The sequence below is a fragment of the Sorex fumeus genome, unplaced genomic scaffold (assembly GCF_029834395.1).
Source record: "Sorex fumeus unplaced genomic scaffold, SorFum_2.1 ptg000065l, whole genome shotgun sequence".
Taxonomy (NCBI): domain Eukaryota; kingdom Metazoa; phylum Chordata; class Mammalia; order Eulipotyphla; family Soricidae; genus Sorex; species Sorex fumeus.
The window spans coordinates 4,484,617-4,623,793 of NW_026606122.1; the positions used below are offsets into that span (position 1 = coordinate 4,484,617).

General features: G+C 49.0%; 7 protein-coding genes across 11 annotated transcripts; 6 read left to right on the top strand and 1 right to left on the bottom strand.

The window, feature by feature from the left end:
* Positions 1-2,342: 2,342 nt before the first annotated feature.
* Positions 2,343-34,495, top strand: GRIPAP1 (GRIP1 associated protein 1). 2 transcript variants are annotated; one of them, XM_056128669.1, is made up of 26 exons: positions 2,343-2,389; positions 6,260-6,326; positions 6,647-6,708; positions 7,977-8,003; positions 8,778-8,885; positions 15,274-15,424; positions 16,152-16,336; positions 16,669-16,716; positions 17,762-17,793; positions 17,897-17,944; positions 18,078-18,177; positions 20,391-20,468; positions 20,703-20,795; positions 21,892-22,026; positions 23,352-23,447; positions 23,704-23,916; positions 24,018-24,131; positions 25,122-25,199; positions 25,325-25,420; positions 25,552-25,608; positions 25,740-25,839; positions 28,631-28,761; positions 32,329-32,451; positions 32,579-32,672; positions 33,249-33,403; positions 34,106-34,495. In XM_056128669.1, exons 1-26 carry the CDS (start codon positions 2,348-2,350, stop codon positions 34,196-34,198), a joined length of 2,526 nt encoding a protein of 841 aa, XP_055984644.1. In that variant the 5' UTR covers positions 2,343-2,347; the 3' UTR covers positions 34,199-34,495. The 2 variants fall into 2 exon arrangements, with proteins under 2 accessions (XP_055984644.1, XP_055984645.1); XM_056128670.1 differs by lacking the exon at positions 20,703-20,795.
* A 1,933-nt stretch (positions 34,496-36,428) lies between these two features.
* On the top strand, positions 36,429-48,820 carry KCND1 (potassium voltage-gated channel subfamily D member 1). Its single transcript, XM_056128671.1, has 7 exons — positions 36,429-36,543; positions 37,873-39,121; positions 42,076-42,238; positions 42,332-42,415; positions 42,505-42,603; positions 43,958-44,208; positions 47,514-48,820. Exons 2-7 carry the CDS (start codon positions 38,001-38,003, stop codon positions 47,737-47,739), a joined length of 1,944 nt encoding a protein of 647 aa, XP_055984646.1. The 5' UTR covers positions 36,429-36,543; positions 37,873-38,000; the 3' UTR covers positions 47,740-48,820.
* Positions 48,821-54,735: 5,915 nt separating this feature from the next.
* Positions 54,736-85,751, top strand: OTUD5 (OTU deubiquitinase 5). Of its 2 annotated transcripts, XM_056128609.1 has the most exons (10): positions 54,736-54,916; positions 55,203-56,087; positions 69,849-69,942; positions 77,582-77,646; positions 77,732-77,888; positions 77,980-78,128; positions 81,974-82,177; positions 83,990-84,191; positions 84,273-84,386; positions 84,686-85,751. In XM_056128609.1, exons 2-10 carry the CDS (start codon positions 55,494-55,496, stop codon positions 84,808-84,810), a joined length of 1,704 nt encoding a protein of 567 aa, XP_055984584.1. In that variant the 5' UTR covers positions 54,736-54,916; positions 55,203-55,493; the 3' UTR covers positions 84,811-85,751. The 2 variants fall into 2 exon arrangements, with proteins under 2 accessions (XP_055984584.1, XP_055984585.1); XM_056128610.1 differs by having other exon boundaries at positions 54,738-56,087; positions 84,689-85,751.
* Positions 85,752-88,470: 2,719 nt separating this feature from the next.
* Positions 88,471-96,406, top strand: PIM2 (Pim-2 proto-oncogene, serine/threonine kinase). Its single transcript, XM_056128604.1, has 6 exons — positions 88,471-89,318; positions 89,457-89,566; positions 90,283-90,333; positions 94,315-94,687; positions 95,108-95,284; positions 95,377-96,406. Exons 1-6 carry the CDS (start codon positions 89,249-89,251, stop codon positions 95,541-95,543), a joined length of 948 nt encoding a protein of 315 aa, XP_055984579.1. The 5' UTR covers positions 88,471-89,248; the 3' UTR covers positions 95,544-96,406.
* Positions 96,407-97,781: 1,375 nt separating this feature from the next.
* Positions 97,782-107,476, top strand: SLC35A2 (solute carrier family 35 member A2). 2 transcript variants are annotated; one of them, XM_056128640.1, is made up of 5 exons: positions 97,782-97,896; positions 99,300-99,482; positions 103,707-103,858; positions 105,102-105,844; positions 107,127-107,476. In XM_056128640.1, the coding sequence occupies exons 1-5, from the start codon at positions 97,806-97,808 to the stop codon at positions 107,152-107,154; spliced, it is 1,197 nt and encodes a 398-aa protein (XP_055984615.1). In that variant the 5' UTR covers positions 97,782-97,805; the 3' UTR covers positions 107,155-107,476. The 2 variants fall into 2 exon arrangements, with proteins under 2 accessions (XP_055984615.1, XP_055984616.1); XM_056128641.1 differs by lacking the exon at positions 107,127-107,476 and having other exon boundaries at positions 105,692-106,390.
* Positions 107,477-107,501: 25 nt separating this feature from the next.
* On the bottom strand, positions 107,502-112,692 carry PQBP1 (polyglutamine binding protein 1). 2 transcript variants are annotated; one of them, XM_056128643.1, is made up of 8 exons: positions 112,580-112,692; positions 112,100-112,190; positions 108,902-109,013; positions 108,578-108,690; positions 108,413-108,443; positions 108,108-108,370; positions 107,846-107,906; positions 107,502-107,734 (listed from the first exon to the last, which is right to left on the bottom strand). In XM_056128643.1, exons 2-8 carry the CDS (start codon positions 112,164-112,166, stop codon positions 107,578-107,580), a joined length of 804 nt encoding a protein of 267 aa, XP_055984618.1. In that variant the 5' UTR covers positions 112,167-112,190; positions 112,580-112,692; the 3' UTR covers positions 107,502-107,577. The 2 variants fall into 2 exon arrangements, with proteins under 2 accessions (XP_055984618.1, XP_055984617.1); XM_056128642.1 differs by having other exon boundaries at positions 108,108-108,443.
* A 170-nt stretch (positions 112,693-112,862) lies between these two features.
* On the top strand, positions 112,863-117,818 carry TIMM17B (translocase of inner mitochondrial membrane 17B). The gene is made up of 6 exons (XM_056128630.1): positions 112,863-112,933; positions 114,780-114,879; positions 116,297-116,360; positions 117,069-117,197; positions 117,280-117,390; positions 117,470-117,818. Exons 1-6 carry the CDS (start codon positions 112,908-112,910, stop codon positions 117,550-117,552), a joined length of 513 nt encoding a protein of 170 aa, XP_055984605.1. The 5' UTR covers positions 112,863-112,907; the 3' UTR covers positions 117,553-117,818.
* The last annotated feature ends 21,359 nt before the right edge of the window (positions 117,819-139,177 follow it).

Genomic DNA, 139,177 nt, shown 5'->3' on the forward strand with positions numbered 1-139,177 from the left:
AATACAAGGAATGCTACCCTTCCACTCATGCGTAATAGACACACAAAGGATGAAACTGAAAGAAAATATATTGTGTTTTTTTCCAACAAGGTAGAGAAGGAAAAGGTAAACTATTATAACTATGTTTTACACTAAAGGTAAAAGAAACTGAACAATGATTGATCTTTGGTTGGTAGATTTCTTTGTCATAGTCATTTTTACAGGATGAAAATTTAATACAGGGTTTTGATGGGTCAAGTTCATAGTAAAGTTAAAAACTCTATGTTAAATTGAACTGAATGAAAAGATATATTTGAGTAGGTCAGGGCAAAGGAACTGGGTATTAACATTAGCTAATGGATCAAAACGTCTTCACTCCTGGCTGTGGTGAGGTGCAGTATCTTTGTACATCAAAACCAGAAACGTTAACACTATTATAACTATGTTGCTGACCTATAAAAAAGAGAATGGTGCTATAAGATAGTACAGTGGGTAAGGAGCTTGGTTTGCGCTCAGTAGACTGAGGTTCTATCTTTGGCATCCCTTTCAGCCCCCTAAGCACCGTGGAGTGATTCCTGAGTGCAGAGTCAAAAGTGATCTCTGAGTGCCACCAGTGTGGCCCCAAAACCAGAGAAAGAGAGAGACAGAGACAGAGACAGAGAGAGAAGGAGATGAGCATTGAGCATCTACAAGATGTTTTAGAAAGCAAGGAAATTATTTTTTTTAAAGGGGGAAGATGAGACCAGAGAGCTAGTACAGTAGGCAAGGCACTTGCAGCCCACCCAGGGTTTGATCTTTGATTATGTATATAGTTGCTCAGCACTGAGCACAGAACCAGGAGTAATCCCTGAGCACTGCCAGGTGTGACTCAAAAACCAAAAGAAAAGAAAAAATGAAAAGGAGTAAAAGCCTGTCATGGGAACACAGAAGTGAAATGAAGCAGCTCCTAGTGGCCAAATTTGGGATAAAATGAGTGCAAAAGGAAATGACCGATTGATTTGAATTCATAGAATAAAATAAAAATAGGAGCATGACTATATAAACACAAATAAATGGGAGAGAAGTGAAAGTTCTTCCTTACAGTAATACAGTAACTACTCAATATCAAAGGAATGTTTTTGTTAGAATATCAGCAACCAATGCTAAATCCAATGGTTCAAAATTTCAAAGGAGGGCAGATAGTACAGTGGGGGAGGGCATTTGCCTTGCCTGCGGGGGACAGGGTTCCAACTCTGGCATCCCACTTGGTCCCCGGAGATCGTCAGTAATAATTTCTGAGTGCAGAGCCAGGAATAACCCCTGAATATAGCCGGGTGTGACCAAAAAAGTGTCAAGGGAGAATAATAAAACAAAGGTAGCGTAAGGTAAACAAGAGACGAATCTGGGTAAAGAGTACAGGAAGGGGCAGGGGAGATGCGTCAAAGGGCAGGAGCCTGCCTTCATCCCTGACACCATGTGGTCTCCTGAGCCACTGGGTTACAACACCCAAATTAAAAAAAAATAAAGCATTTTCTTAGTTTTTTATGTTAATATTTTTGCTTTTTAGTACGTTTAAAATTATATAAAAATGAAACTACCCCTGAAAAGAGAACTCTTAAGTGACCTTGTACTGACAGGTTGTTGGTAGCCATGCTATTCTATTCCCCCAAATAAAATATACTGCTGGAGGTGTATGGTTTCTAAAGGAGATTGAAAAGAAAAGGTTGCCAAGTGTTTTACCACTTATTTGAATGTTCCTGGGGTTTGGCCAGACTGCTTTTGCTTTTGTTTTGAACAGGATTTTTTTTTTGTTTTGAGTCACTGCCATTCTTTCCTCTTAGGTATTAAATTTTATTGAAGGTTAGGCTAGTTACCTAATCCGACAGACAGCACCATATTAATAAACAGAAGGTCCAAAATTTTAATGGAATAAAAGGCAAAAGGCTTCGCAAGGAGAGGGATTCCCCTCTGGGGTCACCGAGAGGAGGGAGGAACAAGAGCCGGATGAGCTTCCGCTTTCATTTCAGCCTTTATGAGGCAACCTTTCTCTTTAAAGGAGCCCGCGGAAGGGGTCATTTTCTGTCGGCTAAACACTTCCCTAGTGACCAGTCCATCATAATACAGGGAGGTTAGAGTGTCACATGACAGTAGATAGCCCGAGACAGCGCAACGGGGACAGCAGAAGACCTAGCTTTCGGAAAAACAGCAAATTCCAATTCATAAGGCTTGCCAGTTTCATTCTCTTGTCTCCGGCACCAAACCGCTGTACTTCCGGATAGAACACCTCCCCCGTCATTCAAAAACTAGTGGTTTGGCTCAGACGCGCTTACTGACAGAAGGGACGTGCTGCTTCTGCGCAGAAAGCTGTAGGGGGGGTGGGGGGAGGAACATGGCGCAAGCTCTGTCTGAGGAGGAGTTTCAGCGGATGCAGGTGCTGCTCACTGGGGGAAAAAGACCACCAGGCTAGGCTCTGTTTGTGTGTGTGTGCGTGCGTGCTTGGGATGAGTAAGGGGCGTCGGGATAGAGAGGGGACATGCGGCTGGCTCTGCCAAGGAGTCGGTCGGAGTGGACCTTGAGTCTAAAGGGTTGATGTGGATAAGGGAAGCTGAGGCTCTGAGTTGACTATTGGATTTTGAGATACTCTTGAGCTCTGAGAGGTTAAGCACTGTTACCCTTGTGAGCGAAGGAGCCCGTCCCAGAGTGGGTGGCGCCTTACTCAGATCTGGAGGGGACGAGACCTTTGGACTCCAGCCGGGGACGCCTTGGGTGGGTGGATAACATTAGGCTTCCAAGAAAGGAGATCCTCTAAGGGTAAAACTATGTTTATTTAGGGGAAGGAAGGAAACGATGGTTGATGGTTGGGCCTGCGTCACGGTGGGGGGAGTCCTTGAAAGGGCAAAACCATTAACGGGTGTGAAATGGAATATTTGGTGGGTGATACCACTCTGGCAGGGTTGTGGGGGAAGACCCCACATGTTGTCATTGTTCCTGGGACTTTCTTTTGCCAATGGTGGAATAAATACTAGGGGGGAAAAGAACTGTGAGATGATCCCATTAGGCCTGGGGTGAAGAAGCCCCTGGATAGGGGATCCCATTGATTCCTGAGGACTAGAGGAGGTAGTGATGCCTGGGACAGCACCCTGGGCTTAGAGGAACCCGCCAACTACTCTCGACCACTTAATTCCTTTGGAGAAGAGGCCATGGCATTGTACCATGAATGGGCCCTTGTGAGACATCCTTGGATTTTGGGTGGAGGAGGAAAAGTATTTGAGGGGAAGATTATTAGGCTTTATATGTGGAAAGATTGAAAGGGGGGCCATTTGAATATGGTCCTGTGGAGAAGAGGACTTGCAGGTGAGGACAGCCAATTCACTAAACCCTGAATAGGGGGAAACAGTTGTCCCCATGTGAGGCTTGCTGAAATGGAAGAGTGAGATCATTGTGCCTCTGTAACCTGGGCAAGTGAAGTCTCTGTAAGAGTCAGCCACTGTTGGCCTGGAGTGATAGCACAGCCGGTAGGGTGTTTGCCTTGCACACGGCTGACCCGGGTTCGATTCCCAGCATCCTTATGTTCCCCCGAGCACCGCCAGGAGTAATTCCTGAATGCATGAGCCAGGAGTAACCCCTGCGCATCGCTGGGTGTGACCCAAAAAGCAAAAAAAAAAAAAAAAAGAGTCAGCCACTGTTCTATCCAAGGCCTCGTGGAGTAGTCTCTGAAAGATGTAGGTCCATCCTATTAGATCATGAAAGATCTTTTGTTTTTGTTTGGGAGCTGCACCTGGATGCGGTGAGTGGCCTTTTCCTGACTCTGTGCTTAAGGGTTGTTCCCACTAGTGCTCAAGGGACTGAGGTGCCAGGGGTTGAACCTGAACCGATTGAGTTCTTTCTTTGGCCCCAACTGCAGAGATCCTGAGGGGTAATGGGAACTGTTGAGAAGGCGACCATGAGTGAGAGAACAACATGGACTCTGATGGATATGGACTCCTAAATTGGTGCCAAAGGGGTTCCAACTGGATCAGGATTGGAGACAGTTCTGAGTTTTAGAGAGGACGTGGGGTTGGTGGGGGGAGGGCAGGAAAACTGGCCCTTTGATTTCTTTGCAGACAAAGAGGAGTGGAGGCTGGCGCTTTGGGAGGAGAGAAAGGTCCCTGTGAAGTATGGGACAGTGAGTCTCGAAAGACTGCCTCAGTAGCCTATAAGGCTGGCAGATAGGGCAGTGTCCACACTTTGTGCATTCCCCTCCAATTCTGAAAAATTATCTAGACATGTTCTGAGAACCTTGGCGGGGGGGAGGTGGGGGCTAGGGTAACCTTCTGAGTTTTGCAGCCACCCCGTGGTGCTCAGGGCTTACTCCTGGCTCTGCACTCAGATTGCTCCTGGTGGGGCTCGGGTGACCATATGGGATCCCTGGGATTGAATCTAAGGCAAACTCCCTACTGCTTTACTAGTGCTTTGACCCCTAGGATAACCTTCTGACTCTGAAAATTGGGCCTGAGGGCACCAGGTTCTCTTCCCTTGGGAAAGAGAGAGAAAGGGGAAGTCCGTGACCCTACACTTAAGGGCCTCTAAGTCTGGCCAAGGTGATAGACAACACTTATTCTTTGGGAGAGGAGGTGAGCTATTTCCAGCTTGTTGCTCAGAGGACCTTGTGGTGCTAGGGATCAAACCTGGGGCTCTTGCGTGGAAAACATGTTTTCTGGCCCTTTGAACCATCTCCTGGCCCTCCTGCATTCATGGTTTTGTTTGTTTTGGGGCTCCCTCTGTGGTACTCATGGCTTACTCCTGGCTCTGAGTTCAGGACTCATTCCTAGTGGGCTCGGAGGACCCTGTGAGGTGTCAGGGATCTAACTTGTGTCAGCCATGTGCAAGGTAAGCACAATACCCACTGTACTATTGCTGTGGCCCCCACACTCACTTTTGACAGGACAATCAGAACAGTATTGATATGATGAAGTCAGCCAAGAGGAGGATAATGAGTCGCAACTTTATTTTGTGGGCATAGGGCACCATGAAGCACACAAGAGCAGGAGCCTGACTGATCAAGATGCTTAATAGCCATGATCCCAGAGACACACAAGCGAAACTCTGAAACCCAGCGGCTTTTGGCAGAAATCCCTCCAGATTTAATTATTAAAATTTCAGAATTCCAAAATCGTGTGGCCGCTATTCGACATCATATGTGCTAGTCATAATCAGTAATAGAAAACAAGTTGTCTAATGTTGCCTTTTTGGCAGGTCTGAGTGTTGGGAGAAAATCCCAAATAATAAAGGTGGGTCTGGTGTCGAAATATTGAATTTAAGTAAAGTAGAGAGAGAGAATAATGTGGAAATCATCTCCTACACAGGTAGGGGGAGGGGGTGGGATGGGTGGATACTGGGGTTTTTGGTGGTGGAAAATATGCATTGGTTAAGGGAAGGGTGTTTCATCATTGTATGACCAAGACTTAAACCTGAAAGCTTTGTAACTGTTCTCATGGTGATTCAATATATATATATATATATATATATATATATATATAGAGAGAGAGAGAGAGAGAGAGAGAGAGCAGGAGCCTGGCTGCATTCAGTGTGTCTTAGCCTGAGTGCACAGTGGGTTGGAAAGAGGAGAAATGGGGGCAACAGGGAGATGAAGGGGAGAGGCTGGCTTTAGTTTTAAGTAGAGCTGGAGAAGGTGGAGCAGGGGCTATGGGACCGGCAGCTCATTTAGGATGCAGCAGGTCTTAAGAAGAAGTAACTAGGGCCTAAGAAATAGTACAGCAGGTCAGATGCTTGCCTGGCACGTGGCTGACCCAGGTTTGATCTTCAGCATCCCATTTGGTCCCCAGGTCTTAAAAAGTGACTAGGACCAGAGAAATCGTACAGCGGGTAGGGTATTTGCCTTGCACATGGGTGACCCGGGTTTGATCTCCGGGATCCCATATGGCCCCCTGAGCACTGCCAGGAGTTCCTGAGTACAGAGCCAGGAATGACCCCTGAGTACCAAAAAGAGTCACTGAAGTGTCACATGGAGTACAGCAAGGTCTGTGAGGTTTCAGGGTTTAGTTCTCAAATTGTGCTGCTAGAGGCATATTCCTCACCAAGTTATTTCCCTTCTCTGGGTACTTACTTGCCTTGCTGGCTACCACTGGTGCCATCCAGCAGCCACGTTCGAATCCCGACACCATATGGTTTCTTGAGCACTGCTCGGAGTGAGTATTGAGCACAGAGTTTGGTGTAGTCCCCAAACACTGCTCAGTGTGGCTTCACCCTCACCCCCAATATAAATAAGTAAATTTTTTCTCCCCGGCTTCTGTCTTATAAGGCTCAGCTGCTGGAACTCCGGACAAACAACTATCAACTTTCAGATGAACTACGCAAGAATGGAGTTGGTGAGCCAAGAGGGTCTCGTGAGATGGGGGTGGCTTTTGGGAGCAGAGGATAAAACCTCAGAGGCTTGGTGGGAAGATTTCCTTTGCCCATTTTTGGATCGTTTTTGGGTCACACCCGATGATGCTCAGGGCTGACTCCTAGCTCTGTGCTCAGGGATCACCCCGGTGGGGCTCAGTCTCAGGCAAGCCTATAGGGTTGCCAGGGATAGAACCTGGATCAGATGCATGCAAGCTTGTTGCCCTCTGTACTATAGCTCTGACCCTTCTTTTGGTGCCTTGCCATGGACTGAGGCTGAGTCTTTCTGTTTTTCTCACCCCAGAACTCACGAGTCTTCGTCAGAAGGTGGCCTACCTGGATAAAGAGTTCAGCAAAGCCCAGAAGGTAGCCATATCCACTCCCTCCCCCTGGTTTCCCTGTCGCCCTCTTGCCCATGAGCAGTGATGGGGAAGCAGACCAAATGTGGCCTGCTATCTCCGGTCTTTCAGAAAGTTCTCTTGGAACTGTCTGTTGGCTCCTTTTACCCAATCCCACTGAATTCACTGGTTCATTGAAATGACTTTGGCCATTGCTTTTCTCATTCCCAAGTGTCTAATGAAGTGGGACAGATTCCCTGAATCTGGGGTTGGGGTGATAATGCAGTGTATAGGGAACTTGCCTTGCATGTGGCTGACCTGGGTTTGATTGCTGGCATCCTAAAATCCCCTTAGCCCCCCTGGGAGTAATCCTTGAGCACAGAGCTAAGAGTAAGTCCTGAGCATTGTTGGGTGTGACCCAAAAAACAAAAACAAAAACAAGTCTGTTCTGAATCTGATTCTGCCACTCCCACTCCTGTCACAGGGTCTGACTTTCTATCCTGATCTGGTTTCTGTTGAGAAAGGAAGACTAAAGGTGCCTTCCAGATCCTCCAAAGATGAAATAGCATGTTCTGACCCCACAAGACTCAAGACCCTCCGTTGTGGGGCTGGAGTGATAGCACAGCGGGTAGGGCGTTTGCCTTGCACGCGGCTGACCCGGATTCAATTCCCAGCATCCCATACAGTCCCCCGAGCACTGCCAGGAGTAATTCCTGAGTGCATGAGCCAGGAATAGCCCCTGTGTATTGCCGGGTGTGACCAAAAAAGAAAAAAAATAGACCCTCCTTTGCGTCTTTCTTCACTACTCTGCCCTATAACGCAATGTTGTATCCACTATGTACTCCATAGATCTTATTCTAGGAAGGAATACAGAAGGCAGAATTTTGGGCAAGCCATAAACTGGACTTGTCTTTGATAGGTGCTGAGGTCCCCAACCTAACAGTGCTTTTGGTTTAGGAGTGCCAAGCTCCCCAGTGCATGTAGAGGAGCCACAAAGACAAGTTGAGGCAGAGCAGTGAAGGCCCAATATCTGAGCCTGGAACACCATCCCACAAAGGCTTAAATAGCAAGCCTCATGAGCTTAGAGAAAAAGGGTGATTTTCGTGTGCAGTAGCACCCAAGCAGGATTCCTTCATTTATTCACTCATCACTCTCTATCATTCCTGCAAGCCGAAGCCCTGTAGCTGAAGAAACTTCCATCTCCCAACCCCCGACATCACTGTCATCCTTTGACCCTTGTCACAATATCTCACGTCTGTGTTCTCCATATCTTTCTTCCCACTTCCCCTCCTTTAGGCACTGAGCAAGAGCAAGAAAGCTCAGGTAAGGGGATCCATGGTGGGTCTGGGAGACCTTTTTATGGGGGATATTTCTGGGATTTCCTTTTACTGGCCTTTCTTTCTTTGTGTGTCTGTGTTTGCATCTGTGACTACCACATTGCCACATGTTTCTTTGGCTGCCTTTGTTTCCTTATATTTTGCCTCTCTGGGCCTCTGGTGTGTCTTTTCTTCTCTCTTTCTTTCTGTGTCTCTGAATCTCTGTCTCTTCATCTTCTCCATCCCCTCTTTTGATTCTTGTTTATTTCCCTTGCTTTTTCTGAGTCTCTTCCTTTACCTGTTCCTACCATCATTTCTCTTTTCTTCTATCTGTTTTTCTGTTGCTCCATTTCTTTCTTCCAGACTCATATCTTTCCCTGACCCTTTCTCTTCTCTCTGATCTGTTCCCCGCTGTTGTTATTTCTGTTCCTATCGTCTTCCTGATTTTCCTTTTTTCTTCTCATTACCCATCCCAGTATTCTTCCTTCTCTGTCCCTCTTTTCTTTAATTCTAGCTGTGCCTCTCTTTCCTTCTAATTTCTCCTTCTATGTCTCTGTCTGCCCCCATCTTCCCTTTTTTCCTACCCCTGCCCCCTGTCCCCACTTTTCCCCCCTGTGTTCCCTTTAATTCCCCCTGGTTTGACCTGTACTGCTTTGACATGCCTGACTCTCTATATTCTTTGTTCTCCCTCCATGGCATTTCTTCCCTGTCTCTGTTCCTCTGACCTCCTTTGCCATCCTTTCTGCCCTGTTGGAGATCTGACCCATGTTTGCCACTGCAGGAAATTGAGGGACTGCTGAGTGAAAATGAGATGCTACAGGCAAAGCTGCACAGCCAGGAGGAGGACTTCCGCTTGCAGAACAGCACTCTCATGGCTGAGTTTAGCAAGGTACTGGTGCTAGGAAGAAGCATGGGAGATCTGCGAGAGAGGGGTCCTCTGGCCTGAAACTGGAGTGCAGCAGAGGATGGTTGGACAGAGGCAGGCTTTGAATCACTGTCCATGGTGCTGAAACAGATTCTGGCTCTCTGGAGGAGGACAGTAATTTGATAGATGGGACATAATTTGATATTCTGGGATTGGACAACTGTAAACCCTGAGAACAGCTGGTTTCTGGTCAAATTCTTCATTTGTATTTTTTTTTACCTCGCTGGCAGTGCTAAGGGTTATAAGGGCCACTCCCAGTGATACTGGTCCAGTGCTCAGGCTTGACACTGCAATATTGCTTAGGTCCAGTGGTTCTGGGAGCTGCCTGGGTCATCTTGATGAGACAAAGGGGTGGATATGTGGCTAGGGATCAAAGCTAAGACCTAGACCTCCCGATGCAGAGCAGGCACTCCCGCACTTTGAGTCATTTCTCTACCCATCCTCCCATCTCTGAAATTCAAAATCCCCTTCTGTGTGGTGTTCACTAATGCTAGGGAGACTTAGGGTTTGGGGGGAGTTCTAGTTAGTGTTCTTATGTGTCCATTGTGTCAGAAAGCAGTTTGAGAGTCGTAGATATAGTACAATGGTTAAGATGCTTGACTTGATCTCACTGATCCAAGTTCAAATCCCTTGCACTGCATCTGATCCTCAAAGCACTATCAGGAGTCACTCCTGAGTACAGAGCCAGGAATATCCCCTAATCACTCCTGGGTGTGGTCCAAAAACCCAAAAAGAAAAAATAAGTTTGAGGTGCTTCCCTCCATCGTACATGAGACTGGATCTCTTGTCAGAATATTCATTTGGGACTGCATTCTTATTTTTTGTTTATTTCTTTGTTTAGGGACTACACTCGTCAGTGCTCAGGGGTAACTGCTGGCTCTGCACTCAGGAATCACTCCTGGATGGCTCGGGGACAATATGACATGCCAGGAATCAAACCCAGTTGTGTTGGCCACATGTGTAGCAATTGCCCTTCCCACTGTATTATTACTTGGGCCCCAGGGTTGCATTATTCTATCCTTGCATTGTGTCATGGCTGATTATAAACTGACTGGGCAATTGTCAAAACTGTCTTTTTTTCTTTATCTATCTTATATATCCACATATCGAATCGATATGCCAGACACAGTAACAACAAAGTCTCCAATGGAGATGTTACTGGGCCCGCTCGAGCAAATCGACGATCAACGGGAGGGCCTTTACCTTTACCTTTATATATCCACAATGAAATTTATAGTTTTCTAGTATAGGATTTTGTTTTTGTGGAGGTGAGGGTTGTACCACAACTGGTAGTGCTTAGGGATAACTTCTGGGGGCTCAGAGAAACATGTGGTGCTGGAAATTGAACCAGGGTTGGCAGCATGCAAGACAAATACTTTTTAAAGTTTTAGTTTATTTTTTGTTTTGAGGGGGCCACATCTGGCAGTGCTCAGGGCTGAATCATGGTTCTGAACTCATGTATGGTACTACAGGGGGCCTTATGGTGTGGCAGGATTGAACCCTGGTCAGCCACTGCAGGGCAAGTGCCTTACTTGCTGCATCTTCTCTCTATCCCCATGTCTTGATTTCACCTTTAACTTGGTACAAGTAATAGAATTTGCCTACTTTGGAGTTCCAAAATGTGTTGGTTTAGTTTTTATTTTGGGGCCCACAGGTAGTAGCACACAAGGGCTACTTCTGGCTCTGTGCTCAGAGCAATACTCTTCCCAGCAATGCTCAGGGGGCCAGGCAGTGCTAGGACTCAAACCCAGGCCTCCGGCATGCACTTAACTCCTTGAGCTATCTCTCCAGACCCATTCTTAAGTGTTTAAAGTGGAAATGATGATGATTATAGAACTTGTTTTGCAGGATTTGCATGAGGAGTGAAGGATTAAGTGTCTGTAAATCACTTAGAACAGAGCATTGCAATAATCCTTGCTATATACAGGTTAGCTACTAAACCTAGCTTGTAATGAATTCATTTCCTTCCTTCCCATCCTTCCTCCATCCCTTCCTCCTTATACTCAGGGCTTACTCCTGGCATAGCACTCTAGGGTTACTTCCTGTGGTCCTGGGGATCAAACTGGAGTCAGAGGCAAGTAGGTCAAATGCCAATTATCTCTGGACTATGTCTCCAGCCCTCCTTTTCGGGGATCGGGAGGAGATTTGAGTCACATTCCATGATGCTCGGGGCGTACTTTTGACTCTATACACGTTAATCATTCCTGGCAGTGCTCAGGGGTTCATATTTGGTGTCAGTGATCGAAGCCAGGTCGCTGCATGCAAGGCAAATGGCCTACATGCAATATTATCACCTGGACCCACTTTTTAAAAAAATGGGCTGGAGCAATAGCACAGCAGGTAGGGCATTTGCCTTGCATGCGGCCAACCCGGGTTCAATTCCTAGCATCCCATATGGTCCCCTGAGCACCGCCAAGGGTAATTCCTGAGTGCAGAGCCAGGAGTAACCCCTGTGCATCGCTAGGTGTGACCCAAAAAGAAAAAAGAAAAAAGAAATCCATTAATTTATTTTTTTTATTTTTGGGCCCCACATGGTGGTATTCAGGGTTCATTTCTGGCAGGGCTCAGGGGACCTTATGGGGTCCTGGGGCTTAAACCCAGGTCGGCCATGTACAAGGCAAGCACCTTACCTCATGTACTAGTTCTGCAGCCCCTCTAGTTCTCCTTCTAACATATTTCTTAACTATTTAAAATCTTTATATCCATCCTAGTACCCTACCCTGTCCCATCCCTTACCACCTTTCACCTTCTGTCTTCTCATATCCTCCCTCTTGGTCTCAATTCTACCAGACCCAGCCGGGAGTTGTGCTATCCCACAGGGTTGATCATATCAGTCCTTTCAACAATAACTCCCAGGGGGCCAGGGTTCAGTACAGAGGTTAAGGTGCATCCAAGGCATATCACTGACCTGATTTTGATCCCTCGTGCCACCTGATTTCCTGAGCAACATTGGCCATAGCCTAAGAGGCCCCCAGGCACTCCCAGATGACCGGGATAATCCCCACTGCCACCGGGCCTGAGCAGCACCATGTCCTCAGGTCCTCTCATTGAACCACTGCCCTGGTTGGCGGACTAACAGTGGGATGGTCTCAGGCCCCTTGGATACCACTTGGGAGGCCCTACCCATCCCCCAAAAGAAGATACCATCATTCAGTGATTCCTTGCCTCAGTTCAGATCTCATGGTTCTCGAAAAGTAGCTGACCTCATGGCCTTACTACTTTATTGCTTCTTGCCTCCAGCTTTGATGGTATCATAGTTCTCACAGGGTAATCCAAGGGCAGGCATTCCTCCATAAATTCAGCTTAAGTTTCCTGGGCTAAGCATTGAGCTGGCCAGAGAGACCTCCTTCAGATTCCCCCTGTTACTTCTCCCAGGAACCAGAAGTGCTCAGAGAGACCTAGGTCCAAGGCCTGTCTTATTTGCCAAAGCATTTCAGCTTAGTTGCTCCATCAGCAGGTACCAAGTACCCACTAGAATATCCTATTTTATTTTTGCACTTTATTTTCTTTGGGTTTGAGCCACATCTGGCAATGCTCAGGGCCTACGCCTGGCTCTGTGCTCAGGGATCACTCCTGGCAGGGCCCCAGAGACCATATATCATACTGGGATCGAACGTGTATGCAGTGTGTGAGTTAAATGTCCTACCATTGTACTATTGCTCCAACCCCACTTTTTGGACCTTTTAAGTGGTGCTCAGCAGATCTCTCTGGGGATAAATAGGGGTGGAAAGTGCAATTTGACCAAACCTTTGAACATGAGGTTCTGAGGATGCCTTTTCTGTTCTAGCCCTGTAGTACCAGTGCCTGCTGTTGCAATGTTCAGGGGTTGAACCAGGGTGCCCCCACCACCCATGCACTATCTCTCTCACCCTCTGTTTTTGGTTTCCATTTTTTTTGTTTTGTTTTTTCTTTTTGGGTCACAACTGGCAATGCTCAGGGGTTACTCCTGGCTCTGCACTCAGAAATTACTCCCAGCGGTGCTCAGGGGACCATATGGGATGCTGGGAATCAAACCTGGGTCGGCCGCATGCAAGGCAAATGCCCTACCCGCTGTGCTATCACTCCAGCCCTGGTTTCCATTTTTGGAGAGGAGGTATGTTTAGGGCCACAAGCAGTGGTGCTCAGGGGCTACTTCTAGCTCTGTGTTTCACGAGTTCCTTCCCTTCTCTTCCCTACTCCTGGTTGTGGCTTGGGAGACCGTTTGGTACCAGAGATCAAATTGGGGTTAGCTGTGTGCAAGACAAGTGCTTTTTTTCTTTCTCTTTGGTGGGGATGCTATACCCCTGTTGGTGTTCTGGGAACATACACTTCTGGGACTCAAAGCATGTGCTTCAGTCCTTTGAGCCCTCTCTCAGCATGATGTTCTTGTTCCCTGGTAAACAGTTGTGAGCAATACAATATAGTGCCAACTCTTGGGTAGCTGATATTCAGGGAGTGGGGTTGGTGGAGCAAGGTGATAACTTAATGAATCAATACCAGTGGTTGTGATTGCTGAGAGTTACATTGTGTTTACTGTGTGCTGAGTCCTGTTTGACATGCTTTATTTATGTCATTCAGTCATGTCATCTTTGCTCTAAACCTGTGGGCTATCACTATTATCCCCATTTAACAGGTAAGGAAAACTGAGTCCCTGAGAGATAAGGTAATTTGTCCCAAGGTCACATGGCTAGGAAATAGCAGAATACAAATTAACATCCAAGCAGTCTGGATTCATTATCTGTGCACTAAAAAGTCTATGTTATCATGGGGCCAGAGTGACAGATAGTATAGCAGGTCAGGGCCTGAGTGATAGTACAAAGGGTAGGGTATTTGCCTTGCAAGTGGCCGACCTGAGTTCGATCCCCAGTATCCCACATGGTCCCCCACACATTGCCAGAAGTAATTTCTTAATGCAAAGTTATAAGAAGCCTCTGAGCACTGCTGAGTGTGGCCCCAAACCAAACAAAATTAATAAATGAAAAGATAATACAGCCTGAGAGATAGTGCAAAGGATAGGGCATTTGCCTTGCACACTGTTGACCCAGGTTCAATCCCTGGCACCCTGTATGGTCCCCAGAGCCTGCCAGTGAGTGATACCTGAGTGTGGATCCAGGAGTGAGCCCTGAGCACTGCCAAGTGTTGCCCAAAACAACAAAAAGACCCCAATAACTCTATGTTACCAGGGCTAGAGATGTTATATGGCAAGAAGGATGCTTGCCTTGCATGCAGCTGAAGCTGATCCAGATTCCATCTTCAGCATCCCATAGGATCCCCTGAGTCCCACCAGGAGTAATAACTGAACTCAGATCCCTGAGCACAGTGCTAGGAGTAAATCCTGAGCAGGCCTGCATATGGCCCCCAAACAAAAGAAAACAAAACCAAAAAGGATAAAACTCTGTGTCACCAAATGAGCATTAGTGGCGAATACCAATATATGGTCCAACTTATCAGAGATTTGAGCTAGCATGTCAGTTTATTTGTGATCTGTGCTTCATATGAAAGATACAAACAGAGTTATACTCAAGTGTATTGGAATTTCTATGTTGAGGTGGAGATTATTTGAGTGGTGACATCTGAGCAGAGCCCTGAACTGGGTGAAAAAATAGTGTTATGGGTGGCAAATATCCAAGGCAATAAAAGAAAAATGCTTAGTGGTGCTCAATATTCTCATTTGGAAATGAGAACACAGGCTTTGGCAGGATGGCTGGTAGAACAGCATTTTGACCAGGAGTTGAGAAAGTGGTCTGGCTGGCTTTTATGTACAAGTACACATCTAGAAAGTCAAGGATGGTGGGTGTACTGGAGTGATAGCACAGCAGGTAGGGCATTTGCCTTGCACACCCAGGTTCGATTCCCAGTATCCCATATGGTCCCCCAAGCACTGCCAGGGTAGTTCCTGAGTGCAGATCCAGGAGCAACCCCTGAGCATCGCTGGGTGTGACCCCCCCAAAAGCAAAAAAAAAGTAGAAAGTAGAGGCTGAAAGCTGTCTATGGTGGTTAGATCCAAGGTTGAGATCCCCCCACAGAAGCAGGCCAGCGAGCCATTCCGTATGGCTGGGATCTTGTACCAGAAACTTCCAAAAGCACCTAAGGCTGTCTCTGGTGTCTGTGAGGTGGGTAGTGAGCAAGATGTTTCTTAGTGTTCTGATCCTCTTGGACACTGCCACTAAACAGACGTGGGTGTTTGGAGTTGGTTAGTAGCTGAGCCTCCGCGTCCTTTGCCAGTGAGTGGGAACACAAGAAATAAGAACCTCTGTATGCCAAGGACATTAGCAGGAGGGAGTGCATTGTACAGATCGTGGGTTAAGTCCTCGGTACACTTCAGCAACCACTGTTGTAATGTGGTACCTTTCTCCTTCCCACCCCCACTTAGCTTTGCAGCCAGATGGAACAATTAGAGTTGGAGAACCGGCAGCTGAAGGATGGTGCTGCCAAGCCCGAGGTGGCTCAGGTTGGGAGCATTGTGGATGGAGAGCTGTTGAGACTGCAGGCTGAGAACACAGCCCTGCAGAAGAACGTGGCTGGTATGTGATGCCCCACCCAAAACCCCTGGAGCTCATGAAGGTGTTGTCCTGTTGGGAGATGTCAAATCAGGCTGGGCCTTGCCATCACAGTGTCTTGACTGGGGAGAAGCCCTTTCCTCTCCCTGAGCTGATTCTAACCTACACCAGACACAGGGGGGATGAAGCAACATCAGTTGAGTTCAGGAAGTCCCATCTGTGACCGGCCAGTGTTATATATGGGCTGGTTGCAAAGGAGATGGTGTAGTCAACTGAGACAGGGAGAGATGCAAGTCGTTCCTGGGGTCTGGGATGAAAGCTGGAAGGAAGCTGGCTTGAGAGGAGGAAGTGGCATATGGACTCTTGGTGAGCAACTGGATCTTGTGAGGTGGTGGGTGCTAGTGTGATGAGCCAGATGGAAATTATCAAATGTGTCTGTGGAGGAGGAGGAGGAGGAGGAGGTCTGGGTGAAGATGGGAAAAGTAGCTTTGAAGGCCTTGTGACAAGGCTTGGGGATGAAGATTGGAGTTTGGGGAAGTAGCCAATTGGAGAATGTATAGCATTCTGTGGTTGGTCGGGCTGAATGGATTAGGAAGAGGCATGAATGTAGCTAAACCTTTATTTGTAGATTTGGGGTTCTTTGGGGCACTCTATTATACCTGAAGGGTTGAAAGCCAATTCTTCCTCCATTTTAGACATGATAAGGGTCTTTAAAGACCATATGTTCCATCTGTATCTGTCCTACCACCAGCCCTGCAGGAGCGCTATGGGAAAGAGTCTGGGAAGTCAGTAACTGCTAATGAGGGTCCCGGGGACTCCACTGGGAGCCCAACCCCCACTGTTCTGGCCCCCATGCCATTGACAGAGGTGGAACTGAAATGGGAGATGGAAAAGGAGGAAAAAAGATTGCTCTGGGAACAACTGCAAGGCTTAGAGGTGAGTCTGGGTCTGTTGTAGCCAGGATGGTGGGGGAGGGGCAGGGGCCCTAGCTTTGCTCTGGTCCTCTAGAGTTGTCTGTGACATGGGCACTTCCTGGGGGAGGGCATGGGTCTCCCACGTTCCCCATTCTTTTTCTGTTTGGTGGCCACTCCTGGTGGGGCTTGGGGCTGACTCTTGGCTCTGTGCTCGGGGATCACACACTGGTCAGCTCAGAGGACCATACAGGATAACAGGAATCAAACCCAAGCAAATGTTCTGCTCACTGTACTATTGCTTCGGCTTCCAATCCCCATTCTGATGACAGCTCCTTTCTGTCACCTTCCCTGCAGAGCTTGAAGCAGGCAGAAACGACCCGACTGCAGGAAGAACTAGCCAAGGTAGGAATGCTGGGCTTTCCCTGGGCTTTGCTCACTCACTCCCTACCTACTGTAGGGCAGGAGGGGCAGAACTGCCCTCTAAAGTCTTTGCTAGGGCAGGAGGGGCAGAACTGCCCTCTAAAGTCTCAGTTTTATTGTTCATGAAATAAAGGGATTCATACTTCTGTGTCCAAGCTGTTTTCAATATGAAATGGGCTTATGTGGTCCCATTTTGTCTTAGACTTGTCAGGCCCTATCCTGTCCTCCTGTCTCCTCCAAACTCTGCTCATATCCTCCCGTGTCAGATGGAAACCGACATTCATCCATCCATTCATTTATCCATCCACCCATCCATTTATCTGTTTATCATCTGTTCATCTATTTATGCATCTACCTATCTATTCATCCACCTGTGTGCCCACCCATCCATCCATCCATTTGCTTATTCATCTAGCCACCTTTCTCTGCATCCACCTATTCATCCATCTACTTACCTTTCCATCTATTCACTCATGCTTTTATCCATCCTTTGATCCATCCTTCCATTAATCCACCCACCCATCTATCCACCCCATAACTTCTCTCCATTCATTCATCCTTTATCCATTCATCCACCTGTCCATCTAATTTATCCATTCCATCCATCCGTCCATCCATCCATCCATCCATCCATCCATCCAAACTTTTCTAGATTCATAGCCCTCTTGTCCTGGAGAACCAGGAGCGAGGCAGTCAATCATCTTCCTGCTTTTCAGGCCTTCTACTCTAAGCATTGCATGCCATGGCCACAGGACAAGATGCTGGAGGCATAGGCAGGGTACAGGAGAGCAGGTTGCTGATGACCAGCTGAGCAACCCAATTCCTTCACCCTTCTGAGTAAAGAGTTCCCTAGTTCCCTAGCCATTCCAACTGGTAAAATCAGTGGTTCTCCAATTCTTGGGTCGGTGTGGAAGAACCCATGTGACAATAAAATTTAATTCTGAAAGACAGAATTTCTGCATGAAGTGTGTACTCACCTTAATTAATGTCATTCTCCTTATCACTTGTTTCTCCTCCCCAACCTCAGCTCTCAGAAAAACTGAAAAAGAAACAAGAAAGGTAAAATTTTTCTTCTGGGAGTGGGGTAAGGGTTTTATGGACCGGCGACAGGGAGCAAGTGACTTGAAGAACTGACCTTCCATATCTGTCTTTCTGTGCCCAGTTTTTGCCGTCTACAGACAGAAAAGGAGACACTTTTCAATGACAGCCGGTAAAAAGCCGGGTTGGGGATGTGGTGACCGTGGGAATAGTGCCCAGACGTTCACTGCAGACCATAGGGGAGATCTGGGGGACTGGGCCTTGGGTTTTGACCTGTGTGCTCCAACACCCCCTCTGCCTCTCAGGAACAAGATTGAAGAGTTACAACAGCGGAAAGAAGCTGATCTCAAAGCTCAGCTGGCTCGGACGCAGAAGCTACAGCAGGAACTTGAAGTAGCCAATCAGGTAAGGGGCGGGGCTCCAAGGATATTGGGATAGGGACCAGGGCTGGGATCTTGTAGTGCTCTGAATCCTGGGGCTAGGAGGGGAGACTGAGATTTCTTGTGGGCAGTGGGTCCTATTTCCCCAGTCACTAGGAAAATGGGAACTAGGGAACCCTGAGAACTCTAGGAAATTGGATAGGAGTCTGCCAGAGTCTAAGATCTTAGGGACACTGAGGGTGAGTGGAGGGGTGCTATGACCCACAGATTTGGATGAATTTGAAACTCAGGATTGATACAGGATTCTGGAGAAATGTGGTCGCTGAGAACTGGGACCTTGAGCTTGAGTGAATCTGAGCTCCCTGGAGCCTGTGACTTTGGGGCTCTTTTGGGATTCACGCCATGGTGGGTGGTTAGATGCGAGGCCTTCAAGACGGGGCTGGGGAACAGCTCAAAGGGTTGGAGTGCATGTCTTGCCTGAGTCCTTGAGTTTGATCCCCATCATCGTATGCTCTAGCCCCAGCACTCCTGGGTGCCGGGCCTGAGCAGCATCATCTCATTGGTCGAAGCACCTTGCCATCAGGCTTGGCACCATCAATCCAAGTATTGCTAGGGGTATCTCATCCCCAGACTGTCAAGGGCCAGAGAGAACATTTAAGGAGTTGACCTTGCACATGGCACCATGTATGGTCTCTTGAGCCCCACAAGGAGAAATCCCTGAGCTGGGAGTAAGCTCTGAACCCTGCTGGGAGTGACTGAAATCCTCCCTTCAAAAATTAACAAAAAAATTAACAAAAGACTTTAAACACTGAAATAGTGGGCCTTGAGGTTGAGTGTATTTAATGCCCCAAGAGTATGGTGTCTGAGTGGTCCTGAGATCTCTGGGCACTGTGTAGAAAAAACTCAGGGCCAGAGAACTAGGGCAGTGTATAAGACTGTTGCCTTGCATGCAGCTGGTCTCGGTTCCATCCCCCGAATCTCCTAGGATCCCCTGAGTACTTCTAGGAGTGATCCCTGAGTATAAGGCCAGGAGTTAGCCCTGAGCACAGTCAGGTATAGCCTTCAAACAAGCTTGTTGTATGAAATATCCAGAGCTTAGATGGTCATAAGGCTCCGGAGGGCGGGTGTTGGTTCATGTTTTAGTGCATTTACTTATTTGGGGGATTGGGCCACAACTAGTGGTTCTCAGGGAACATTCATGTTTTTATGCTCAGGAGTGACCCTTGATAGTGATCAGGCAACCATTGACTGTGTTGGGGATCAAACCAGGGTCAGTGGTGTGCAAGGCAAGGACCTTAAGTTCTGTCCTATGACACTGGCTACGAGGATTGGGTGATTTGAAAACTTCCAGGCTTTCTCCCTAGTGAAGGTGACACTGAGGACCCATGACATAGGGACTGTGGTGGCTTGGGGGTCCAAAGACCCTTAGAGCTGGGAATGAGAGTCTGGGAAAGTGTGTTTCAGGAGTGGGTCCTCCTTCATTTGGCATCTAAAGCTCCTCCTAGGCAGGGAGGATGGGGGCAGCAGGGTCAAGGACCTGAAATTGAAGTAGCATTGGAGACCAAGAGATCTAAAGTTTGAACCTCTCAAGCCAGAGACTCTGGTTTGGTTTATTTTTCTTTTTGGGTCATACCCAGGAATGCACAGGGGTTACTCGTGGCTTTGCACTCAGGAATTACTCCTGGCGGTGCTCGGGGGACCATATGGGATGCTGGGAATCGAACCCTGGTTGGCTGCATGCAAGGCAAATGCCCTACCCGCTGTACTATTGCTCCAGCCCTGCAGTCTGGAGACTCTGGGAAGCTGGGGGCATAGGGGTGGGGTGGCGGTAGTGGGAAACCTGGGGGTTTGGGAGCAGGTGTCTCTGTGAGGCTGTGGTCCGTTCCCTGGGTATGACAGAGAGACACCGGGACCCTGCCAGCTGGAACCTGGGTAAGTGCAAAAGCTCTTGATGGGTAGTAGAGTGAGTGTGAAACCCCCGAGGGGCTAGGCCCAGGAGTCCAGGTGTGTTCAGGGTGCTTGGGGAGCAGGAGATCAGGGTGGAGCATAGTGACAGACCCTCCGGGGGTGGGCGTGGTTGTCATGTCCAAGAATTCGAGTGAGCCTGACCTGACTGACGGCTGGGCTGGCAGGGACCTCCCAGTGCTTGGACCATGTGGTCTGCTGGTCATAGAGGGGGGGCTCCTGTAGTCTGTCATCCCAGAGAGGCTGAGAGTTCCCCTCACCTGCTCCCCACAGAGCTTGGCAGAGCTGAGAGATCAGCAACAGGGAGAGCGCCTGGAGCATGCAGCCGCTCTGAAAGCCCTCCAAGATCAGGTTCGTGGCTTGGGGTGTCCAGGGAGGGCTCTGGGAGGTGGACCTTGAACCTGGGGGCAGCCAGGGGTGGGGGGGAAGGTGTGGTCAAAGTAGGCCCATTCCTAGCAGTCCAGCTCCTTGATTCCCAGTGGGCATGTGGCCGGCCCGTGGCTGTGGCCTCCTTTCTTAGATGCAGGTAAGTCCTCACTATGGATCTGCTCTCACTTGGTGTGTGCATGGGGGGGGGGGGAGCAGGTGTCCGTGCAGAGCGCAGATGCTCAGGAACAGGTGGAAGGGCTGTTGGCTGAGAACAATGCCTTGAGGACCAGCCTGGCTGCCCTGGAACAGGTATTGGATGCCTGGGAGCCCTTGCTTAGCCCTCCCCAGGTTCCCAACGCCAGGCTGTAGCAGGGCACAGTGATCTGGCCCTGTGCTCATCCTGCCGCTATTTCTGTTTCGTTTTTGTTTTGTTTTGTTTGTTTGTTTGGGGGCTATGCCTAGCCGTGCTTGGGGGCTACTCCCAGATCGTTTCTCAGGCATTCTCAGGAATCTTGCCAGGCTGGGGATCCAGCCCAAAGCCTCCCGCATGCGAAGCATGAGCCTTTTGAGCTATTTCTCCAGCCCTGCCTCTGTTTCTGTTTCACTCTCCTCCTACTTGCTGGGGGCTTTCTCCATGTTCTCTGGCATTCATTCATCTGTACTTCTCTTGTCTTTCAAATTAATCTTCAATAAAGTCCAGGAAGTGTCTTAATCTTCAGTGGACACTCTGAATCCTCCATCCATCATTGTGTCTGCCATCTGCCTCTCTATCTTTCAGTTGGCTCTGTGGTCTGTCGTTTTCAGACCCTAGAAAGTTCCTTTTATCTCTTCCCCTGTTAAGGCTTCCCCAGAAATTACCATGCCTCTAGTGATTATTACTTGGATCTGGATGGTTACAACAGCCAGCGAATGTAGGTTAGTTTTGCTGGTTCTTGAATTTCCTATAAGTGAAAGAGACTCATTTTTTGGTTTATTTCTATTTTGGAGCCACACTTAGTGATGCTCATGGGTTACTCCTGGCTTGCACTCAGGAATCACTCCTGGCAGTGCTCAGGGGCCCATATAGAGTGCAGAGATCGAACCTTGGTTAGCCATCTACAAGGCAAGTGCCCTAACCGCTGTACTTGGTATTGGCCGTTTTCCCTGCCGGATTATCTCTGTAAGGTTTATACACATGTAGCACTGCTCTCCTCTCTCTGTAGCGTTCCATTATGTGAATGACCACATTTATCTGCTTTCCTGTTGATTGCTTTCTCTCACTGTTCCCTCCACCCCACCCCATTTTGAAATCCCCTCTCTTCTGGTTCTCTTTCTGCCTCTGGCCTGGTCTCTGAAACCAAGAGGCTCTCGCTGATTGGTTCTTTGCCTGTTTCTCTCAACTTCTCATCACTGCCGCTTTCTCCAGATCCAAACATCTAAGACCCAGGAACTGAATATACTCCGGGAACAGACGACTGGTCTCACGACCGAGTTGCAGCAGCAGCAGACTGAATATGAGGATCTCATGGGACAGAAAGATGACCTCAACTCCCAGCTCCAGGTGACACCTCTGGTTCTGAACTGTCCTCTTACTGCCCGTGGGCTGATTCAGGGGAGTTACACCTGAGGTCCAGCAAGAAGTCTGTGGAGTCAGGAGGGCCTGGGACAAGTCAGACACCTGAACTTCTTAGCTTCTGAGTGTCCTAGATCAAATCATGTCATTTCACTGGGTAAAGTCTTTTAGGGGGAGGAAAGTGTGCACCTGGTGATGAGCAAAGTTAGTTGGCCAAGGGGACCATATCAGGTTCGGGGGATTGAAGTTGGGTTGGCCTCATTCAAAGCAAACGCCCTACTCCCTTACTGTTAGGACTGTAGACACTGGATTGAGTGAGTTGGGGGAACAACCATTCTGATCTCGTGGTAGGATCCAGCCTGAGGCAGATGGAAATACTGTTCTCGTGTCAGAATCCAGAGAGGTTTACTGTCCAAAGATGGAGCGATAATTTTCCTATTACCAGTGACCCATCTTTTGTCTCCATTATTCCTCTGCCAAGTTCAATACAGCGCTTCTCCCTTGGCATCCAAGATGCTTGCTCATGCTGCCTATAGATCATATTTCTCTTTCCTACCATTTCTACAAGAGGAAAGGGAGCAGCCTGCCCCCCCTTTTTTTTTGCTTTTTGGGTCACACCTGGCGATGCACAGGGGTTACTCCTGGATCATGCACTCAGGAATTACTCCTGGCAATGCTCGGGGGACCATATGGATGCTTGGAATCGAACCCGGGTCGGCCGCGTGCAAGGCAAACGCCCTACTAGTGCTATTGCTCCAGCCCCTGCCCTCTTTCTTATGACCAGTTACCATCTCATCACCATACCTAACTGCACAGATGGAAACATCCTCAACTTCAAAGTCAGATGTTTGAAAGTAAAAGGGAATGAAGACCAGGGATTAACTGGCAATCTTTTTCTTTGTTTGTTCTGCTTTGTTTTGGGGCCACACCTGGCCGTGCTTAGAGCTTACTCCCAGATCTGCACTCGGGGATCACTCAGAGAGTGAACTTCAATTCAGCTGTGTGCAAGGAAAACAGCCTACCTGCTGTACTATCTCTCTGACCCCAAACTGGCAGTCTTTATTGTTTATTATTTTGGGGGAGAGGGCAGCAGTTCTGGGGGCCACTAAGGATATACCCTTGGTTCTTGGGAAGCCATGTGGTACTGGGGATCAAACCCAGGGACTTGTGCACGCAAGGCAGATGCTCATCCCGTTGAGCTGTCTCTAGTCCCCAAACTGAGTATTCCCTGTGTCTGGTTTACCAGAAGCACCCTGAGTGACCGACCCCTCCTGGGGACTCTATCAAACTCTCCCTCTTGGTCCTCATGTTAGGAATCATTACGGGCCAATAGTCGACTGCTGGAACAACTTCAGGAAATTGGGCAGGAGAAAGAGCAGTTGACCCAGGAACTACAGGAGGCTCGGAAGGTGCGTCACTCTGGGGCGGATGGAAGGGCAGTCAGGACTGGGGATGCCAGGGCAAGTGGTGGCGGGAGGCCTATAGGAGCAGAGGGGCTGGGAAGGGACCAGTTCCATGTGGATGGCCGAATGGCTGACATTCTATGGGGAGAGGAGGTGGAGTTTGACCTGCCCCTGGGCATAGCAAGTAGGTAGTTTGAGGTTAGATGAAGGAGGTTGACTGCCGTCTTTTTGTCCCCCCTTGCCTCCCACCTCTCCACCCCAGAGTGCTGAGAAGCGGAAGGCCATGCTGGATGAGTTGGCCATGGAAACGCTGCAGGAGAAATCCCAGCACAAGGAAGAGCTGGGAGCGGTTCGGCTCCGGCACGAGAAGGAGATGCTGGCAGTGCGTGCCCGCTATGAGCGTGAACTCCGGGAGTTACATGAAGACAAGAAACGGCAGGAAGAGGAGCTCCGCGGACAGATACGAGAGGAGAAGGTGGGTAGTGGCAGCAAGGACTGGCTGATGAGCCAGGGAGAGTGTGAGAGAAGGGTCTGGTCCTCCTGCCACCTGACCCATGGGGCACTGCTTTTTACCAGGCACGCACACGGGATCTAGAGAACCTGCAGCAGATGGTAGAAGAGCTTCAAGCGCAAGTGCACTCAATGGATGGTGCCAAGGGCTGGTTTGAGCGGCGCCTGAAGGAGGCTGAGGTGAATTAGGTGTGGCCAGGCCTTGGTCTGTTCTGAAAGGCTGTTAACTTGGGGAGGGGAACCCCTACAACTTCCCCTTTCTCCAGTTGAACAGCACCACAGCAGAATAGCCTAAGTGCCAGTTACGCGGAGAGGGGTTGGGTTTGGTTTTTGGTTCACTCTCAACCTAGCTTTGGCAGTTGCTCCTGGCAGTGCTTGGGGATTCAACTGGGGCCTCCTGCCTGTGAAGCTTGCACACAGCCTGTTGGGCTCACTCTCTCCTGCTCTCTCTCTCTCTCTCTCTCTCTCTCTCTCTCTCTCTCTCTCTCAGTCTCGCCCTCAGAAAAGAATATTTACTGACATTGTGGGGAAGAATCCAGATAGTATGTAAGGAGTAGTGCTGTGTGGTAGTGAAGAGCACCAGCTGCCAGGGACCAGTGGCATCCCTGGGTTTGAATCCTGGCCTAGTCACTTCCTGCTGTGTGACCTTGGGCAAGGAATCTGACCTCTCTGTGCCTCAGCATCAGTAACAAGGGGAAGGAGCAATAGTAGCTGCTATCAAGGTGTTAGGGGAGAACGAATGATTATATCTGCAACCCCCACCCTGGTCCTGGCACACAGCAGGTATGCACTGTTTCATAAGATGCAACAGAAGTGCACAGGGGTAGCTGGAGAGGTCACCCAGTGGGGTAAGGTGCAACCTGGGCTCAATCCTTGGCATTGCATAGAGTTCCTCAAGCACTGCCAGAAGTGATCCCTGGACATAGAGGCAAGAGTAAGTCTGGAGCACTGACAGGTGTGACCCCAAACCCAAATAAATGAAACGTCCATACCTATGTTGGTCAGTGCTAGGAAGGGGCCAGGTGTGCTGCCACTGTAGTGTCTTCCCTGCACACCTTCAGCACCACCCCAACCCCCCTCCACACTAGATTCCCTTCCTTCCCTTCCTTGCTTTGGGGTCCTGTGGGGTGAGGGACCTGGGCTTGGCCAGACCTGGGCTGTGTCTTGCAGGAATCTCTGCAGCAGCAGCAGCATGACCAAGATGAGGCCCTCCAGCAGTGTCGGGAGAAGCACGCTAGGGAACTGAAGGTACCTGCAGCCCGTGGGCCTGGGTCTGTGCAGATAGGGACAGGCACCAGGACCAGAACACGAGGCCCTTGTGGGGGGACTGAGGCTTTGTCTGGCTATGACCTCAACTGCCCTCTGCTTTGTAGAGCAAGGAGGAGGAGCTGCAGGGTGTGCAGGCTGAACTCCAGCAGGTCCAGGAGGAGCGGGACTGTCACCTCAAGACCATCAGCACCCTGAAACAGGTCACTGGTCCCCTACCTCTGGCGCTCCCCGCTCCCCAGACACGGCCTGGCCTTAGTGTGCTGTTCAGGCAGGGGTGTGACCCAGCCATCCCAGTACCACCAACCATGCTTTTTCTCTTTCCTACCCTTAGGAAGTGAAGGACACAGTGGACGGGCAGCGAATCCTTGAGAAGAAGGGCAGTGCTGCGGTACGCTGGAGGGGCTGGCTGAGCATTCCCCCCCTTTCCCAAGAGCCCAGTGGGTCTCAACAACTGCCCCCTTCTCCCCACCTCTGACTTGACCTTCATTCATCCCCCACCTCCCACCCCCCACCCCACAGCTTAAAGACCTCAAGAGGCAGCTGCATCTAGAGCGAAAACGGGCAGACAAGCTACAAGAGCGGTTGCAGGACATTCTCACAAACAGCAAGAGCCGCTCTGGTGAGGGTTCATGCACCTGTCCCTTCATGCTTGGAATTGTGTTTTTTTCTCTGTCTGCATTCTGCTGTTTTGTACTCGTACTCCTCTCTCTCTCTCTCTCTCTTTCTCTCTTTTATTCCCTTTCTGTCTCCTTTTTGGGAGGCTGGGATTTGGACCACTCCTGGAAATTCTCAGGGTTTACTCCTGGCTCTGTGCTCAGGGATGACCCTAGCAGTGCTTGGGGAACCATCTGAGATGTGAGGAGTATGGAATCCAGGTTGGCCATGTGCAAGGCAAGTGCCCTACTTGCTATACACACACTATTTTCTTTATGTTTCTCTCTCTTTCTCTCTCTCTGCCTTTTCTCTCCTACTTTCTTGTCATAATTCTCCTCTTCTCCCTCTTTTTTCTTCTCTCTGTCTCTTTGTCTTTCTACTTCTTTGTATCTCTGTCTCTGTCTCCCCATTGCCCTCTCAGACACCTCCCCTACACTCCCCATTTGGTGGCTCTAAATCTCTTGTGCCTGTTCTCATTCTCATTCTGTAAATGTGGGCTGAACTCTCATACTCAGGTACAGGTTTCCTGATAGTAGCCCCATTCTTGTCCTCGAATACCTCCTGGCTGAACTAGTTAACTGGTCTATCTGCAGAATTCTGGCGTAAAACCTGTGTTAGAGCTGGAGCAATAGTACAGCGGATAGGGCACTTGCCTTGCACATGACCAAACTGGGTTGGATCCCTGGCACTCTATGTGGTCCCTTGATCCCCACCTGGAGTGATCCCTGAGCACAGAGCCCGGAGTAACCCCTGAGCATAGCCACTCTGCTGACTCAAAAACCAAAAAAATTGGGGCAGGAGAGATAGTACAGGGGTTAAGGTACCTGCCCTGCATGGGTTTGACTCTGATTCTATCCCTGGCACTGCCAATGTGCAGATGGTCCCCTGCGTATCTCCAAGAATGATCCCTTAACACAGAATTAGGGGTAAGACCTGAGCACCACCAGGTGTGATCCAAAAAAATCATGTTATTTCTGGCGTAGGAGTTGGAAGTTGCAACAAAACATTTGAATTGCTTTAGATATTTTCTTGGAGGAAATACCTTGTAAATACATTTTAAAAGGAGGGGGTAAGAGAGATAGTATAGTAGGTAGGGCACTTGACTTGCACATGGCTGATGTGGTTCAATCTCCAATACCACACATGGTCCCACAAAGCTGGCCAGGAATGGTCCCTGAGCACAGAGCCAGGAGTAAAACTAGAGCACTGCTGGGGTGGCCCCCCAAGAAAACAAAAAATTTAAAAAGAAATACATTGTCTTTATATAAGAAAATAAAGAGCTAGGAAGATAGTTCATTGGGCTGAGCTTATGCTTTGAATGAAAGAGACTTGGGTTCCATCCTTAGCACCTCATGGTCAGCTGAGTACTATGCCAAGAGTAGCCCTCACCCAACCCCCCTGCAACACTGTTGGGGAAGGAAGAGATTAAGAAAGGAAGGAGGTAGGGAGGGAAGGTAGGGAGAGAGAAAAGGAGGGGGTTGGAAAAAAGAACAGGGAGGGAGGAAAGAAGGAGGGAAAGGAAAGGGCGAGGGAGTTGTGAAGGAAGAGGGAGAGAGGGAGGGCAAGTGGGCAGATTCAGGGGTTAAGGCATTCAACAATGTTGACCAAGGTTTTATCTCCAGCACCACTTAGTCCTGTTTCTAGAACACAGAGCCAGGACTTGGCCTCCCTAAACAAATTAAAAACCCCTGCTCCTTGCCCCTTGTATTTAAGTGACAAGTTAAAATGGATGTATCTCCCACCAAATCAATGTCTCAGCTAGGTTCTCTCTCTGGAAGTCATGTTTGTAGGGGAGGAGTCCTGTTTCCCTTGGGTTACAGGTTAGTGTAGGAATCAACAAATAACCTGAGATGGAGGTACATGACTGCCAGAGTCTGTCCCCATCTCCTCTCTCTCTTTCTGCTCTTGTCTCCTCCAGGCTATCTGTGCCTCCACTTGCCATGTGTCTGGGGTTCTCTCTCCACCTGTGACTGCACCCCTGTGTCCTCTCTAACTCCTTTCTGACCCCAAGTCTAAGTGTGTCCACAGTTCCATCTTTTTGTTGTTGTTGGAAGTGAAACAGTTTTATATCGGGACAATGAGGAGGGAGATAGTAATGTGTCCCGAGAACTGTTGTCCAGTAGGAAACTTGCTAATGGTGGGGCAGGATAGGCAGGGAAGAAAATACTACAATGCTGGGGGGCTGTGGACCCTCAAGAGGAGGACAGGAAGGGCTGGAGCAATAGCACAGCAGGTAGGGCACTTGCCTTGCATGCGGCCATCCTGGGTTCGACTCCCAGCATCCCATAGGTCCTCTTAGCACCGCCGGGAGTAATTCCTGAGTGCAGAGCCAGGAGTAACCCCTGTGCATTGCCGGGTGTGATGCAAAAAGAAAAAAAAAGGAGGAGGTGGTGCTGCAAGTTGGTAAAGTGTTAAGCATGAAATCCTACCAGTAAATCACAGTGCCTAAATTTTTTTTTGGTTTTGGAGCCACAACCGACACCTGGCAGTGCTCGGTGGAACATACAGATACTGGGGATTGAACCCTGGTTGGCTGGGTGCAAGGCAGATGTCCTCCCTGCAGTACTATCACTCTGGCTCTGGACTCAGCTTTTCTGTTCTGAGCTGTCTCTGTCAACTGCAGGCTTCCACCTTGTCCCTGGCAAGTGTCTCTTTGCTTTCTGTCTCTGTCAAATCTATTTCTGCCTCTTCCGGCCACTCGATGCTACGGGACCTTAGGGGATTGAGACTCAGCTTATTCTTTCCTCTCTGCCCAGGCCTCGAGGAGCTGGTACTCTCAGAGATGCACTCCCCAAGCCGGACCCAGACAGGGGACAGTAGTAGTGTGTCCTCCTTCAGCTACCGGGAAATCTTGCGGGAGAAGGAGACATCAGCTGTTCCTGCTAGGGTAAGAGGCATTCAAAGAGCACAGTCTCAAATTTTCCTACGTAAGTCCATAGCACCCTCTTTTTCTCTCTGCAGCTGCTATCTCCTGCTGTAGAATGGCATTCACATTTTTTGTCAGTTGGGCCACATTTGGCTGTGCTCAGAGGTACTCCTGACTCTGTGCTCAGGGATCATTCCTGGCAGTGCTTGAGGGACCAGACATGTAGGGCATTTGATCCACTGCTAAACCACATCTTTGGCTTGGAAATAACTTTTTTATTATTTCATTGTTGGAAGGGCTGGAGTGATAGCACAGCGGCAGGGTGTTTGCCTTGCGCGCAGCCGGCCCGGTCGAGCTAGGTTCGATTCCTCCGCCCCTTTTGGAAAGCTTGGCAAGCTACTGAGAGTATCTTGCCTGCATGGCAAAGCCTGGCAAGCTACCTGTAATGTATTCGATATGCCAAACACAGTAACAAGTCTCACAATGGAGATGTTACTGGGCCCGCTTGAGCAAATCGATGAACAATGGGAGGACAGTGCTACAGTGCTACATGCTACATTGTTGGAAAATTTAAAAGACACGAAGATTTGGGGGGTGGGCAGTTTCCCAAATCAGTGTTCAGTGGGATAAGGAGTCACTCCGGGTGATATTAAGCCAACTGGGTCAGACAGATTAATGTTAGGTCATGAGGATGCTGATATTGCTCAGGTTTGCAGTACTGGGAAACCCCCAAGGCCACTCTTGCAATGCTGGGGGAGGGGGGGAATATGGTGATATCTCAGGTTCTTAGCATGCAAAGCATATGCCCCTGACCAGTATACTATCTTCCAAAATCACAAAGATTTTCCTCCAGGGTTTCTTTTTATTTATCTATACGTGGCTGTGCTCAGGGCTTACTTCTGACTCTTTGCTCTTGGATCACTCCCGGTGGAAATTGCGGGACCATACTGGGGAACAAATTCATGTCAGTCGCATGCAATACAAGTGCCTTATCCACTGTCCTATATCTCCAACCTTACAAAGATATCTTAATACATTTTTTTTCTATTTTTACCATCCAGAGATCACTACTTTAAGCCCTTCATTTATTCTCATATATATATATATATATAAATTGCCAGGTGGGGCTCCAAAAGAAAATATATATATGTATATATATAGATATGTATATATGTATATATATAGATATGTATATATATACATATATACGTATATATATATTTTCTTTTGGAGCCCCACCTGGCAATGCTCATAGCTTACTACTGGCTCTGCACTCAGGAATCACTCTTGATGGTGCTCAGGTGAGCATATGGGATGCCCAGGTCAATTGCGCACAGGGCAAGCATCCTAGCCACTGTATTAGCTCTGGGCCCCCTTTGTTTGTTCTCTTTCATACTTCTTTTTTTCAACCTCAGTTATAATATTAAAAAAACCTTTTTTTTCAGCTCTTCTCTCCCTTCATCATTTGGGTTAAATTTTCATCTCATCTAATACTTCGACCTTAAACAAATTGTTCTAGATGGCGTCAAAAATATCCTTGTAGGTGGAGAAATCATGCAGGGGTTAAAGCACTTGTCTTGTTTTTGTTTTGGCTTTTTTGGTCACACCTGGCAATGCTTATGGGTTACTCCTGGCTCTGAACTCAGGAATTACTCCTGGCAGTGTTTGGGGGACCATATGAAATGCCGGGGTTCCAACCCAAGTCAGCTGCATGTAAGGCAAATGTCCTCCCTGCTGTACTATCGCTTCTGGCCCCTAAAACACTTGTCTTGCATGGATCCTCCTTCTATCTCTGATCCCCTATCAGCTTCCCCCTCTCACCAGACCACCATCAGTGATCCCTGCGTATGGGCCAGGAGTAAGACTTGAGCACAGCTCAGTGTGACCAGACACAAACAGAGTTAAAACTAGCCTTGATTACTGGTTTTGTGAAAACTGGTGTTCAACTTTTGTACACGTGTGGCATCTAGTTGTTTTATAGCCCTTTGGTCTTGGGTCTAATGTAGTCCCTTTTTTCCTAATATCTATAGAAGAGATCAGCCTAGATGACCTGCAAAAAATGTCCCCTTGTTTGTTTTTGACTCACCTTTTGGATTTTCCTGCTGCATTCCTAGTGGTTTTATTTGGCTTGCTCTTCTCTCAGTTTTCCTGTCAACTGGAAATTAAATCTCTGTTTTATTTTTATTTTATTTTATTTTTTACTTGGTTTTCTTTTCTCTTTGGGGGCAGCTGTTTCTTGGCAGTGCTTAGGCACTACTCCAAGCTCAATCCTTGGGGGTTGATCCTGGTAGTGTGGGAAGACTATACAGTGTCAGGGATCAAAGCTAGGACTCCCGCATGCATCTCATGCACTACAATCTCTGGAGTCGCCAGCCCTCTATTTTTTTTGCAGGGGATATTGTGGGGACGGTTTCCCAGGTGGTGCTCAGGAGAACCAGGGACCTCCCCCTCCTGGCCATTCCTAGCCAATTGAGGGCCCAAGGACACAGTGCAGCTTAGACCCTTCAGTGCCAGGGAAAACCAAGGGCCACTCTAGCAGTGCACAGGGCTTTCAGGGTCAAACTCAGTAGTACTCCAATGCTGGAGCAATGCTGGTTGACCATGGGGAACCAGGAATCAACCCAGGGTCAGGTACATGCAAGACCCATGATTTCATCCTACTGGCACTCTGGCCCATCTCATATTTCCAGTGTTCCTTTTCCATTTCATTTATTTTTCATTGTTTCATTATCGGAAGTTTATTTTTAATTTTTAATTTTTGTGGCTTTGCGGCCACACTTGACAGTGCTCAAGTTTTACTCCTGGCTCTGTGCTCAGGAATCATTCCTGGCAGGCTTTGTAGGAGCATATGGGGTACCGGGGATCAAACCCAGGTCAGCCAGTATAAGGCAAGTAGCTTCCCTGCTGTGCTGTCTCTCCAGCTCCTCATTATCAAAAGTTTAGATTTCATTTTTACAGACTCTCCCTTCCTTCTCTCAGTTAGATATGATAATGTTAGACTTCCTATCTCCCTTCTTTTTTTACTTTTTATTAGTGAAACACCATGAGGTTCAGTTGTAGACTTACAAATTTTTGTGCTTGGGTTTCAGTTATACAATGATCGAGTACCCATCCCTCCACCAGTGCCCATTCTCCACCATCAATGATCCACCATCCATTCTCCCACCCTCCCATTCCCCCCATCCCACCCCGCTTCTGTGGCAGGGCATTCCTTTTTGTTCTCTCTCTCCTTTTGGGTGTTGTGGTTTGCAAAAGAGGCATTGCCTGTCTCCATTCTTTTTTCCTGGATTTTTGGGCCACACTTGGCTGTACTCAGGGCTTAATCTTGCTCAGGGATCACTCCTGGTGAGACCCAGAGGACCATATGTGGTGCTGGGGAATCGAACCCTGGACAGTCCTGTGTAAGTCCTGTCCACTGGACTATTACTCCCTACCTCCATCACCCTTCTTTCGGAATAGGGAGGAACAAGTCCTAGACTTATCTCTAGTCTCAATTTCATAGCCCCATCCTCAATCTGTTTCTGCTTCTCAGCCACTGACTCCAGTGGGTTTTTTTAAGGGTGCTAACTTCCAATCCCCCCCCTGCAGTCCTTATCCAGCAGCCCACAGGCCCAGCCGCCTCGACCTGCCGAACTCTCCGATGAGGAAGTAGCTGAGCTCTTCCAGCGCCTAGCAGAGACGCAGCAGGAGAAATGGATGCTGGAGGAGAAGGTGCGGGGTCACTGCTGGTTCCCTCTGTGAATATTCTTGCCTGGGACAGAGTAGTGCACAAAGGGAGTCTCCTGGGCTTTGCCTTTGTGCCATGGACAGATCTGAGGGGAACTGGCTTGCTTCACAGGTGAAGCATCTGGAGGTAAGCAGTGCCTCCATGGCAGAGGACCTGTGTCGGAAAAGCGCCATCATTGAGACCTATGTCATGGACAGCCGGATCGGTCAGTGACCCCTCCTTCCAGTCTGTCCTGCGCTGCAGCTCCAGCACGGCAGGGCCCGTGTCCCTTTATCTCTCCCTACCCCCTCTCTTGTTTCAGCTCCTCCCTGCTCTGAGTCTCTGTCATCTTCCCCCATGCCATCGTCCAGTGTCCCTCTCTGCTCTTCCCTTTCTCCATCCTTGTTCCTGTGGGGCACCTTTCAGCACCTCTGCCCAAATTCTTGTGTCCCTTATCCCACAGTTGACCTCTGTTTTCTGGATGCCTGCCTCCTTCTCCTTGGGGTTCCTTATCTGTTCTTCTCCCTTCCCTATCCCTCTCCTCCCCTTTCCTCACTCTTTCCTGTCCCATTTTGGGCTTGCTTCACTGCCTTCCCTGCTTGTTCTGCCTTTATGAAGGCTAGCGAATGAGTTCTCAGGGCTGGAAATGGCGGGGCTTTCTCAGGCAGAAATATCTGGCCCCTACACCCAGGCCTTCAACCTTGCCTCTCTGACTCCATCTTCCTCGTTGCAATCTCTTCGTCTTGTACCGTTTCTCCTCTGGCTCTGCCGAGGAGGTGGTTCTTAGGCTGGACCCTTGCAGATGTCTCCGTGGCTGCCGGCCACACCGACCGCAGCGGACTGGGCAGTGTCCTGAGAGACCTCGTGAAACCTGGCGACGAGAACCTCCGGGAGATGAACAAGAAGCTCCAGAACATGTTGGAGGAGCAGCTCACCAAGAATATGCACTTGCACAAGGCAAGTGTGGCGACTCAGCCTACCTCTCTGGCCATCCAGAGCCCTGGCTACCTGACTGCACAGCACCTGGGCCACCTGTCAGTTTTCTGTCCCCAAACCCTCCTTCCTCCTCCAGCCAATGTGCCCATGATCAGTTCAGTCTTCAACTCTTTCCCTTGTCCTTGCCTCCATCTGCCAGCATCTCCCACACATCCAGTTATCTTCCATCTACCCGTGTCTTGCCCCCCCCCCCATTTTTCCAATGTGGCCAGTTCCCCTCAGATCTGTCCACTCATGGGTCTCCCCTCTCTGACCTACCACCCAGGGATCTGTCTGTGTACGTGTCTTCCATCTACCCAGGTATATCTACCATGCCCCCCACATGTCCACCCACATGTCTACTTTCCTCATCCTGCCAGCCACATATTTCTCTCATCTTGGGGAGTCAGTAAGGATGTAGACCCAGCCCCTGCCCCCCAGAAGCAAGCTGAGTAGTAAAGGAGGGGGGGAGAGTTGGGGTTTGCCTCACCTGGTCCACTACCCCACCTTGCCCGTGTCAGGCTCTGATCCCTTTCCTGAGCTTAGCCTACACTAGGACTCTGGGAGATTCTCCCCATCCCTTCTCTTCCTAGACAGGTCAGAGCTGGGCATTGACAAGTGGGCTGAGTGTCTATGCCACCCTGATCTGCTTCTCTGATCCCTGACTATTCCTTTATTTCTTAGGACATAGAAGTTCTGTCCCAGGAAATTGTGCGACTCAGCAAGGAGTGTGTGGGGTCTCCGGACCCAGATCTAGACTCGGGAGAAGCCAACTGAAGACCTCCAGGATGCTCCAACCTCGTCCCTAAAACACCATTCCCTTGGGCAGTGATGGGGGCGCGGGGGACAGCGCCTCCATCACAGAGGTCAGGAGACTGGACATTAAAGGGTTGGAGGTCTGATGGCTGGTGATAGTGACCCTGTCTTTGGGCAAAGGCCCCTTGGGGAAGGAGAACCCCAGGCAGGTATTTCTCCTCCTCCTCAGCCCTGGCTCTGTAGGGCTTCGGCTTTCATCACTGCATGAGTCCTCCTCCCAGAGACCAACTTTCAATTTTATTTTTATTTTGTAATTTATGTCTGGAAGTCTGGCCACTCTGCATTTGAGTCTATGGCTATTGGGTGGGATGCTTTACACAGTCCGTATTCTAGCATTGTGCGCGTGCGCGCACACGTGTGTGTGTGTGTGTGTGTGTGTGTGTGTAAGGCTCTAGCCAAAATAGCATCTGGCCAGTTGGGCCCACCCTCCTCTGACTGACTTTGTTCATTCTTTCCAGCCAGTGTGGGTGCTGGGTGGGAGGAGAGGTGACACCAGTGGAACCAGAACTCTCTGGCATGAGAATGGGCTTTGGATGCAACTTGAGTCTGTCTCTCTCTTTCTACACACACACACACACACACACACACACACGTACACGTACACTTGCACACGCGCTCACACAAGCACAAGCATGCACAAATGCGTGCACACACACACCCTGTCCAGTCACTCAGCCTGTGCCCAGTTGCTATGGCCTAGCCACTCAAATGAGCAGAGCACATCTATCAGCAGATAATGTGTGCAGGTGGATGCAGTGGGATGTGGGTGTGGACAACTGGATGGATGGGAGGATGGATACTGATGGCTAAATAGTTGGAAGATGGCACAGATGGATACCTATGATGAGTAAGTTGGGCAATGGAGGGAGGGGGCCATTGGATGAATTAAGAATAGCTGAATTTGTAGGGAGTTATGGGCAGATGGATGGATGGGGGAATGCATAAAGGCATGGGCTTGCTGATAGTGAAAGGGAGGAGTAAAGGAGATGGAATGATGGTTGGAGACTGCCTGCGTGGTTAGGTTGCTGAGTGGCCGTGTGGATGGAGAAAATCTACTATGATAGATGAGCAGGTGGGTGGATGAATGACTAAGTGGGGACAGATGGGTGGGGAGAGGGATTGGATAGACTATTTGGGTGGATGGGGTGTGGTGGGTGGGGAGAGGGATGGAAATGGAAAAATCAGGCTTAGCAAATGGGGCTGAAAGCAGTGGGCACATTGATGGAAACACTAAAACTGACCCTGCGTTCACGTACCCCCATTACCACAGACCTTTAATAAAGATGAGGCTGCCTCTGTGTCCCGTGCAGCCACGCCTTCCCAGCACCCTTCTCTGAGGCTCTGAGTGGTCCTCACAAATGTGGGGGCGGGGGACGCCTCCATCTGGTGCCCCGGGAAACCGTCCAGTCTACCAACTGAAGAACAGTGATTCCATGCAAAGGTGGGCTTGAGATCCACCCCTGCTGGAGGCGCTGCACACCCTGTGTTCCTGCTACTCTGGATCTGGATGCAGGGTTGGGGGTGTGGCCGGTGTGTTGTGAAGCTACCTGATATGGACAGAAGAGGGAGCCCGGCTTCCCTGAGCCGGGCCTGCCTGATGTGGGGGTGGGATCCTGACTGACTCCTGCGGCACACCCCTTACCCCTAATTGCACAGCCCCAGAGCCCCAGCCCTGGGTTCTAGTCCTGCAGCATCAAGTCTGGGCCAGGGCTGGTGTCTAAGCCACGCCCTTCCTGGGGCGCAGGGGGCGGGATCTGGCCACCTAAAAACGCCGCCTCAATGGCACCCCCATTTAGACCCCTTCCCATCCCCGGTATGGCAGCTCTACTCCATCTCCAGCTGGTGGTGGGGAGCGGGGAGGGGCCCCAACAGCTGCATCATCCGTGTGGCACTGGCTCTGGGGCTATTACTGGGGCCATTAACAGACGCCTCCCCATCGATCGGGCTCTGCTAAGTGCTGCTGATTCAGACGGGTGGCGGTGGGGGCCCCTGAGGGAGGAGTCCAGGAAGGAGGTGGGGGAGAACTGGCAAGACTCCCTGCCACCCCCATTTTCCAGATGACGCGACTGAGGCCCAACCAGCTTTGGAGGAGGCGGAGTTTCCCCAGGGTCCCTCGGGCTGCCCTAGGGGAGGGGGCTCCCGGACGCCCGAGGCCCCTCCCTGCCTCTCTCGCTCGCTCCCGGCAAGCTCAGAGGGGCGGGGAGAGAGCCAGAGGAGGCGGCGAACTCCGGCGGCGCTGCAGAGGGGGGTAGGAGCTCCGGGGTTTGGTACCCCCGGCTCCACCGCTGCGGCAGCAGGGGACACAGGTGAGGACAGCCCCAAGAGGAGGGGGAGGGAGTCCCCGACGGGGCTGTCCGGGGCCTTTCCCTGTCCAGACCCTATGCCCTAGCCCGTCCTGGGACAGTTCCCAGGGGTTCTGCTGGACCTTTTCCTTCCAAAACCTCCTTCCCGAGACCCAGCCCCTGCCCGCCTTGCCTGTGCTGCCTCTTCTCTCCTGGGTCTGCTCGTGCTCGCTTTTCTTCCTCCTGCTCCTGCGCTGCTGGGGGCTGCTACTGCCGCTGTCCCGCGGACACCACCAAGCCCCCTGGGTGTGGTTCTCCGGCAGCCTCCAGTGGTGGGACTCATCCCAGCTTCCGTGGGCAGCGTCGGGGGAGGGGGGGCAGCTGGCCCCTCCCTTGAGACACACCCAACTCCTTTGTAACTCTCCAATGCCCCCCCAACCCATCTTGGGGGCACCCTTCCTCCTCAGTCTTTAAAGACTGAAAAAATTCCTCTGGGTGCCCCGGGGAACTTCCTTGGAATGGGGTCCCAGACCCCTGGGATCTCCCTAGGCTCCTGTCCTCTATCCTGAAACACACACACGCGCGCGAGCGCGCGCACACACACATACACACACAAACACACACACACACACACACACACACACACAGCCTTCTCTGAAAAAATATGCCAGTGCTACTGTGCCCCTTCAGAGACTCCACTGTCTTCTCCGGGCCCACTAGAGGGCCCACCTCTCCTTCCTGGCTCAGAACTCCTGCCAGTGTAGACACCTCCCTCCAGGCTATTCTTGGCAGCTGTAGGCACTGACAAGACACCTTGCAGCTGCCTCCTGGCCTCAGAGCCACCTCTCTGGATACACCACCTCCTTTTCTAGATGCAGGAGTAGGGGCTTATCCCCAGGAATCTCTTGAGGGTGGGGACAGCGAGGGAAGCAGTGGTGTCATCATTCCTCCTCTTGGTCCACCCCAGATACTCTGCACATTTGGCCCTAATTCTATCCCCTCTGGATGTCCTATTTTCCTCTCTAGAACCCTAGACAGATCCCAGACCAATTTTCTTGCCCTCAGAAATCTTGAAAGTGTGCAAATAGCTCAGTTTCTTGGATTCCTGAACCTTCCCGTCCAGACATCTCTCTGGTACCTGGTGGTCATTCTAGAATCATCTCTGCCCACCCTTTCTAGGATCATTCCAGCCTCCCCGAGATGTCCCCTTTCCCTACTCTTCCTGTCCCTTAGCTCTTTTAGAGCACCTTAAGAAGTCTCCTGGGTCCCAGTCCCCAAACCCTCTAAATGCCCCCTCCCACCTCCGTACCTGTATATCTAGTTCCTCCTCCTGGTTCCTCTCAGCTTCTCTAGACAACCAGTTTCCTTGTTCGAGCGGCCCAGGGCCTCTCCAAGTTCCCACCATTCTGGAAACAGCCACAGTCTTCTAAACTGCCACGCCCCCACGCGGTGCTGGGGACCCGACCCGGCTGGCTGGAGGGATGGCGGCAGGCGTCGCCACGTGGCTGCCGTTTGCGCGGGCTGCTGCGGTGGGCTGGCTGCCCCTGGCCCAGCAGCCCCTGCCCCCAGCCCCGGGGGTGAAGGCGTCCCGCGGGGATGAGGTTCTGGTGGTGAATGTCAGCGGCCGGCGCTTTGAGACTTGGAAGAACACCCTGGACCGCTACCCGGACACACTGCTGGGCAGCTCTGAGAAGGAATTCTTCTACGATGCCGATTTGGGCGAGTATTTCTTTGACCGGGACCCCGATATGTTCCGCCACGTCCTCAATTTTTACCGCACAGGCCGCCTACACTGCCCGCGGCAGGAGTGCATCCAGGCCTTCGACGAAGAGCTGGCTTTCTACGGCCTGGTGCCCGAGCTCATCGGCGACTGCTGTCTGGAGGAGTACCGGGATCGCAAGAAGGAGAACGCCGAACGCCTGGCAGAGGACGAGGAGGCCGAGCAGGCCAGCGACGGGCCTGCGCTGCCTGCGGGCAGCTCCCTGCGCCAGCGGCTCTGGCGGGCCTTTGAGAACCCACACACGAGCACAGCGGCCCTGGTCTTCTACTATGTGACTGGCTTCTTCATCGCAGTGTCTGTCATCGCCAATGTGGTGGAGACCATTCCGTGCCGAGGCCCCACACCGCTGCCCCCCAGGGAGCAGCCCTGTGGAGATCGCTTTCCCTTGGCCTTTTTCTGCATGGACACGGCTTGTGTGCTCATATTCACGGGCGAGTACCTACTACGGCTCTTTGCCGCCCCAAGCCGTTGCCGCTTCCTGCGGAGCGTCATGAGCCTAATCGATGTGGTCGCCATCTTACCCTACTACATTGGCCTCTTCGTGCCCAAGAAAGAAGATGTCTCAGGTGCCTTCGTCACCCTGCGTGTGTTCCGGGTGTTCCGCATCTTCAAGTTCTCCAGGCACTCACAGGGCTTGCGGATCCTGGGCTACACACTCAAGAGCTGTGCCTCTGAGCTGGGCTTTCTCCTCTTTTCCCTTACCATGGCCATCATCATCTTTGCCACCGTTATGTTTTACGCAGAGAAGGGCACAACCAAGACCAACTTCACTAGCATCCCTGCCGCCTTCTGGTATACCATAGTGACCATGACCACCCTTGGGTGAGTGTGGAGCCTGTGTTGGGGGCTGCCTGAGCACCTCTTTTTTAAATGCAGGTCAGGGAAATGACCTCTTTCTTTCAACTTGAGCTGCAGTGAGGGGTCAGAGTATAACTTAGTGACAGGGCTTAGGCCTTGCAAGTATGAGGCCCTGGCTTTGATTCTTGAATATCAAGAGACCAGGGACCAAGTATAGGAGGTAGGAACTCGCCTTGCATGGCACCAATCTAAGTTCCAAGCTCCACCAGAAGTGATCCCTGAGTGTAGAGCTGGGAGTAAGCCCTGAGCACAACTGAGTGGGACCCCAAAACAAGGCAAAATTAAAAACACTAAAATACCTAAACAAATGGAACAATTGGACTAGTCTCCAGATCCCTTTCAGGTGTCACAATGCCTTGGTTTTCTAGGTCTGAAGACTTTGGTTCAAGATTGACTTTTGATTGACTTTGTCTTCTATGGGGCCGTATTCTGCTCTCTAATATGACCATCAGTGATGTCTTCATCCTCTAGAGGGGGGTTTGATGACTTTATGAAAGTTCTCTAAATGTTTCTGGTGCAGAATAAATAGGTACTGATGGGGTCCTGAGTGATAGTACAATGGGTAGGGCATATGGGCCCCTGAGTACCAACAGGAGTGATTCTTAAGCACAGAGCCAGGAGTAAACCCTGAGCAGCTCTGGGTGTGACCCCAAAAACAAAAGAATAAAAAGGCATCGACTTTCTATCACCTCTTTCACTATCTTGAGGACCCATTCCCCCTAACCTTCTAAAATTATCTGCCGTGGGGTCACCTCTGTGGTTTTGTGATTCCTTTGTAAATCACTCCTGTGGTTTTATGATTTCTTGATGTTCCCCAGCACAAGATATTTTCAGCCTTTAAAAAAATTGCCAATTCTGAAGAAGAAAGACATGATTGGAGTAAAAGCATCAAATAGAATCATTAAACTCATACTTTGTTTCTGGGATATAGTTGGCAGTGCTTGGGGACCCAAGCACAGTGCATGGGCGCCCAAGTCTGAACCTGGCCTCCCACATGCCATGAGCGTGTGCTCCAGGCTTAAATCAAAACTGTTGTTAAAGACATTATCTTGGGGAAGTACAGTGTTCCTTTTTCAAATTCTAATCCTTGATATTAGACACATAGTTGCTGCCTAATATCTGTTGAATGAATGAGCTGGGCTTGGGCAGTCCTTTAACAGAGGTAGAGAATTAACTTGAAGTTTCCAGAGCCTAGAAACTAATTTGGTTTGGAGGTTTGCGATTGGATTGAGTCCTGAAAATGGGTTGTAACAAAATTAATATTTTGTTGGTTGATTTTGTTTGGGGGCACAACATATGGCAGTGGTTGGATCTTACTTCTTGGCTCTATGCTCTGAGATCACTCCTGGAGGTGCTCTGGTGACCTTAGGCGATGCCCAGGCTCAAAGTTGGGTAAGCTGTGTGCAAGACAAGAACCTTATCTGCTGTACTATCTCTCTGGCCCAGAGCTGCATGTTTTGAGTCTTTTTGCCTCGTTTAGTCCTCACCACAAGCCTGAAAGGGTGAGTGCCTTCTGCCCGTATCATTTTATTTGTTTTGGGGCCACATGCAGCAGTGCTCAGGGGTTACTCCTGGCTCTGTGCTCAAGGATAACTCCTGGTGGGCTCAGAGGGATCCCTGGGATGCCAGGGATCGAACTCTGGTCAACTGTGTGCAAGACAAGCACTCTACCCGCTCTATTATCTCTCCGACCCTGCTGCCCATATCTTGTAGTTCAAGACACAATCTGAGATGACGCAGCATAGAAATGGCCAAGTTAGAAAAACTTCTTTTTTATATTTTTGGAGCCACACCCGGCGATGTTCAGCAGTTAGTTCTGGCTCTATATTCAGAAATTACTCCTGGGAGTGCTTGGGGGACCACATGGGATGCTGGGGACTAAACCTGGGTTGGGCATGTGCAAGGCAACCAGTTTACCCACTGAACTATCTCTCTAGACCTATGGAGGAACTTTTTAATGAGTTCAAATAAAGGCAGAGGAGCCATCCTGGTAGATGGAAGAGCAGAGCCCAGCCTGAGTGTAGTTCTGAAGGCTGCGGTCAACAGAGTTGGTATTTCCGTGGAGTACAGGTCCTCTGATTTAAAAAAAAGTGGGCTGTGTGATCTTAATCAGTTATAGAACCTTGTGAGCTTTGGGAAGCTCCTGCTGTGAAAAAGTTGGTAAGAACTGCCCCTGCTGGGGCTGGAGCTATAGTACAGCTGGTAGGCCACGTGCCTTGCATGCGACTGACCTAGGTTCAATTCCCAATACCACATCTGGTCTCCCTGAAACCCCACCTGGAGTGATCCATGAGCTCAGAGCCAGGACTCTGAGCACCGCTGGTTTGGCCCAACCCCCACCCCTCAAAAAAAAAAAAACCCCTAAGATTACTTTTCCTTCATCTCTATGGAGGGGGGTGATCTGGAGAAAGGGAGTTTCAAGGCTCCCCTCCTGTCTTTTCATAAGAGTACAGCAGAAACAAGAAAGGGATCCTTTCTAAAGCACTTAAGACAGATGCAAGTTACATCAATAGAATGGTGCCCCTGAGACCCAGTGCTCCCTCAGTTGCCCAGTACTGGTGGGTCTTCTTCACCTGGAGGTTACATTCCCTGCCTAGGACTTCCTCCTTCTCCCCTATATTGCTTAGTAATAGATAACCAGCAGCCGCAGATGCTGGTATGCGGCTTGGATGCGGGCAGCAGATGGTAGGGGCTGAGGGCCAGTCTCATTTCTCATTTGATTACCACTGGTGGCTTGAGAGTTCAAAACCCATCCCATCCCCATTTTCCAGAGCACAAAACTGAGGCTCAGAGAGTTTGGGTTGTCGGCCAGGATTGCCAGATTTAGGTTTGGATGTGATGGAGGGTGAGGGACTAAGTGGTAGTGGGCATTTTTCTTGACCTTGTACCTTGTACCTTCCTCCTACCCACTGCGCCAGCTATGGAGATATGGTACCCAGCACCATTGCTGGCAAGATTTTTGGATCCATCTGCTCCCTCAGTGGTGTGCTGGTCATTGCCCTGCCTGTGCCAGTTATTGTATCCAACTTCAGCCGCATCTATCATCAGAACCAGCGTGCAGACAAGCGTCGAGCCCAGCAGGTAACCACATCTGCCTGCTGCATAGCTCCTCTTCCTCTCTGGCCAAGTGAACCACCTTTTCCTGCCTCACCCCTCTACCTCCTCTCTCCACAGAAGGTGCGCCTGGCAAGGATCCGCTTGGCAAAAAGTGGCACCACCAATGCCTTCCTGCAGTACAAGCAGAATAGGGGCCTTGAGGTAGGTAGAGGCCTGGACTGGGTTGTTGGGGGTGGTGCTGACTGGGAGCCTGAGGGGCTTAGCCCATTCCTCGGTTCCATCTCTTCCAGGGCAGTGGCAGCAGGGAGGAGCAGGCGCTGTGCTTCAGGAACCGTTCTGCCTTTGAGCAGCAACATCATCACTTGCTTCACTGTCTGGAGAAGACGACGGTGAGGACTAAGGAATAGGGGCGTGGAGAAGGGAAGGGGACCTCTCTGCTGCTGAACCTCCTCTGGAGAATGGGAGAGGGGAGTGCTCACTACTAGTTGTGAGCATTAGAGAGGGCTTCCTGCAAGAGATGGCCCTAGGTTGAAAGGTGGCAACTAACTGGGAACAACTTACTGGGGCTAGGGATGTGGTGCTCTGTGGCACAGGGCATACCCTAGGTCCAATCCCAGGCAAGGGACAGGGAGAGGGATAGGGAGAGACAGAGACAGAAAGAGAGAGATAGAGAGAGTCAGAGACAGAAAGGACAGAGGCAGAGAGTGAGAAACAGAGAAAGAGTGAGAAACCGAGAGATAGGGATAGAAAGACAGACAAAGGGGCCAGGAGAGATAGTACTGCAGCTAGGGCACTTGCTTTGCATGCAGCTGACTGGGTTCAATCCCCAGCAGTTTGTATGATTCCCCCAAGCCACACGAGGAATGATCCCTGCGTGCAGAGCCAGGAGTAAGTCCTGAGCACTGCCAAGACAGAGAGAGAGAGAGAGAGAGAGAGAGAGAGAGAGAGAGAGAGAGAGAGAGAGAAGAAAAAGAATTCTATTCAATCCCATGTCCTCCTTGAACACATATCTTGTTTGTTTCTATGTTTCTTTGCTTGTGGCTTTTGCCACTCTGGAGAAGCCCATGTTTTCTCTCTTGTTTTTTCTTGGGGGGCACACACACGATGGTGCTTGTAAGTTATTTTTGGCTCTGCACTCAAGAATTACTCCTGACAGTGCTTGGGGGACCATAGGGAGTGCCAGGGATCAAACTCAGGTTGGCTGAATGCAAGGCAAGCACCCTATCCCCTGTACTACCACTCTGGCCCCACTGTGTTCTCTCTTGAATGTGTACCTCCTCTCTTTCTCTCACCTCACAAAGGTAAAGGTAAGGCAAAACATATCTCTTAATAAGTTTCACTCAATAAAGGTTATTGTGCTTTATTAAAAAAGAGGGAGTGACATATAGAGACAGTGAGAAACTGATAGATGGGGGCAGCAAATACACAGACACACAGAGACAAAGACAGAGACAGAGAGGGGCTGGAGTGATAGCACAGCAGGTAGGGCGTTTGCCTTGCACACAGCCGACCCGGGTTTGATTCCCAGCATCCCATATGGTCCCCTGAGCACTTCCAGGAGTAATTCCTGAGTGAAGAGCCAGGAGTAACCCCTGTGCATTGCTGGGTGTGACCCAAAAAATTTTTTTTAAAATGACAGAGACAGAGAAACTTCCAGAAAGAAACAGCTTGAGCCAAGGCTTAGTTAGGGCTGGGCTCCACCACTCTACCACTGTTCTGACCTTGCCTCCCTTCCACCCACAGTGCCATGAGTTTGCCGATGAGCTAACCTATAGCGAGGCACTGGGCGCCATGTCACTGGGAGGCCGCACTAGCCGCAGCACCTCCGTGTCCTCGCAGGCCATAGGGCCTAGGAGCCTGCTTGCCTACTGCTGCCCCCGCAGAGCCAAGCGCCGTGCCATCCGCCTCGCCAACTCCACCGCCTCGGTCAGCCGTGGCAGCATGCAGGAGCTGGACACATTGGCAGGGCTGCAGAGAAGCCCTGTGCCTCAGAGGTGAGCCCCCCACCTTCCTGCTGGGCCTCTCCGGGGAAAGCTTGACCTTGGGTCTGGGATATCAGGACTCCAGGAGGTGCAAGACAAGCTCAGACCCAGAGCTGGAAAGAGAGGAGGACAGGGATAAGGTAGGCACTGACCTTGTCTGCAGCCAATCATGATTCAACTCCCAGAACCATATAGGGTCCCCTAAGCATCTCAGGGTGCAGCCCTACAGGTTTCCAAACCCGACTCAATGTGGCCCTGGAAATCCCCGAGTAACACCAAGGTAGCCCTAAAATTCCCCATACTATGGGACTGGAACAGCATTATATACTTGGGCACTTGCATTCAACCACAGACCCAGTTGGCTGAGAATCATAAGGACGGGTCCCCAGAACCTCTGAGCACCTCTTAGGAGTGCTACCACCCACTAATAAAAAGGCTGCAGGGATAGTTCAATGGACTGAGCACATACTGGTGCTTGGGTTCGATTTTAAGTACCTACAATCACAGAGTTGGGGATGGTTCCCAAGCATTGCTGGGTGTGGCCTCAAAACAGAAACAATGCCTCAAATCTCATACCGAAACTCCTTGATGTTGGGAGGTTGGGATTAGCTGAATTAGCTGAATTTTAAGTCCCCATTGTTCAATGACTGTTTTTGGTTTGGGGACCACACCTGGCAGTGCTCAGGGCTTACTTCTCAGTTTGTGCTCAGGAATTACTCCTAGTGGGACTCAGGATCTCTATGGATCAACTCAGGTTGACCACATGCAAGGCGGATGCACTACCTACTGTACTATTCTTCCAGCTCTTTCATTATTTCAGCGAACATTTATTGAGCACTTACTCAATAAATTTTCGATACAGCAGTGACCAGAAGAGACAGCGGAATTTTCTGACCTTTAGAACTTTCATTGTAGCCAGATGACACATTGAATAAACAAATTCAGATTATGTAGAGTGTTAAGAGCAAAGGAGGAAAAGAAATAAAGGATGTGGGACAGAGTGGAGAAAAGGGGGTGAAACTACAATTGTAATAGTGTGGTCAAGGAGGGCTTTGTTAAAGTAATATAGCAAAGCCCTGAAGGATACAAGGGAGTACATCTGGGGAGAGGAAGAACTTGCTGGAAAGTGCAAACAGCCTGTGCAAGGCTGGGAGGTGGGACTATCTGCCCAAGGAGTAGGGTGGGGGATAAACTGAGAAAGAGCCCAGAACCACATGAAATGGTTCTACACCACATGGAATGGCTACTGTAAGAATTTGGACATTCCAAAGGGTAACTGTGAAAGGTAATATTCCTGGGGATGGAGTGATAGTACAGAGTAGGGTGTTTACCTTGCATGCAGCTGGGCTGGCTTCAATCCCCAGCACCCCATATGGTTCTCTGAGCCCACCAGGAGTGATCCCTGAGTGCAGAGCCAGGAGTAAACACTGAGCACTTCCAGGTATGGCAAAAAAAGGTTAAAAAAAGAAAGGGAATATTACTTTGCCTATATCTGTCAGTCATTTTTGTATCCTTTATTAGCTCACCTTGACAATCCCGGAGGCAGGAAATATTGTCACCCCATGCTCCCTATGAGGTAAAAGAAAGATTTAGCGGGGGTAATGGGAGATCAATAGTATAGCTCAAGGGGCTGGAGTGAAAGTACAGAGGGTAGGGCATTTGCACAGCCTACCCGGTTCAATCTCTGGCATCCTATATTGTCCCCTGAGCACCACCAGGAGTAATTCCTGCATACAAAGCCAAGAGTTAGCCCATGGGCACCATGGGGTGTGACCCCAAAACACATAAAAAGAGCCCAGCCCTTTTTATGACTGCAGATTCTTCTCTCTTGTACCACTATAATTGAAGGTGCAGGGCAAGCATTTTGCACAGTGCCAGCCTGTGGTAGATGTTCAATAAGTTCCACGACAAGTGCTCAGGTGATATTTTTTGGGGGCACTGGAGCCTCTGCTGTCAGTGCTCAGTGAACCATGTAGTTCTGGGAATGAAACTGGGATTGGCCACAAGCAAGGAAAGAGTGTTACCTGCTATACTATCTCTCCAGCTCTCAGTGGGGGTGGGCCACACCTTGCTGAGTTCTGGGATTATTCCTGTTTCTGCTTAGGAGTGACTACTGGGCAGTACTCAGGAAACCATACATGGTGCCCAGGATTGAAACTGGGTAGGCCACCTGTACTATTTTGTACATTGTATTTTGTATTTTGTACATCTTACCCCTGTACTATTTTGTACTAATAGTACATTGTACCCCTGTACTATGTTGATGTCCCCCATGACTTTTTATGTAGAGGGACACTGTGATTTACAAAGCTTTTTTGTTTGTTTTTTTTTGTGGGGGGGCATACTCAAGCTATACTTAGAACTTACTCCTGGCTCCATGCTCAGGGATCACTCCTGGTGGTGCTCTGGGACCATATGGGTTGGCAGGGATAGAATCTAGGTTGACTGCATGCAAGGCAAATGCCCTTCTTGCTGTACTATTTTTCTTGTCCCTGTAAAGCTTTTAAGATCAGTTATAGGCATCCAGTGTTCCAACTGCAATCCCCCCACTAGTGTCAGCATCCCTTCATCAATGACCCCAGGTTCTCTCTGTGTCCCCACCCTATCTCCTTGGTTTAGGGCCACACCCCACTAAGGTCAGTGTTTATTGTGGGCTTTGTCTTCAGGGATCACTCCTGACAGTGCTTAGGGGACCATATGCAGTGCCGGGGTTCAAACCTCAGTTGGCCACATGTAAAGCAAATGCTCCACCTGCTGTACTATCTCTCCAACCTCCCTCTTATGGTTTTAATGTATATAATTAACCTTGACACCACTGAAATGCCCAAGATCCTATAGCAATGGCCTTATGCAATCGCCAGTCAGCCCCCTCTTCCCCACTTCACGCCTTCCACTTCTCCTTCCCATGACTTTTATTTTTGTTTTTTATTTTTGAAGGGGGTCCATATTCAGTGGTGCTTAGATTATAGGATTTCTTTTCATAGGTCATCTTGGTGGTTCTTGGGGGGAGATATGCAGTGCTAGGTACTCAAACCAGGGTTAGCTGCATGCAAGGCAAGCACCTTAACTCCTTTGCTATTTCTTGGTGCCCTGATGACATTAAAAATTATCTTCTACCTTCTGACTCTTTGGGGGGGGTGTTTCACACCGAGTGGTGTTCAGTGCTTATTCTTGGCTTTGTGCTCAGAGATCACTCCTGGCGGGCTCAGAGAACCATATGGGGTGCTGGGGAATGAACCTGGGTCTACTACATGCAAGGCAAGCACCCAAGCGTTGTTCTGTTGCTCCTGCCCTCACCTTCCCACTCTTATTCACAGCCGCTCAAGCCTCAATGCCAAGGCCCATGACAGCCTTGATCTAAACTGCGAGAGCCGGGACTTTGTGGCTGCTATCATCAGTATCCCAACGCCTCCTGCGAACACCCCAGAGGAGAGCCAGCCTTCCTCACCTGGAGCTGGAGGCAGGGCCAGGAACACCCTCAGGAACTCCAGCCTGGCTACTCCTTGCCTTCTACCTGAGACTGTCAAAATCTCTTCCCTGTGAGGGTCGAGCCCACCCACCCAGAGGACCCTCTCCATTCTGGAAGACTCCTTTCCAAAGCCATATTTTGGGGGAGGTCGAGAGGGGCAGGGTGAGGACCCCTTCTATCCCCCGCTGAGAACTATGCAATGGATTTTCATGGGAGGGGCCCATCTAGTGGGGAAGTCACCAGGTGAAGGAAACTTCTCCCAACCTCGTTTGCCTGGTACAGGCTCAAGGGCTGGGCTCCCTAAGTCGCCTGGCCTCCTGGCTTAGCAGATTGGCTCTGGCCCCTTACCCCTGGCTGGCCACCTGCATGCTCCTCCCTGTGGGCTGTGGAGGCTTAGGGGTCCAGAAAATTCACACCTCTGACCTGGTCTTTGGGAGAGATTCCCACCCCACACCTCCACCAGGTCCCACACTTTGTAGATTTCCAAAGCTTGGAATGCAACCCAAGGTTCCATGGGCTGTGACCTCAGCAGTGACGTGCCACCTCCGACCTTGACTGAGGGGTCAGGCTGCCTTTCCCAACACATACAAATAGCACAAACACCACTCCCTTCCTTGCTGATGGAAATGGGTCTCTGCCACCCCATCCTTTTGCTGGGCCCCCAGCAAACTCTAGCAATAGCAGCTGCTGCCATGACATTATGCAAAGCCTCTGCCAGTTTGCTGAAGCCTTTACATCTGCCCTAATCAGAGGCGCCATGTCTCACTCCTCTCTCCTCTCAGGTTTGCTTCTTTGCTGGGTTGGGCTGGAGTCTGGACTCACTGTGATAAGAACCTGGCAAGCCAGCATAAGCTGGACTGTGTTCGGAGATTGGGGCTGGTGACATGTTTTCAGGCAGGAGTTAAGAAGTATCAAGGGCTAAGGCCTGACTTGTTCTTGAACTTGGGGAGTTTGAGGAGTCAGGATGAACTTCTTGGCTACCACTTCCTCCCCCATCATCCTTCATCATCTTTCTTTTCTCTCTCTCTTGGGTCAACTTCCAGAGCTGTATGTCTGCCTCAGACTGAAATCTAGCATCATGTCAGGTTCTCTGTCCTTTGAACTGTCCCCCTGGAGCTGGTGGCTGACAAAGCTCAATTTCAATCATCAATAAAACCTGAGTGGAGAGATGAGGATGAGTCGCTCCTGCTTCTTTAGGTGTGGGGCATGGTTGGTTTGGGGGTCATGAAATATTGTTATTTACTTACTTTGGTTTGGGGGACACACTCACTTATGCTCAGGGATCAATCCTGGCAGGGCTTGGGGCAACAATATGTGGTGACAAGGATCGAACAGGGATCAGCTGGGAACAAAACAAGTGCTTTACCACTGTAGTATCTCTCCAGCCCTAGTAAGACTCTGATTTTAATTTCTTTCAGCTGTAGAATGACTGGAGAGGCGCAAGTACAGAAAGCAAATGGTTGGTGCTGGGTTCTGGGAACTAGGGATTGAAGAACAACAAAAGAGATTTTTTGAGGGTTCGAAGCAATAGTAGTGGGTAGGGCACTTGCTTTGCCTGTGGCCAATCTGGGTTTAATTCCCAATATTCCATATGGTCCCCAGAGAACTGCCAGGAGTAATTCCTCAGTGCAGAGCCAGGAGGTACCCCTGAGTATTATGGGTGTGGCCCCCAAAAATGTTTATATAAAGAATTGAATCTATAACCAGTGGGGCTGACTTAGAAGTCTTAAGATGTGCCCAATGGACATTATCTACTCTAATTCCTTCTCTTACTGATGGGAACAGATCCAGAACAGCGTTACACTTGGGTAAAGGAGACTTTATTTATCTTTGTTTGGGGTAATATCCAAACTCAGGGAATACTCTTGGCTCAGGGATCACTCCTGGTGGGAGCTTGGGGGACGCTATGTGGTGCCTGGGATCAAACCCAGCTCAGTTGCATGTAAGGCAAATGCTTTGCCAACTTTACTCTTTCCACCACCCCTTCATTATTTGTTTATTATCCTCCTTTTCCCTTCATGGCTGTTCTGATAACTGGGTGTTTCCTGTGGTGCTCACATACTTGGTCATGATTCTCATTGAGATGTCTTTAGTTTGTTTTTTCTTCTTTGGTTTTTGGGCCACACCAGTGCTCAGAGCTTACTTCTAAGCTTTGCACTCAGGGATCACTCCCGGTGGAGTGCTGCAGATCGAGCCTTGGTCAGCATCATGTAAGGCAAGTGCCCTACCTGCTGTACTATCTCTCAGGCCCTCATTGAAACATCACTGAGTTGTGGGTCCCCAGGCTTGCTCAGGTGAGTGCTCTCTGTTGAGGCACTGAAGTTATGGTTGTGTTACTCACTGAGGGGTTACTGCAGCATCCACACACCTGCTCCCTGGGGTGTGCACTTTCTTGCCACATGCTTACATCTTTTTAAGTTGAGGCACTTACTGGGGGTCATGCCCCTTTGTGTGATGCTTACTCACACCTGATTCTGGAAATCACTTGCAGCACTGGGGTCACAGACAATAGAACTTCCAGGACATCCCTTGGTGCATTTGGGACACTGGGAGTTGGAAATCTTGACCAGATGTTTCTAAGCCCTGTGCTAATCCTCCAGGCCCAGTTAGAGAAAACTGCAATTTAGGATTCCTGATAACAGCTTTGCACTGAACACTAACGAAACCATCTCTCAGTTTGGCAAAGTATCTTTCAGGGTAGATGTCCCCAACATTCTCCTCTGGGCTCCCAGGAACATGATTAATAATGTTGGGCTAGGCTCTGGCATCCTGATCAGACAGTCCTGGTATTGGGGTTGTTCTGTGTTCCAGTATCTGAAAGAACCTCATATCTTCTCCTAACTTAGGTTGCTAGTCTCCAAACTAGAGATAATCATTCATTCACCAATCAAGTGTTAACTGCATATTATTGAGATTTAAGGATAGGGAAAGCAGCCATTGGCTCCAATCTATAGAGCTGATTGTGGAAAGCAGACAATTAAGCATTTGAAAGAAATTATAATGTTTTAAAACAAAGATAGGGGGCTGGAGCGATAGCACAGCGAATAGGATGTTTGCCTTGCACGTGGCTGACCCGGGTTTGATTCCCAGCATCCCATATGGTCCCCTGAGCACTGCTAGGAGTAATTCCTGAGTGCAGAGCCAGGTGTGCATTGCTGGGTTTGACGCCCCCCCCCCCGAAAAAAAAACGAAGATAGGGATGAATTACAGAAGCATGTTGATGGCAGGAGAGCCTGTTGGCTGATACATAAAGAATGAGTTAGAGGAAAGCAGGAAAAAAATGACAAGATACAAAGATTTCAGGCTGAGGGAACAGCATGTCCAATCACCTCGTGGTGAGGGAGTGAGCTTGGGGCCTTCGGGGAACAGAAAGTAGTTCAGGACAGCTGTACAGGACTATGAGACTGCGCAGTGGGCCAGGAGCTAGAGCAGAACATTCACATATTCCAGCCCCCTTTGCAGAAAAAAAAACTCAGTGTAGCCCATCTTATCACAAAGTCTGCCTTTTTTTTACAACCTGAGGCTATGTCTATCCCCCCAAGACCATTCCTATGCCCCTCAGTGGGATGTATTGTTCACCTTGGGAAACACTGATGGGGCAGACTGGATCACAAAGTGTCTTTGATGTTATGAACTGGATTTGGGACTGCATCTTGGGGAGAAGGGGAGCCTTGGAAGGCTGAAAAATGGAGTCATCCAAAGATTTGTGTTGCAGAAGGCTCCTTCGGCTGTGAAAGTGGACTAGAGAGAAAGGCTATTGAGAGGAAGAGCAGTGATGGGACATTGACACTAGCCTGGGTAGTGGGCCTGGGATGGAAGTGTGGAGCAGATGGTGACAGGAAGAGGTGGATAGTGGAGAGATTTGAGAGGGTGAACGGGAAGGGCTTGGAGTTAATAGGCACACCATTGAGGAAAAGGAAGCAGTCAAAATTGACTCCCAGGGGACCAGAGAGATGAGATCTCAATGGGCTGAGCCCAGGCTTGTATGAAATAGCCTGGGTTCCATCCTTGGTATCCCATAATCCCCTGTGCACTGCTGTGACATCCAAGCATAGACCTGGAACTAGTACCCAACCAGCATCAACGGGCATGGCCCCCAAAACAAGGAAGGAAGGAGAAAGAAATGATAGGAAGGAAGGAAGGAAAAAAGGAAGGAAGGAAGATGAGATAGTATAGCAGTTAGGACTCTTGTCTTGTGCACATTCAAACTAGGTTCTATCCCAGCACCCCATTAGGGAATACTGAGCCCATCAGGAATGACCCCTGAGCACAGAGCCAGGAGTAAGTCATGTGCAGTGTGGCACAAAAAGAAAAAAAACAAAAACAGAAAAAGGAAAAAAGAAAAAGAAAAAATGAGAGGAAGGAAGGAAAGAAGGAAGTAAACTAGTTGACTCCCAGGTTTTGGGCAAAATCTGGATGGAGGTGCTAAAGTTGGTTGGGGGTACTATTTCCTGTCAGAAAGAACAACCTGGCTGTTAGTGTGCAGTGTTAAGGCACCAACTAGTGAGTCCTTGGTAAAGTCTAGCCATGAGTCCTACCTTCATTTTTTTCATATGTGCTGTGCTGTACAAATACCCAGCACTGAGTTGGATATTTGGGTTGAGTGAGATGGGTATGAGGAAATTTAGTGTGATCAGTGCCTAGGCCATCGATGCACCTCGGTTAGACTCAGTAAACACAGATCTTTTCCCAGTAAGTCAGTGAATAGAAAACACCACTATGTTCTATTTATTTCTTTTTTGGGTGGGGCTACACCCAGCAGTGCTCAGGACTTACTTCTGACTCTGTATTCAAGGGATCATTCTTGGCGAGGCTTGGGGGACCCTATGTGGTACCAGGGATCAACCCTCAGTAGGCCACATGTAAGGAAAGTGCTCTCCTTGTAATATCTCTACATCCACCTTGTTTCTCTATCTCTCTATCTCTCTCACACACACATACACACAGAGTCCTGGCTGTGCTGCTCGCTGGAGGTCATACAGCAGATCTTGTTGGAATACTCTGCTGCAGTGTTCACCATGGGCTGTTCTTTCATGGCAAGGCTTGCAAACACCAGGGGCTGCAGTTTCTATGGTGCTGTAAACATATCAGTTGTAGTGCCTTCTGGGGGTCCCTCACTCTCCAGGGGCTCTGCTTCCCAGTTGTGGTGCTGGCAATTCTTTTCATGGTGCTGCTTAGCGTGGGTCATACCCCTACATTATGGTGAGCAGACACAATTTCTTTTTTGCTTGTTGGGTCAAACCCAGTGATGCACAGGGATTACTCCTGGCTCATGCACTCAGATATTACTCCTGGCGGTGCAAGGGGACCATATGGGATGCTGGGAATTGAACTCAGGTTGGCTGCGTGCAAGGCAAACGCCCTACCCTCTGTGCTATTACTCCAGCCCCGAGCAGACACATTTTGTGGCATAGCAATAGAAGTTGCCTGTGGCTCTGTGGATCACACACAATAAAGCAGTCAAGACAGCACTCCACACTATCTTGGGGATAATGTGTGGCATTATGCTTATATTGCATGCACTGAGTTCCACACCCCCCATCCTCCCATTCCATGTTCTCTAAGTCCATTTATTTTATTTGGGGGCAGATTAGTCTGTGCCTAGGGATTACTCCTGGCAGGGCCTGGGGGACCATATACAGTGCTGGGGATGGAACCTACATAGGCCACATGCAAGGCAAGCACCTCAACCACTGCTTGCTATTTCTCTAGCCCTCTCTAGTCCATTTGTTACTGACCCCCTTCAACTAAGTTTTGGCATCTGAAGGAGGCTGGATGGCACGCAGAACTTTCTTTTTTAAAATTTTGGGCAACACCCTGAGGTGCTCAGGGCTTACTCCTGGCACTGCACTCAGAGATCACTCCTGGCAGTGCTTGGGGGGTCCATATGGGATGCCAGGGATTGAACCTGGGTCGGCTGCATGCAAGGCAAGCGCCCTATCCGCTGTACTTATCTCTCTGGCCCCCAACTCAGAAGAACTTCCTTTTCCCGGCTCTTTGGTTTTGGAGTTACACCTGGCCATGCTCAGGTGCTATTCCTGCTCTGCACTCAAGAATTACTCCTGGCGGTGCTTAGGGGACCTTATGGGACGCTATGCAGGATGCAGAGATCAAACCCTGATCGGCTGCGTGGAAGACAAACACCTAATCCAACACCCTGTTACTATTACTCTGGCCCCAGAAGAACTTTAAAATGGTCTCTCTTGCTATGCCTTGGTCTCTACTGACACTCGTGAGGTATTGTGACTACTTCATAACTAGTTACTTCCTTTGTAGGCTGGACAGGTATTATTCCCGTTTTACACACGGGTAATATCAAATTTAAGACACAATGACCTTGATCAAGAGCATATAATCAGAAAGGGTCGATTTAGGCCTAAAACAAAACCTGACTCCAAAGCCTGGAAGCCTTTGTGGTGCTTCGCAAAGAAAGTTGTCGAACTAGCCCTTCCAAGAATTCACCCTTTTTTTTAAAAAAAAAATCACCGTGAGATACAGTTAACAAAGCTTTCAGGATCCGATTTCAGTCATATAATGTTTCAATACCCAACCCTCCACCAGTGTACATTTCCAACTACCAAGGTCGCCTGTATCCCTCCTTCCACCCCAAGCATTCATCGCTGCTCCTTAAGCTGGATGTATCATTGAAATTTGACAGAGGAGTAGAAATTGAGGAGGAGGAGGAGGTGGGTGTTCAATGGCTTGCCAGTAATCTCTGAGTCAGGAAGGGAAGAGCGCAAGAGCAGAGATTTTTTTTTAACCGACCGCATTTCACTGGCAAGTCTGTAAACTTTGGCCAGACCCAGGTAAACAAAGTTGTGCCGGGCCTGCGCACTGGCGAGAGGGGCGGGGAGGTCATCGCCAGGGCGAGTGTCGGGTGCCAAAGAGGGATATGTTTCTCCAAACACCCACTGTCCCCACGGTGCCCGTAGACCCCAAAGATTGGCCCAACCCAAGTGAGTGACAGAATCTCTTAGCCAATAGTCGCAGGATTCGGCCAGTTATTGCCAGGGTGAAGAGGCTCCCACCCCTTCGCAGGACGTGGATTTGCAGGTGGGTGGGTCCGGAACTGACGTTTCAGGGGATAGCTATGCTTTGAGTGTTGATATTTTCCAGTCCGACCGATTGCGAGCAAGTTGGGAGCCTGAGAGAAAGGTACTTTTGTTTTCTTGCGCGGGGTGCTCATGCTCTTCATTGGCCGTCAAAGCTCAGGGAAAGAAGTAAAGAGCGGGACCAAGGACAAGAAGAAAGGTGAGGACCGAAGGTGCAGACTGGGACCGGAGACGGCGGGCACGGGAGGGCGATCACTCGACCCCGATTGGCCCGGGGGGCGTCATCGAAGATCCGAGCAACTATTTGATTGGTTGGTGCCCACAACTGTTGTGGCAGCACGGAAGAATATTGCCCACGTACTTCCTAGCAAGAGGCGGGGCTGCGCCGTGACGCGCTAGCGCTACACTGGGAGCCCCACCCTGTAGTTCAGAACCTGTAAAGGGGCGGGGCCAAGAAGTGCTTGTTTTGGTGCTTTCCTTTGAAGCCGGAGGCCGAACGAGAAGTAGCAATAAACCTGCCAGCCTCGGGAGCAAAGACGACGGCAAACTCGCCGCGGTGCCTTCAGCCTGCCTTCAACCATTGGACTTTACATCCGGGTTTTCCTGCCGCGTGACCCCCAGCTCGCCTACCCTCCTCGAACCACTGTCGCTTCAGACTTTCTATCCGGGTCCCGTCGATCCCGTGGTGCCTCGCGCCGGGCAGGAGCCCCCTCATCCGGGTTCTCTCCCAGCGTGCTCCGCGCAGAGTTTGCTGGGGGGTATTCGGCGGTGCCGCCATGACTATTCTCCCCAAAAAGAAGCCGCCGCCTCCCGACACCGACTCCGCCAACGAGTCGCCGCCGCCCGGGCCGCTGCCCCCGGCGCCGCGCCGCGGCGGGGGAGTGGGCGTGGGCGGCGGCGGCGCGGGCGTGGGCGGCGGCGACCGAGACCGTGACACGAGCGTTGTGGGTGCCCGTTCCCGGGCCTCACCTCCTCCCCAGGGCCCGCTGCCGGGGCCACCAGGTGCGCTACACCGCTGGGCTCTGGCCGTGCCCCCGGGCTCTGTGGCGGGTCCCCGGCCACAGCCGTCTTCCCCTCCCCCGTGCGGGGGTCCAGGGGGTCCCGGCAGCGGGCCCGGCGATGCGCTGGGTGCAGCTGCAGCGGGAGTTGGGGCGGCGGGCGTGGTGGTGGGAGTGGGCGGGCCCGTGGGCGTGGGAGGTTGCTGTTCGGGTCCCGGCCACAGCAAGCGACGGCGCCAGGCCCCCGTGGTTGGTGCTGTCGGTGGTGGCAGCCCGGAGCATGAAGAAGTCGGCGCGGGTTACAACAGCGAGGATGAATATGAGGCGGCTGCGGCGCGCATCGAGGCCATGGACCCCGCCACTGTGGAGCAGGTAGGGGTTGGGGGTGGTAGGGAAATGGGGGCGGCGGCCAATAGGGGCCCCGACTGGGTGCCGGGAGTCAGGTACACCTCACAGCACCTTGTAAAGGCTGGTGTCTTGCCGCTGAGCCCGGGGGGGTGGGGCGGGGGCCGGACCCCTTCTTTCCTCGTCTGGACTTGTGCTCACAGTCCCCTGCAATACCACTCCACTGCTAGGAGAGGGGCTGCGGGTTGCTTTAGGCCCTGGAGGCGTCGTTCCGGGGGGATCTTGTGTCGGGACAGTAGGTGGGAACTCTGCGCCAGGCTGAAATCCTGCCGCAAGGGCGACCCTTGACTGATATCCTAAGGGCCTGGGTGTGCTCGGTGGCGTGTAATTCTTTTCTTTTGGGGAGAGAGAGAGCGCTAGCACGTTAAGGTAGAGGCGGTTAGCGTGAGTCCAAGGAAGTCGCCTGTCATTAGAGGCGACAGTCTGAATCTCTCTCCAGGAGTTTAAGCTGCTGTTTCCTCAGATGCTCTGAAATGTATTTGGCCCGTTGCCCCCGTTTTTAGGAAAAAGTTCGGCACCCCCTCTCGAAATCGGCCTTCTTTAGCGCCACCCCCTGGATAGTTTCAGTTTGGGAAACATTTTTGTGGGGTTTTTTGTTTGTTTTGATTTTTTTTTTTTGAGGATGGAGTCTCCCAAGTGGAGGTCCAGGGCTCCCAGCGGCGATTCTTGGCTAAACGGACCAGTGATTCAGTGCAAGGGCCCTTTGGTGACGGGACTGTGGTGTGGAAGAATGGAGTCCCCAGGCGCACGCATGCTAGTTGTGCTTCCTAACCATGGTGCCATCGGCACCAGCCATGAAACGGGCTGCAGGGTTAGGCCTGAGTTCTTTCTAGGAAACAGTTTTGGATACAGGAGCTTAAGAGTCTCTCCCCTCACCCCCTGAAACTGGGATTGTTAGAGGCTGGTCCTGAAGCTGCTTCAGGGGGCTGACATACCTCCCTCCTGCCAAGAGGTTACAGGCAAGACAAAGTGTTTAGAGGCTCTTTCTCCTTGGGTACTGATGTCTGTGTGTCACCTTGGGGTCTTGAGGGCCTCCCCCTTCGGGTTAGGAGATCTTACTCCACCAATTTTGAGGGACTAAAGCATATTTTAGGGGCAGAGCAAGCTTTCATCCCTCAAGGGGGAATGGGGTCCCGACTGTTCCCCCAAAAGTTTGAGCTTTCACTCAGGATGAGACACGTCCCTGATGGTAAAGTCTGAGCCTGCTCTGAGTGTCGGCTTCATAGTACACCCTGGAGCTAGGGTCCCTAAAGGGTGGATTGCCTGCTTGGGACTTGAACTTTAGAGCCCCCTTCACTGATGAAATAGGTCCTGAGAACTGTCTGGTTCCCTGGAAAATGTGGGGACAGTGGGATGCTGAAAAGAAGCTGAGCCTCTTTTCAGGGGCTCAAGCTTGCTCTCAGGGAGAGCAGATTGGCCCATGCTGGCCAATCCGTTTTCACTACAGAGAGGACTTTGAGGTCTTCCCCACTGTGAACCTATGGCATCTTTCATGGGACAGAAGGACGTGGTTGCTCCATAGAAAAGAACCTCTTAAGCTGCCTTCCCTTAACCAGGAACTCCTGACCTCTTTCTAGTGGGAGTTTACTGGGGCCATGAGGGCTGATTGCTCTCCTCAAACACTGGGAAATATTTGGTGTTTCTCCCCACCCAGGAGAGCTTCCTCGGTCCTTCCAGGTAAGGGCTTCCTGAGGTACATTCCACAAACTTTTTCTTCACAGAGACAGGAAGGGGGTTGTGCCTGCCTCAGGGAAAAGCTCTGCACATCATACTCTCCTGCTTGGCTTAGGTAAACCTGTCTCTGCATCACAGGAGCCAGGGCCTTATCTTGAATCCACTCATCTTGTTCCTGTTGCACCTAGCACTGTGGCTCCTGACCTCTTCCTGATCACTTCTGGACCTCTTCTGGTTAGGAATAGGACCTGATCTTCCCTCCCTGGGTGGGGTGAGGGCAGCTTTTCCTCCTCTACAGAAGTAAGGGTTGGTACTGCAGTTGGATTCCAGGTACCCAGAGGAAGAAGTGGTGATCAGAAAAACATATCCTTGGATGCCCCCTTCACATCTCCTAGGCTAGGAGTCCTTTCCTTCTGCTTGTCCCATAAGAATAGGGAATTAAAACTGTGGGTGTGTGTGACTCTCCTCCCAAAGTCAGAGAAGAGAGTCCTTTTCTGTCCTTGGCACAAAAGGAGGAATAGAATGCCTCTCATGGCCTCACCTGGTCCAACTTGGTATCTTCTGGGGGTGATAACAAGGGAGACTTTTTCCTGACACCCCCATCTGGGTCCTGAACTGTCCCTGCGTGTATTTTTAGTATTTGGGCCAATTAGGTCCTTTGAGAAGGAAAGGAGTTGGTAAGAGGGAGCCCAGATGGTGACTTCGTTCCTTGTTCTGACTCCTTGGGCTTCCTGTTTTTCCTGATACTATTGACTAGGCTGTACTGCCTTTTAAGAGCCCTTTAGTCACCTTGGGGTCCCAGTGTTGACAAGGTGGTGGATACTACTAGGAGTTTCCTTTCCCCTGCATGATTTCATTGCTGAATATCTACCCAGTGAGGAAACTGACTTGAAAATGTGGTGAGCTCAAGAGCATTTTAAAACGGGGGTATTCCTGCTGAGATGGTGGGAGAAGCTGGACTTGACCCTGGAGCTAGGATTTCTTGGTTTGCTCTGCCACTTTGCTGGATGAATCAGAGTAGTTCTTCTTGTACATTCTGGGCCTCAGTTTTCTTATCAGTCGGGGAAGGAGTTAGGTGGAGGTGTTTAACTTCTAGGTCTTAGGGGAAGTCACTCCAAAGCCCTCTGGACTTGGAAGTGACAGAATAGTTAGGGTCTTTTAAGAAAGAATTGAGTTTCTTCCTTATCCTTCTGTTCCATTCTTTTTTTGGGTTACTCCTGGCTCTGCACTCAGGACTTACTCCTGGCGGTGCTCAGGGGGACCATATGGGATGCTGGGAATCGAACCCGGGTTGGCCGCGTGCAAGGCAAATGCCCTACCCACTGTGCTATTGCTCTAGCCCCACCTTCTGTTCCCTCCTAATCATTCATACTTGGTGGCCTGTTTGGTGTAAGGCTCAGGGCTAGGGGATAGTGATTTCTATGGTAAGTTGTTCTGTGGTGAACAAGCTTGGTGGTTCCTGCCAGGAGCCCTGTTGCTGTGGAGATAATGTGTGGAAAGAGGTAGGGCCTTGAATTCCAAAAGGCCCGAGTTCAAAAGGGTCTTCTCTTAGCTGCCTTACGGGTTTAGGTAGATTCTAAACTTTCTCCCTCCTTCCACCCCCCCCCCCCCCACCTCCTGGTAAAAGTCCACCCCTTTCTGAAGGTCTTGAGTCTTTGAATACCTGCCCCCAGCTAGATCTTGAGTGATGCAAGTTTCACTCTTTTCAGTTTTCCTCCACACTTATGGACTCTTCCTAGGAGCCTTTGTCTACCACAAGTTACAACCAATGGTATAACAGGAAGTATCTCCACCTAGATGATCTTAGTTGTAGTTGATCTTAGAGAAAATCTGTTTTATGGGCCTTCATTTTCCATGCATAAAATATATAGTGGTGACTTACACGTAGAGGAGATTATTTCTATTCAGAAGTAAATTGTGTTTTTTTTTATCAATTCTCTGTCCCTACCACTCCTCCACCCATTGTGAAAGTTCTCTTTTGGCCACGCCCAGCAGTGCTTAGGGGGCATTTCCTGGTTCTGTGCTCTGGAGTGACCCTTGGCACTCTTTGGGGGACCATATGTGGTCTTGCCTTAAACCTGTACCCTCTCTCTTTCCTTACTGTGGTGAAAGTTCTGAGTGGCATCTTTTGACTTTCGCAGATGTGCTATAAAGTTTTAATCAAGTTTTCATTTTGTGTGTGTGTGTGTGTGTGTTTTGCAAGGGGCCTGGGTGTGTGTGTGTGTGTAGTGCCCACACCTGGCAGTGCTCAGGGGTTACTCCAATCTCTCCACTCAGCAATAATTCTTGCGGGCTCCGGGGACCATATGGGATGCCAAGGATGAAACCTGGGTTTTCCGCAGGAAGGCAAGTCCCCTACTTGTACTATCTCTCCGGCCCCAGCAAGTTTTCAAACTAGAAGTTTTTGCTTCCCTGGCTCATACTATAGCCCTGGTTTTTATTTTTAATTTTAACAGTTTTATTGAAATACTCTCTTTACAGGGACACATACATGATCGTGTTGGGGAGGTTCTCCGGGATTGTTCCTAGAGGCTCTTGAGGGGTGGGGTGGGTGACATAGTTCCCAGAGTGTTTGCTCTAACCATTCAAGCTGTCTCTCTGGCCCCTAAATTCATCATTTTATTTATTTTGTTTTTCTTGGGCCACACCTGTTGTTCTCAGGACTTATTCCTGGGTTTGTACTTAGGGATCACTCCTGACAGGGCTTGGGGACTATATGCGATGCCAAAGATTGAATCTAGGTCAGGTGTGCAAGGCAAGCTCCTTAGCTGCTGTATTATCATCAATCCAGCCTCAAATTCACCATTTAAAGAAAACTGTTCAGTGAATTTTAGTGTGTTCACAGAGTTGTGCATCTGTCACCATGATTAGTCACTTTTAGAATATTTTCATCACCCCAAAGGCAGCCCTGTATCGCCATCATCCCCCAGTTTCCTTATTCCATTGCAGCCCCTGACAACCATTAATATACCTTGATTGATTGGTTTGTTTATTTTGGACATTTTATATATGTAGAATCATACAATTTGTGGTACTTCAAGTGGTTTCTTGGCATAATCTTTTCGAGTCTCATCCATTTCTTAGCATGCAGGAGTACATCATTTATTTTTGCTCCACAGTAATAAATTCTTCGATTTTAAATTGTTGCAGCACCCCAACTCCTCAGTGTCCTTTACCCATCCCCCCCACATCCCAGCCAGGGACCCTGTATTTGGCTTTGCATCTTGCTCTTTTCCCATTCCTCTGCTCTGGAGAGCTTGTGTTGGTCCTTAGCAGTGAGTGTTTCCCATTGGATATGTTGCCTATGTTTTGCCCCTGGAGTTGAGCCAGTGTTCTGGGCATCTTTGGGGAAAGAGGGGTGGTCTTGGCATCAGGCCTGCTGGGACAGAGCTATGAAGCCCAGAATACTAAACATCTCTTGGCCACAGGCTCTAGGGATATGTCTGTCTACGAGATGTCTCTGTTGCTGCCGTCTTTCTCTGCGCCTTCTGCTGCTTTGGTAGTAGCTTTTTCATCCATGTGTAGGGTCAGCATCTTCCCAGGCTGGGAGGGTTGATTCTAGGCTCCTGCTCTTTCCCTGGAGCATGCTTGAGAAGCGAGTCTTGCAGCATGGGAGCCAGTCTGTGTTGCTTTATAGACCAGGTGTGTTACAATGGGATTGTATTTGTGTCCTGTGGCTTTCAACAGTTTACCACAAGTTGTGCAGTTTAAAATGACAGAATTTTTGTCTTCTCACAGTTCTGGAGGTTAGAAGTCTGATATCCATTTCTTTTTTGAGGAGGGCAGTCACACCCGGCATTGCTCAGTGCTTACTTCTGAATCTACGCTCAGGAAATACTCCTAATGGGGCTTAGAGGCCCATGTGGGGTGCTAGGGATTGAAGGTGGGTCATCTGTGTGCAAAGCAAAAAACCTACAGCCCTACCTGCGGTGAGATCCCTCTGTCCCCAAAATTTATTTCATTGGGTGAAAGTCAAGATGTTGGCACGGTCATACTCCACTGCAGTGGCTCTAGAGGAGAATCAAAGCTTCTTTAGCTTCGGGGGTCTGTCAGCAATTGTTGGTTTGTGGCTCTTTCACTTTAGCCTCCGCGTCTGTCTTCATTTTTTTTCTGTGAAAGTGTGGACTCCTCTTTTGTAGCAAATCCTCTGCTCTTTATTTATGAAGAAATTTCAGTTTACTTATAGATCCCACCCTGATGCACCTTCTTGGAGTGTTAACTTAATCACTCCCACAAAGATGTTTTCCTCACATGATAACATGTTACAGGTTCCAGGGAGCAGTGCCTGGTTTCTTTGGATTGTGATTTTTCATTCTACTCAAAGGTGTTCTTGTTTTCTTCACAAGAAGGGAATGAGAAGAAGGGGGGAGGGATCACACCAAGTAGTCAGCTACTGGGCAAAATCCTGTGATATTTGAGCTGCTTGTATGTCATCTCTTGGTTGAATTGTTATTTCCATTTTGCTGATTGAAAAACTGGCTCAGAGCAGTTCATCATATGACTAATAATTGGTGAAGCTGGACTGGAATCTTAGTTTGTTGGGTACCACAGCTTGCTTTGATTTCTTTATTTACTTGGATTTGAGATTACACCTGGTGGTATTCAGAATTATTCCTAACTCTTCTCAGGGATCACTTCCGGTGGTATGCAGGATATATGTGTGTGTGTGTGTGTGTGTGTGTGTGTGTGTATATTATGGTGCTGGAGATCAGACTGGATTTGTCTGCATGCTAAGCAAGTGACCAGTGTTCTGGGCATCTTTGGGGAAAGAGGGGTTGTCTTGGCACCAGGCCTGCTGGGACAGAGCTATGAAGCCCAGAATACTAAAAATCTCTTGGCCCTGGGCTCTGGGAATACATCTGGCTGTGAGCTGGCTCTGTTGTCTTAACCCTGGTACTTGTTCTCTGTCTCTGATTTGATTTTTTATTACTGTTGTTATCATTATTGCTATTCTTAGCTTTGGGACTATACCTGTCAGTACCTAGAAGTACTCCCTGTGGCCTTCCTAGAAGGCCTCGTCTTAAGAGGCTCAGGGCTTACTCCTGGTTCTTCTCCATGGTCACTCCTGGTGGGGAGTAGGAGACCATATACAGTGCCATGGATGAAAGGCAAGTGCCTCCCCCCTGTTTTATCTCTCTGACTGTGCTATTTTTTCTCTCTGACTGAGCTCAAGGGTTGCTCTTGGGAGTATTTATTGGACCAGTTGCGGTACTGAGGACCAAACCTGGGCATCCTATGTGCAAATAGCATGTGCTCTCACTCATTGAGTTATCTGTTAGGCCTTTGCATTCATTTCATTTTAGCCTTTGGTAACTTAGTCCTTGAAGTCAGGAGAACTTTGGCCAGCCCCTTTTTGGAAGCTCAGAGATGAAGGAACTAGTCTCAGTCATAGGCTTGTAGGATACTTTCTTGTGTTATGGCATTGATGATTTACCTTAAATTTATCTTAAGCTGGGCCAGCCTCTATTCCTTACTCCCAGCTTGACTTCTTGAGCCATTTTTGTGAAAACACTAAATCAGCACTTGGAGACTTGTCCACTTTGGGAAAGGAGAAACTCCTGGATCTCCCTGAAGATGTTCTAGAGCCCAGGACCTTGGCTGTCCTGTTTTTGCTTCGTAGAGGGCCACACCTTGAGAGGCTCAGGGCTTACTCCTGGTTTTCTCTTGGGTCACTCCTGGTGGGGATATACAGTGCCATGGAAGGAAGGCAAGTGCCTAACCCCAGTTTTATCTCTTCTGACTATGCTATTTTATCTCTCTGACTCTGAGAGAAAGGGTTTTGCCAGAGCACAATCTCTTAAAAATACTGGTGTTGGGGCTGGAGCAATAGCACGGCGGGTAGGGCGTTTGCCTTGCATGCGGCAGACCCAGATTCGATTCCCAGCATCCCATATGGTCCCCTGAGCACTGCCAGGAGTAACTCCTGAGTGCAGAGCCAGGAGTAACCCCTGTGCATCGCGGGGTGTGACCCAAAAAAAAGCAAAAAAAAAATACTGGTGTTGAAGCATAGTGGGTGACTGGGGTCATGAGATCCATGTTTAGATGCCAGTCTCTGGTGGCCTAATAACCAAAGTTCTACTTATGGAACTTGGGAAATAGCTGAAGTGGAAGAGCATGTGCCTGGTATGTGTGAGGTCCTGAGGTCAGGCTCCAGCAATATGTGGCCCTAAAAGCACCACTCAATAGTGACCCCTATGAAAACCAAACAAAGTGAAAAGGCCTGCTTGTGTAAGCATATGTATATTCAGGATTCATTCATTTTTAGGGATAAACCATGATTTTTTGAGATGGGCTGTCAGGTATGTCCTCAAGCTTGAGGCTTGAGGCCTTCCCTATATGCCTTTACACTAGGCTTTGCTGGTACCTAACCCCCAGCTCCATTTTGCCTCTATAAAATGAAAATGCTTCCTGTCACTCTGGGAATGACAATTAAATGAGGTCATATGTTGCACCTGGCAGGTATGGGGCAGAGGCCATACATGAGTTCCTCTTTTGTTCTGGTCCTGCCCTGCTTGCCTGCCTAGTACTACTCAAGTCTCTACCTATTACCAGGCCTCTGTCATCTCTGATGCTTTGGCAAGAGCAATTTCTTCTTGTTATTGTTGTTTCATTTTGTGGGGGGAGGCTGCCTAGCTGTGCTGTGGGCCACCAGACCTATATCCAGCAGTGCTCAGAAGGGCATGTGGTGACGGGGATTAAATCCAGTTATCGAACCTGTAGCTCCCTGAATATGTTCTGGAACTCAGACCTTAGGCCCCAAAATGATTTATAAGCTTTTGTAAAGTTCTGGTATTGCTTGGGTGATACTTCCCCTCCGGTGCTAGCTTTAGTCATTTGTCAGGGCCCTCTGTTTCACAGCTCTTGTTCATGGGTGAGGGGTTTGTGTGTGGTTTGTTAACTTTTCATTGCTTATGCCTCTTGCCCCCTTCCAGAGTTGGTGATCTCAAAAGTAGAGTCTCAGAGGTTGGGGAAATGGATCAACAGGGTAGGGCATAAGCTTTGGGTACTAGAGACTGGGGTTCATCCCACACCACACCGTACTTGTCCTCTGAGCACTATCAGGGGTAGCCCCGGAACCAAATATTAGAAGCAGAGCCCCAGTCTGGCTCACTTCATTGCCCAGGTCTGACTTAATGGCTGTTGGGTCAACCTTTGTTAAATGAGTAGGATCCCTTCATTCTTTCAGCTCTTGCCGTCCTTTGTCCTTGAGAGAGGAGAAGGTGGGTGTTGCTCTTTTGTTTTGTAGCTTTTCCTTGTTTCTGGTCAGGGACTGGGGGCCTAGTTGCCATTTCCTGCTGAAGCTACCTGACTGGTGGTTGATGTTCTGGCACTGATCCTGGTGGGCAGGCACGGTTAGGGGAACTCGGTGGAGTGTGCTTCTTCCTAGCCTCAGGGGCAGGAGGGGTATCTGCACTGATGGAATGTTAAACACAAATTTGAGTCTGCTGCTCATGAAGGCCATTTAAGGGCTTACAAGAGCCTTTGTCATCTCATGAACGCCAGCCACACCTTTGTGGGATGTGGGCTCTTATAGTAGGTATAGCTGGGTCTTCCTTTGACATATCCTCATCCCTTCCTGTCCAGCCACTCACCTCTGAGGACCCCTGTTGTCCATCATCTCTGTGCTGGTCTCACTGCTTTTCTGCATGGGGGCCATGTCACCAGTGTATTGGTGGTGGTTTCCGAAGCCCTTTCATGGCCTAAAAAGTCTCTGAACCTCTTGGCAGCTCTAGCAGCTAGATTGTACATCCCTTGTTTGATAGGATGTGAGGTTTGGAGAGATGGTAGTGGAAATCAGAACCAGTGGGTGACAGAGCCATGATTAGAACTCAGTGCTTTCAGCCTTCTAATTTCATACTTCCTACTTTATAAGGAATTTCTCTCACTTGAATTGGGGAAAATGGACTTCAGAGAGGATCCCCTACCTGGGGGCTTTTATCTCAGAACCTCTAAATCCCTTGGTTGGGAGAGGGGGCGAGGGGAGCGGGCTGTGGTTCTCTAGGAGCAGGCTTCAGGGTTCTGGTCCCTGGCTCTGCTGCTGGATCAGTTCTTCCAATGACCAGCAGAGGGCATGAGGGAGTTGGAAAGACTTGCTGCTTCTGGTTTGTTTTGTATTGAAATAGAAAATGTGCTTTAAGTGACACTTTTTTTTTTTAATACCTTTATGTTTTAGAGCAGCTTTAGGTTCACAGTACAATTGAGCAGAAAGTGCAGGGAATTCCCACACATATCCTGGCACACCCTGCATAGCCTTTGCTGTTATAAAGAGTGATCATTTATGTCACATAATGAGCCTACAGTGACATATTGGTATCACCAAAAATCTTTGTTTTGCATTTAGGGTGTTCACTCTTGGTGTTATTTCTTTTTTTTTATTTTGCGAATATGCAAAATTTAATGAGAACATTCAAGCTAATATAAAATAACAATTTGTTTCAGTGTGTTTAATTGCATAAAATGGTAAAGTAGGTACAGTGATGAGGTAAACTGACTGCTGCTTAAGCATTGAAGGTTATGTATTTTAATTTGACTTTACTTTCCAGTATTTGTTCTCTAACAAGTCATTATTTTCCTTTATGTCAATTCTGTCTATTCATTAAAAACAATAGCAATAATAAAAAGGCAAACAGAAGACAGAATTTCTTTTCTTTTTTTCCCCTTTATTTTATTTTTTTTTACAGTTGTAGATTTACAATTTTTTGTGCTTTGGTTTCAATTATACAATGATCAGATACCCATCCCTCCACCAGTGCCCATTTTCCACCACCATGGATAATATCCCTCCCACCCCCATCCCCCCATCCCCCCTGTCTCTGTGGCAGGGCAATCCCCTGTGTTCTCTCTCTCCTTTTGGGTGTTGTGGTCTGCAAAAGAGGCATTGAGTGGCAAACATGTTGGTGTTATTTCTTGTGGGCTTGGAAAAAATTTATAATGACAGTACCCACCATTATAGGTCCATAGAGAATAGTTTGGCCACCTGAAGAATTTTTTCTGTTCTGCCTGTTACTTTTTCCATTACTTTTTTTTTGGTTTTGGGTCCATACTTGGTGATACTTGGGGTTACTACTGCCTCTGTACTTAGGAATTACTCCTGGCCATGCCCAGGGGACCATATGGGATGTGGGGAATTGAACCTGGGTTGACTGTGTGCAAGGCAAGCACCTTATCCCTCTGGCCTATCTTTCCATTACTTTTTTTTTCTTTTTTGGGTCATACCCAACGATACTCAGGAGTTACTCCTGGCTCTGCACTCAGAAATTACTCCTGGCCAGGGATCGAACCCAGGTCAGTCTCGTGCAAGGCAAACGCCTTACCCACTGTGCTATCGCTCTGGTCCTCCATTACTTTTTATTGGAGGGCTACACATGGAGAGTTTACTACTGGCAATGCTTAGTGGACCATATGTAGTGCTGGGGATTAAACCTTTGTTGGCTGTGTGCAAAGCAAGTGCTTTATCCACTAAATTATCTTACTTTTTAAAATCACTATTAGTTTTTAAGAATTTGTCTCCCTCCTCTTTCTTACAGTGATGGGGATTGGAAATCTGTCTGACTCTGCTCATACATTTTTAGCTCTGCTGCTGATTGGGAGGTTGTTCTTCAGTGGTGTCTGTACGCTTGACTGTGGGGCTCACTAAGGTTGGCTTTCCTTTGGTTGGGGTGCTTACACACATGCTTGCTGGGCAAGTACTCTTAGCTGAAGCACACACTGATTATAACTGTGGTGGTGACAAATGTGATCACCAGAGTTTACATTTCTTGTCTATTGTCTCCACATGTCTTTTTATTTTGTTTGGTTTGGGGGCCACACCTGGTAGTGCTCACAATTTACTCCTGGCTCTGCACTCAGTGATTACTCCTGGCGGGCTTGGGGACCATATGGGGTGCTGGGAATCCAACCTGCATCTGCCTTACCTTACCCACTATAGTATTGTTCTGTGCTGCCTCCCCCCCCACAGGGTTTTGAACTGTGATGCTTGCCAGGGGTTGTACCTCTTTTTGTGGTGCTCACACCCCTGGGTATAGTGCAGCAAGAACTGCTTGCAACGCTGGGGATCATAGACAGCAGAGTCACCAGGATAAAGCTCAGTACATGTGAGATAGCGGGATTTGAACTCATGACCATATTCTTGCAAGGTAGCCACTCTTATCCCTGGCGCTATTCCTTCAGACCCATTGTTTTATTTTTTTTGTGGGGGGTCACACCTGGCGATGCTCAGGGGTTAGTCCTGGCTCTGCACTCAGGAATTACTCTTGGCGGCGCTTGGGGGACCATATGGGATGCTGGGAATTGAACCCGGGTCGGCCGCATGCGAGGCAAATGCCCTACCCGCTGTGCTGTCGCTCCAGCCCCCACATTTTTTTTAAATCCAACAGTATTTACATTTGTGAGTATACATCAGTGTACATCCATCAGTATACATTCATTTTACTTGGGGCTAGATATGCTTGGAACTGAGGTAAAAATTCAGAATTTAGAAAAGGCCCTTGGCATTTATAGAGTATTCCCCTCTATCTGTGGTCTTACTATCCATGGTGTCAGTTACCATAGTTAGTCTTGGTCTAAAATTTTAGCTATAATAAGATGCTCAAGGGTTTATTCCTGGCTCTGTGGGTAGGGACCACTTCTGGTGGTACTTGGGGGACCATATTGGGTGCTGGGGATTGAACCACTGTTGGCCATGTACAAGGCAAGCGCCTTTTCCACGATGCTCTCTTTCTGGCCCCCAATAATATACTGTGGTAGAAAGAGCATAGCACATTTGCATAATGTGCATAACTTTTCGGATATATTATAATTGCAGGGCTGGAGTGAAAGCACAGTGGGTAGGGTGTTTGCCTTGCACTCAGCCAGCCTGGGTTTGATTCTTCCGCTCCTCTCGGAGAGCCCGGCAAGCTACCGAGAATATCTCGCCTGCACGGCAAAGCCCGGCAAGCTACCCGTGATATATTCGATATGCCAAAAACAGTAACAAAAAGTCTCACAATTTGTTGTGAGAAGTTACTGGTGCTCACTCAAGCAAATTGAACAACGGGAGGACAGTGCTACAGTGCTATTATAATTGCTGTTTTACTGTTACTAGTTATTGGTATTCTTTTACTGTGCCAAATGTATTGAGTTTTATAATAGCTATGTATCTACAGGAAAAAGGTTGCATATGTTGGGTTTGGTATGCTGTTTTCAGGTGTTGATTGCAGGGTCGTGGAACATACTCTCAAGGATAAGGGGGTCTATTCTATTATGTAACATTTCCAGTGTGGTCTGCAGCAGCACCCCATAATCAAACACCAGAATATTTGCTGCTTAAAGCTGTTTGAATTCATCCGCAAGTGGGATAAAGTTCAGATCAGGTTGCCAAATGAGTTAAAGACTTTTTTTGGTTTTCAAATATGCTGGAGTTTTAGAATTTGGGATAAGGGAGTATATGCTTTTTGTAAAGAAGAAGGTGAAGTAAAATCCTTCATGTTATCAGCACTGGCAGATTATGCTTTGTTGTATAGCTTCCCAATTTTTATGTGTATGTGTTTGTATACATATGCATACAAGTATATGTTAAAGGTGTTCAGTTGCAAATGAAAGCATATTTGTCATCATCAAGCCTTATATATGAGGATTCCCGATATATATGTGGGACTTGGGATGGAGACTTTTGCCAGTAACTCCCTCCTCAACCTCTTCCCCCACTCTGTGGGTAGAAGAACCCTTTGATATTCCTGGAGCTAGTGGCAGGTTCCGGTGATTGTCAGGTCTGGGCCTGGGGCTGACTGGGGGAAAGACTCAGCGTCAGATTCCCAGCCTGGTCAGTAGGGGTCAGAGTTTAGGTGGCACCTCTTTAGGGCAGCTGGGGCCCCTTTGGGGGCAAGTCTTCTGCTTACACAGTGACTGGTTCCCTGAAAGAATTAGTCATGTGTGCGAGTGGTCAAGCAGGACTGAGAACTTGCCCCTGCCCAGTGCCTTCTCAGCCTACCAGCTGGGCCCCTTGGGGATTCAAGGGCCGGGCCCTGGGGAGGGGTACAGGCCCTTCCTGTTGCTGACCCCCACGTCTTCCTTCAGCAGGAGCATTGGTTTGAAAAGGCCCTGAGGGACAAGAAGGGCTTCATCATCAAGCAGATGAAGGAGGACGGCGCCTGTCTCTTCCGGGCTGTAGGTGAGTCTCTGCCTCAGCCCTCAAGGGCCTAGGGCTGCCCCTGAGTTGTGTCTCAGTTGCCAGGAGAACCCCTGAGAGTTGGGGGGTAGAGTTAGCTGGTCTTTTGGGGACATGAGGCCCCAGGTTAAAGTCCTAAGTCCTGAGGCATTGTGGTGCTGTGAGAGGAATGGCGGCAACAGTGCTCGTGACAATGAACACGGTATTACTTCGGGATAGATGGTTCTGTTCTGACTGGAGTTGAAAACTTTTGGAATTCTCTCCCATTTAGGGGAAGTGTAGGCCCTAGTGGTGCTTCTATTTGACAGGTGAGAAGAGTGACAGATAGGGGTGTGACTTGCCCAGGGTCAGCTAGTTCGTGGTGCAGGTGGAGCTTCATATCTGACTTAGGTTAGTCTGAGGCCTGTGTTCCTAACCAGGCTGCTGCAGTTACCCCGGGTTCTTTTTCAAAACATACCCCCCAAAATAGTGAACCCTCTTGTCTCCATCATCCATCTTCAAAATAGCCATTAACACATGGCTGTGCTTATGTCCCTGCTACTCTGCCCACTCTTTTTCACTTCCCTGAGATAATGTTGTTAAAGCAAAACCCAGATTTTGGAGTTTGTCATTCACGACAGTTTTATATGTTTTCTTGTCAGATAAGGTTTCTTTCTCTCTTTTTAAAAACATAATCAATGTTTCATTATCACACTTAACATAATTAGTACTTTCTCACTATCATCTATGGACCAGTCTGAATTCAGTCTTGGAGACCCCTTTGGCTCTGAGTCGACAAATTAATTATGAGGTCCTATTTGTATTTAGGAAAGTTTGGATTGTGTCCTGACCATGATCCTCACTTTGGGGCTCTGGTACCTACTTATGAAAAGTGCCCTATGATAGGACCTTTGAGCTGTCTGTCATAAACCCCATCTTTTAGTGCTGGTCTTGACTCAGCGCTTTGATCACCTTCACTTCAATGTCCACCTCCCCAACTCCCCCATCACTATGAAATGATGTGTAGATTCTGAATTGCCCCCAAATCCTACCTGGGGCTGCTATTGTCTCAGTCTGGTCGGCTGTGGGCTAAACAGACTCAGCTCCTGCTTCTGGCCACGCCCCTGATTCTCCCTGTGACCTTGGGCAAGTGTTTGTTTTGATTGACCCTGTTCCTCTATTAATTGAGACTAGATAAGATCCAGGGTTTGACAGTTAAGTGAGTGTACTTGCGTAAATCCCAGGACTATCTCCCATGTAATAGGCCCTCGTGGAACAATAATAGCATTGGTAATGCCTGAATATTACTCTCCATGGTGTCTCAGAGTGACAAATGTTTGTTGAATGGGTGAAATTTTGGTGAGGTGAGCAGTCCTGTTATATGTTTGGGAAATGGAAAAATATCTGCCCTCCAACTCCTACAGCTCAAATCCTCTTCTCTCTGGGACCTTTTCCAGAAAAGGCACTGAACTTTGGGGGCATCTTGGACCAGAAGAAGGCAAAGGAGTTATCAGTTGAAGCTTGTAGGAGTCAGGTCTTGGGTTGAGACACGAGGTGGATTGTGGAGTGAGCATGACTGCTGCTGGGTTGAAGGTCAGAGAGTGCAGCTGGGCCTCTGAAGCCTGTGAGGCAGACCTTGGGTCTCGTGTGAATCTGCTTCTGCAGTGGCCTTGGAACAGTATATGTATTTATCTCTAGTATATTTTGTATCTCTCTCAAGCCATTCCTCCCAAGCACCCTGTGACCCTTCTCTGCATTGGTCTTCTGGTTGGGAGCCTGAACTTACAGAAAGCCTTTCCTTATCACTGCCGCAGCTGTGTGTTTCCCCTGCCAGCACTGCCCTTGACTTTTCTACTGAATACCTTAGGAGCCCCTGCCATTGTTCAGAACTACAATGTCCCTGGGTCTCTAGGCCTCACCTTGAAGTTTCTCCAGGACAGAATGCAGAGGACCTGTGTCCCCTAGTTATTTTTGCTATATTTCCCCTCTCAGTCTAGTCCTGACAGATAGGTGGCCCTGGGCCATGAGGCCGACAGGCACTTTGAACAGAGGAAGGAGAGTGGTCGTGGCAGACACAGAGAGCACACTGTCCATCCTTGACCCCTACTGTTTACGAGATGTTCAACTGGTTGTCCATTTTACCTGCAAAGTGGGGCTCGTTATTCCATGAGATAAGGCAAGAACACTGAAGCTCAGAAATGCAAAGTAATGTGCTAAGGATCATTAGTGGCAGAGCTGGTGTGAAACCAGAACTGCCCCAAGTCCACATTCTTTCTGTGATCATAGGAAAGCCCTCCCTTCTTAGCTTTGTTGTTAGCCTCCCTCTGTAACCTTTCTTCTCTGGGTTTTACTTCCTCTAGCTTGGAGTAGAGTCTATAACCCTGTACTTAGGAACCCCAAGAAAGGTGGCTTTCTGTTTGCTGCTGAGCTTTGGCTGTACCTGGTATGAGCCAGAGTGCAGCTTGTGTCTTCTTTATTTCATCAGCCCTGTTGCTGCTTCTGAGCATCATTGGAGGCTTGGGTGGAGTGCAAGAAGGAGCCTGTGGCCCTCCCGGCCCTGCTCTGCTCAGATAACATCCTCTTGGAAACATGAGTCTGCATTTCTCCTTCCCTTCCACTCCCCATGTGGTTTTGACTCAGCAAAAACCTCTGGTCCTGGCCCTGGCCCTGGCACTGGCCTCCTAGGGCAAAGTGCGGGCTGCACTTGCAAATGTCTGCCTGGGCCCTGGGAAGCCACTGTGGCTGTACCTGTTAGAACTGCTGCCCTCTCAACAATAGTGCAACCTCCTCCTTTGAGCCTTTTGGTTTGGGAGCACAATCTGTCAGCACTTGGAGGGATGGATCTTGGATCCATTTTAGCTATTTCATAAATGGGCACAGTGAGGCTACGAGAGAGAGAGGTTGGACTCCGTTATCTCGGTCACATGGCCAGGAGATTTCCATAGCCACCATGTATGCCAGCTTTTCTTGGCCTTTCTCTGGCTTTCACTGAGTAAAGCAACAGGTCTCTCAAAGACTGCTGTCTCCCAGGGTGAGCCACGGGGGGCCACTGGTCAGGTCCCACTGCAGCTCTTATTTTGTTTGTTTTTGCTTTTTGGGTCACACCCAGTGATACTCAGGGGTTACTCCTGGCTCTGCACTCAGGAATTACTCCTGGTGGTGCTTGGGGGACTATATGGGATGCTGGGGATTGAATCCAGGTAGGCCGTGTGCAAGGCAAAGACCCTACTCGCTGTACTATCACTCCAGCTCCACTGCAGCTCTTATTTTACAGCAAGTTGAGGCCTTTTTTCTTGGCTCATCTCCTCTGCTGGGGCCAGAAGTCCCCACTGGATCAGGACGGAAGTGGGGAGTGGACCAGATTCTGTCTCCCTCAGCTGCTGTGTATATACACATTTGTGTGGTTAGTTTTTTTGAATCCCTGCAGACCCCAAACTTCCTTTTTTTGTCCTCAGCAGAACTTGATGTGGCTCTTATAGCAGGCAGGCTGGCGGCCAGGCAGCAGCTGCTGCAGCAGCCTGGCAGGAAGAGTTTCAGGTACCTCTGAACGGTGTGGCTCTATACTTCAACTCCTTTGTTAGTTCAAGCCCTCTGGACTTGCTTCTCTACCTAACTCCTGGGCAAATAGTGGCTGAATTTTAGAGAACAGGCAATCAAGTGACAGGATAGCAGAGGTTTGGGGCATTCTTCCAGACAGCAGGGAAGACGGGAAAGGTGAGTCTGTTGGAGCAGTGGACTTGCCTTCCTCTGGTGAACTCCCAGCAAAGACTAGAAAAAAGGTGGGGACCTCACTTTGTAGAGCCTGACATCCTCTCAAGCCTTTAGTTTTTCCTCCTTAGAGCTTAGGTGTCTACTCCCTGACTGCAGTAGTTTGAGGTTTTTTTTTGAGGGGGGGAATCACACCCAGCAATGCTCAGGGGTTACTCCTGGCTTTGCACTCAGGAATTACTCCTGGTGGTGCTTGGGGGACCATATGGGATGCCGGGGATCAAACCCGGGTCAGCTGTGTGCAAGGCAAATGCCCTACCTGCTGTACTATCGCTCTGGTCCCAATAGTAGTTTGAGTTTTAACCTTGGAGAACATCGTTGGTGGGATCTGCTCACTCTGTGCTCACATGGGCACTATGAGAAAGGGCAGAAATGGACGGGGGAGATGAGCCTTTGGTCCTAGCGAGAGGTGCAACCCCCTCAGTATCTGTCATCTCGGCCCACTCTCAGGCTTATCCTGGGTACTTGAGGATTCCTGCTTGCACTGCTGGGAAACTGAGGCAGGCAGGACAAGGCCTGGTTCCAGGATTCGGGTGGCTACGATGAGAGTGGGCTGAAGGCGGGTAGGGAAATGCCACCAGGGACATCAGTACTTGGAAGTCTCTGGTAGCCCCTGAAGATCCTGACTGCCCCTTTACCTTCCCAAATGTGGGGTCTTGGACCAGTTGTGCCTCATCACTGTACCTCTGGATACCTCTTGTGCTGAGGGTTGGGGGGATTGAATTTGGTTTTAGTGAAAGTGGAACCAGTTGAATGTAAAAAGCCTTTGCTGGAACTCCAGTAGCATTTATTGTATTGAGAGGGTGCCCAGGTCTGTTTGGGTTGGGGACAGAGGTGAGATAGTTGGGGACTACCTTCCAGCTGGACTCAGGGAGGGGATGACAGGTGCAGCTTGCCCACAAGTGCAGTGTCAGCAAGGGGAGAAGTTTCAGTTTCTATCAAAACACGTTCTCTGAATTCCCCTAGTTTTGTAGGTCTAGTAAGCCCTTTCAGCCCCCCAACCTTCGGGAAGTCCAGCCTGGGCCCTAGTCCCTTGTGCCAACCCTCCTTGAGGAGGAGGACTGTCTGGAGGTCTGGGATGGGATTAGCAATGTCAGAAAAGCACTTTCTATTGAAGACTTCCTCTGTTCTTTTCCTTGTTTGATATGTTTTTCCTCTCTTATCTCTCTCCCTTGGTGGTGGTGATGGGGAATGGACTATTGCTGTTTCATTGCTTCAGAGATTTGCTTTCACATGCGTAATCCCCAAACTAGAACGCATTTTGGGAAGGTGAAATCAATCCACAGTGGTACTGCCCTACATTACCGCTCGGTGCATCTTAGACTTGAGGAGAGCTGGTGATGGTTCCTGTTTTGTGGATGAGTAGAGATGGTCATACTAATTCACTCTGAAGATTCCTGTTGGTAGGACTTTGATGTCAGTTGGGTTGCTGAAGATTTGAATTTGGGGCACAGAAGAAGGTAGGTCTGTCGATCTCAGGGTTCGCTAAAGGCAGACAGTGCCTGTCATTATTGTTTGCATGAGGAGTGCAGACTGGGTGCCCTATATGGGGCTTTCCTCAGGCTGAGGAAGTGCAACAGAAATGAGGAAGGGCTCAAGAAGCAGTTCCGGTGCCATGCCAGCTGATGGATGGACGGGGGTGGGGGGGGGGCTAGCTCGCTGAAGGAGTCATCATTCTCATATCACCCTCCCCTCCCCCGTTTTTTGAACACATAGCCTATGCCTCAGGTGTTTGGCAAAGCAGCGCCTGTAATGTTGACGGCGCCTGTGAGAGGAAGAAGACTTACTGTGTCTACTCTCTGGGTGAGGACATTGCAGCCTCGAGAGGTTATTAAAGGCTTTGTCCAATGCCACACAGTAGAAGGCAGCAGAGCCTTCCTGCCAGGCCAAGAGGTCAGTGACTGGGGACTGGGACCCTCATGGGGTTCTCCCACAGCTCCTTCCCTGTGCCTAGCCTCCCTACTACTCCCTTTTTTGTGCTGCAGGTCTCTGGCACAGGCAGACTTATCCATCAGGCCTGGAAGGGCCAGTCCACCCTTGGGTCAACCCATGTTTAACCCCTTTGCTCCCATTTCACTTCCTGTTAACTGCACCTGCTGACAGTGCTGCCTCCTGGTTGGCATCCTAAACTAGTGCTACATAAATAGCTCCCCAGGCAGCTTTTGCAGCCACAGCGGGCTCTGTGGTCCTTGATTCTAAGAAAGGCAGCCGCAGGGGGCCCCCAGCCTGTGCACTGGGCACGTGACTTGCTGGAAGTGCTGATGGGGAGAGGGGGAACTTGGCCACAGAACCCACATCCTTGTTTACATCGGTGAAGGGGCTACCCCTTCCTGCCTTTACACCCGCATTCTCCCACTTCCTTGGACCTCTTGCATATCCTGTCCGTCCAAGAAGATTTGAGACAGGCATGGACCCTATTTTCTAACTCAGCCCAGCCTTTTTCTCATCTCACAGAACCTGCAGAGTGGGCTGGGAGCACCAAAAGCCACCAAGAGATGCCTCTTCATAGAGGTAGACTGGTGTTCCCTGGAGGGTGTTGTTCCCCGAGGGACCTGCCCCTACCCCGGGGCCCCAGGGAGATCCCTGCAGAACTAAATGGTCCTCTGGGGAAACCAAGGGAAATCCCCTCTTCATGTTAGCCAGTGTACCTCGGGCATGGATCTTCAAGCTTGTTTGAATTTTCCAGGGAGAAGTCTCCCTGCACCCCTCCCCATGCCTCCCTCCACTTGGCACTGCTGTCACTTTCCCACAATGATTGGATCCCAAGCTGGGCCAGGGCTTGGCTGTGAGCTGCCCTCATCACCAGCTCCCCGTTCTCTGGCAGGTGAAGCCAATGCACTTAAAATGAATTTGCTGATAGTGGTGCCTAGGGTGGGATATGTGGGAACAGAGTACAGAACACTTTCTTGTTGGACAGGTAGGCAGCCAAAAAGCACAAAAGAACAACCTGAATAGAGGGAAACAGCCTGTGCGAAGGTCCTCAAGTGAGGCAGACGGATACTGGTTCTTGCTTTGACCAAACCCCGTGACGTCTGAAGCATTTGGCTCACAGGCCGCCTTGCTTGAGTTAGTTTAAGTGAGGTGCATCTGTGTCTTCTCTCTCTCATTGGTCTGCTGCTTCCTGGCAGGGGCAAGATCTTCCTCGCTCGGTTACCTTAGCAGTGACCCCCCACTCAGGCCTCACTCTGGGGGCAGGGACTGTGATTTACCAAGTGACTGGTCTGTTCCAAGCCCAGCGCTCGTCACTTGCCACCCAGTAGTCTCCTCAGTGGCCTGCCAGGTATTATTCAGCATTTTATGTGTAAAGGCCTATGAGATGCAGAACATTTGGTCACCTCTTCTGGTCATTTTGCTCATTACTCTGCCTGGGCTCAGAACCCATTTTTTTATTAAAAAAAACTTACAAAGGCCATACTCCTGGAAACTTAAGAAAATGGAATTTTGGAGTCGACTGTCACAGACCGACTTTCCCTGTGTCCCTGGTCAAGGCACAATATCTCCCCAAGTCTCTGTTTCCTCAAAAGTGAGGGGATGGGGGCAATGGGGGATTTGTGGTTTTGGGGCCACATAGTCAAATGTTTATTGACTTATCTGAGTGGCAGGGAAAGTCCTATGCAAAGACAATCATCAGTCCTCTCATTTGTGTGAGAGGCCTGTGGTTGTGTGTCCCTGACACCTGCACTCTCCGTTTTAATAATTATCCCAACCTATCCGTTTTGTTTTTTGTTCCATGACGCCATTCTAGCCCCCACGGCCAAGAACTGTCCGTTCAGACTTGGGGCATGAAAGGGAATTTCCATTGGCCCACTGTCGCCCAACCAATTCCCAACGCTGTTTCATGACTTGGACTTCTTCTTGTATCAGCCCTGACCCTAGCTTCTCCTCTTCCCCACAGCTGATCAGGTGTATGGAGACCAGGACATGCATGAGGTTGTACGGAAACACTGCATGGACTATCTGGTGAGATCTTTCAGAGGCTTTGGGGGAGAGAGTGGAATGTGGGCTTTCCTTTCCACACAGATACTGACCTGAATCTGTTCTGTAGATGAAGAATGCTGACTACTTCTCCAACTACGTCACAGAGGACTTCACCACCTACATCAATCGGAAGCGGAAAAACAACTGCCACGGGAACCACATCGAGATGCAAGCCATGGCGGAGATGTACAACCGGCCTGTGGAGGTTTACCAGTACAGCACAGGTACTTCTGTGGTGTGTGACATGCGGACTGTATCTGCAGTGAGCCTGCTCTGACTCATCCACTGTGCATGCTCTCTTTTCTCTCTCCACAGAGCCCATCAACACATTCCATGGGATCCATCAAAATGAGGATGAGCCCATCCGGGTTAGTTACCATCGGAATATTCACTACAATTCAGTGGTGAATCCCAACAAGGCTACCATTGGTGTGGGACTGGGCCTGCCATCTTTCAAACCAGGGGTAAGTGGGTCCCCATGCCCATGTGTTTGATAGGTATAGAATCCAGAAATCTCTGTTGACTGGGGAGATGGGTGTTTCAGTTCTAGCCTGCAAAATTACCCTGTCTCCTCTTTGAGTTGCCCCGAGTTCTTACCTCTGTTGCATCAGTGATCCACCACTCCAGGCTCATTTTGCGATGGTATTTTGCCTGTTTGAGCTGATTAGCCCATCTTTGTGCCAAGAGGATTCGCAGTTTATAATATGAAATCACATTTGGCTGCTGGGATGTTAGTGGACCTACATGTATCCTCCCAAACAGAAATTATTGGTCCCACCCACCTTTAATTGGCTATAGGGCATTTGCCCAGATTGTACAAGTAGTCTGGGCTCTCAGTTTGGTGGGCACAGAAAGTGCCTAACATTGGCCTGGTGCTGAGTAGGTGCTCAGGAGGTGACAGAGCCTTTTCCTAGCATACTCTAAAAATGACAGATTGTCATTCTCTCTTCAGAAACACTTGTCTTCTGGGGATTTTGCTATCTTTTATTCAACTTTCACTTCCTATAAACAGAAAGTGCTCCTGTTTCATTTTAGGAAACACACGTATGCCTGCAAACTCTCTGAGTTTTTTCCTTTTGTTTTTAAAATAAACATTTAATTTTAGAACCATTTTAATGTGTAGAATGACTATAATTTGAGAATTCTCTTTTACCCTACCATGATGAATGTTTTTAGCCTAGAACATATGTCACAACTGATGAAACTGTATTGTCATATTAACTAAAGACCATACTTTAAGTGAATTACCTCAGTTTTTTCATAGTGACTCTATTTGTAGTTGTCTTATTTCCTTTGGCTCCTCTTGGCTATGTTTCTCTGAATGTCCCTGTATTTGTATTTGACTCTAGAATTTTGCCTTGTCTAGAATGACTTATAATTATATTCATGCCATATGCAGTTTTGTTTCCGGAATGACTTATTTACTGTAAAACTACATTTAAGAGTCATACATGACTTTTGTGCTGTGATTGTTCATTTATGATTGTTTATTTATTTTGACTCTTCAGAGTTTTTAAAATTTGTTTTTTGGCCACATCTGCTGTGCTTGGGGCTTACTCCTGGCTCTGCCCTCAGGGATTACTCCTGATGGATTCAGGGGACTCTATCGGGTATTGAGAACCCAACCTGGGCTGGCTGTATGCAAGGCAAATGCCCTACTCACAGTACTGTCCGCTTGGGTCCTTTTTCCTTTTTATTTTTTTTTAAAAAGAACTGTTTTATGTTTTTTTTAAACACACAGACTTAATTGTTTAGAGAAGTTTTCCCTCAGAAAGACTTTCTTTGCTACAGAGTGAGAGATCCAGCCCTTCTTGGCAGTTGACTTTCTTATGGCAGTCAGGAAGAATTTAGAATCATTTTAGATTAACAGAAAAACGAAGAAGATAGTACAGAATTCCCAAATATTCTCCTCTGTACAGAGTTTGATTGTTAACATCACAGATGACTGTGATGTGTATCTTATGATGCAAGCTAGTACTGATAGATTATTAACTAAAGTCACCTTGTATCTTCAGGCACCGTTGTTTGGAACAGTTCCTCAAATTTTCATATTGTCTGTGACCTTGACAGTTTTAAGGATGCTTCTTTCTCTTGGATTGCTTTTCTCATGATTTGATTGGGGTTATAGGTTATAGAGAGGAAAATAGAATGATAAAATGCCATTCTTACCATGTCAACAGTATATATTGTGAACTTGATTTATGATTATGATGTTGATGGTGATCATCTGGCAGAAGTAGTGCTTGTCAGATTTTCTCTACTGGAAAATTACTCTTTCCATATGGTACTGTTTAGAAAGAAGTCACTGTTGGGGCTGGGAGGATATATTTCAAGAGATTTGAATGCATGCTTTGCCTGTAGGAGGTCTTGGTGTGATTCCTGGCACCCTGTGGTTTCCTGCACACCACAGAGACTGACTCTCAAGTTCTAAGCTGGGACTAGATCCTGGGCACCTTTAGATGTGGCCCAAATAACATGAATAGGAGAAAGAATTCACTATAATCCATACTCAAGGGGAGAGTCATGAGATAATGGTCAATAGAACTGTGATCTGAGGGTGCTGGGGGTGTCTTGGAAGGAGGGGACCTGGGGCAAATGGTGGATGTGGTATTGTATAGTAACACCCTAAGTATTATGGAAGAGGGACAGTGTGGGAGGACTTCGATGGTGGTGAAGGTGCAGTAAGTTGTTGTGTATCAGAACCATAAATGTTCACACTATTCTAACTATCACCTGAGCTAAATAAAAATTGTAAGAAAGAAAAATGAAGGTTAGGTTGCATCCCCTTAAAGACCAGAATATCTACATAAAAATTAGTCATTCTCTCCCAAGGAGATTTGCTTTTTTTCCTCCTACTAATTTACTTTTTATCAATGTGTATTTAAAGGTTTCTCCTATACTTTCAATTATAATCTAGTACTATTTTTTTAAAAAGTTGATGCTCAAATGATTTAAGTTTTGGCTATACAGAGCTCTCTTAGTTGATTCCCGTGTCTTTTTGATACAACCTCAGCATTGCATTGGTACTGTTTTTTGCTCATTTTTTGTTGGAATTTGAGTTTTTCCTCACTAACTGGCACTGCCAGGTACTCTAGACTCTTGTTTCCTTGTTTTATTTTTTTTTGGGGGGGGGGGGGGGGAGGCAACGCCCAGTGGTGCTCAGGGGTTACTCCTGGCTCTGCACTCAGCAGTCACTCCTGGTGGGCTCAGGGGACCATATGGGATGCTGGGAACTAAATCCATGTCAGCCATGTGCAAGGTAAGTGCCTTACTTGCTATTCTATCACTCCATCCCCTAGACTCTTATTTCCTTTATTTCCTGATTCAGTCCAACAACAAACCATTTCTCTAAGAGTCTTTACTTCTTTTTTCTGAGCTTTGCTATTTAGCTTTGTAACACTGCTTCTACGTATCTCTTTATTGCAATTGTTACAATGGCCAGGGCTCAAATACACTTAGTTGTGATGCTCCCCAGGGTTTAGTTGTAGTGCTTGCCAGAGGTCTCTAACATGCTCATGCACATGCTCACTGAGACTCACGCTCCTGGCCTCAGGTCTAGCACACACCTCACTGGTTTTGGTACTCTGGAGATCACACACTCCCTTGTAGTGCTGGGTGGTCCCAGATAGTAGAGATGCCCGGATTGCACTCATTGCATGCAGGCGATACTAAGCATTGAACTTAGGGCCTCATGTGTGCAGGGAGATCTTTTAGCCACCGAACCATTCTTTGTGCCCATTCGATTTCTTTGTTGGAGACTGTTACTAGAAATCAAGATTTGGGTACTTGATGTTCTTCTTGCTGCTGGTGTGTTCTTGATCCTCTTTAGGTCTTTTAACTGAATAAAGAGATAAATATTTGTGTAACTTGAGCTGTATAGCTACATATTTCTAGAATTATTTTTATATCTAACCACCTATAATAATATTAAGCTAAAGTTAAAACCGATGTTTGTTTCCAATTTGAAAGTCCTTCATGGGTATTTTAATTTGAAGTTACCTAGTGACGGATTATGATAAATACTTTTTCTTTGTTCTTATTTGCTGTTTATCTTGAAGAATTATGTGGTTTTTTTTTTGCCCATTTAGAAAATTGATTTTTGGGGGACTTTTTTTTAGGGTTGGGAACAGCAAGATTTCTGTACATAGGAGTTTGGAATGACTGTCCTGGCAGGTTGCTTATTCAGAATACCTGCTTCCTTGTCTACTCTCTTCTGGACTTCTGGGTCCACCTCCCTGAGCCCATGTCGGTTCTTGACCAGAGTTCAGAGTGCCACCCTACATCTCTGTTCAGTGCTCCACCCTTGCAGTTTGCAGAGCAGTCACTAATGAAGAATGCCATAAAGACATCAGAGGAGTCATGGATTGAGCAGCAGATGCTAGAAGACAAGAAGAGGGCCACAGACTGGGAAGCCACAAACGAGGCCATCGAGGAGCAGGTGGCACGGGAATCCTACTTGCAGTGGCTGAGGGATCAGGAGAAACAGGCCCGCCAGGTCCGCGGTCCCAGCCAGGTGGGTCCTGCGTTCTGCCACTGGTCTGGCTGAGAACCCATTATTTTCTGTGCTGTGCTTCTGAAACTGGCAGGAGGAAAAGTTCAGTGGTTTTGGCATCTGGGGTGGGGAGGCAGCTTCCAGCCCTGCTGTATACCCCCAATCCCCAGCCATAGTTTTGGTACTGTGCTTTAAAACTGTATAAAACAGCTGCAGATTGAGTTTTTTTATTAGTTTTTAAAATTTTTTTTATTACACCATGAGGTGCAGTTGTAGACTTACAAACTTCCGTGCTTAGGTTTCAGTTATACAATGATCGAGTGCAGATTGAGTTCTGAAGGCGCCACGGGGAGCAGCATTTGGTGGTCGTGTGTGGCATGAATGGAGAGTTTCTAGGGACAAACTTTTCTTGAAATGACCCTATGTGTCAGACTATGCTAAGAATATAAAATAAGGTCTAGTGGCCTGATTGATAGTATAGTGGGTAGGATGTTTGTCTTGCATGTGGTGGACCTGCGTTCAATCCCTAGCATCCCATATGGTCCCTAGAGCACAGACAGGAATAATTCCTGTGTGCAGAGCCAGGTGTAATCCCTGGGCATTGCCTGGTGTGGCCTAAATAACAACCACCCCTAAAAAAACAAGGTTTAGCCCACTTCAGCTGCAGTGACCCCATCTCTGCAGGGAGGGAGACAGATGATAAGTCAGTGGGGTTCTTGAACCTGATTAGGGAGCTGTGGAAAGGAGGGCTCCGCTTAGTCTTCATGGAAGGAAGTTGAATTCTTAGGGCACGGATGGGATCTGGCAGGTTTCCAGGCAGTTGAGGAATCAGCAAGGAGTTTGGACTGATTGTAGATGCAGGCAGGACTTGAGTTATTCAATAATTACTTGCTGCAGGTCTGGGTCAGGTACTGTTGTTTATGTTTGGGGTTCATTGGTGACCCTGGAAGCCCCAGATCCCAGTCCTCATGATGCTGACATTTTTTGTAAAGTGGAATGAGAAAGGTGGATTATTTGAAAGGTGCTATGGATGAAAACTTGAGAGGGGCTGGAGAGACAGTACACTTTCCTTGTATGTGGTCAATTTGCGTTCAGTCCTTGATGTCCCATATGGTTTCCTGAGCCCTGCCAGGAGTGATTCCTGAATGCAGAGCTGAGCACTGAAGTAAGTGCAGAATAAGCCCTGAACACCACTGGGTGTGGCTCAAAACAAAAAACAACAGAGAAGTAAATAGGCTTGAATGGGCTGTTACTTCCCAACATTAGGTATTGTGCTCTCAGGGTAGGCTTAGGAGGAGTGACATTTGAGTAGTCCCTAGCTGAAGGTGAGGGAGGCAGATGGTCTGCTGGAAGGCCCTAAGGTGACACACTAGGTAATCCCAGACCAACTCAGGCCTGCATGGCCGAGTAGAATGTGGAGTAGATGAGTTTTTGAGCTGGTGGGCTGAATTGGGGAGGGGGTTTTGGGCCGCTTGAAGGACTTCTTTGCCTCTGAATGAGGAAGTGGAGGCACATTTGTGAGAAGAGAAAATAATATGACCTAGGGTGTAATAGAGTCCTCCTTGATGTTGAGTGCAGAATGAATTCTAGGGTACCAATGATGAGTAGGCCGTCATGGTGGCCACAGAGACCAACAGTGCTGGCAAGGCAGGGGTCAGGTGATGGCTTCTGGATCATTTTTGCAGATGAGGTAAGTTTCCAGGCAGATTGGCTTCTGGGACCTGATGGAGTTAAGGAACTGACCACCGTGCTGTGGTCTGACATGTGAAGGATGGGGACTCAGGTAGAGGCTCTTGGGGTTGGAGCTGGTCCTGACTGCCTCCTTTATCTCAGCCTCGAAAAGCCAGCGCCACGTGCAGTTCTGCCACAGCAGCAGCCTCCAGTGGCTTGGAGGAGTGGACCAGCCGGTCTCCACGGCAGCGGAGCTCAGCCTCATCACCGGAGCACCCAGAGCTGCACACCGAGCTGGGCATCAAGCCCCCTTCTCCAGGCACTGTTTTAGCTCTTGCCAAACCTCCTTCACCCTGTGCACCAGGTCGGTGATGTACTGGTGGGGGAGGATACTGGTCTCAAGCTGTTGGGGCCCTGTCTTTGTCTAACTGTTGGTCTACCACAGGTACAAGCAGCCAGTTCTCAGCAGGGGCCGACCGGGCCTCTTCCCCCCTTGTGTCCCTCTACCCTGCTCTGGAATGCCGGGCCCTCATTCAGCAGATGTCCCCGTCGGCCTTTGGTAAGCCACCTCTGTCCTTAGGGCCCAGGCCCAGCTAGGAGTTGGGGAGAGTTGGAAAGTCCTAAGAGGGGACTTCTAGAACTTCTGGGTATTTCTTAATGAAAAGGATTGTTTTCAGACCCAAGGGAGCTGCCTCAGAGGGACTCGTGAGTGATGTTGTGTAGGCCTAGTGGAGCTGGAGTCGCCATAGAGAGACAGGCCTGGATGGCCTTGTCCGGAATGGGTTTGTGCGGAGCTCAGGGTCAGGGACGGGCGAGAAGGCTTCTGGAGAGTGTCTCATTACCCCTTTTCTCGCCCAGCAGGTCTGAATGACTGGGATGATGATGAGATCCTGGCATCGGTGCTGGCAGTGTCCCAACAAGAATACCTAGACAGTATGAAGAAAAACAAAATGCACAGAGACCCACCCCCAGACAAGAGTTGATGGTGACCCAGAGACTGGAGACCCATCTCCCAAACCCCGCCACTTTGCTCTCTGGTGCCACCCTCCCTTTCTTTGGCTTTCTTCCTTCTCCCTCCTCTCTTTTCCCCCCATCTCCCTCTGGCTGACTCACCTCTGCGCCCTCTCATCGCTGCCACCACCATCATGTGTCTCTGCGCCAGCTGACGTGCCCTGTTGCCCCCTGCACAGCAACATCCCTGCATTCCACAGGGGACTTGGGCAAGGGTGCCGAAGGTAGGCAAGAGGCACACAGAGACAAACCAGCTGGCAGCGGGTAACCCCAGGAGAGAGACAGAGGAAAGCCTCCTTGTACCCCCTTTCTTCCCAAATCAAACAAGTTTGTTATCCCAATTACACATTTTCCCAGAGAGGTGGAAGGAAGCAGGTGGGAAATTCGTCTTCCTAATATCCCAAGAATGTCTGAGCCTTCATTGTTGAATTTTTTTGGTTTACTAAATATACTTTTATCTTACAAAATCAACTTACCACAAAACGATGTAGGCAACAGCACTGGCTCGGTGAGGGTGACAATTCTCTCTCTGGTTTGGCTGCAGACAGTCCATGGGGCCCAGAGACAACACAGAGTTGTGGTTGCTGTCTCTGACCTCCCACTCTCCGGAGGTGTGGGTAGGGTTGAGAGTGACTGGGGGTGGGGGGTGGGGGGCTGGGCAGGGGGCAGGTATCACATGGGCTTTGGACAATGAGACTCTGACCTCGCTGCATTCCTTTTGCTTCCACCACCACCACCAGTCTCGCTGGAGTCTTGGGGTGGGGGGCATCTCTGAGGATCATGGCCACCGCCCTGGATTTGAGTGTGGGGAGTGGGAGCAGCCTCGGCAGATGGGGCACCTGTTCCCTGCAGGTGTTGACAAGATCCACCGTCTGTAATGTCCTTGGCACAATAAAACCAAATGTCAGTTTCCCCTGAGCGCCTCTGTTCTGTCTGGGACAGGGGGTGGGATGGCCTTTGGGTAGAATTGGCAATTGTGTGTGTCTTGGGTTCAACTATGAGAGCCACGTTCCCTGCAGTAAGGTCTGTCTGGGGATTCAGAGTTTGTTGATATATGAGTCATTGCTTGTTCTCCAACCTTCTGGAACCTGCTGTCACCAGGAAAGCTCCGTTTCTGCCTATTGCCACTGCCTTGGGGAATATGCAGCATAGAATCCACCCTGCCCTGTTTTCTGGGGTGTAATGGAAGCAGAGTACTGGTCTTGAAACAAAGGTATAACTGCCAACTAATCTGCTTCCTGTCTCACCCCGTAAAATGGTTGCTGTTTCTGTTGGATCATTGATGAGCAAATGCTTTGGAAAGGAGAATGAGCACACCGTGATCTCAGTGCAAGTGAGTGGAGGGACCACCCCCTCTGGTGTTTAGAAGCCAAGGAACAGTTAGGAACTCTCTTCGCTGTCCCTATCCCTGGTCCTCTGACTCCTAAGACAAGGCAAGAGAAAGATGTTCTGTCTCAGGTTGTGTCAAGTGCCCTTTGTGCTGTGCCTCAATAGCAAGGTCCCCTGTAGAAGGGTATATAGTAGTCTCTACAGGTGAGGCTGTTGAATGGTGTGTGGAGTCACTCTGGAATCCACTGGTCAAGTATGTATGTTGGAGTGTTGGTTTGAAACCTCTCTCCACTTTTTCTAGTGATGTGGTCTTGGTCAGAGCATGTTCTATATGAGTTGCAACTGTCACATGTGTATACTGGGTGACCCGTGTCTGTGACTTTACATTCTTTCTGGTGGTAAGCTTTCAAGAGTGTTTGAGGTCACTTGGACTTGAGCTGCTGCGTTTGACAGACTCAGATTCAGCACGTGGCATTGAGTACCCTCATGTTGAAGTTTCTCTGCCATTTGTCCTCTGCCTGAAATTGGCATGTCTTCTGTCTCAAGCCATCAACCTTGTCTTTCAGGATGGGTAGATGGTAACTGAGAAGCTCTGTGGGGCCCCTTTCATTTCCATTTGTGTCTTTGATTCCTTCTCCAGGAACCATTCTTTTCACTAATGGATGGAACCACGTCCCTGACATACTGCTGCATCTCTGATACCGGCACCCTTTCCAAGACCTGACAGCCTTACAGTAGACCCTCTTATCTGGGGCATATAAATTATTGGCGAGTCCATGTTTGTTCCCTGCTTTCTGGATGTTGTCTCTTATGTGCCTGAATAGTTTGAGTCTTCATGTAGATCTCAGTGTCTAGTCATGTGTGTGACCAGGGCTCATTTCCAGGTGTGTCAGATGGTGACTGAATGTGGGACTCTCCTCTCTGACAGTTTGTGTCTGTTTCCAAGAGAAGTACATGTCTGCGTGGGTCTGTCTGGGACAGCGCATCTGTGGTTTCTCTTGGATGGAAGGGCTGTCCATTTGTAGTCCTGGGGTGGAATCTGGGGATGGGATCTGGGGAGCAATTACTGTACTGTTTCGGGTCCAACACTGTCTGCCTGGCTGTGTCTGTGTGGTTTTGACTGGATCTTTCTAAGTCTCTCTTGTGACACTGTTTCGGGGGACTGGAGAGGCTGTGGGCTGCAGTCAGGTAAATTGGGTCAGCGGTCATTGGATGTGTATCTTGGAGCATCTGTGTGTCCACCCTGGATGAACTTGGGGCCTCTTGTTTCAGGGATTGCAGGGTCCATGTGACTACCTATCTGAAGGTGCTGGTGGTTTGTGCCAAATTCTGGTGATATGCCTGATGGGACCTTTCTGTGTCCTCGGATGGCAGTGTGGGCTGGTGAATCTGTGGCATGCCTGGCATGGTGAGAAGACTTGTCTCTGGGCGTCATTCTGGGACATAACTGTAGCAGCATGCCTGCCAAGTGATGTTGGCATGTGTGTCTAGGACAGGGTGACAGGCATGTGTCTGACAGGAGGACTTGGTGGATAGTCTCTTACATAGTACAGTAGTTTTCCATTTTTGTGGGGTGTCTGTTCAGGTCCCCCAGTGGCTGAATCACAGTGGGCCCAAACCTATATATTGTTTTTCTATACATGCATTCTTTTGAGAGTTTAGTTTATAAATGGGGCACAGTAAGAGATAAGCAATAACACTAAAGTGCCGTTGTAATCAGTTTATTATAATAAAGTGTGAGGGGATAGTTCAGAGGGCTATAGCACATACTGGAGCTCGTTGCTATCCCTAGCACCTCATGATTCCTTGAGCACCATTAGCTGTACCCCTCCCCAAAGTTATATGAATGTGTTCTTACCGTAATGCTCAGGAATTACTCCTGGAAGTTCTTGGATGATGACCACATAGGATGCCAGGGATTGAACCTGGGTTGGCCGTGTGCAAGGCAAGTGCCCTCCTGGTACTATTTCTCCAGTCCCAAAATAAATATTTTCTTGTAGGTAGTGTTTGCAGACTGCTGTAGACTGGCTAAAGAGAGAATGGGGGTTAACTGAGAGAGGGTGAACACTACTTCTCTACGGGTCTTTGGAATGGACGTGTCTTCCTAGGATGCTAGGCGTTGGTCTCTCCATTTTGCCCAGTTTGTGATTTTTACCACCTCAGCCTCCGTCCTCGCTCTGAGTCCCTGTCCCTCCAATCTGGAAGCACACCTCCAAAATGCCACCACGTCAGCCATTCCAGATGTTAGACCTGACTGGGCACACTGCCGGGGCTCCTGACGACACCCCCGCAGGCCGCACCTCCAGGCGTGGGAACGTTGCCTTAGACCTGAGCTTCCTCAGCTCCTCTTTAGTGGTGGTCAGAAGTGTTACCCCTCCCTGGCAGCTGGACAGGTTCTTCCAGGATCCGCAGCTTCAGTTTCGGGGTGGAGGCGGCCTAGTCACCAGGAGGGTTCCTGTCCTGGTTATGAACCGCTTTTCTGAGACAGGGTCCCCAATAGCCACCGGCATGGCTTCTTAGAAGCCAGGCTTGGGGTTATCTCCGCGCTGATCTCGAGTCAGTGGTGGCAAACCAACCTACTAGGAAACAAGGCGGTGCAGTTAAAAAAAGTGTATATACACGTACACACATACACTAAAAAAAAACCTGCGCAACGACCAAAACAAACGTGGTGGTTGCAAAGGGATTCCCAGAACCAGTTTCCTCTTCGTGCTCACCCCCTTCATTTGCATCCAGGCCCCGCCTGAGCAGAAGATCCGGGCATGTATTTGCAAAAAGGGGTACTTGAAACGCTGAGGGTGGTATGCAAATACGGGCAAGCTCCCATTGGCTAGGGTACAGCAGGTGCCGCGTCCGGATTGATCAAAGCCAAGTGGGCGGTGCCCTAATCCGGGACGACTCTCCTGCAGCGCGTGCCCGGGCTCAGTATCGTTGGGGCTGGCGCACGCGGCAAATTCTAGCGTGGCTCCGCTGGCGGGCCCGTCCGGACCCCCGAAATCTCTGCCTTCCACCCTGGCGCCCCCCAGCCCTGGCTCTCCATCCTCGCTGCCCCAGGCCTCTTGTGGGCTCAGTGGGCTCAATATGTGCGGCGCTGCCTCCATGTTGACCAAATCGCCGGCTCCACCGCTCCCTGAGACCCCCATGCCGCCAGGTGAGCGCAGCCCTTCTCCCATCTTCACGCGGGGTCAGCCCCAGTGGCGGGCAGTGTGGGGGGAGGGGCGCAGGCGGCCGGGCTCTATGCCTGGCTCGGCTGGCCGCCACCCTGACCTCCTCGCCTCCGCCTGCGTAGGAGGCAAGGATCGCGAAGCGTTCGAGGCCGAGTACTGCCTTGGACCCATCCTGGGGAAGGGGGGATTCGGCACGGTCTTCGCCGGACACCGCGTTTCGGATCGACTCCAGGTACCCACCACGAGGGTCGGGGGAGGGGATCTGGGATGTGGGTGCGTATGTGTGTGTGTGGCCTGAACGGAAGTCCCGGCGCTGCGATGCTAATCGAGTTTGGAGCCGCTGGGCTGGTGCGGGGGTCAAGAGGGCCACGCGGCGCACGCCACCCCTGGAGGAGGTGTGAGGGATACGGGGGTGGGGGGTGAGGGGTGGGGGCGCGCGACCCAGGAGCTGGACCCAGGAGCTGTAGCGCGTGGTGGGGAATTGAGGAGTGGAGACCCTGGGTTGCAGGCATGTGTGCACGTGTGGGGGGGAGGGGGCGGAGCTGAGATTTGGGGAAATTTCGAGACGGGTGGAGGGTGGACGGTGTGGAGTCGTGACCGCCAGCCTGGCACCCCATTTGAATTGGGGTATTTCAGAGTGCAATGGTGCAAGCTGGAGGTGGGGGTGGGGGGATGGCGGTTGGAGAGGGGAGGCACTTCACAATGCAAGCCTGGTGCTGGGGGTCCTGCCTACCGTTGGGAGAAAAGCACACGACCAAGGCTGGGGGAGTGGGGAACTTGGTTCTGGGTAGCTGGCGTCCTGGCGAAACCAGCTCCCTACCCCCTTTTTTTAAATGAGCCCCCCTTTTTATGGGATTATGTCGTGGTCACCTGGCGAGGGTTGAAGAGTGGAAGGATCTGGGTGGGGGTGTACTCTGCTTCCTCCTCCACCTTGGCCCTTTTTTCTAGGTGGCCATCAAAGTGATCCCCCGGAACCGTGTGCTGGACTGGTCCCCCATGGTGAGTACCCCTGGGGTCCTTCCAGATTTACCGGCGCCATTGCCAAGCCCTCCCTAAGCCCCTTATGTGGCGCCTAAATGACTCCTTGGTCCCATAACCATGGGAAAGCACCCCTATCTGCCCTAGACTCCCGGAGCTGCATTCACACCTCCAGGTTTGGGCTCACCCCAATTCCCTTGGAATTTGGAGTGCCCCCTCGAATGCCTCCCCTCTTTCTCTCCGGAAACTCAGCTTCAGGGGCTGCCCGCAGGGCATGCTGGTGGGGAAAGAGGGGCAGAGGTCATTGGTTGCCATGGTGATGGCTGCTGCTTCTCGGCTGCTGTGGAGAGCGCCAACGGCCGGACAACAGGGCGGGTCTAGGCTGGTTGTCAGGCAGCGCCCTCTGGCGGGATTGGGGCCGTCTCAGGCCTCAGCCTCCAAAATGGCCACGCCTGCGCAGTAGCCAACTCCACCGTGAGAAAAATGGTGTGTGGCTGTGCAATGCGGCGTCATGGCCGCTAGAGGACCTGATCCCTGCGCGGAAGGTGGATTCTGCGCGTGAAGCTTCTAGAATTGATGGATTTATGTAGGATTTATGCCTCCTTCATTTGGAGGATGGAGCCAAATTCAGTGGTGCTCAGGAACTACTCTTGTCTCTGCACTTAGCAATCATTCCCGTCGGTGCTGGGGGATCATAAAGGATGTAGGGGATGGAACCCAGGTCTTCCAGTTTCATGGCAAGTGCCATCTCGCTGTACTCTCTCTAGCCATTTATTTTATTTATTTATTTATTTATTTATTGAATCACTGTGGGAAAAAGTTACAAAGCTTTCAGGTTTAGGTCTCGGTCATGCAAATATCAAACACATTTCCCTTTACCAATATTTATTTTTCACCACGAAGAACCCCAATAAACCCCCACCTCCCACCCCTCCCAATGCCTGTGAGGCAGATGAATTCTAGTTAACACTCTATCTACTTTGACTAGATTCATTGTTTCGATAAAAGATGCACCATTATTATTTAGAGTTTACACCCCCAAATCAGACATGCTGAAAAAGCATTGTGAAATGATTTGCTTTCTACAGCTGGGTTCAAGAATTAAATGATGTCGCGCGGCCGCGATAGCCATTTTGGATTTCTGCTATTATTAATCCTGAAAGTATTTCTACTGAGAGTCAGATAATTAAGAGATTGGTTTCTGTGCTCTGGAGCCATGGCCGTGCTGGAGAGCCGCTCGTGGGGGGCAACTGGTGACCTCGGTAGGGCGTGAAGGACGAGCCAGGAACGCCCCCCTTCCCATGAGGTTTTAGTTGCCCCATCACCATGGGCTCATACCTGGCTTTCCACAAGGCTCCCAAGCGTCTAGCCATTTATTTTAGATTTTATTTTATTTGACTTTAAAATTTTTTTTTATTTTTTAATTTATTTTTTGACTTTTTTGGGGGGTCACACCCAGCAATGCACAGGGATCACTCTTGGCTCATACATGCACTCAGGAATTACTCCTGGCAGTGCTTGGGGGACCATATGGGATGCTGGGAATCAAACCCAGGTCGGCCGCGTGCAAGGCAAATGCCCTACCCGCTGTGCTATTGCTCCAGCCATCTATGTTTTTTTAATTAAAAAAATTAAGAACTATGATTAGCAAAGTTATTGATAGTTGAATTTTAGGGAGTGTTTCAACACTAATCCAACCACCAGTGTCACCTTCCCTTCACCAGTGTTTTCATGCTCCCTCTCCCACACCACATTGACAGGCACATTTAAAAGTTTGGTGGTTAGAGTTTAGATCTCATGTTTTCAGTGTTGTTGTAGTATCTGTGCTTTGGCTATATAGCAATACCAGTCTTCAACATCACCAGTATAACCAATGCCCCTGGTCCCAATTACCTCATTACTTCCGTTCTCATCTTCCTTTGCCCCTTTGATTTCAGTACTTAGGGGCGGCCTGTAACAAGGATTAGCTGTGTACAAGGCACGTGTCTTAACCCCTAGTTTATCTCTTCATCCCTCCTCTAATTGTTGTGGATGCTGGGATTGAACATAAGGCCTAGCACATTATACAAGGCAAGTGCTCTCCTGCTGAGTTATATACCACCGCCCCTCAGCCCAAAATGTAGGTAGGCTTCTGGCTTGATTTGTGTTCTCAATGACTATGTGAGTCTGAACCTTGAAGATAAGGGAGAGCAGGGTCCAGGAGATGTGTTAGAACACTTCCCTTGCATGTGTGATATCCTGGATTCAATCCCTGGCATAGCAAAAAAGAAAAAGGATAATGATGACAAAAGGGTCTGAATGAAAGTACAGCAGGTATGGCCTTGCCTTCCTCTCTTCCTCTAGCCGCCTGGGTACTAGTGGGCCCGGGCCGCTCCCCCAGCCAGGGCAGCCCAGGCCATGGGGCAGTCGGAAGAGGAGACAAGGGCCAAGCCGGTTCATTGATCAGATGGCGTTTATTCCATTCTCCCCACGCACCTCCCCCAGTCTCTCTGAGCCCCCACCCCCCAATTCTAATCTCACACTGCTTCTCATTCCCATCTCCTTCAGTCTTTACCATCTCTCCCGCACTCCATCTCACAGCCTGGGCTCTCTCCATGTGCTTGCTCCTGTATTCTTCTACATTCTTTTTTTATTCTTCTACATTCTTCTCCCTCCGTCCCCCTTGCTAGCCTCTCCACCTTCCATCTTGCCGCCCTGCTATCTCTCCTCCAGTTCTCTTGTCTCTCCAACTCCCCAGCACTCTGGGCTGACACTGCGCCCAGTCAGGTAGCAAAATCAACATAAGAAAGCCCTTCCTGAGACATTCAACATAAATCAACATAAGAAAGCCCTTCCCCAGTTCAAAGGAAACACCACCTAAAAGGTATTCCAAAGCCCTTCCTGACAGCCCAAGGGCAAAATACTTTGTATTTTTTTTCTTGAGCGATAGCACAGCGGGTAGGGCGTTTGCCTTACAAGCGGCCAACATGGCCGACCCGAGTTCGATTCCTCCGCCCCTCTCGGAGAGCCCGGCAAGCTACCGAGAGTATTCGATATGCCAGACACAGTAACAACAAAGTCTCCAATGGAGACGTTACTGGGCCCGCTTGAGCAAATCGACGATCAATGGGAGGACCTTTACCTTTACCTTTTTACCTCCTCAGTCCAATAACTATCAACATCTTAATACTAGTTATTTTTGTATGGACACAGTAAGAGATAACATTGAGGCTTGTAGGAAAGCTCTCCTGGGAACATCTTGCCACAGACTCAGACTACTGCGCTCATGCCAGATTAATGATTCCTAACCCTAGCAGGATCCAAATCTAGTTATTACTTTTTGGATCATGACAGCATTTGTCCATGCCTAAGCTCTTAACTTATAGTTGAGCATTATGGCACTTTGGCTAGGCCCATCTCGATGCCAGGGTAGCACATAGCTTACCGCTTGCCCTGGTTTCATCCAGTCCCTCATCGGGACCCTGCTTTTGGGGGCACTAGGAAGTAAGGGCAGCTGAGGCTTAGGTCGAGAGAACAGATACCCAGGAGGAAAATATCACTGAGAGTCATGTTACAAAAGCCTAGCATATACTGTTTTCTTGTGTCCATACAAAAAGGACATTGCTCTGAGTAAACTATACAAAGGACTTAGGGAGAAGAGAAAAACAATATTTACAAGTCAACAGAGCACAAAGAAAGAAGTTACAAATAAACACAGAGGAATGGGAGCACTGTGATGGGAGCAACCCAATAACCCTAAACTACCTGAGCCTATGCAGGAAGGACAAAACAGTGTTATCCTACAGTCCCCTAAACTCTTCTGGGAGTGATCCCTGAGCACTACTGGGTGTAGCCCCAAAACAATTTTTTTTTAAAAAAAGCAGCAAAAACATGGAAGCTAAGGCCCAGGCCAGGGAGCAAGTTGATCCAAGCTAGCGGGCTTAAGCATTAAGTTTGGGTGAGTAATCATACGCCCAGTTTCTGCTCTAATGTCTACATTCTTTCTCTTCCTGCATTCCTTAGCCTGATTCTGGCACATGCCCACTGGAAGTGGCCCTGCTGTGGAAAGTGGGTGCCGGTGGTGGACACCCTGGTGTGATCCGCCTCCTCGACTGGTTTGAGACAACAGAGGGCTTTATGCTGGTCCTTGAACGCCCTTTGCCAGCCCAGGATCTCTTTGACTACATCACAGAGCAGGGACCACTGGGTGAAAACCGAAGCCGCAGCCTCTTTGCCCAAGTAGTGGCAGCGGTTCGGCACTGCCATGCCCGTGGTGTTGTCCATCGTGATATCAAGGATGAAAATATCTTGATGGACCTCCGCCGGGGCTGTGCCAAACTCATTGATTTTGGTTCCGGTGCCCTGCTTCATGATGAACCGTATACTGACTTTGATGGTAAGGCTTTCCTAAATCTCTGAGGAACTTTCTCTCCTTATCTTTATGACCTTTTGACTTGTGTCTACCAGTACTGGGCTGTCCTGTCAATCTTGATCTGTATTTCACCTTTAGTGGAGCCTTCATTTTTTAATTTCAGGGATTCCTAACTAAGCTTTGCCCAGTGATCTTTTAGAACCCTGACTGTCTTGTGGGCTCTTAATCCTGGTAAAGGGACCCTATTTTAAGTGGGCTCTTACTCCGGTAAGGAGATTCCTCCCATTACTTACAGGTTCTTGTATCCTCCTGAGAGGACTCTTCTGTTATTTCCAACAATTCCTTTATTGCTCTCACAAAGAGCTTCAATTCTGGGGAGGGTGGCGGGGTGGCATGGGAGAAGTGTATTATGAACTTGTGACCTACCCTCTGACTTGTGAACAGGGACACGGGTGTACAGCCCCCCTGAGTGGATCTCCCGTCACCAGTACCATGCCCTCCCGGCCACAGTTTGGTCGCTGGGCATCCTCCTCTATGATATGGTATGTGGGGACATCCCGTTCGAGAAGGACCAGGAGATTCTGGAGGCTGAGCTCCACTTTCCAGCCCATGTCTCCTCTGGTAAGAATGTGTCCTGACCTTACGTACTCCACCCCCTCTGATTGCTGCCCCTAGAACTGATTGCTGATCTTTTGTCTGCTTCCCACCTACAGACTGCAGTGCCCTAATTCGCCGATGCCTGGCCTCCAAACCATCTGCACGTCCTTCGCTGGAGGAGATCCTGATGGACCCCTGGATGAAGGCAGCAGTCGAAGACAAATCTCTTGATGATGCCCCCAAAGGGGGTCCCACCCCTCTAGCTTGGTCCCTGTTGCCATAGTCGTGGCCAGGCCCCCCACCGCTCTCTCCCACCCCCACCCCTCACCCCTAGTTGGAATAGCCATCCCATGGTCGTGCCACAGGGATAGATGGACCAACATCGGTTGACTTGGTTTTACAGGTCTTTACAAATCCAGTGTTATAGGGTCAGAGATTGGGGGATAGGGGTCAGAAGGACCTAAGCCAAATCTGTCCCAGCCCCCCTCCCAATCCTTGCAAGGAGCCTTCCTCCCAGATCTTGTGGTCTCTTCTTCTGGAGAGGGAATTTCAGTGCTTTTTCTTTTGCTAGAGATGTTGATTTTGTCCATGTTCCTGTCTGTTCTGAGCCCCTACCTCCCCACACCCACCCCGGGATTCTGTCTCTGTTGAAGTGTAGCTGCTCAAGTTAACCTACCTGCTACTACCATGGGGATTTAGTTCTACTGCTGTTTGGGCAAGGGTGCTTTCTTTCCACTTCCCCAGCACAAAGGGACTCTTAGCCTAGGATCGTTCATTCAGTCAGGCTGCTCACCTACCTCAGCCCAGGGTTGCTTATTCTGGGGGAGGTAATGCCCTCTCATTTTCCCTGGGATCATGCTCTCGCTTCCATTCCCCACCCCCTTTTTGATGAAGGGACCTTTGTGTGTTATCCCAAGTGCTCTTATTCTGATAAAGTGATCCCTACTTCCGTGATTTTAGGGGAAGGAATGGGAGATGGACAGCACCAGAGTCCACTACGAAGGGGTTGATTGATGGCTTTTGGTGGGATGGGGTGAAGGAAATAAAGTCTTGTTTGTTCTCTCCCACCCCCATACATACCTACTTAGATACTTGTTGCCTCCTTCTGAGCCAGGCTTGTCCAGTTGCTGAAATGTAAATACTTAGTGTATTGGAGGTGAGGGTGGAGTTCCAACTCTGCCCTTTTCCCATCTCCTCCCTGCCTGGATTATTTAAAAAGCCATGTTTGGAAACCCACTATTTAATAAATGTCAGAATCAGAAGTGACTTGTGGAGCCAGCTTCAAATCTTGCCTTTGGTAGAGCCAAGACTTGGGAATTGAACTGGCTCTCCACGGGGTTATCAACATGTGGCAGGGCAGCAGTGCCCTCGCAAGAAGGGCTACAGATTCAGTCAAGCTGAGTGGTAAAAAACACTATTACCTCCCCACCTCCTGTTTCCCTTGGCTGTGTGGAGTATGTGGTATGTGTTGATAGGCTGTATTCAGGTACTAGATACATTGGAGATGTTTGGGACACATCCACAAACATCACCATAGACGCAAGAAAAACCCATTTCTTTGCTCCTCACCCCATAATCATCTCAGAAAATACCCACTCTGTTGGAGCAAGGGGGAGAGGAAAAGCGGGGAGTACAATCTGCGGTTGAACCCTAATAGGAATGTCTCCAGCCCTGGTTTAAGGAGGAACAATTGACCAGCAGTCTTTTTCTGTTCATTTCCCTCACCACTTACCTCCCCTATTATTAGCAATAGATTTCCCTGGTGGGGACCTCAGTTGTACCTTTCCTGGTTCTGCATTCACCTGTAATGGTGACCCATTTTCCTCCATTCTCTATGTGTGTGTGTGTGTGTGTGTGTGTGTGTGTGTGTGTGAGGAACAGATCCTTATTCTTGGTTCTGCATTCCTGGAGATCCTCGGGGCACCATTAATGGATACTGGAGATGGAACCCGGGTCGAACGCTTCATGGGAATCACCCTCCCCGCTGTACTATTCTGCCCCTGCACTGCCTTTGTATTGGGCTCTAATTTAACCTGTAGGGGCGGCCAGGGGATGGGGTTGGGCGGAGGAGGGAGCCTCCCAGCTCAAGACTTCTGTGGAAAAGCAAGTCCTAAGAGATGGCTCAAGGAGTGCCTGCTAATCACGCGGGAAACTCGGTTTCTATCCCCAATACTGCATGGTTCCTTGCGCACTGCCAGGAGCAGCACTGAGAACACTGAGCTGGAGGTTCCTGAGCATCGTAGTGTATGGACCTTTCGCAAAATCTAAGCTTAGAGCCAGCCGGAAAGGATAAAATTAAAGCAAATGAAATGCGGATAGCCGACTAAGACCGGGGAATGAAAGGCTCCGGGGGCTTCTAGTGGTGGAAGCGGGTCGGTGAAGCGTGGCCAAGGCTTGGGAGAAGGCCGGCGCTGTCCAATCAGCATCTTCCGGAGCTGATGGGGAACGCCCCCGCCGGTCCCGCCCACCTCGGGAACGGAAGCGGAAATGACGACCACGGAAGTGGCCTGCTGTTGCCGAGGGGACGGGCCCGGCAGATGCCAACATGGCAGCGGTTGGGTCTGGTGGTTCCTCGGCGGCGACTGGTCCTGGGGCGGTAACCACTGGGACCTTGGAACCCGGGACCGCCAGTGCGGGTGAGACAGACTTGTGGGGAAGTGCGGGGGTCGCGAGCGCTACGGGGTCAGGACGGTTCCTCTGGAACGAGGGGGAGCATCCGGTAGGGACCTGCTGTTTGCTTGTGTGTGTATGTGTGTGTGGCGGTGGTGGGAAGTGAGGTGTGTGGTGGAGAGTGTGTAGGAGGGTGGAACCCGCCATTGTGTATATGTGGGGGGAACGGGAAGGCAACCATTCTGAGGGGGGAGGCCCCCTGTGCATATAGCATATAGAAAGTGGAGCCCTTTCTAGAGGGAAAGGCGGCTCTTTCCTTTCGGAGGGGTTCAGAGCATTCAGGGGGTGTGTGTCAGCTTGGTCTTTCCTTCCAGAAGCGAGAGGTTTATCTGAGGGGTGGTGGTTTCTTAGACGAAGGGGCTGTTGTATTTGTATGACTTAACAGAGAACCCATTTTGAACACGAGAGTGTTCATTAGAGGTGAGAAGACTTTTCTGGGGGGCCCTCATGGAGGCAGGGTTCATTGTAGAGGGGAGGAGAGGGACCCGTCGTGGGTGGAGATAAAAGCATTTTGAGGGTATGGGGAGACTGTAGAACAAAGAATAATGCCTTGGCTGACGACAGGGGATAGAGGGAAGTGTTGGGGGCTGAGTGAACCATGTGGTACACAGAGAGGGCCTTCTTTTCCTCTTGGAGGGATCCAGCTCATACCCAGTGAAGTAACCATTCATTATATGGGGTCTGATCCTTGTACCAGTAGGGGAATAATTTCTTTTCCATATGGGACCATACTGGCTTTGGAGGAGGCCTGCACCATAGGAAGGAAGGGTTAGTAGGACCATTCTCAGAGAAAGGAGGTGACTTACTTGCTGTTGGATTCATTAATGGGGTGGCCATGCCTTAACCCAAGAGAGGGAATCAGGTTGTCCCGGAGAAAAGTCCTACTGAGTTAAACAGCGTCGGTTCCTACAAATCTGCCCCGTGCTCCTCTGTGCACTGGGGATACTTATTACTTATTATATTTCCTTTGGAGCTCAGAGTGAGACAGGGGTCTCTTGAGGTGACCCATATAAACCCCACTCTGCCAAGCAACAGGCTGGCAGTAAGCATTCCATAAACATGTTGAATGAAGTTGGTTTTCTGTCCAGAAGAGAGCTGCCTCCAGGGAAAAGGAATGAGGCCACAAGGCCAGCCCCAAGCCATTTCCTGATAACTCTGGAGGATTCTAGGTATGGCTGGGAGGGGTGGGGCCCCACTTCTTTCTTTCCTTCTCCTGCAAAGTGGTGGGGGAAGGCGGCCAAAGGGAGGAAGTAGCAGCAGCTGGTAAGATCCGGGTTGAGAAAGAAGAGGTGGAGGGTGGTTAGTGGGTGTGGCTGTGCCCAGCTGCTTCTGACCACTTCTTTCCTTTGTTCTTTCCATTCCCTGACAGCTCACCGGCGCCTCAAATACATCTCCCTAGCTGTGCTGGTGGTCCAGAATGCCTCCCTCATTCTCAGCATCCGCTACGCCCGTACGCTGCCTGGGGACCCCTTCTTTGCCACCACTGCTGTGGTCATGGCCGAAGTGCTCAAAGGTCTCACCTGCCTGCTGCTGCTCTTTGCACAGAAGAGGGGTACGAGTCAGGGAGGGAGGCTGTACTGGGGTCAGTGGGTGGGACAGGTGTATGTGTGTGTGTGTGTGTGTGTGTGTGTGTGTGTGTGTGTTTGTAAGCATGCACATGCATGCTCATGCACATACTGCTGGCCCACACGCGGTTATTTTGCCAGGAGAGTATCTAGTCTGCACCTCCACTTTTAGACCCTCTTAGCCCCAAGAACTTGCCAGCTATGAACTCCAGTGTTGAGACTCCCTTGAGGTAGTCAGGGCTTTCCTTTAACTTTTCATTAAGGAGAATTTAAAAGGTAGACAAACATCGGAAGACACTATAAAAAGACTACCCACATACTACCACATTCTACTCACATACCCACTACTCCTACCCACATACCCATTACCGAGATCCAACAATTATCAGCTCATGATTGCTCTGACCTTAAGTAGTCCTAGTCATTCTCCATGCACAATTCCAGCTGTGTCTGCCTCTCTCCTCTTCCCACTCCCCAGATTTTATTGAAGTATGACCCATGTAAAGAGAGGGTGATTTGAAACAAATCCCCCTTATTATACAAGTATTTTGATTTAAAAAAATAACCCAGATCTAAACAATAATACTTCAAAGTTATTTTGGAATGAATCATTTCATAAGATAATAAAGTCATATAATGCTGTCCTAAATGTCAGCTCAAGTTTTGAAGACTTTGTTGGACTCAGGACTTGGAGACGTGGCTCCTCTGAGAGTGCATGTCTTACAAAGGACGTCTTGGGTTGGGGGTTGGCAGCCTTAAGAGAAACAGTCAGAACTTGGTTGGTGTGAGGTGAGTGTTGTGAAAATAAGAAGGCATTTTGTGAGGTCTTTTCACCCTGAGATTCCTCTCCAGCTCTTTCCCCACTCAGTAAAAGAAAAATTGGGCCATGAATTTATAGATTTTAGGCAGCCTACCATCCTGAGCTATCATTTAGCACCTCTCCTTTGATATTTATCTCCAAGTTATATTTGTCTACTGATTTAAGTGCCTCTTTGCAATCTGGCCTTCTTTAAAGAGGAGCCTTCTGTTTTTATAAATTTCTGGGCCACACCGGTGATGCTCAGGGGTTACTACTTGCGGTGTTTGAGGAACCATATGGGTTACCAGTGACTGAACCTCAGTAAGCCATGTTCAAGGCAAACACCCTCCCACTGTGCTATTGCTCCAGCCCTAAAGAGGTGCCTTCTATAAAATGTTTGCCATTCCTTTCTTGGTAAAAGCCTTGCATCGGCAAAGGAGATGTATTTGTTCATTAATGGTTCTGCCTCAGTATAAACTGTATAGAAAACAGAATTTGTTGGGGTTGGGGGGAATTCAGGCCATACCTGGAATGGCTCTGGGACTATTCGTGGCTCTCTGCTCAGTAGTGACCCCTGTTGGTGCTCAGAGGAACCAAATGTGCTAGGGATTCCAACTAGGATTAGCGGCCTACAAAGCAAGCACCTTAACTCCTGTATTTCTGGCCGCACAGAAAACATTTTGAACCCACTTTTGAGCTGCAGGGTGCTGAGAGACAGCAGTGTAAGCACCAACATCTCTCTGCATGCCTGGTTTTGACAGTCAAACAGTGAACACAAACCCTGGCATGTCAGGAGTGGAGAGCTGTGGAGGTGGAGATCACGATCACGATCATCCTGTTGTTGTCGATTTCCTCGAGCAGGCACCAGTAACGTCTCCTTCCTAGCCCTGAGATTTTAAAAGAGCCATTTCAATGCTCTTTCAGGATTAGGAGAATGAGACCCATCATTGTTATTGGTATTTGGCATATTGAATACGACACAGGAAGTTTGCCAGACTCTGCCGTGCGGGCAGGATACTTTTGGTAGCCTGCCAGGTTCTCCAAAGGAAAATAAGATAATAAGATGTCGCGGCTGCGCACTTCCGGGAGCTGAGTTTTATAGTCTTTGTGTCTTGGCCGCTGATGGGATCAACCTGGCGCTGGCAGCAGCTGGTGGGTGTGACGCCTACCTACTGGAAGAGGGAGGGTCTAGGTGGAGAAGGCCCAATCCCAATCTGAGTAGGCTTGGAGATCTCAGCCTCGGGACCCGCATGCCTGGGTTCCTCTGCCAGTTCTTTCATGCATGAGGCCCGTGGAGAGTGGTCCCAGCATGGCTGTGGCTGGCTCCGGAGGTCTTCAGCTGCTGGGGCTCTGCTCAGGGCGAGGGGGGGTGGAGAGAAACTCAATCCTCCCCCCTCCAAGGGGCCCCGGTGAGGACAGCCAGGCGCGCGGGCAGGAGACTGCGCTGTTCTCCTCCGGGAGCTGGGTTTTATAGTCTCTGCGTCTTGGCCGTTGATGGGACCAACTTGGCGCTGGCGGCAGCTGGTGGGTGTGACGCCTACCTACTGGAAGATGGAGGGTCTAGGTGGAGAAGGCCCAGTCCCAATCCAAAGGGCATAAATCCTCAGGGCTGAGGCTTTATTTATTTATTTATTTAAAATTTTTATTAGTGAAACACCATGAGGTACTGTTGTAGACTTACAAATTTTTGTGCTTGGGTTTCAATTATACAATGATCAAGTACCCATCCTTCCACCAGTGCCCATTTTCCATCACCACGGATCCCAGTATCCCTTCCACCCTCCATTCCCCCCCCCCCCCCCCGTCCCACCCTTCCTCTGGCAGGGCATTCCCTTTTGTTCTCTCTCTCTTTTTGGGTGCTGTGGTTTGTAAAAGGGGCATTGAGTGGCAATCATGTTCGGTCTATAGTCTACTTTCAGCATGCATCTTTCATCGTTGGAGGACCCTCCCAACACCCTTTATTTGGTGCTCCCTTCTCTATCTGAGCTGTGAGGCTTTGTTTTTTATTTTTGTTTTTGAGCCATGTCTGGCTGTGCTCAGGGCTTCTGCTTGGCTCCGTACTCAGATCACTCCTGGAGGGGCGTAGGAGACCATATGAGGGTGCTATGAATTAACATCCATGTTGGTTACATACAAGGTAAGCACCCTATCCACTGTACAATCTTATCACTCCAGTCCCCAAGACTGAGGCTTTACATAGGGAGAAATGAATAGTTATAGGCAGGAGTCCCAAGCCTTCCCCCTCTTAATCTACAGTTTCAAATCCTCCCTTACTCCCACTTTTTTCTTTCTCTGAATAAACTTGGTGGTACAAACAAGTGCCGCCCTTCCGTTAGGTCATTGTATATTCATTTTCACATTGCTTATTTTTTCCTGTTTGGAACACAAGTCACAATGAACACCAGAATGTGCCTGGGTACGGTGCGCCAGTTGTGTGGTGAAGTGTTTGGTACTTTCTTTGGTTTGTTTTGGGGCTACACTGGGCAGTCTTGGGGCTTACTCCTGACACTGCTCAGGGATTACTCCTAGCAGGCTTGGGGGACCTTATAAGGCGGTGGGGATCAAACCCAGGTTGGCTGTGTGCAAGGCAAGCGTCTTTTCCTCTGGACTCTCTGGCCATGAATGTGTTGTATTTATACAACATACACAATTTATATGTGTAGTTGATACCTGAACAACTAGGATGTCCAAAGCTCTGCTCCCGGGGCACTTGGATAAGGGATTTGAGATGGGTGACTACTTCGGGAATAAATGCAGTCAAGGGCAAGCATGGGCTCTTGTGACCAAACATTGAGCTGTCTTGCCCAGTCCTTGCAGAGTGATGGTGGTGGGGATTTTCTCTGAGGATGACCCTGCAAGGCACAGGGGTGAGCTTTACATTGGTCTTGCTCAAACCTAGTTTGATTGCTAGCATCACATGGTGCCCTGAACCACTGCTGGGAGCAGCAATCCCCCAAGCACAGCCCCCATGTTCCACCAGGTATGGCCTAAGAACGACAAACAAGATGAATAAAAATCATCTGATGATCAAACACAGTGGTTGGGTGATTTTTTGTTTTGGTGTTTGGACCACACCCGGTAGTGCTCAAGGCTGACTCCTGGCTCTGTGCTCAGGGGTCCTTATGTATGTGGTGCTGGGGGCTGACCTCTGGTGTTGGCCGTGGGCCAGGCAAATGCGTTAACCCATACTCTCTCTGGCCCTTGGCTGATTTTGTACCCTTACAGCAAATATCCACCATGTCTACAGAGATGGAACTGTACTTTAGGGAAACAGCACAGACCTCATTCTTTAGGTCTCCAAGTCAGAATGTTTGGGAGACACAGACCCAGGCCCTTTCCTGTCCACAGAAGACCCCCACCCCCCAAACATTTCAGAAGCCAGTGCTACAAAGGGCTCTCTTCCCCTACCTAGGTAATGTGAAGCATCTGGTTCTCTTCCTCCACGAGGCTGTCCTGGTGCAGTATGTGGACACCCTCAAGCTTGCAGTGCCCTCTCTCATCTACACCTTGCAGAATAACCTCCAGTATGTGGCCATCTCCAATCTGCCAGCTGCCACTTTCCAGGTGAGCCTCAAGCCCAGCAAAGGAACTGGCTGGGGTGGAGGATAGGGGATATTGGGGTGGGGGTGGGCAGGAGCAGCCTTGGAGCTCACTTAATCTGAGTTTGTGAATTGGAAGTGGAATAGGCCTGGGAAGCTGGGGGCACTTGAAGGCATAATAGCTGCTCTGAGACCTTGGCAGTAGAAAAGTTTGAGGCTGTTTGCAGGCAAGTAGCCTGGGGAAAATGGGTTCAGGAACCTGGACCGAGGAACCATGGAGATGGGTGAAAGACTGGATTGCATGTGTAGTCCACGGGGAACCCACATGGTCCCCCAAGCAATGCTAGGGGTAACCTTTGAGCTCTGATGAAGCTGGGAGGCCCCAAAACAAAACAAAACACGAGCCAAACAGGACTGGAGAGATAGTATAGTGAGTAGGGTGTTTTCCTTGCACATGGCCAAGCTAGGTTTGATCCCCAGTATCCCATATGGTCCCCAGAGCACCGCCAGCAGTAATTCCTGAGTTCAGAGCCAAGGAATAATTCCGAGCATTGCTGGGTATGGCCAAAAAAAGTAAAAATAAATGGAGATTAACCCCCCTCCCAAAAAAAACCCAAAAACAACCAAACACAAAATCCAAGTAAACTTGGGTTGAGGCTGTGGTACCTAGGTTCAATTCTCAGCTCTCCTGCTTCCCAGCTGTGTGATACTGGGCAAGTCATTCAGTGTTTCTCTGCCTTACTTTTCCCATTCTTACCTTGAATTTTACAATAGCACCCCCTATGAAGTACTGAGGCCCATGCCTGACACGTAGTAAGGCATTCTTTAGGCACTCCTGCCTCACAGATTCTACTGCTTTTTTTTCTGGTTGGGGGCACAGTGGGTGTGCACTGGGATCATTCCCAGTAGACTGTGGAACCTAGGGGGTGCTCCGCCATACTCCGTCCCATCTCTCTGGCCCTTTGATTCCCCCGAGCTCTTGAGCATCAATGGTCAGTGGAAGGCTGGGATCCTTTTTGTTTGTTTTGAGCCATAACCGGTGGTGCTCAGGTCTTCCTCTTGGCTCTGCTCTCAGGGATCAGGCTTAGTGGGCTCAGGTGACCATACAGGGTGCCGGGTATCAAACCCAGGTCAACTGTGTGCAAGGCAAGCACCCTACCTGTTGTACTATTTGCTCTGACCCCCGGGGGAATGGCTGTTTATACCCACCAGGGCCTGGGGTGTCTCCCATGTCCTGTGGGCCTGCCCTCAGTGTCTGCTGCCCCCAGGTTACGTACCAGCTGAAGATCCTGACCACAGCGCTGTTCTCTGTGCTCATGCTGAACCGCGGCCTTTCCCGATTGCAGTGGGCCTCCCTGCTGCTGCTATTCACCGGTGTTGCCATTGTGCAGGCTCAGCAGGCCGGAGGTGGGGGCCCACGGCCCCTGGACCAGAACCCTGGGGTGGGCCTAGCAGCCGTCGTGGCCTCCTGCCTCTCATCTGGCTTTGCGGGTGTATACTTCGAGAAGATCCTCAAGGGCAGCTCAGGTTCTGTGTGGCTGCGCAACCTGCAGCTGGGCCTCTTCGGCACGGCCCTGGGCCTGGTGGGGCTCTGGTGGGTCGAGGGGGCAGCCGTGGCCCGCCATGGCTTCTTCTTTGGCTACACACCTGCTGTATGGGGCGTGGTGTTCAACCAGGCCTTTGGTGGCCTACTGGTAGCTGTTGTGGTCAAGTACGCTGACAACATCCTCAAGGGCTTCGCCACCTCCCTGTCCATTGTGCTGTCCACTGTTGCCTCCGTCCGCCTCTTTGGCTTCCATGTGGACCCACTGTTTGCCCTGGGTGCCGGGCTTGTCATCGGGGCCGTCTACCTCTACAGCCTTCCCCGAGGTGCAGCCAAAGCCATAGCTTCCGCTTCCGCCTCCGTCTCGGCCAGCGCCGGGCCCTGCACTCACCAGCAGCCTCCAGGGCAGCCACCGCCACCACCAGCTTCCTACCGCGGAGACCTCAGCATGGAGCCCCTCCTGCCCAAGTCAGTGCTGGTGAAGTGAGGGCTGGAGGCAGTGGGGGGACACTGGGTGGGGGACTGGGTGGAGGGTATGGGCAGTGGCAGTTGCCAAGTCACTACCGAGGAGCCTGTCTCTCTGCACTGGGCAGACTCTTCTTCCACGGCCATGGAAGGTGGGCATCAGGCGAACCCTTCCTCAGGTTGTAAGCTGGCCACTTCTGCCCTCATATCACCCCTTTGGGGACAATCAAGGCCTTTTATTTTTTGTCCCACTCAGCCAGCAGTGTCCCGTCTCAGGCCAGGGAGCGTCCCTCCCAGCAAACCCTTCCCACTGGTCAGGACACAGATGCTCCAGCTTTCTGATTACAACTAAGGCCTACCTGTGGGTCCAGCTGCCCAGAGCCAGAGGCCTTCTTCGCCCTCACTACCACACTGCATCAGGGTTAGTCGCCCAGGTCTTTCTGTGGTGTTCTGGGTGCCTTCCCTTAACATGGAGGCTCCTTGAAAACAGGCCTCTTGCCAGCACCCAGGGAGATTAGGGGCCAGAGCTGAGAATTTTGGCATCTGCCAATTTCAGGGGGTGGGGAGGGGTGGCTAGGGGAGGGTGCCATGGCGGCCCTTTGTCTTTCCATGGTTAGGGGCTTTGTGGTGTGATCAGGTAATTCACAATCCAGGGTGTGGGCAAAGCAAGGAGGGGAGATGGTTAAAGCAAATGCGCCATTGACTCTAAGGACACAGTAAGCAGCCAGGTGCAGGGGGGATTTTCAGAGCCATCCTGAGGAAAATAAATGCTGCCAACCACATCTGTGCTACCCTAATGGCTGCTGGAGTCACCCTCATTCATGGGAGGGTGTCTTAAAATGACTGACATGTGGAACCTACCCTTTGCAGTCCCCAAAGCTTATTAACCCCTTAACTGTCTCCCAGGGGCGCGTATGTGTGTACGTGTGCGCGTGTGTTTGTGTGCGTGTGTGCGTGCACTTGGGAGATACCTGGGCTGTCTTTGCTATCTGTACATAGGGCCATTGGATCTTTATTTTTGATTAATTTGTTCTGATTCTTTTTTGGGGGTGGGGCGTTGTTTTTCTAAAGAACTGTAATGAACAAATGTCAGGATACCCAATGCCAAATAAAGATGTTGTATTTATTTAGTCCACGTGTAGCTTTCTGACCCTCTCTGCATGGGCTGTGACTACTAACTCTAGAACTACCAGCTTCCTTCCCATTGCCCTCGCTTGCTCAGGGTGCACACCTGCCAGCCCGCCCCAGCTCTGTTGTTTTTCTTTCCTCCCCACCCCTACCACAGGTTGCTCACCAAGGTGAAGGGTTCGTAGCTGCTGGGATCGACGACACTGGTCTCCGTTCTCCCTTCTCGCCCAGGCCCAGCCACAATCCAACTCTGATCAGTATTAGGGGTGGGAGAAGGTAGTCACTGACCCACCCTCCCCACCCTCCCCCCATTCCCTCCCAGAGGGTTGACCTATGACCAAACTCGGTCTGGGAATGAAGGCATGGATAGGACTCACCTCAGCCTTCAGTTCCTGCTGTCCCCATGTCCCGTGCCACCCCACACATTATTTCTTAGGTCTTTTTTGGCAAATAAAATGTCTTTTGCGTCTGGCTGATTTGGGATGGGAAACCTCCAAAGCTGGAAGGAAGAAAGCACTCCAGCCCTTTGGAACATGGTCCACCAGTATGCTTTTTTATTAAAAGCCCACCCAGAGTAAGAGATGGCTGAGTGGGCAGTGGAGAAAGACTCAGTCCTGCTGCTTGGTGCGGGAAGCCTCAGCATTGGCCCGTAGCACAGCCCCTGGGGATGGGTAGGGGCGCTGCTGGAAGAGGGGTCCCGCTGCAGTCGTGTCGGCGCCTGTCTTGGCCTCATTCCTCTTGGGCAGTCCCGTTGACCAGGTGCCCCTGGGAGTGGAGGGGATAAAAGGTCAGGGTGGAAGCAGGCAACTGAGCTGATGAGGGGGGAGGAAGATAAGAGGAATGGGAGGGTGGTGAGTAGGAAGAGCTGTCACTTACCGGGGTGCATCTGAGTATGAGCTGGGATCCATTGGGTCTAACTCTTCATCCTTCCGGCTTGCTACAGGAGAAAATTGTACAGTGAGGTCTTCGATGGAGGTACAAAGAACCCTTTCTCACCATGACCCCTCCTATGCCAGGAAGGCATGGATCTGCAGCACCCCTAGCCCTCCTGAATGTATGTGCTTTCAGGACCTGAAGGCTTCTTTCCCTGCAACCCCCAACCCTCTCTTGCGCACCCTCTCACCCTGAATCTGCTTACCCTTTTTGCTCTTGGGGTAAGGAGCTAGCTCTTCCCGCCGATGGTGGCGCCGTTCCTTGCCCTCATCCCGCTCTGACTTGTCATGGGTGCGCTCTCGTTCGCGCTCACGTTCGCGCTCACGTGGCTCCCGCTCTCTCTCACGGTCTCGCTCTCTCTCACGGTCTCGCTCCCTCTCGCGTTCCCCTTTGTCATAGCCCCGCTCTCGCTCTCGCTCGGCCTTCTCGTGGCCCCGCTCAGCCTTCTCGTGGCCCCGCTCTGCTTTCTCGTGGCTCCGCTCCATCTTCTCATGGCCCCGCTCTGACTTGTCGTGGCTCCGCTCTGACTTCTCTTCCACATCTGTGGTACAGCAAAGTTCTGAAGTCACCTTCTCCTTCCCACCACCCAACCAGCAGCCTGGACCTTCAACCAGCTTCCCAGGCATGGGGCGGGCATGCATGCCTCACCTGTAGGAATTACATCTGCCAGCTTACCTGCATTATTGCTTCTAAGCTTCTTGGCAGATTTGGTAACAATGGAGTTGGGATCATGTGGGGAGAGCCAAGACACGAGGTCTGTGTCCACATTCCAGTAGTAAGGGAGCCCACTATGGAGCGTGAAAGGGAGGGAGGGAATATCAGTAGGCTGGTCTTCTCTCAATTTCGGTTTCCCCAGTCTCTTGAATGCATTGGTCCCATGTCTCAACCCAACACAGTGGTTCCCCTGTGTCCCCCATATACGCCACGAGCAAAGATATAACAGACAAAAAGGAATGGCAGAAATCAGCAGCCCTCCCCTCTCAGGTCCCCAAGGCTTACCAGGAAGGATCAAACACCTTGTACCAGCTTGGTGGCAGGCCCTCCAGTCGGGTGGCCTCATAGTCCACAGGATCATCATCATAGTCCTCAGCAATAATCTCTTCCTCTGGTTCTTGAGGAAGGGAGAGGAAGAAAGTGGTAAGGATGTGGGGGATTCTCAGGCTAAAGTCCAGGCCTAGAGGGACACTCATAACCACAGATACATGCGTGCCTGTGCTTGGTGAGTTTGCATTGTGTGCATGTGTATTTGTGCACATGAATAGGCTCTCGTGACAGCTTGCACCTGCTGTAACAAATAGCACATTCCCCATCAAAGCCCCTATCGGGCCAATGGGACAAAAAATTAGCTATATTTGTTCTGTTTCTGGATTCAGGGAGTATGCTACTACTTAAACTGATCTGGTTTGAATGTTGAGACAGGATTCACCAAAGACTACATCTAGAGAGTTCCTTATTTCAGAAAATGCACACCACCACACTATGCAAATCTGCTGGGATAAAATGCATGTCAACAGCAAGGTGTTTGGGATGGAGCAATAGTATAGCAGGTAGGGTGTTTGCCTTACATGCAGCTGACCCGGCTTTGATCTCCAGCACCCCATGACTCCCAGAGGAATGTTTCCCTGAGCCAGGAGTAAGCCCTAAGCAGTACAGGGCATTGTGGCCCCAAAACAACAAAAAAGTGTTTTTTCTGGGGGAAAGCACACTAGCAGTACTCAGGGCATACTCTTTTTTTGCTTTTTGGGTCACACACAGAGATGCTCAGGGGTTACTCCTGGCTCTACACCCAGGAATCATTCCTGGCAGTGCTGGGAGCCCATATGGGATGCCAGAGATTGAATCCGGGTCAGTCAAATGCAAGGTAAATGCTTTTTATATCCCTCAGGGCATATTCTTGCCTCTGTGCTAAGGGATCACTCCTGGAGGAGTTTGGGGGACTCTGGTGCCAGGGATCAAATCTGAGCCATGTACAAGGCAAACACACACCTTACCTTCTATAATATCCCTCTAGCTCAAGAGCAAGGGTTTTATTTGAGAATAGTCAAAGGGATTCTGCTCCCAAGTTTGTCAAATAGGGGTTTTCTGACTGGCCCACTGAATAGTTAAGAGTTTGGCAAGCAACGGATTTGGATAAAATCACTGCTCAGAATCCACTCATTTTTTTGAAGTTGGCAACAATTGTAGTTGAATATTGGTGCATTCAAATTTAAGGTGTACATTCTCCTTCAGTAAGCCTAGCACAAGTTTCAGCTGTGGCTGTAACAGTGAAATGTCTGTCAGCAAAAGCAAAGTGTCGTCACAGTAGGCCCCAAACAAAAGGCCAGTGATATCCTTGATATCCAGTGGTATTGTTAATAAGATAAAAACAAAAACAGTGCCAGAGTACATTTGCGTTACAAGCAGCCAACCTAGGTTCGATCCCTAGCATCCCATATGGTCCCCCAAACAGTTCCAGGAGTAATTCCTGAGTGCAAAGCCAGGACTATCCCCTGAGCATTGCTGGGTGTGGCCCCAAAACCAAATATCCAACAAACAAAAAGATAACAAAACATGGGTTGGAGCGATAGCACAATGGGTAGAACATGTGCCTTGAAGATGGCTGACCCAAGTTTGATCCCCAGCAGCACATATGATCCCCCAAGCCCCACCAGGAGTGATCTCTGAGCACAGAGCCAGGAGTAAGCCTTGAGCACTAACAGGTTTGGTTCCAAAACAAAAAATATTCATAAGCCTGTCAGTATAAGCATCTGGAGAGAAAGAACAGCAGGTAAGATGGTTGCCTAGGAAGTGGTTGACCAGGGTTCATCTCTAAACATTGCCAGGAGGGGATCCCTGAGCACCACTGGGGGTGGCCTCCCCAAAACCAACCACAAGCAACATGTTTAAAATATCAGTGCCTGTTGTCAGTATTACTAACCATAAGATCTTGGCCAGGCACATAGCTTCTAGTAGATATCACGTCAATAAGGTGAATTAGGGGCCAGAGTGATAGTACAGCAGGTAGGGCATTTGCTTTGCATGTGGCCAACCTGGGTTTAATCCCCAGCATTGCATACGGTCCCCCAAGCACTGCCAGGAGTAATTCCTGAGTGCAGAGCCAGGAGTAACCCCTAAGCATCACTGGGTGTGACCCAAAAAGAAATAAAATAAGGTGAAATACCTGGGACACTTTATTATCAACAAGTGTATAAGCACAGTAGGTCTAACAAATCAGTGCTCAGTATTTGATACAGTTAAGCATGTATATAACAGGGGCCATAGAGATTGCACAATGGGTATGTTCTTGCCTTGCACACAACCCAAATGGGTTCAATTCCAAGCATCCCGTATGGTCCCCTGAACACTTCCAGGAGAGATTCCTGAAGTGCAGAGCCAGGAGGAACACCTGAGCTCAACAGGGTATGTATCCTAAACCAAAAACAAACAATCCCCCCCCCAGAGGCCAGAACGATAGCACAATGGGGACAATGTTTCCCTTGCATGTGGCCAACCCTGGTTTAATCCCTGGCATCCCACATGGTCCACTGAGCACTGCCAGGAGTAACTGCTGAGCATCGCCAAGTGTGACCCAAAAAGACAAATAAAAAAAGAGAAAGAACCCTGTGGAGCTGTAGAGATAGTTCAGCAGGTTTGGTGATTGATTTGCATGCAGCAGACAGGGTTTGTTTCCTGGCATCCCATATGCCTCCCCAGTGCACTGCCAGGAGTAATTCCTGAGTGCAGAGTTAGGAGTAGCCACTGAGCATTGCCGGGTGTGACCCAAAAAGAAAAGAAAAAAAACCGTGAATGACACAACCACTTCAAACTGTACTTTTGATACCGATTAACGGGCGAACAATGAGACCCAGGTCTCTAGGAAAGTATCAACATCACGGCAGAGCTTTAAAAATGTTACCAGTATGGTACTAGTACTGAAAGGATAAACGTCCACCCCTTCACTTTACAATTTACTTTGTAATTCTTTGGAAACCTTAGCGAAAACTGCTACCCCCAAGACATTCACATCACCCTTCCCATGCCTCCCATGCCAGTGAACGTGGATCGAGAATTTATATCAGAATTGAAACACCGGCCACCCTTCCCTCCCCCTGGTGTGCAGTTGGTGCATGCTGGGCAACCAATGCCAGGTTCAACAACAAAGTGCTAGTAAGTCTGGAACATGGAGGGGGGCAGGCTCTCTCCTTTTAGTTCTCTTACCGGGCTCCAAATGTTTGAGAATGCCTCTCTTGGCCAAGCGGGTCTGCAGTGCTGCAGGCAGTGGCATGGCCGGGCGGCAAGACAGTCTAATCTAGATAGACAGATGGACATTCTTAACAATCAGTTTAGCTCCAAGGATTTGAATCTTTATTCTGTAATCAAGCACCGCCCCTCCAGCAAATACTCTTCTGAACTCAGCTATCCCACTCTGAAGCAACTGGAAAAATCTACATACTGAAATACACAGTCTCTCAGCAACCATCCCCTCCAGGCTAGTTGTTTCCCGCCCGGTTCTTATCGAGGCCTTAGGCTCCCACCACCGCGGAAGGACTTAAGAACGGCTTCCCCCCGCCTTACGAATGGGCTCGCCCAACACCCCCAGAAACGACTGCCCAGTGGAAGAAACCAAATCGCCGGTAAGGGGGGGAAAAGTACAGTTCCTCCTCTATCATCCCCCGCATACATACGCCTCCAAATTACCAATTCAGGCAGAGCAAGCACTAGAAGTATGTCACACCAGTTTCCTCCTTTTCTGGGCCGCTATGATCACCAGAAGGTCAGCTCTCTTCTCCAAAAGTACAAAAATGCACTTCTTTCCTCTAGAACCTTGTGGTAACTGGGCGACACTCAGGCTGCAGTTAAAAGATGACGCCAGCCTCGATATCCAATGAGAGTGTGTTATTGGCCTAACGTACAGCCAAATGGTCCAATCACTGGGCGGGATCTGATAGCCCGCCGGGCGCGCCGTGAACGTTTAGGGGCGTGGCACGTCTGGGGTTGGACTGACTACGCGGCCGGACGCGGCGCCATGGAGGAGTACGCTCGGGAGCCCTGGTACGGAGCTGGGTACAGGCTTCGGGACTGTTGCCACGGCACCACAGCCAGCAAGGGAGGCGGGCGGGGTAGGCACTGGCCACGCCACGTCCTAGTCGCAGGAGTGGCTCGAAACTTGCGTCGTCTTTCCCTTCCTCGCCACTTGGTTCCTGCCGCTCGGTTTCCTTAAGAGGAGCTAACGGATATGTATCAGAAGATGCGGTGTAGGATGGAACCACTCTATGTTTCCTTTGACGCTGTGTTTTCCGATTCCTCTTTGCTAATGATATAGTGAATGATACGGTGACTGGGGCCTTTACACGGGGATCGGGATGTTGCTAGGTGGAAACCCCCATGGTTCCCCGTGGTTTTACCCGGGACCCTTTAGCGAATAGGGTGGGAGGGGCTGGGCCTGGGTGAGTCTATTGTGGGCGGGAGGTGGTGCCGGTTTCCCACACCCTCCACCTCTACCTACCTCCGCCGATGGCGCTTGGTTCATCCCGATTGCACCTGGCATAGAGGGGAAAGAAGGCGGGACTTGATTGGCAGTTCGGCAGAAAAACGTGCGTCTCTACCTACTTAGCACTTTTCTTGGCAACGGACCTTAGTGTCAGGTAATTTCATCTTTGCTCGTAGTAAGGCAATTGACTGAGTGGCTTGTAAAGGGAGGGAGAAAGGACAGGACGAAGAGAATTGAATTCCCTTTGCTTTTTTTTTTTTTTTGGTAGAAATGCCCTAGTTCTTTTTATTTGAATTTTTTTCTTTGCTCTTTTACTTATTTTTTAAAACTATTTACAAAGTTATTCATCGTTGGATTTTAGACAGCGTTCCAGCACCATCCCACCATCAGTGTTCACAGGTTCCCTCCCCCCCCACTTCTATTACCTTTTTTAAGTTTTGTTGTTATAATCTGGATTTCATGATTTCAGTTTTGTTAACTCTGTGGTTTGGGTATTTATCCATACCATTCCTTTACATTACGAATATAACAATCCCCTTGACCCCTGCTCCCCCATTTCCCATTTGTCTTTCCTCACCCCCCCTTGATTTCATTTTGTTTTCTTTTTGTCCCACACCCAGCGATGCTCACGGTTTACTCCTGGCCCTGTGCTCAGGAATTATTCCAGGCAGTGCTCAGAGACCCATATGGGATGCTAGAGATTGAATCCCAGTTGACCCCCTGCAATGGAAATGACCTACCTGCTTTACTGTCTCTCTGACCCCTCCCACTTGATTTCTTAACTTCACTTTCCTCTTTCCTATACTGTGGGGCGAAGGGTGATGTGGGCACCCCTCCCCCTTTAAAACATTGCATTCCCTTGTCCAGTTATTCTAAATACCACAGATAAGTGAGATCATCCTATGTTTATCTTTCTTCTAGCTTAATTCATTTAACACGATATCTTCCATTTCCATCCATGTTGCTGCGAATTTCATGATTTCATTGTTCCTTACAACATAGGTGCTGGTTCATTCCAGCACCTCATGCAATCCCCCAAGCCCTGCCAAGAATGATGCCTGAACACAGAGCCCCCAAAGCCAAAACCAAAAAAAAAATCACGTTCTGTAAATGGTACCTCTTGATACCTCAATGAAAATGGACCAGAGCCATTTTCAGCAGGTACAGCAGGTAAGGCCTTTGCCTTGCACATGTCTGACCCGGGTTTGATCCCCAGCATTCTATATGGTCCCCTGAGCACTGCCAGAAGTAATTCCTGAGTGCAGAGCCCGGAGTAACCCCTGAGCATCGCCGGGTATGTCCCCAAAAAAGCAAAAGAAAAAACTAATTGTATTCTTCTCATGTGACCATGTGGTGCTTGAGGAGTGTTTCACTTAGCCTTCCTTTCCCTCCCACCCCTCTTTGCAGCCCCTGGCGAATTGTGGATGACTGTGGTGGCGCTTTCACTATGGGTGTCATTGGAGGTGGTGTCTTCCAGGCCATCAAGGGATTCCGAAATGCCCCTGTGGTGAGTCTTGCCCTTCTGGGGAGGGTGGGGAGATCCTGCCCCATTCACATGAGACTTCACTCAGAAAACTGCTTGAGACTTCTAGATCTGTGCAAGTGCTTGTTCTGTTGTCTCTTCACCTGCTGCCCATGTACCTGACCTGATTCCCAGATCTTGGGTTTGGGGAGAGCTCCAAGCATGACTGCTGTTCAAACAAGTGGTCATCAGCAAATCCCAGAAGAAGAGTGGGTGCAACTTTATAGAATTTTACCTAGAGGCAGAATTAGAAATCTGCTGCTGTTTTCTGTTTTTTTTGGGGGGGTGGATGGGCTGGGGGGGCTGTACCCAGCCACTTTCAGGGCCCTGGTGAGGCTAGGGGGATCAGATGCATGCCCAGTTAAGCTAGGATTGGCTGCCTGTAAGGCCAGAGCTGCACCGCTGCCCTGTCTCTCTGGTCCTTCAGATCAAAAATCTGAATAGAAGTGATTGGTTTAATTAGTTAATATTTAAGTGTGATTTTTTTTGCAGGGGTGTGTTTTTTTGGTTTTGGATTTTGCTCACACCTGGAGGTGCTAGAGGGACAGTTTGGTGTTGGAGATCAAACTTGGGTCTCCTGCATGCAAAGCATGAGGTTTGAAAATGGAGAAAATGCCTTTTGATTTTACATAATTCTATCTCTTTCAGGGCCTCCTACTTTGGGGACCTTTAAATGCCACCTCTTTTGTTTGGGTCTCTGTAATTGCTCTATCCTTACCCCACCCTTTAACTCTTTCCCATGTTCCTAGCAGTCCCTGGAGTTTCAACCACTGTGCCCCCACCTTAGAGGCCTTCCGTGACCCTCCCAGATCTCATTTGGTTTTCTGGGGGAGGGGACATACCAGACGGTGTTCGGTGCTTACTCCTGGCTCTGCACTTAGAGATCATACCTGGTGGTGCTCAGAGGAACCATATGAGGGGCTGAGGATCAAACCCAGGTTAGCCACGTGTAGGTAAATCACCCTACCCACTGTGCTATCTCACTGGCCTCCAGATCTTACTCCTCTTCCTCAGGAGTGCTCTTGGTACCTAAAATGCTCTTGTTTTTCTGCTCCCTTACTCTGAGTCTATCTGTTCAGCTGTAATGTGAACTTGGAGGGAGCAGGGCTCCAGCCTACCTTGTTCCTTGCTATATCCACACAGGTGCTCAGTGATCATGGAATGAATGAATGAATGAATGAATGATAGATAACGCAGCCTGACTCCGAGAAAACTCATGTGGAGGTGCTTCCTAGACCCCCTGGTTCTTGGTCCCTTTTTTATCACTACCTCTGGGATAGGTCCCTATAGGTTCCTCACCACTTCCTTTCCTTGAGAGGTGGAACCCCTGCTTGTCACTTGTCTCAATGGGCTTGAGCCAGCTGAACCCTACCCTTCTCCCACTTTCTTCACTTTCTCTCAGGGATTTCGCCACCGCCTGCGAGGTAGTCTCAATGCTGTGAGGATTCGAGCTCCCCAGATTGGAGGTGAGAGATTGAGGGAGACATGGGCTCTGAGGGGACCTGGTGATGGTTCCTTTGGGTCTAGATTGCTGGCTGGGAGTCCAGACTCCAGCCTCAGCTCTGCCTGGGGCTTTCTGGAGGCAGTGACACTTCCCAACAATTGGAGAGGGGTCTGAGGTTGAGCCCCAGGTGCCTATTTGTCACAAGGTGCTGATCTCTGACCTGCTGCCACTGGTGAGCACTATGTCACAAACACCTCCTTTGTTTCATAGTGGATATAATATTGCTTCCTAATTAATGGAGACACTGTACCTTCCAAGTATCTGCTTCTTTGCTCAGCCCTTGATTTTCCTCCCTTTCTGGTTTTTGGGACTACACCCGATGATCCTCAGAACTTCCTCCTAACTCTGCTCTTAGGCATTACTGTTGGCAGGGCTTGGGGGACCCTCTGAAGTGCCAGGGGTCGAATCTGGGTTGGCTGTGTGCAAGTACCTTACCCGCTGTACTATCTCTCCGACCCCTGTTCAGCACTTCAGTAATATTAGCAATTGGAAAATGGTAGCAGATAACACGCTATGCCTAGAACTGGTCCCGGCACACCATCAGGCAAACATTGGCACACACATAGCAAGCATTGATTGGCTTTTCCTAATGCAGAACTGTGGCTTTTCTGGATGTTTCCAGGAATCTTATTTCAACCTCATTCCTTCCGCGCCCCCCCCCCCCCCCCAGGGAGCTTTGCCGTGTGGGGTGGCCTGTTCTCCACCATTGACTGTGGCCTCGTGCGTGTGCGTGGCAAGGAGGACCCCTGGAACTCCATCACCAGCGGAGCACTGACTGGAGCCGTGCTAGCTGCCCGCAGTGAGTGGCCCTGTCCCTTCCTCTCCCTCCACCCCTGATACTGCCGACTCTCACCTCCCTTGCTCCCTGCCTTCTCCTTTAGGTGGCCCACTGGCCATGGTGGGCTCAGCCATGATGGGGGGCATCTTGTTGGCCCTGATCGAGGGGGTTGGCATCCTTCTCACTCGGTACACTGCCCAGCAGTTCCGCAATGGTGAGTCCTTTGTGGTGGCTGGTGAGGGTAGCATTCTCCGTTTCCTCCCTTTGTGCTTACCTGATTACTCTCTCTCCAGCTCCACCGTTCCTGGAGGACCCCAGCCAGCTGCCCCCCAAGGATGCGGCTCAAGGCTACCCGAACTACCAGCAGTATCACTAAGGAGGTAGCTGGCTGGCACCTCCACCATGGGAGCCCCGCTTCGGTCCCCTCCCCTGATCTACCTCGAAGGGAGGGCTGGCTCCTCGTTGGCCCTGGGGCCTGTTTTTACTTTGTCCCAGGGGGATGGGGCACCCCAGCTGCCCTGATAGATGACTTTTCTTCTGTCTTAGGGCACCCCAACCCCATACTTGTAACCAGCTCTCACCCCCAGCATCCCCTCTGTGTGGTGTGTCCTGATGAATATTTAAAACCAGTTCTGAAATGCCTTTTAAAGTAGACTTTTTATTCCCAGTTGGGGGAGCTGTATCCAGTGGCACTCAGGTCTCTCTTCCTTCTAGCCCTGAGTGCAGGGCTCAATCCTGGTGGTGTTTAGGGACCATATATAGTGCTGGGGATTGAACCCGTATTTCCATGTGTGTCCTCTTTGAGCCACCCATGCTAGCCTCTCGTATTTTTTACTTTTTAATTCTTTGGGGGCCACACCTGGTGATGCTCAGGCATTACTCTTGGGTCTGTGCTCAGGAATTGATCCTGGCGGTGCTCACGGGCACCATATGGCATGATAGGCTCAAACATGGATCGGCTACCTGCAAGGCAAGCACCCTTCCTGCTGTACTGTGACTCTGGTCTTGCTCACCTCTCCTTAAGGAAGGGCAGACATGCTTCATGGCCCCAGTAGCTCTGGGATTTGGAGTCAGTATGTAAGTGAGTTAGCAAGAAAGATAGAATTACAGTGTGCTGAGGGGCTGGGGTGATGACATAGAGTTCAGGGGCTCAGACCTTTCATACACAAGGACCCCAGTTCAAGTCCTGGCATATCATGGCATCCTGAGCATTGTCAATCATGACTCTGGAGGCTCCTGCGTGCACAGGGTGGGGCCCCGCTGGTTCCCTAGCTCTTCATCACTGGGCCTGAGCATCAAACCAGTACCAGGAGTGGTTTGTGGTTCCCTGAGCATTGCTTGGGAGCCCTCTTTATTTGTGTATAGGTATATGGAAGTGTGGAGAGGTCCACAAGCAGTGGGTTTAGGGAAGTAAGTGAGCCATTGAGGATCATGATGGGTTCTGGATCTTGTACCCTGAACCTTCAAGCCCTATTGCCAAAGTTTGAGAGTTTGACCTCACTTTGCCCTGTCTTTCTTTCTGTGTTGCTGACTTCTTTTTCTTACATGGCTTCCTCAGAGCTGCCCTGTGCCGGGGATTTGCTGGTGCTCTGCTTAGTGTTTTTACTTTATGATTTGTTTTATTTTGGGTCACACCTAGCAAGTGCTCAGGGCTTACTTCTGGCTCTATGCTCAGTGAGCAGCTCAATGATCACTCCTGGTGGCAGGCGGGGTGGGGAGGCGTATGGTGTGTCGGGGAACGAACCCGGGTTGGCCATTGGCCATGTGCAAAGCAAGTGTTCTACCTGCTGTACTATAGCTCCAACTGAATTTCATGATGTTTTGCAGGGGTGGAGGTTTTGGGAGCACATCCAGCAGTGCTCAGGGTTTACTCCTTGCTCTGTGTTTAGGGATCACTCTTGATGATACACGGGGCCCTTGTGCAGTGCCAGGGTTCAAATCAGAATCAGTTGCATGCAAGGCAAGCATCTTACCCCATATTCCCTCTCCAGCCACCTCTGCTTGTGTAGTTTTTTTTTTTCTTTTTGGGTCACACCCGGCGATGCATAGGGGTTACTCCTGGCTCTGCGCTCAGGAATAACCCCTGGTGGTGCTCAGGGGACCATATGGGATGCTGGAAATTGAACCCGGGTTGGCCACGTGCAAGGCAAACGCCCAACCTGCTGTGCTATTGCCCCAGCCCCATTTGTGTAGTTTTTACATTGTCCAAACATGACATGACTGGAAGGGAGTTTTCAATTTTCATTTGGGGGTGGGAAAGTTTGGGAAGGATTTTTTGAACAGCACCTACCCCACACAGTTACCTGTCTGCTGTGGAGGGGTGAACCTTATTTTACTGGGGATCCACTGTCACAGGGAAGTGCTAATGCCAACAGTGCGTTTAAGAATTGCCTTTGACCCTCCAGTGATGCTACAGTAGGGAGGGTGCTTGTCTTGCACACAGCCTGCCTGGGTTCCATCCCCAGCACCTCACATGGTCCCCTGAGAACTTCTAGGAGTAATTCCTGAGTGCAGAGCCACGAGTAGACCCTGAGCAGGATGTGGCCCAAAAACAAAAAATTAGGCTCTACACAAGATGGACCCAGGTAAATGACCATGTGGGGGCTCCCACATCACACATGCCCCAACAAAACCTTCCCTTCTTTGTATATTTAGTACAAGTATTCTCGAAAAATCACTTCTAAGGGTGTAAATGTGGGTTCTCTGAGCCTGGGGGTCACTTCAGTGGGAGAAAAGCACTGCAGTTCCTGCTTAAGTGTCTCAGCATAGCCACCAGACCAGACTGTGTCCCTGAGGACAGCAGGGCTTCTCACAGACAGCCCCTTCTGATCTGGCAGAGGCCAGACCCAAAGGCCTCCTAAGGACCTTCCTTTTCCACACCCTACCCTGTTCCTATCACATACCTCCCACCCCAGGCCTTTCCCTTGCGCCACCCCTCTGTAAGCTCCATTCCCCTATGGTTGCAAAGGACCTCCTTTATGCCTAATCCCTGCCCTATAAGCCCTAGCCTTAGGACTCCTTCAGGCACTGCCCTCTTTATATGAGACTTGGGCTCCTCTGATGCTCTGTCCCTACTACATATCACTGGACTCCCCCAAATAGACCTTACCCTGACTGGCCAATTATCTACAGTAAGTTTTCCTGCCTCCAGCAGCTTGAAACTCTGCCACTACCCAGTCTTTTCCTGCTGCCAAAAGTCCCACCTCTTCCTGTTTAGGCCCTTCCTCCCTCAGGTACTGCTTAGTACCTCCAGTCTTCCAGTTACAGTCTGGATTTTGGGATGCCTTGGTCAGTTAGGACCATTTCAGACGATCTCCACCTTGGTCTTAGCAGTTCAGATCTTCCATTTCTCCTTGTTGGGGCAGGATTTGGACTGGAGAGGAATGGCCCAGTATTGAGCTTGGGTGGTTGGGGTGTGGTGTATAGTGCAACAAGCTGGAGTGATGCAGCAGTTACCACCAAGCAACGTTAAAGTACCCACAAACAAAAACAGAGACTTGGGCATGAGAAAGGGCAACAGTGGACAGTGGGTGAAACCCCTTGTTGGGGACGGGGAGTGGAATGGGGTGGCTCGTGGGTTTTTTTTTTTTTTTGCAGTGACAACAGAACAGGGCCCAAGTTACACGTCAGTGACACCTCGTGGCCTCTCCATGGACTTACCCTCAGAAGAGAATGTGGGGTCATACCCTTAATGGTTTTGCAGAGGAGGGACTCCAAAAGCAAAAGTAAAACAAAAACAGATGGAACTGGGTGGAGAGACATGAAGCTAAGAGACATACGTGTATGGAGCTAGAGACACCAATAGAAATGCAGAAAGATGAGGCAGAGAGAGATGAGAAATAAATGAAAAGAGACAGGGCTTGGGGGATATGACCCAGTGGCAGAGCTTATGCCCTTAGTGTGAGTTCCTTGGTTTGCTCCCCATCACTGGGGGGTTGGTGGTGGAGTAGAGTGACAAGGAGAGATGGAAGATCAGTGAGATAAACACCTAGAAACTTAAAGAATCCAAAGTGGCAGGTAGATAGTCCTATTTGAGACTTATTCATGAATAAATCCTGAATGAGATCAACTTTTTGCCCTATTGAAGTCTGGGCAGCTGTACTCACAACCCAACAGGTGCCTCCATGTATGACTGAGCTCTAGAGATGCTGTAGCACTGTAGCACTGTCCTCCCATTTTTCATCGATTTGCTCGAGTGGGCACCAGTAACGTATCCATTGTGAGACTTGTTACTGTTTTTGGCATATCGAATATGCCACAGGGAGCTTGCCAGGCTCAGCCATGCAGCCAGGATACTCTTGGTAGCTTGCCAGGCTCTCTGAGAGGGACAGAGGATGAACCTGGGTTGGTCGTGTGCAAGGCAAACGCCCTACCCACTGTGCTATCGCTCCAGCCCCCAGAGATGCTAAACTGCTAAAAATATTTCAGGTACACTGGGTTATTTTTGGCTGAAAACTCCCGGCCTTCTCAGAGACGGTAGTGGATCACCTCCCTTCTCCCCTGCATACTTCTGGAAACCCCTGCAGCCATATCCACATTCCACCACCACTGCCATGTAAACTCACTGTCCAGTTAAGTATTGTGGATTTTTTTTGAGCACACAGTCAGATTGTGTGACATCCCCAAGCTCTCCAATATTAACATCCCAGTAGGAGTAGACCAGATTGGTTGGGAACATAATGTACAAGCCAACTAAGCTTGATTAGCAAAAACAATAACACAAAAGGGTCAACTAGCAAGAACAGCTTAGTAAACCCTTAGACAAAAACTTAATGTCCCCAGGGTGAGATATAACAATTTTCACAAATTTTCTTTTACTGAAGTATACTTTGATAATTCCATTAGCCATTTAGTGGTAACATGCAATATAAATTATTTTGGGCCTACTTCAGTGGGCAAAATGGCGACGATGGTGGAAGGAAGGCCATAGTGGTGGTGGGATTTGTATTGGATTGTTGAATGTCTCTAACAAATGCATCATTAAGAATTTTGTAAAACACGGTGTTTAAATAAAGTGGGAAAAAATTGAAGTGGCAGATAGAGGGCTTAATCCCTGGTTTGATACATGGCCTTTTCAGCACTTGTAGGAGTGATCCGTGAGCACAGAGCTAGGAGTATATCTTGAGCACCTTTGGGTGTAGCCCAATTCATCAACTCCAAATAGATATGTTTTCCTTTGAAAGAAGCATTCCTATATGTAAGGGGGTTGCATTCAGTGTTGAATAATTACAAGTAATTAATTGCATTATAGTTTAGACATTAAACTAAATTTTTGTTTTTTTCGGCCATACCCAGTGGTGCGCAGGGTTTATTCCTGGCCCAGGGATCACTCCAAGCAGGGCTCAGGGGACCATATGGCATACTGAGATTGAATCCAGGTCAGCCACATGCAAGGCAAGTGCTCTACCCACTTCTAAGCTATTTTTTTGGATTTTCTGATAATATATTTAGCTGAAAAATGAAGAAATAGCTATCTACTTTATAAGAATTTAATGTTTCCATTTGGCCTTATGTCTGTGTGATGACAGTTACTTCTGCAATTTCCTGAAATCCCAAACTAAAACTCACAAATACAGAATTGCATGCAATCTGGAATATGTCCATTACAAAAATGAAAGGGCTTTTCCCTTAGGGCGATAGCATAAATGATTCTTAGAGTACTATTAAATTTAAGAATGGCTATCTAGAAGTTAAATATCTTCTCTTTCAAAGTTTTTTATTCAAATGTGTGTAAGACTTTAATACTAAATCCAAGTTCTGCTCCAATTAAAAACTTTAACTATGAAAAAAGTGGCAGGTAGAGATCAGGAAGAGAGCATCAGATGGATGCGTATGCAGGAGAGCAGACAGCAGTGTGAAGTGGGCTGCTGTCAGGCAGGCCCCATAGGCTGCCTGCCCTTATTCTCTTAGGGAAGCAGAAATGTGCAACCTGCACTTTTTTCTTGTTTGGGGGCAATGCTCGCTGTGCTCATGGCTTACTCCTGGCTCTGTGCTCAGGGATCATTCCTGGCTGTGCTTGGGGTGCCTTATGTTGTGTCAGGGATTAAATTTGGGCCAGCCCTGTGCAAGACAAGTGCATTCCCCTCTGTACTATCTGTACTATCTCTTCAGCCGTATATTAAAAAAATTTTTTTGCTGTTTTCCTTTTTTTCTTTCTTTTTTTTTTACTTTTTTGAAAAATTTATTGAATCACTGTGAGATAGTTACAAGCTTTCATGTTTGGGTTACAATCACAAAATGGTCAAACACCCATCCCTCCACCAGTGCACATTTCCCACCACCAATATCCCCGGCATACCCCCCTCCCTTTCCCACCCTCCCCCTGCCCATAATCTCTCTCTACTTTGGGGCATTATGGTTTGCAATACAGACCTTGAGAGTTTGGTCCTTTATCCACTTTCTGCACCCATCTCCCATCCCAACCGATTCTTCCAGCCATCTTTTTCTTAGTAATCCCTTCTCTATTCCAGCTGCCTTCTCTCCTTTGCTCATGAGGCAGGCTTCCAGCTGTGGAGCAATCTATCTGTCACGTGTATCTACTATCCTTAGGTGTCAGCCTCATGTTATGTTTTATACTCCACAAATGAGTGCAGTCCTTCTATATCTGTCCCTCTCTGACTCATTTCACTTAGCATGATACTTTCCATGTCTATCCATTTATAAGCAAAGTTCATGACTTCATCTCTCCTGACAGCTGCATAGTATTCCATTGTGTAGATGTACCAAAGTTTCTTTAACCAGTCATCTGTTCTTGGGCACTTGGGTTGTTTCCAGATTTTGGCTATTGTGAACAGTGCTGCAATGAGCATATAGGTACAGATGTCATTTCTACTGGGTTTTTTTTTTTTTTGCATCCTCGGGATATATTCCCTCGGGATATATTTCCAGAAGTGGTATTACGGGGTCATATGGAAGCTCAATTTCTAGTTTTTGAAGAACTGTCCATATTGTTTGCCAGAAAGTCTGGACTAGTGGGCATTCCCACCAACAGTGAAAGAGTGTCCCTTTTTCTCCACATCCACACCAGCACTGGTTGCTTTTGTTCTTATATTCAAAAAAATTTTAAGAGTATATCATTGAAGGCCTAGGGGGGAAGTACGGTTGGTAGGATGCTCACCTAGCACCCTATATGGTCCCCTGAACCCCATCTGAAGCACTTGATATAGGCAGGTAGGCAGATAGGGAAGGGCCCTCTCCCTGGGCAATGCCAATGTATTTCCTGGGAAATAATTGCCCTGAAGTTGCAAATGCCAATCTTGCAGAAAACAGGAACTAAGACCTGATAAGGCCCTCCCTATTGCCAGTAGCAGACCTGGAGAAGCTCCAGCAAGGAATTTCAAAGACCATCACCACTCCCAACCCTTCCCTCCTCAGTAACCTCCTTAGCAACAGACTTTTACCTAGGGGCAGTTTGGAAAAACCCTATAAAAAGCCACCTTGAACAAAGGAAGGTCGCAGGTATGCTGCCCTAACTCATGTCCTGTTTGTGCCCATATGGCCAAGCACATGTGGTGCCGGAGCAGATGTGTAGCCTGCATTTCCCCTCTTGAGATGTGTATTTTCATGTCTAATGCTGGGGTGTGTGTAGGGGCACTCTCTCCCACCATCTCTTCCTCCTTCCCTTCAAAATCTCCAAATAAAATCTGTTTTTACTTCACTGCTTGTCTACTTCTGAAATTATTTTCTGCGGGGCAAGACAAGAACCCAGTAACCCTGAGTCTGGGGTGACAGAGGCGGATGGGGAGAAAGTGACCGTCTTTCTCCTCTCCACTTCACATAAGCCACCCGTGGGGACCGCCGACATCACACTGAGACGGGAGTAACTCCTGAATACTGTTGAATGTGGTCCAGATCATCCCCTACTAAAAAAAAGAACGTACCACTGAAGATATTCATTTTTTATTTTGTGGATGAGGGGTTGTGTTTGTGTCATGTGGTCAACACTTTCTCCTGACTGCGCAGAAACACTCCTGGCAGTGCTTAATGGATCCTGTATGGTGTTGGGGATGAAACATGGGAAGCACCTTACCCCATACTATCTCCAGCCCTGGTATTTGATTTAGTAAGCACTGTAGCACTGTTCCCCACCCCCCTGTTGTTCATCGATTTGCTCGAGCGGGCACCAGTAATGTCTCACAACAAATTGTGAGACTTGTTACTGTTTTTGTATATCAAATACGTCACGGGTAGCTTGCTAGGCTTTGCCGTGTGGGCGAGATACTCTCGGTAGCTTGCTGGGTTGGTTCTCCAAGAGGGGCGGAGGAATCGAACCCGGCTTGGCCATGTGCAAGGCAAACACCCTACAAGCATTAGAAGGAAAAAAAATTAGGCTAATGGAGCTCAATTTTTGTTGTGAGCTGCTAATAGGGGATCAGAGAATTTCTTTGTGTGTATGGGGGGGCACCTACACATTCTTAGGGCTTACTCCTGGTTCTGCTTGCAGGGTTCACTCCTGGCTATACTCAGGGGGCCATGTGGGATGCTGGGGATCAAACATGAGTCAGCCTACTATGCTATCTTCAGACCTCCAGGATGTGTGTGTGTGTGTGTGTGTGTGTGTGTGTGTGTGTGTGTGTGAAGTAAAATAGTTGTATTTAGAGAATTTTTTTGGCTTTGGGGCCACACCTGGCAGTGTCAGGGCTTACTCCTGGTTCTGTACTCAGGAATCACTTTTGGTGGGGCTCAGGGTACCATGTGGGGTTCCAGGAATCGAACTCAGGTTGCAAGAAAAGTGCCCACTGGGCTGTTCTATTGCTTTGCCCTCCCTTATCCAGAAATTTGCTTAGAGAAATACAAGGGAAGAAAAGGCAAGAGACACATGTTCACATGTTCAAGCGGCATGGGCTTCATCTGAGGGGGAAAATGTTGAGCGTACATATTTCAGGGCAAGAAGCGGGTCAATCTCCATGCTGGACATTGTGCCAAATTACTTTTTTGACGGGCGAAGTGAAATAATCCACGTTGTATTTTTCTTATACAAAAAGAAAATCTCGGGGATGGAGTGATAGCACAGCAGGTAGGGCGTTTACTTTGCACGTGGCCAACCTGGGTTCGATTTCCAGCATCCCATATAGTCTCCCAAGCACCGCCAGGAGTAATACATGAGTGCATGAACCAGGAGTAACCCCTGTGTATGACAGGGTGTGACCCAAAAAGCAAAAAAAAAAATCTAATTTCCTTTAGATCTGCCCCCAAGCCCCCGTTTCTGTAGTCATTTCAGTCTACGGAGTCTCTCTGCACACCCCTAACATTACCCAGGTTTGAGTCAGCTTCTGGGAATTTGGCCATGGGGAGAGGGCGCAGCAGATCTTGGAGGTCATGTAACACATAGGCCTCTTATGAAAGAAAGTTGCCAACTCTGGGCTGGACAAAGTACAGATGGGAAACTTGCTTTGCACTTCACACCCTGGTTCAATCCCAGGTGCCCTTAATGGTCCCCCAAGCACTGCCAGGAACCCTTGAGTGTAGAGCCAGGAGTAAGCCCTGAGCACTGCCCTGTGTGACCTTCCCTGTCAAACAAAATCCCCAGATAATTGGCAAAAGAATGAATAGCCTCAGTGTAGTAAGAGTGACAAGACAATAAGAAATAGACAGGCAACTTAATAGAAAATCAATTAAAGAGCATGCAAAAACACTTGGCAAAGGTGGGAATAGGGATCAGATGTATGGGTTAAGGTGCTTCCCTGGCTGGCATGGCCAACCTTAACTAGCATGGCCAACCCCATGCTAGTTTGATCCCTAGCACTACATAGGGTCACCAGAGCATTGCCTGGAGTTATCCCAGAGCACAGGGCCCAGAGTAATTCTTGAACACCTCTAGGGGTCATCCATTCCTCCCCCAAAGAGAGATATACAATGACAATATATTGTTGCAACATAAAATAAATCATCCGGTACCCCTCTGGGACTGTCAGAGGCTGTACAAATAAGCTTTAGGTAAATTGGTAAGAGAGAAATGGAAGGAGATATTAATAGCATGTCTAATACCTGTATTTGTGAGAGAGACCCAGAAAATGGAATAAATTGCCATGTGGTCAGAGATGCCCTCTTTCTTTTTTTTAAAGAAGCCAATTTATTTAATTTATTTTTTTCCTTTTTTTGGGTCACACCCAGCAATGCTCAGGGGTTACTCCTGGCTTTGCACTCAGGAATTACTCCTGGCAGTGCTTGGGGGAACCATATGGGATGCTGGGGATCAAACCCAGGTCGGCTGTGTGTAAGGCAAATGCTCTACCCGCTGTATATCGCTCTGGCCCCCCTCTTTCCTTTTTTATTCTCCTTCTGTTCCTTTTTTGTGTGGTGATTGTAATCACTTGAGATCACACACTTATTTGTGGTGCTTGCCAGGGGTCCTCCACTTTAGTTGTGACACTCACATATTTGGTTATAGTGTGCCAGAGATCACACACTCACACACTGTTTTGTGCTGCTAAGGGATCCCAAAGGGCACTTCTACTGGGATTATGCACGGTGTATGTGAAATGGTGCCAGGAATCAAACTCATGGTCTCCTGCTTACAAGGCAGGTGATTCCCACCTACTAATCTCTGGGACCCCTTACATGCCACTTTAAAATTACTTTGCTGGATAACATATGGAATAAACCTAAGTGTTTAATGACAGATGAATGGATCATGATGTGGTATATACATACACACAATGGAATACTATGCAACTTAAAGGAATGATGAAATCATGCAATTTGCTGCATCCTGGATTGTACTGGAAGATATATTGAGTGAAGCAAGCCAGAAGAAAAAAAAAACAGCATGATCTCACTTATCTTTTGTATATAGAATAACTGGATGAGGAAATGTAATGTAGTAAAGGGAGGGATGCTTAGATCATGAGTGACGCCAGAGTATAGGTAGCAAAATTACAGAGAAGGAAAGAAATCAAGGAGGTAGGAAGATGACAAAATGAAATAATGAAGGAACAGAGGTCAGGGGCCTTAAGTATACTGGTAATGTGAGGGAGTGGTATAAAGCACAGATTCAACAGCATTGAAAACATGAGATTCAAACTACAACCACCAAACTTAAAAATGTGCCTGTCAAGGTGACAGCTGGTGGAGTGATGGAGCTAGGAGGAAACTTTGGAACACTATTGGAGGTAAATTGATACTGGTGGTAGGATTGGTGTTAGAGCATTATATGACTAAAACTCAACTATCAGTACATTGTATTACACACACATATACTGTCACTGTCCTCCCGTTGTTCATCGATTTGCTTGAGCGGGCCCAGTAACGTCTCCCTTTTGAGACTTGTTACTGTGTTTGGCATATTGAATATGACACACATATACATACATATATATATATACAGTTTGGGGCCACACTCAGTGATGTTCAGGGCTTATTCCAGCTCCGCGCTCAGGAATCCCTCATGGTGGTGCTTGGGGGATAATATGGGATGCCCAGGAATGGAACCTAGGTTGAATGCCTGCAAGACAAGCACCCTACCTGCTGTACTATCTCTCCAGCCTCAACAGAAATTTATTGTTTATTTTTTTTATAGAATCACTGTGACACACACCATTACAAAGTTGTTCATGATTGGTTTTCAGTCACACAATATTCCAGCACCCATCCCTTCACCACTCTACATCTCCCTCTTGCTTCCCCCACCACCAGCTTGTCTTTATGGCTGACACTTTTCCTCTCTCTCTCTCTCTCTCTCTCTCTCTCTCTCTGAATTAAGGTTTGCAAACAAGGTACTGAAAGGCTATTATGTACATTCTTATACCTCTTTTCAGCACTCAGTTCTTGTCCAGAGTGATCATTTCCAACTAACATTGTCATAGTGGTCCTTCTCTATCTGAACTGCACTTCCCCCATCACCACTTGTGGCAAGCTTCCAACAATGGACCAGTTGACCTGGTCCTTGTTTCTACTGTCCTTGGGTATTAGTCTAATACTTTTTTATGTCCTGGAAGTAAGTATATCAGTCTATGTCTGCCTCTCTCCCTCTGATTCATATCACTCAGCATGATACTCTACATGTCCATCCATAATGAATTTTTTTTTGTGTCACACCTGGCGATGCACAGAGGTTACTCCTGGCTCATGCACTCAGGAATTATTCCTGGCGGTGCTTGGGGGACCATATGGGATGCTGGGAATCGAACCTGGGTTGGCCGCTTGCAAGGCAAACACCCTACCCGCTGTGCTATTGCTCCAGCCCACATAATGAAATTTTTAAAAGTGACTTAGCCAAGAACATTGGGAACATGAAGGGACAGGACAGTTATGGTGGATTGCAAAGAAGACAAAGGAGGAAGTGAAAATTTCATTTCAGGTAAGGAGATTGGGTCTTCAAGGGGCTGAATGGATGTGTGTGTGTCTCAAAGCCTTCCTACCTTGAAGGTTCCTCTCATGAAGATAAACTTTGCCAAGAGATTTTCCGGTTTGGCAAATTTTTGTTCCCCTACCATGTAAATATGTTCTCACTGTGATCAGAGAACTGTAAGTTAAAATAACAAAATTCTGGTTTTACCACTTCTGCCATGTAAGCTCATCTATTGGTACTGCTTCAGAGACTCATGATTAAATTTCAAAAACTCCAGGCCTCAGAATGGGGGTGGGCAGCCTCCCCCCCTTATCTACTTCCGAAAACCCAGGGAGCTACACCCACATTCCTCCACCACTGCCATGTAAGTTTACTGCCCAGTTAAATATTCTGGATTTTTTTTTGAGCACTCAGTCACATCGTGCAACATCTCCAAACTCTACAATACTAACATCCCAGTAGAAGCACACCAGATTGGATGGGAATGTAATGTAGAAGCTAACTAAACTCAATTAACAAAAACATTAACACAGAAGGCTGAACTAGCAACAACAGCTTAGTAAACCCTTAGACAAGGAATTAATATCCCCATGATGAGATATAACAATTTTCACAAATTTTCTTTTACTGAAATATTTTTTTATAATTTCATTAGCCATCTAATGGGAACAAGCAATATAAAATAAATTATTTAAAAAAATTTTTTTAATGTAGGAGTACTGCTATTTATTCAGCCACTGATTAGCTAATTGAATTGGGCATGAACTCCACCTTACTTTTTTTTCATAATTTTATTTATTTTATTTATTCTTATATTTATTTATTGAATCACTGTGGGAAAAGTTACTAAGCTTTCAGGTTTAAGTCTCGGTCATACAATGATCAAACACCTTTCCCTTCACCAGTACTCATTTTTCACCACCAAGAACCCCAATATACCCCCCTCCCATCCCTCCCAATGCCTGTGAGGCAGATGATTTCTACTTAACTCTTCTCTACATTGATTACATTCATTATTTCGACAAAAGATGCACCATTGTTGTTTAGAATTCCCCCCCCCAATAATCAGAATTGCTGAAAAGGCATTGTGAAATACTTTGTTTTCTATAGCTGGTTATGAGAATCATATAATGATTTTGGATTTCTGCAAAGAGCCAGATAATTACGAGATTGGTTTCTGTGCATCTGGTGTTATGGTAGCAGGGCGTGAAGGACGAGCCTGTACTGCCCCCCTTCCCATGAGACTGCAGTTGCCCCGTCACCACCGGCTCATACCTGGCTTTCCAATAGCTCTGAGGCGGCAGCCACCTTGCTGCTGGGGGGGAAAAAGGCAGAAGGGAGCAACAACCTTTCCCTCCCGGGAAGTCATGGCGCCTTAGTTTATCTCATGGTCCATTCACTTTTCTGTCGCAAGCTGCCGGGCTCTGGATTAAGTTCTTTTACCTCTGGAGCCATGGCCATGCCGGAGAGCCGCTCGTGGGGGGGCAACTCGTGACCTCGATAGGGCGTGAAGGATGAGCCGGTACCGTCCCCCTTCCCATGAGACTGCAGTTGCCCCGTCACTGCCAGCTCATACCTGGCTTTCCAATAAGCTCTGAAGCAGCGGCCACCTTGCTGCCGGGGGTGGGGGTGGGGGGGAGAAGGTGGAAGGAAGCAACAGCCTTTCCCTCCCGGGGAGACATGGCGCCATAGTTTAACTCATGGTCCATTCACTTTTCTGCCGCAAGCTGCTGGGCTATGGATTAAGTCCTTTTGCCCTGGAGCCATGGCCATGTCGGAGAGCTGTTAGTGGGGGGCAACTCGTGACCTCGGTAGGGCGTGAAGTACGAGGCAGTACGGCCCCTCTTCCCATGAGACTGCAGTTGCCCTGTCACTGCCGGCTCATACCTGGCTTTCCAATAAGCTCTGAGGCGGTGGCCACCTTGTATGTGGTCCAGATGCATTTCTGCCAAAAGCTGCTGGGTTTTTGAGATTTGTTTCTGAGTCTCTGGGATCATGGTCGTTAATCAGCTTGATCAGGGGCCAGAGAGACCGTTTGTAGGTGGCGACTCGGAATCTTGCTGGGATGGGTAGGAAAGGGCTGGTTCCACCTCCATCTGGTGAGGCCCCGTGTGTCTTGTCACTGCAGGCCCAAACCTGACTGTCCAGTGGCCTCTGAAGGATGGTGGTCACCGGGCCGCCAAGGGGAACAGGCCAAGGCACGAAACCTATTCCCACCTGTAGTGGTCCAGCACAAGTAACCTACTGCAGGAACAGGACGCATTTCTGCCAAAAGCCTTTGGGTTCCGAGATTCGTTTCTGAGTCCTGGGATCATGGCCATTAAGCAGTTCTATCAGGAACCAGAGAGGCCATGCCTCCAATTATATAGCTGAGCCGGAGGTGGTTTGTGGGTGTGTCTCCCACTTACCTAACTTTTGGCCATTTACTTTCTTGGTAAACTTTGCCCCAAATTTTTGGGGTCTGGCCAAAGGCACAGCAGCAATTTTGGGGTATCTGAAAGCCTGACGTTGCCATCAGGCTGCTGATGCACTCGCCTCACAGACACAGATTGACCTGCTGGCGGCACCATACCCCCATAAAATAAATTATTTTAGACCTCCTACAGTTGCAGGCTTGAAGGGTGGTTGGGAATATGGGGACAATGGTGGAGGGAAGGTCACAATGTTTGTGGGGTTGGGGTTGGAATATTGTATGCCTATAACAAATGTCTCATGAACAACTTTGTAAACCACCATATTTAAATCAAGTTTGAATAAACCTCAACAAAATGCTATGTCCTATCAGTCAGAGAACCCCAAATTAAAACTTTAGATAATATTATCAGTAAGGATTTCTTGAACCAAGGGATCTATCTTATTCCCAGACAGTAGGAGGGAGATGGGGACAATGATCATTTCAGAAAACTGCCACTATCAACTAGAGCTACACACACACACACACACACATACACACACATACACCTCTTTCCCAGTAATGCTGATCTCCATACCTAACCAAAATATGGACACATGTTAACAAAAGACACAGTCAAGAATCCTCATAAGTGTTGGGGATGGAGCAATAGTACAAAAGTGAAATCAAAATGGATTAAAGATATCGATAACAGGCCTGGATCCATAAACTGTAACAAGGATAACATAGGTAGAAGACTCAATGACATTGAATCTAGAGGCATCTTTTATGATGTCACATCATTGGCCAAGCAGATGGAAGCAAAGATCAATAAATGGGAACACATTAAACTAGCAACTTTTTGCATTGCAACAATGACAGCAAGAAGACCCTCCAAATAGTAGGATATTTGATTCAGTTGAAGAGAAGGACAACATGGAGGGCGGGATCCACAGATCCCGAAGGAAAAAAAAAAACAGGTTCCAAAAAGAGCCGAGATCATCGGGAAGCCCCAGATGGGGTAGGTACCGCATCCCGCCTCCCCCAGATGGAACCCCGGTGACCAGAAGCCTCTACAACCACAGCTCGAGTATGCGGGAACTTGGACTTTTCCTCAAAACCGCGCAGCCGCTCATGCGGCCGCGCGACATCTCTTTATATACAAAGTGATCCGTGGGAAGTAAACCACCCAACGTTTCTCTCTGAAAATCATAGTTAAGTTTGGAGCACGGCCACAGCCCCAGAGACACAAGGACTTAATGCATAATCCAGCAGCTTGGAGCAGAAAAGTGAATGGGCTATGCGTTAATCCAAGCCATCATGACTGTCCGGAGGGGAAAGGGTGTTGCCCCATTCGCCCTCTCCTCTCTGGAAAGAAAGATGGCGGCCACATGGGAGCCTTGTGGACAGCAGGTATGAGCCGGGGGTGTGGGGGCGACTAAAACCTCATGGGAAAGGGGGCGTTCCGGTCCGTCCTTCACGCCCTAACGAGGTCACCAGTTGCCCCCCGCGAGCGGCTCTCCAGCACGGCCACGGCCCCAGAAGCACAAGGACTTAATGCAGAACCCAGCAGCCTGGAGCAGAAAAGTGAAAGGACTATGCATTAATCCAGGCCATCATGTCTGCCCGGAGGGGAAAGGGTGTTGGTCCCTTCCACCCTCCTCCCTCTGGAAAGAAAGATGGCGGCCACATGGGAGCCTTGTGGACAGCAGGTATGAGCCGGGTGTGTGGGGGCAACTAAAACCTCATGGGAAGGGGGGGCGTTTCAGTCCGTCCTTCACGCCCTACCGAGGTCACTGGTTGCCCCCTACGAGCGGCTCTCCAGCACGGCCACGGCCCCAGAAGCACAAGGACTTAATGCAGAACCCGGCAGCTTGGAGCAGAAAAGTGAACGGACTATGCATTAATCCAGGCCATCAGGTCTGTCCGGAGGGGAAAGGGTGTTGCCCCAGTCGCCTTCTCCTCTCTGGAAAGAAAGATGGCGGCCGCATGGGAGCCTTGTGGACAGCAGGTATGAGCCGGGGGTGTGGGGGCGACTAAAACCTCATGGGAAGGGGGGCGTTCCGGTCCGTCCTTCACGCCCTACCGAGGTCACCAGTCGCCCCCCACGAGCGGCTCTCCAGCACGGCCACGGCCCCAGAAGCACAAGGACTTAATGCAGAACCCGGCAGCTTGGAGCAGAAAAGTGAACGGACTATGCGTTAATCCAGGCCATCAGGTCTGTCCGGAGGGGAAAGGGTGTTGCCCCAGTCGCCTTCTCCTCTCTGGAAAGAAAGATGGTGGCCGCATGGGAGCCTTGTGGACAGCAGGTATGAGCCGGGGGTGTGGGGGCGACTAAAACCTCATGGGAAGGGGGGCGTTCTGATCCGTCCTTCACGCCCTACCGAGGTCACCAGTTGCCCCCCGCGAGCGGCTCTCCAGCACGGCCACGGACCCAGAAGCACAAGGACTTAATGCAGAACCCGGCAGCTTGGAGCAGAAAAGTGAACGGACTATACGTTAATCCAGGCCATCAGGTCTGTCCGGAGGGGAAAGGGTGTTGCCCCAGTCGCCTTCTCCTCTCTGGAAAGAAAGATAGCAGCCGCATGGGAGCCTTGTGGACAGCGGGTATGAGCCGGGGGTGTGGGGGCGACTAAAACCTCATGGGAAGGGGGGCGTTCCGGTCCGCCCTTCACGCCCTACCGAGGCCACCAGTTGCCCCCCACTAGCGGCTCTGCAGCACAGCCACGACTCCAGAGCACAGAAACCAATTTCCTAACTCTCTGACTTTCAGTAGAAATACTTCCAGGGTCAATAAGTAAAATAGCAGAAATCCAAAACCAACATATAATTCTTGAACCCAGCTGTAGAAAGCAAACCACTTCACAATGCTTTGTCAGCATGTCTGATTTGGGGAGGGGGTAAACTCTAAATAATAGTGGTGAATCTTTTATTGAAACAATGAATATAATCAAAGCAGATAGAGTGTTAACTAGAGTTCATCTGCCCCACGGGGACTGGGAGGGGTGGGGGTGGGGTTTTATTGGGGTTCTTAATGGTAAAAAATAAGTTTTGGTAAAGGGAAATGTGCTTGATATTTGCATGACTGAGACCTAAACCTGAAAGCTTTGTAGCCTTTCCCATGGTGATCCAATAAATAAATAAATTTAAAAAAAACAAATAGTAGGATATTTGCCTACCGTTCATCTGATATAGGTTTAATTTCCAAGATGTAGAAAGCACTGGTAGAACTTTACAAGAAAACAACCCATAAGAAAATGGGTGGTGGTGGTGGTTAGGGGAGATGAACAGAAACTTCCTCAAAGAAGACATACAGATGTCCACAAGGTATATGAAAAAATGTTTGGCATCACTTATCATCAGGGAAATGCAAATCAAAACAATGCAAATCTCCCACTAGTCAGACTGGCACACAGCACTGTGGACAAAAATAACCAGTGCTGGCATGGATGTGTTTGTGGGGGAGGGAGGGGGTCCTCATTCACTGCTGATGGGAATGTTGACTGGTCCAGCCCTTTTGGAAAAAAAATTATGGACATTTCTTTAAAACCTAGGAACCAAGGAGAGAGAACAAAAGGGAATGTCCTGCCACAGAGGCAGGGTGGGAAGGGGGGGATGGAAGGTGGGAGGGATACTGGGACCACTAGTGGTGGAAAATGGGCACTTGTGGAGGGATGGGTATTTGATCATTGTATAATTGAAATCCAAGCACAAACATTTGTAAGTACACAACTGTACCTCATGGTGTTTCACTAATAAAAATTAAAAAAAAAAAAACCCTAGGAACCAGGCTTCCATATGACCCATCAGTCCCACTTCTTGGAATCTATCCCAAGTTTCCCCCAAAAATCTATCCAGAAAAGACATATTTACACTACATGTTCATTGCAGCACTATTCACAGATGACTGGATAGAAAACAAACAAACTGTGGTACTTGTACATAATGGAGCACTACTTGACTATAAGACTAAATCATGCAATTTGATTCTATGCGGATAGATCTGGAGGGTATCATATTGAGTGAAGTCAATTAGAAGTAGAGGGACAGTTAAAGAATGATCTCCCTCATTTGTGGGCTATAAAGAAACATAGTAGAGAGTGTGGCAGATGCGAGGAGAGAGGAACTCTCATTCACTGTTGGTGGGAATAAGAACTGGTCCAGCCTTTTTGGAAAACAATATGGAGATTCCTCAAAAAAACTAGAAATTGAGCTCCCATTTGATCCAGCAACAGCACTTCTGGGAATATAACCTGTGGATCCAAAAATACACTGCAGAAATGCCATCTGCACTTTCACGTTCATTGCAGCACTACTGACAATAGCCAGAATATGGATACAACCAGAGTGCCCAAGAACACACAACTGGATAAAGAAAGTATGGTACATCTATACAATAGAATACTACATAACCACAAGAAAAACGAAGTCATGAAATTTGCTTATAAGTAATTTGACATAGAGAGTATCATGCTGACTGAAATGAGTCAGGAGAGGGACAGATATAGAAAGAATGGATGCACTCTTTTGTGGGATATAAAAAATAGTATGAAACTAATATCCAAGGCCAGGAAAAAAACAGGGGCTAGGAGGTCTGGTCAATGGTTGGAACTTTGCCACAAGTGTGTGTGGGGAAAAGGGAAGTTAGAATAAAGTACCAGTATGACAATAATAGAAATGCTTGCTCTGGACAAGAATTGGGTGTTAAAATTAGGTAAAGGGATGTGCATCATCTTTTATTATCTGTGTTGCAAACCATAATGCCCAAAAGGGAGAGAGAGAGAATGAGAGAGGAGGAGTAAAGTGCCTTCTATAGAGGCAGGTGCAGGGAGGTGGGGTGGGAGGGAAACTGGGGGCATTTGTGGTGGGAAATGTGCACTAGTGAAGGTATGGGCTTGAAAAACTGTATGACTGTGACCCGATCGTGAACAGCTTTTTAACTGTGTATATCATGGTGAGTTAATAAAAAAAGAAACATAGTAGAGGAATAAAAGATGTCCAAAGGTAATAGAAACCGAGAAGTGAACTTCAGTAGGAAGCCTAGTAGAGGGGAAGTATGGGGTGTGGGGCCGAGACGACAATGGGAAGATGGTAGAAGAGGCAAGTGGATCCTCTAGGGGAGCGTGTGATGATGAGGAATTGTGTTATGCTCCAAACCCTTTCATTAACATTATTGTAAACCGAAGTACCTAAAATAAAATTAGTAAAATTTTTATTATTAGGGGAAAAAAATCAAAAAATCCTTTAAGAGTGGACCAACAAAAAAAAGTTTAATACTTTTCCCCAGAGAATGTCTAATTAATTTTTATTTGTGTAAAGAAATTCTGACTGAGGCACTTATGGAAATTATCCATACAAAACCTTCCTGAAAATGACACTTTGGGCTTCTTCCATTCTGGAGAAGCTGGTGTTTTCTCTTGAACATGGATCTCTTTCTTTTCCTCCTTTTATTTCCCACATAAACTTTTTCACTTAAAAAAATCACATATAAAGTGAGAAAAGAGAAGATAGACATAGGCAAAATAGAGATTTAGAAAAAGGCAGCATCATTAATGGCCATGATCCAGAGACTCAAAAAAAAAAACTCTCTCAGAAGAGAGCAACATGAGAGCAACACACCACATGTTGCCTCCTGACCCCAAATTCACCATCTAGTTAAAAAGAATTAAATTAACTTCGGATGTATCACCTTATTTAAAATTTTAGAATTCCTGGAGCATGACACTGATGTATCAAGAGTAGCACACCATACTTGATGGGGTGTAAAATAGAAGGTAACCAATTTCGGAAAAAATGTATATATTAGCACACAAGGCTCAACCTTTAACAACATGTTAGTAATCTCTTATACAAGTTCTTAATAACTTCAGGGTGAAATACAACAATCTTTATACACTTTCCTCTAAGAAAACTTTTTTGGATCATTTTTAGCAGATTATTCATACCAGGCAATACAAAATAAATTATTTAGGTTCTGCTTTGGGAGCAAACTTTGGATGTTGGGGTGGAAAAATTCGAAATATGGTGGTGGGAAGGTGTAACAGTGGTGGGATTGGTGTTGGAATATTGAATGTAATAAACTACTGTGAACAACTTTATAAAAATAAAATAAAATTAAGAAAAAATAATAAAAAAGAAAAAGGCAGAGATAGAAAGGGGAAAACAGAGACAGAAAGACAAAGCTACGCACAGAGACAGAGAAAGAGATATAAAGAGAGAAGAGAGAGAGAGACACAGATGACAGAAACAGAAACATACTGAGAGAGATAAAGAAAAACAGAGAGAGAGGACAGAGAGAGGAAAGAGAGGGTGAGACAGGGAGACAGAGTGAAAGAGGTGGCCACACACAGAGAGACTAAAATATTGAAAGACGGAGAGAGACAGAATCAGAGACACAGACAAAAACAACAGAGATCAAAGAGAGTCACAGAGAAAGACAGAGACACAGAGGCAGAAAGTGAGACAGGGAGACAGAGATAGAGACAGACTTACAGAAAGACAGAAACACATGGAGAGACAGAAATAGTGACAGAGAGAAAGAGAGAAAGAATCAGAAAGAGATAGACAGAGACAGAGTGCTAAGGACACAGAGGATAAAGAAAGACACAGGTCAACACATGGAGAGAGACATAGAGGAACAGAGAGGGCCAAGAAACATACAGGTAGAGACAGAGAAACAAAGGGTATAGCAACAGAGCTAGAATCACAGAGATAGAGACTAATAGATACAGAGACACATAAAGGCACAGAGATGACAAAGAGGCAGAAAGACAGAGTCAAAGAGACAGTGTAAGCAATCTAAGGAACAATAAGTACAGAGTTAATGACAGAATAGCACAGCGGGTAGGGCGTCTGCCTTGCACGCAGCCAACATGGCCGACCCGAGTTCGATTCCTCCGCCCCTCTCGGAGAGCCCCGCAAGCTACTGAGAGTATCTCGCCCGCACGGCAGAGCCTGGCAAGCTCCCCGTGACGTATTCAATATGCCAGACACAGTAACAACAAAGTCTCCAATGGAGACGTTACTGGGCCCGCTCGAGCAAATCGATGATCAACGGGAGGGCCTTTACTTACTTTACTTTAATGACAGAACAGAGATATAGTGACAGAGATAAAGAGATGCAGAGGCAGAGATATAATGAGAGGCAGGGAAATACAAAGAGAAAGACTGAGAGACAGAGAGCTAGAATCCCACACATACACAGAGTCAAATGGAGACACAGAGAGAACAGAGCCCGAGACGAAGAGAGAGACACAGGGAGAGATATTGAAAAAGAGAATGAGTTAATGATAGTTAGAGTGAGATGGAGACAGGAGGGAT

Coding starts and splice junctions, on each gene's coding strand:
- OTUD5 (XM_056128609.1), top strand. CDS start 55,494: ATGACTATTCTCCCCAAAAAGAAGCCGCCGCCTCCCGACACCGACTCC. Junction 78,129..81,973: donor TGCCATCTTTCAAACCAGGG/GTAAGTGGGTCC, acceptor CCACCCTTGCAG/TTTGCAGAGCAGTCACTAAT. Junction 82,178..83,989: donor AGGTCCGCGGTCCCAGCCAG/GTGGGTCCTGCG, acceptor CCTTTATCTCAG/CCTCGAAAAGCCAGCGCCAC.
- PIM2 (XM_056128604.1), top strand. CDS start 89,249: ATGTGCGGCGCTGCCTCCATGTTGACCAAATCGCCGGCTCCACCGCTC. Junction 89,567..90,282: donor GCGTTTCGGATCGACTCCAG/GTACCCACCACG, acceptor CCTTTTTTCTAG/GTGGCCATCAAAGTGATCCC. Junction 90,334..94,314: donor TGCTGGACTGGTCCCCCATG/GTGAGTACCCCT, acceptor TGCATTCCTTAG/CCTGATTCTGGCACATGCCC.
- TIMM17B (XM_056128630.1), top strand. CDS start 112,908: ATGGAGGAGTACGCTCGGGAGCCCTG. Junction 116,361..117,068: donor TCGAGCTCCCCAGATTGGAG/GTGAGAGATTGA, acceptor CCCCCCCCCCAG/GGAGCTTTGCCGTGTGGGGT. Junction 117,391..117,469: donor TGCCCAGCAGTTCCGCAATG/GTGAGTCCTTTG, acceptor CTCTCTCTCCAG/CTCCACCGTTCCTGGAGGAC.
- KCND1 (XM_056128671.1), top strand. CDS start 38,001: ATGGCGGCAGGCGTCGCCACGTGGCTGCCGTTTGCGCGGGCTGCTGCG. Junction 39,122..42,075: donor GTGACCATGACCACCCTTGG/GTGAGTGTGGAG, acceptor CCACTGCGCCAG/CTATGGAGATATGGTACCCA. Junction 42,416..42,504: donor AGCAGAATAGGGGCCTTGAG/GTAGGTAGAGGC, acceptor CATCTCTTCCAG/GGCAGTGGCAGCAGGGAGGA.
- SLC35A2 (XM_056128640.1), top strand. CDS start 97,806: ATGGCAGCGGTTGGGTCTGGTGGTTCCTCGGCGGCGACTGGTCCTGGG. Junction 99,483..103,706: donor GCTCTTTGCACAGAAGAGGG/GTACGAGTCAGG, acceptor TCCCCTACCTAG/GTAATGTGAAGCATCTGGTT. Junction 105,845..107,126: donor ATGGAGCCCCTCCTGCCCAA/GTCAGTGCTGGT, acceptor CCCCTACCACAG/GTTGCTCACCAAGGTGAAGG.
- GRIPAP1 (XM_056128669.1), top strand. CDS start 2,348: ATGGCGCAAGCTCTGTCTGAGGAGGAGTTTCAGCGGATGCAG. Junction 23,448..23,703: donor AACTACAGGAGGCTCGGAAG/GTGCGTCACTCT, acceptor TCTCCACCCCAG/AGTGCTGAGAAGCGGAAGGC. Junction 32,452..32,578: donor AATGGATGCTGGAGGAGAAG/GTGCGGGGTCAC, acceptor CTTGCTTCACAG/GTGAAGCATCTGGAGGTAAG.
- PQBP1 (XM_056128642.1), bottom strand. CDS start 112,166: ATGCCACTGCCTGCAGCACTGCAGACCCGCTTGGCCAAGAGAGGCATT. Junction 108,691..108,901: donor AAGGTGTTTGATCCTTCCTG/GTAAGCCTTGGG, acceptor CACGCTCCATAG/TGGGCTCCCTTACTACTGGA. Junction 108,444..108,577: donor GCTTAGAAGCAATAATGCAG/GTAAGCTGGCAG, acceptor GCTGTACCACAG/ATGTGGAAGAGAAGTCAGAG.